The 116,334-nt window shown below is 35.0% G+C and overlaps 10 protein-coding genes, 2 long non-coding RNA genes and 1 other non-coding gene across 25 annotated transcripts; 6 read left to right on the top strand and 7 right to left on the bottom strand.

The window, feature by feature from the left end:
- Window positions 1–3,961: 3,961 nt before the first annotated feature.
- Window positions 3,962–6,238, bottom strand: LOC113722653 (uncharacterized). Of its 5 annotated transcripts, none has more exons than XR_011839197.1 (5): window positions 5,975–6,232; window positions 5,721–5,787; window positions 5,453–5,502; window positions 5,265–5,315; window positions 3,962–4,325 (listed from the first exon to the last, which is right to left on the bottom strand). It is a non-coding gene; the product is annotated as an uncharacterized lncRNA (long non-coding RNA). The 5 variants fall into 5 exon arrangements; XR_011839195.1 differs by having other exon boundaries at window positions 3,962–4,322; XR_011839198.1 differs by lacking the exon at window positions 5,265–5,315 and having other exon boundaries at window positions 3,962–4,322; window positions 5,465–5,502; window positions 5,975–6,238.
- Window positions 6,239–6,849: 611 nt separating this feature from the next.
- LOC113726760 (vestitone reductase-like) lies at window positions 6,850–9,371 on the top strand. The gene is made up of 4 exons (XM_027250631.2): window positions 6,850–7,249; window positions 7,770–8,300; window positions 8,659–8,854; window positions 8,955–9,371. The coding sequence occupies exons 1-4, from the start codon at window positions 7,117–7,119 to the stop codon at window positions 9,094–9,096; spliced, it is 1,002 nt and encodes a 333-aa protein (XP_027106432.1). The 5' UTR covers window positions 6,850–7,116; the 3' UTR covers window positions 9,097–9,371.
- Window positions 9,372–10,135: 764 nt separating this feature from the next.
- Window positions 10,136–10,208, top strand: TRNAK-CUU (transfer RNA lysine (anticodon CUU)). Its single transcript has one exon. It is a non-coding gene; the product is annotated as a tRNA-Lys (tRNA).
- Window positions 10,209–11,633: 1,425 nt separating this feature from the next.
- On the bottom strand, window positions 11,634–18,779 carry LOC113726759 (uncharacterized). Its single transcript, XM_027250630.2, has 10 exons — window positions 18,412–18,779; window positions 18,031–18,136; window positions 17,446–17,506; window positions 17,018–17,313; window positions 16,694–16,833; window positions 15,519–15,593; window positions 14,737–14,827; window positions 13,477–13,680; window positions 12,876–12,920; window positions 11,634–12,149 (listed from the first exon to the last, which is right to left on the bottom strand). Exons 1-10 carry the CDS (start codon window positions 18,634–18,636, stop codon window positions 12,064–12,066), a joined length of 1,329 nt encoding a protein of 442 aa, XP_027106431.2. The 5' UTR covers window positions 18,637–18,779; the 3' UTR covers window positions 11,634–12,063.
- A 704-nt stretch (window positions 18,780–19,483) lies between these two features.
- On the bottom strand, window positions 19,484–32,020 carry LOC113722645 (protein transport Sec1a-like). Of its 2 annotated transcripts, XM_072075266.1 has the most exons (22): window positions 31,640–32,020; window positions 30,014–30,072; window positions 29,475–29,556; window positions 29,018–29,096; window positions 27,447–27,497; window positions 27,229–27,325; window positions 27,087–27,119; window positions 26,684–26,812; window positions 25,913–26,104; window positions 25,738–25,821; window positions 25,563–25,661; window positions 25,412–25,482; window positions 24,342–24,438; window positions 23,954–24,079; window positions 23,726–23,821; window positions 22,254–22,364; window positions 22,071–22,148; window positions 21,527–21,738; window positions 21,131–21,218; window positions 20,925–21,014; window positions 20,003–20,107; window positions 19,484–19,880 (listed from the first exon to the last, which is right to left on the bottom strand). In XM_072075266.1, the coding sequence occupies exons 1-21, from the start codon at window positions 31,710–31,712 to the stop codon at window positions 20,054–20,056; spliced, it is 2,001 nt and encodes a 666-aa protein (XP_071931367.1). In that variant the 5' UTR covers window positions 31,713–32,020; the 3' UTR covers window positions 19,484–19,880; window positions 20,003–20,053. The 2 variants fall into 2 exon arrangements, with proteins under 2 accessions (XP_071931367.1, XP_071931368.1); XM_072075267.1 differs by lacking the exons at window positions 27,447–27,497; window positions 29,018–29,096; window positions 29,475–29,556; window positions 30,014–30,072; window positions 31,640–32,020 and having other exon boundaries at window positions 27,243–27,309.
- Window positions 32,021–32,866: 846 nt separating this feature from the next.
- On the bottom strand, window positions 32,867–37,014 carry LOC113724044 (ABC transporter G family member 1-like). Its single transcript, XM_072075265.1, has 8 exons — window positions 36,595–37,014; window positions 36,022–36,101; window positions 34,768–35,232; window positions 34,591–34,677; window positions 34,373–34,498; window positions 33,965–34,159; window positions 33,773–33,859; window positions 32,867–33,689 (listed from the first exon to the last, which is right to left on the bottom strand). Exons 1-8 carry the CDS (start codon window positions 36,944–36,946, stop codon window positions 33,054–33,056), a joined length of 2,028 nt encoding a protein of 675 aa, XP_071931366.1. The 5' UTR covers window positions 36,947–37,014; the 3' UTR covers window positions 32,867–33,053.
- An 8,350-nt stretch (window positions 37,015–45,364) lies between these two features.
- Window positions 45,365–47,509, top strand: LOC140035226 (uncharacterized). 2 transcript variants are annotated; one of them, XR_011839194.1, is made up of 3 exons: window positions 45,365–45,748; window positions 46,019–46,058; window positions 47,042–47,509. It is a non-coding gene; the product is annotated as an uncharacterized lncRNA (long non-coding RNA). The 2 variants fall into 2 exon arrangements; XR_011839193.1 differs by lacking the exon at window positions 46,019–46,058.
- A 2,411-nt stretch (window positions 47,510–49,920) lies between these two features.
- Window positions 49,921–59,842, top strand: LOC113726758 (leucine-rich repeat receptor protein kinase HPCA1-like). Its single transcript, XM_072075264.1, has 19 exons — window positions 49,921–50,459; window positions 51,104–51,224; window positions 51,327–51,398; window positions 51,909–51,983; window positions 52,085–52,156; window positions 52,431–52,592; window positions 52,693–52,767; window positions 54,255–54,326; window positions 54,419–54,490; window positions 54,598–54,666; window positions 54,865–54,939; window positions 55,650–55,721; window positions 55,849–55,980; window positions 56,161–56,633; window positions 56,772–56,915; window positions 56,998–57,134; window positions 57,811–58,030; window positions 58,588–58,823; window positions 58,936–59,842. The coding sequence occupies exons 1-19, from the start codon at window positions 50,378–50,380 to the stop codon at window positions 59,419–59,421; spliced, it is 2,847 nt and encodes a 948-aa protein (XP_071931365.1). The 5' UTR covers window positions 49,921–50,377; the 3' UTR covers window positions 59,422–59,842.
- Window positions 59,843–61,400: 1,558 nt separating this feature from the next.
- On the top strand, window positions 61,401–70,337 carry LOC113726757 (leucine-rich repeat receptor protein kinase HPCA1). 3 transcript variants are annotated; one of them, XM_072075261.1, is made up of 19 exons: window positions 61,401–61,736; window positions 62,808–62,928; window positions 63,016–63,087; window positions 63,702–63,776; window positions 63,870–63,941; window positions 64,448–64,609; window positions 64,711–64,785; window positions 65,269–65,340; window positions 65,446–65,517; window positions 65,626–65,694; window positions 65,832–65,906; window positions 66,030–66,101; window positions 66,229–66,369; window positions 66,512–66,987; window positions 67,094–67,255; window positions 67,345–67,481; window positions 68,011–68,230; window positions 68,468–68,703; window positions 69,493–70,337. In XM_072075261.1, exons 1-19 carry the CDS (start codon window positions 61,655–61,657, stop codon window positions 69,964–69,966), a joined length of 2,865 nt encoding a protein of 954 aa, XP_071931362.1. In that variant the 5' UTR covers window positions 61,401–61,654; the 3' UTR covers window positions 69,967–70,337. The 3 variants fall into 3 exon arrangements, with proteins under 3 accessions (XP_071931362.1, XP_071931364.1, XP_071931363.1); XM_072075263.1 differs by having other exon boundaries at window positions 61,403–61,736; window positions 66,512–66,798; XM_072075262.1 differs by having other exon boundaries at window positions 61,403–61,736; window positions 66,512–66,984.
- Window positions 70,338–72,528: 2,191 nt separating this feature from the next.
- LOC140035865 (probable methyltransferase At1g29790) lies at window positions 72,529–74,176 on the bottom strand. The gene has a single exon (XM_072077250.1). The coding sequence runs from the start codon at window positions 74,070–74,072 to the stop codon at window positions 72,723–72,725; it is 1,350 nt and encodes a 449-aa protein (XP_071933351.1). The 5' UTR covers window positions 74,073–74,176; the 3' UTR covers window positions 72,529–72,722.
- A 2,378-nt stretch (window positions 74,177–76,554) lies between these two features.
- Window positions 76,555–78,236, bottom strand: LOC140035225 (uncharacterized). The gene is made up of 5 exons (XM_072075260.1): window positions 78,064–78,236; window positions 77,650–77,905; window positions 77,358–77,516; window positions 77,043–77,189; window positions 76,555–76,815 (listed from the first exon to the last, which is right to left on the bottom strand). Exons 1-5 carry the CDS (start codon window positions 78,096–78,098, stop codon window positions 76,696–76,698), a joined length of 717 nt encoding a protein of 238 aa, XP_071931361.1. The 5' UTR covers window positions 78,099–78,236; the 3' UTR covers window positions 76,555–76,695.
- Window positions 78,237–78,959: 723 nt separating this feature from the next.
- LOC140035224 (cinnamoyl-CoA reductase 2-like) lies at window positions 78,960–86,508 on the bottom strand. The gene is made up of 3 exons (XM_072075259.1): window positions 85,944–86,508; window positions 81,009–81,358; window positions 78,960–79,320 (listed from the first exon to the last, which is right to left on the bottom strand). Exons 1-3 carry the CDS (start codon window positions 86,436–86,438, stop codon window positions 79,167–79,169), a joined length of 999 nt encoding a protein of 332 aa, XP_071931360.1. The 5' UTR covers window positions 86,439–86,508; the 3' UTR covers window positions 78,960–79,166.
- A 3,722-nt stretch (window positions 86,509–90,230) lies between these two features.
- On the top strand, window positions 90,231–97,503 carry LOC140035223 (uncharacterized). 5 transcript variants are annotated; one of them, XM_072075255.1, is made up of 10 exons: window positions 90,231–90,635; window positions 92,562–92,633; window positions 92,722–92,849; window positions 93,065–93,225; window positions 93,907–93,976; window positions 94,700–94,754; window positions 95,570–95,653; window positions 95,740–95,778; window positions 96,315–96,361; window positions 97,122–97,503. In XM_072075255.1, exons 1-10 carry the CDS (start codon window positions 90,477–90,479, stop codon window positions 97,228–97,230), a joined length of 924 nt encoding a protein of 307 aa, XP_071931356.1. In that variant the 5' UTR covers window positions 90,231–90,476; the 3' UTR covers window positions 97,231–97,503. The 5 variants fall into 5 exon arrangements, 4 of the variants coding, with proteins under 4 accessions (XP_071931356.1, XP_071931357.1, XP_071931358.1 ...); XR_011839192.1 differs by having other exon boundaries at window positions 90,300–90,635; window positions 94,700–94,782; window positions 97,122–97,315; XM_072075256.1 differs by lacking the exon at window positions 95,740–95,778 and having other exon boundaries at window positions 90,300–90,635; window positions 97,122–97,380.
- Window positions 97,504–116,334: the final 18,831 nt, after the last annotated feature.

Here is a 116,334-nt window from a genome sequence, read left to right as displayed (position 1 = left end):
ATAATAGCAACTTGACGAAATAAGTAATTTGTTACTTAACAATATAAGAAAGGGGCTAACTGAAATTATTAGTATCCTTAGTAGCATGAAATTTTTTATACGCGTAATTAAGCTCAGAAAAAACGCATTGATTTCAAGTCAATTCAAGAAAGTTCTCCAACTACTACACGAGTTCATATGACCGTCACAATATTCAGAAAATTCCAACAATGCCAACTTCAAGGAGATAAAATAGGCACCAAAACTAGGTTTTGCATACGTAATACTTAAGTGAAACTTTTGAGATGAAACATCCATTTTGTTTTTTTAATGTCTTTGCCGTTCAATTTAGAGGTGCAACGAGTCGTGTCGATTCTGAACAGTACTGTGCTCGAGCTCGACTCAATCGAGCTTAAAATTCTACAGATCAAACTTGATTCGCTAACTTTTTCTAGATGCTCGATTTCGATTCGTTTGAGCTCGAACAAACTCGAACTCGATGTATTGAGTTGAATTAGAAAAAGGAGGTATTTTAAAAATTTACAATAACTTAATACCTATATATGTAATTTACTATACACTAATGTGTGTGTATATATATTATAAATATAATTTTTTATAGGTTATATGTACTGCTCGATAAGGCTCGACAAGCTATCAACCTTAACAAAAAATAATCAATACTTGCTGCTTGTGATCAACTCGAACCCGATCAATGTCAAGTCGAGTTGATCATTTAACCGATCAGCTCGTGAGCAACTCACAAATCGCTCGGTTCATTTGCACCCCTAGTTTAGCTATCTGGCACTTCAGAAATATATCTTTATTAGACTAAAGAAGTGAGGCATTAATGGCTAGTATGAAATTTTAAGCTAGGCTGAAAATACATTTTGCCCGTCCTTTCCTTTAAGAATATTAGATAAATCATCAAGTAACAAAACTGCAACAACAATAAATTTGTGTTTGCCCAAAGTTGTTCGATTCATTAACAGAATTTTCTAACATGTCTAATGAGCAATTATTAGTTTACTTAATTGGCCAATTCAATGCATTCAATTCATGTTTATTACTCTCCTATATTTAGCTACTTTTTAAATTTAATTTCAATTTGACAATGGAGTTGGAAGGGTGGGGACAGATGGAAGATTTTTTTTTTTTTTTGAAAATTCAATTTAACAAAAACATGATAAAAACCAAGTCGCATGTTAACTAATCAATCTCTATTCAACGCCTATGAAAGAAAACAAATCAATCTGTATTCAACGCCTATGAAGGAAAACATTCATCCAAATATCGTGCAAACAAACAAGTTGGTTAATTCGTAGAGAAATGTTATTTGCACTGCATTTTTTATTTACTACTTTTTTACCATTTGTTCTAGAGTAACTCTTATACGAATTGATAGTGTATACACTATCGCTGTTAAATAGATAATATTATATGTGTAAAAGTTAAATTTAATCATTTATTTTATTATATAGTCAAATAAATAAACATAATATAATAAAAATGATACCAAGAGTGCTTAGAAAAAAAGGAAGTGTAAATAACTTTTTCAATTCGTATTATAAAAAATATATAAATAGCAAATAAAATGATGAATTTGCCCCAAAAAACATTGACAGATTCAAATCTATAATTTTAATGCTTGAACTTATTAGTCATTACTACTTATTGGCGGCTAAAGGTTGATTTTTTTTTTTTTTAAATTAAACAAAACTAATTTAGCTTTTGTTCGTGTGACGCCCTCCGGCGGCCCTGCTGGTAGTCACTAAGGAGATGTCCGGTGGTCCCCTAATTGTACTAACTACTACTAAACAGTCTAAACTATAAGTGATAAAGTGTCACTTAAATCAATAAAGGGACTGATTTGTATTTTTCACCTCCTACCAAGAACTCCACCACCAAATTTCAAGTGGGGCCTAGACAATTGAGTGTAATTGACTGTTGGTAGTAAAATCTCCATTCTTTGAAGCTTAGAAGTTACACTAGGAGGATAACACCGCGCGATGCGCGGTGTAACTTTTAGACTTGCCCAGAAATGTCCAATTATTCAAATTTAGATAATAAGCATGACAAGTTATATAAAGGTGCACCAAAATCTTTAGGATTAGGTTTTTGTGATTTTATTAAGCAGTGAAAATAAGCCACAATTTTAACTTAGTGACTAAGTGACGAAAGGTTATTTTTTGCTTTACCTACTAATGGAATACGATTGGCAATGTCATAAATTTCAAAGTAATATATACCCTGTAACGTCATCTTGCATCGACTAACTGTATTTGCCATGATTTGATGTGCATAAAATATGTGCCACTCATAAACAAATTCAAGAGGAAGCTCAACTTTTTGAGAGCAATACTCAACTGTGTCGGATAAGAAGCCTATTTAATTATAAAATATAGAAACGACCACATAATAGCAAGAGAAATAGGATTCAACACGATAAAGATGACTACATAATAGCAAGAGATACAGGATTTAACACAATATGCACTAAAGATCTACATATAACTGATAAGAGAAACAAGCCATTATCTCGTGTCCAAAATCTTATTACGACAATGAATGAGTTTTGAAATACCAAATCAAATAATTACACAATGAAAATATTTCAGATGCAAGATATGTTTTACGTCAACAACATACAACAAATTTAACATCTTTTTTTCTTTTTCTTTTCTTTTTTTTTTTGCATAAAAGAAACTTTAAAATAACATATAATCCTATCCACATACAAAAGAGATCTCCAAAATGCAGTCTCCATAGACCCATAATGAAAACTCTGTCAATGAAGTTTTCCCCGGCTGCAGCTTCATGCGGTGATGCAGATGCAAAACCAAGAAAGTCAAAACCAAGCTTTGGACACAAAAATTCAGAATGAAAATCAATAGATAAAAATAGACCAATCCAGCAAGCCATCTCTAAGCCTAAGGTAAAGCCAAGGGGCAGATTTCTGAGAGGCACTGACAAATCTAAACTGCATCCGGAGTCTTTTCAAACATCGGGTTTTCCAGATTATCATATTCTACTTAGTATATTATTTGCAGAATGCTCAAAAAGATCATTCCAATATTATACAGAAATCTATATAAGTTGCCCTCTAAACTGGATATGTTAAATGCAGATCTTGTCAAACATCCAGGATTTCTTGACGACATGAGCAATTTTCTTCCTCTTAAGTAAATTATTGCAGAATGTTCAAAAAGTTTATTGTAATCTTACAATCCAAAATTCTTTAACAAATTTAAGTCATTATATAATTGATGAATTCTGTTACACAAGTTTCAGCTATTTAAATTTTTCAAATTCACCAGAATGGATGTAAAAGAGTTGAAGAATAAGGGTTCTCTGGTATAGGTTTCAAAAAATGGCATATTTCCATTCAGAATTTGTCTTGATAGTACTTCATTTGGTACAATAAAGGATGCCAATAGAATATTCCAATTTAATGCGTATGGTCCTAATCATCAAATATAAAGAACTACAAGTCGTAACTTAGGAAATCATGATCGTAGAACTATTGTTCTTGCATGCCTTGATCATCGTCAGCTCAGGTGCAAAACATCCTCAAGAGCAACAAAACTGAACCATTACCATAATCCAGGCTAGTTACTTGGAATTCTACAGATTACAATTTAACGCCACTAATTGCATGAGATAATTTAAGAATCCCAATGAGGATCTTATTTCGATTTCTGCGATTATCCTTAAGCTATCTGAGGCACAAAAAGAAAAAAGAGAAATCTTCCAAAATACTATTTACCCATCCATATTTTGACAAAACTTAATCACAAAAAATTATAGTGAAAACAACAAAAGTCAAAATACACTTATTTACTGTTATAAGCATAGTCTCTCGATCTGATTTGTATAAAAACATAGCCTTTTTCAAGTTCTCCTTCCAAATTATCACCATTGACATCTCACATATAAATAAGCAATTCATAAATCCAAACAAAAAAAAAACCCAGACCTTAAATCAACTAAAAGCAATAAGAATTGCATCTATCTCCCACTATTCGTTAATTTTGACAACCAACCAGCTATAGTACAGAAACAAGAATCCCAAATATTACCATTTTACAACCCATGTACTTACCAGCAAGTAATCAATTCAAAAAACCCATCAAAACCCAGAAGTAAAATCCACAAAAAACCATAAATATCTGAGGATCAACAAAATTCATATAATAAAGGTACAACCTTGGTCCTTGACATACTCAGCAAATCTAAGCAGAGAGCCAGACCAGTTAATCCCAGACTCTCACACTCTTTGGTGCTAAGTTGCATTTGAACATGAGCAGACCCACCAGTAACAAAACCCAATGTATGGTCATTTCCTGCTACAGAAGTAGGATTAGGATTAGATGTACCCCAATAATAACATATTCATATAAAGAAAAGAACCTTTAAGTTGCTTAGAAGAAAGAAGAATCCACAAAAAAAAAAAATGGCGATAACAAAAACAAGAGAAGAAATCTATTGAGAGAGTATAAAAGCTAGTCTTACCAACAGAAATCAATCAATAAAAATAATGTCACTGATGAAATTTTCCCAAAGGGAACAAAACATTGTACATATATGTGGAAGCAAATTTTAGAGAAGTACCTATGCATTATTTTCCAATTTTTCTTTTTTTTTTTAAAAAAAATGCAATATTGGGTCCAACATCAAATGTCAGTTGTGTGACGCACGGGAATACTATTTTCTGAACATAATTTTTCCAGTCAAAGATCGAGCCAAGTTTTTTTAGTAATTTAAAAGAGGAAAGATGGTATCTTCATAGTAGATTAAATCGATTTTGCTTTTGAAACTCCATTCATGTAATTCATATAACTATGTATCTCATGAATCATGAACTGATCAAAACATCTTCAAGGAAGTTAGTCATAATAATGATTTCACTTTGCACGTTAAAACCACAAAACCAGAAAAATCGACTATGAAATAAAGATTTCATCATACATCTTCCCAAATCTTGACATTACGAAGAATACCAAGTAGTTTATATAACAGATACATTATTATGTTTGCCAGCCAAGGGAAAAAAAGAAAATACAGAAGAAAAAGATACTGTATCTAATTTACTTTGACAAACACAATAAAACCCAAAACACAAAACACTGGAAGAAATTTGCTCATTCTTCCAATCACTTTTACCTTTATCCTTTTTCTGACAACAACCTCAATAAACAAAAATAGGCTAAATTAGGTGAGAGAAACCATTTACAGAAAAAGACTATGGTTTATAGTATAAATAGTAGAACACAAATAAATATTACCAGCTTTAATTACTTCTTAGAGATGTCAACTTCAAGTTTTCATATTCCTTCCTGTAACAACAACCAATAATATACTTGGAAAAGTAGCACCAAAAGAACAAAAAAAAATGGAAAAAAAATCATCCATCAAATCCTAAACCAGGCGTGGAAGAGGGAAAAATTAAATCAGATTGATACAGCAAACTTACATTTTCACTCACCAGTTGTTTTTCACAAGTGGCCATTTTTCCTCCGAACTCTAGAAGAAATCCAAGACAAAAACGAAAAATGGAACAATAAATCACCAAATAGATACAAAAAAGAAAGTAAATAAATATCTAAAAGCTAGCTAATCATCAATTATTCATCATCTCAGACCATATTAAAAGTTTTTCTTCTGATTAAAAATTAAAAATCAATGATAAAACAGAATGAAACAGAGACATTAATCATGGAAAGAAAGGGGAAGAAAAGTACCATATATCTGCATTCTAGAAATTCACATCAGATAGTGGAGATGAAATATTGACCTTCCCCGTCCTTACTGTTTCACAAAAAGACACGACAGAAATGAGAGAAAAAAAAAAGATTTGCTGCTTTTAACCAATGAAATAGAAATATCAGGAAAATGATAGGAAAACAGAAAAAATTAGCCCTAACTACTCGAGGGAGGGAGGAAGATGAAGAAGAACAAGAGGGAGAAACCGGGAGTGGAAGGGGAAGAAGATTACCAGCCCTTTTCTGTCTCGAGCCCATCGTCCATCAAATCCTAAGCAGCCACTCTGCAGAAGGAAAAATCCGGACCCTCCAATTGAGATTACAATCTCTTCCAAGTACAATCAAATGCCAGAAATTGAGGGGAGACCTCTGGGTCTCATAAAAAGAATGGAGTTTTGTCCAGAGGACAAAAGCAAAGAAAAGCTCTTGACATCGATTGATGCTGCTATGTTTTGAAAGACAGAGAAAGAAGAAAGAAGAGAAGCTGCCGTCGGTTTACCAGAGGAAAGAAAAAACCCTCAATATATGGTTAATAAGCATTTCCACATCATCAGGACCAGCCAATCTTCACGCGCCACGTGGGTGTTTAATGGGTAATATATATCAATTACAAAAAATTGATAATTAATTGTGCTTTAAAAACAAAGTGTTCAATAATTGTAAAAAGTTGGTAATTTAAATTTTGGCTAAAAGAGGACATTTTCTTAACAAAATTTGAAAAGAAAAAAGGTAATTAAATGAGATTTGTTGGACAAAAAAAAAAATTTCATTAATAATTGCAAAAAAGTTATGAAGTAAATACGATTTGTTGGGAAAAAAAATGTCAATAAAAAAAGCGTGATTAATTAGTTATTAATAATTAATTAATAGCTAATAATAACAAACACAGGTAAAGCAATAATTACAATAAAATAATAATAATTAATAGCCGTGATTTATTCGGCAACTAAAAGAAAGCACTGATAATTGTACAACGGATGGGCAACAAAATAAAAATAAGACAGACATTATTCAGGTTATTGTACATTAAAAGATAACAATTAATAATTGCGATTTAGCCGGCAACGTGGGACCAAATTTTATCGGAAGACTCTCCAGGAAACAACAAACAAAGAAACAAAAGCAATTGATAGGCGTCCAAGCAAACAAAAAGGCAGACGTCCAATTGGCAAACGGGCTGGACGACCATCAATTGAGAATTTCTACAGGCCGGACGACCACCAATCAACCAATGGAAACCAGCCACATCAGCAATTGAAGCCCAATTGAAAACAAGGGCATTCCCCAATAGACTAGATATGTTAAAGAGATTATTGATCAACTGCATAGCCAGCAAACTTGCACCAGAATTTTAGAGGGAAACAAACTGAAATTAATGGAAGAGAACAAGGAGATAGAGAAGGGAAGGGTGTGTGTAACAGGTGGAACTGGATTTTTTGCATCATGGTTGATCAAAAGGCTTCTTGAAGGTGGTTATTCTGTCAACACTACAATTAGGTCCTCTTCAGGTTAGGTTCTGATTGCCAATTCAGTTTGTATTAAAATGACTGCTGAATATCTGACAAGTTCTTTTTTATTTGGGCTGTCTATTCTATTGATCTTAAACTAAGATGACTATTTTTCTTTTTCTTGCTTTTCTGACTAAGGTGGAGTTTGCAAAGCATGTGCTAGTGTTGATTAAATTACTCTATTTGAATTCACGAGCTGGCCCTAGTTTTTATTTGAATAAGAAAATCTTTGTCTGTGTATTGGAAGGACGTTTGTTTATGAGATGATGGAGCTTTCAAGGGAAAGCTGCAGTGTGTACTTTTCTGGCATACAATTTAGTACCGTCAGCTTTTTACATGCACACTGATTTTGTATCAATTAAGTATCATTAATATGCAGTTGTCAGTCACTGTAAATTGAACATCGAAAAAAGAAATTGAAGCTTTTCCAATCTCTATTAGATGGAAGAAAAGTTCATTGCGATTGGAATATTTTTTTCCAAAATTTACAAAAATATGACACTTGGAAGTTCACTGTCAGAGCGCAAGAGAAACATTGACTACCTCACAGACCTGCCCGGTGCATCAGGAAGACTGCAGATCTTCAGTGCGGATCTGGATAAGCCAGATAGCTTTAATGCAGCAATTGAAGGATGCGTGGGAGTGTTTCATGTTGCTCATCCAATAGACATTGAGAGCAAAGAAACTGAGGAATCAAAGATCAAGAAATCTGTCAGTGGAACAATTGGAATTCTACAGGCATGCCTCAATTCAAAGACAGTAAAACGAGTCGTGTATACTTCCAGTGCATCCACCGTCACTTTCAATGATAAGGGCCTAGACATAATGGATGAGAGCATCTGGAGTGATGTAGATCATGTTAGGAGGAACTTTGGAGATCATGGGATGTCCACTTATGCGATTACCAAGATCTTAACAGAAAAGGCTGCCTTAGAATTTGCAGAGAAACATGGTCTTGATCTTGTCAGCGTAATTCCTACTTGGATACACGGCCCCTTTGTGTGCCCTTTTCTGCCTGGCTCCGTGCGCATGTCGATGGTGATGATCTTTGGTAAGCTTTTCCTTTTCAGTAGTATAATAGCATGACTCATTTCTTTGTGTTGCTATTCTTTGAAACTGCGAGGCATCAGGAAAAGCTTATGAGGAAGGGGCCATTCAGTCTATATTACTGACAAAACTATAGACAGCGCTTGGATTGCACTATTAGCCTTTGCACGCTACGCTGGAATTTGCGAGGAGCAACCATGTAAACGCATATGACTAACGCCCTAGTGAAGAACGTTTCTAATTTATTTGCCCTGTTTACATCTGCATTAGCTTTGAACAAGCGAAGACAAGTTTGAAGTCTCGACAAGATCCTGATCAATAAGATTTTACTTGTAATCCCCTTTTAATCTGTGATTTTGCAGGTTACCAAGATGAGTACAAGCATCTGTTGAGTACACCATTCGTGCACACTGATGATTTGGCCAGGGCACACATCTTTCTCTTCGAGTACCCTGATGCCAAAGGGAGGTATATTTGTTCTGCTGTTGAGATTACCATTGACAAGTTGGCCGAATGTCTGTCAGCTCGATACCCAGAGTATCCAATACCAAGTGCTGAGTAAGTCAGTCATCTTTGCTGGTTGTAAGTCCTTTTAATGTTCTTCACTGCACACACATTGGTATGATGAAATCCAGCTGAAGTCAACTTGATCTTTCAGTTCCTTGAGGGACATGACAGGATTCAAATATGGTGGTGTTTCATCAAAGAAACTCTTGGACACTGGTTTTGAATACAAATATGGCATAGAAGGCATGTTTGATGCCGCAATCCAATGTTGCAAGCAGAAGGGTTTTCTGTAAAATTTACCTTATCTTGCTGTCTAAGCACTGAAGGAAAGTGTTGCCATATAACATTGGTTGTTTCATCTCCGTGACTCAAGTTGGTTGGTGGTTGGTTTTCTTCCAACCCAAGGACAGAGGATAAAAGCAGAAGAAGAAATTCTCATTTCTCAATTATGCTAAAGCCAGCTTTGCTAGCATAATCATTGTACTGCAGCTGTGATATCTTTGGATTTCAGATTCTTTGTTCTTGTTTGCTGCGGGGTGGTCAAATTCATGGATCAAGCTTGTGTTGATTCTTTTTTCTTGAATCTCGCTTTTCCAGTACGACGCCATAGGATAACCAGTTACATCCCCTTTTTAGATTTAAACCTGAAAGTGGAATGCAGCTTAATACCCATCAAAACATAATTTCTAAAAAAAAAAAAAATTATTTTAGTAAAGTCTCAAGTAGTAAACATCAGAATCCAACATCAGAATCAATTAAAAAGTTTTGGCCTTGGAGTAGCATCAATGATTCTTGAAAATCGTATGTATATCAGCTTTTGATTTTAGCTCTGCAATTTTATTGGTATCAAAGATTGTTCATTATAAAGTTATGTACGTACTTTTTCGAAGGGTTAATTCCACTTTATACCCTTTAACTATATCCGAGTTTTTACTTTGATTCCTAAATTTTAAAATGGGACATTTAATCCCTAAATTAAAAATTTTGTTTTACTTATGTCCCTATAGAATCAGTCCATTTTAGTCCCTAAAGTATAAAGTTTGTCCCAATTTAGTCCCTAAAGTATACTCACTTAGACATAAAATCTGTCTCACTTCTTTATTGATGTTACTTAAGTGAAATAAATTTTATAGTTTAGGAATTTAAATGTTTCATTTTTAAGTTTAAGGACTAAAGTAGAAATTCATATATATTTTTTTTAACAAGAAATTTAGATATAGTTAAAGAGCGTAAAGTGGAGCTAACCCTTTTCCGAACTTATGTTCTTTAGGCAAGGTTGAAATCACACTTCCAACCAAATAAAAAGATATCTCGTCTGTCGTAACACAAAGAGCCCGTCTAGCTCAGTCGGTAGAGCGCAAGGCTCTTAACCTTGTGGTCGTGGGTTCGAGCCCCACGGTGGGCGTTGTTAAAGCATGTTTTTTCTATTTAGGCTTACTGGCTTAGGCCTTCATAATTAATTTGCTTTATTTTACTTACATGGTCAATGTTTTTTCAAAAAATGCACTAAGGAGTACGTTACTTTCTAGAATTTATTCTTAAGACCGTAAACTCTTTTTTTTTTTTAAAGCTTAAAAAATTTGTAATCTTTGACCATCGAAAATGCGTAAGTACATTGAGTATCCAATTAGATATCAAATCGGACTTGAGGAGTACAAAAAATTTAGGTCAAAAATTCCAATGGTCACTGCTAGTATACGTTTGGTCACTCAGTTAATTTTTATTTAATGTGGACACTCAACTTGTATACTTTTGCCCACTCAAATAACTTAAATTGGTAAACTAACATTTGGATTTAATAGATTTTTGAAAAACTGTATTTGTTTTTCACATCTACAATAATAAACTCTAAAAACAACTTAAAAAACAATCCAAAAAAATACAAAACAACTCAAATTCTTTAAAAAAGTAAAAAAAAATTCCTCTTTCTTCTTTCACACACTACCCACCACCATCATCTATCACTCACCACTACCACCGTCACCAACTCCACACCCATGACTCTCCCTCCTCTTCTCTCCTTCTTCTTAGTCTTTCCTCCTCCTTCCTTCCTTCTCCCTTCCCTTTCCCTGCCCCTGCTCCCCTCCATTGATTGCGACCTTGTTGGTCGTGACTAGATGACTTTTTTGATCGTGGTCAGATCTGGTTGCGATCTTCTTGGTCGTGGCTAGAGTGGTGGTTGGAGTCGCTACGACCACCTGCAAGTGGGAAAGGGGTTTGGGGGCGAGGGGAAAGGAGGGGATTGGGGAGGAAAGAGAGGAAAGAGGGAGGAGGAGGGAGGGAATAGTGTAAAATTTTTAAAAAAAAATCCAAAAAAGTGATAAATTATAAAAATATCTCAAAATATATTTTAAAAATCCCTAAAAAAAAAATTCTAAAATTACCTCCAAAAACATCTGTAATAAAAGTTTTTTTTATATATATATAGTTACAGTAAAATTTTTGAAGAACACTATTGAAAATAGCTAATTCAAACTGAGCCATGATATTCCGCTAATGCGAATAAAATGAGTTCCACCATTTGCCCAACAATTTATAATTGTATTTGTATCCACCATCCACTTAGTTCAAAGTCTTCCCACTAAATTTACTTTGGCTCGTCAGTCTTCAATTCTGACAATCTAGTCTCTTCTGTCCTGTACTTCTCTCTACACCTTTTAACAGCTGAAATTTGCAGCCTTTGACTATGGTTAATTAGAATAAAGGGGAATATCACTAAAAAAAAGCAAGGAAGATTAAATTTTGAATTAATGAAAATTTGAAGGTAAAACATTGCACCTAGACTCGTAGTAATAAGACGTACCATCAAAGCACAATTATCAGGCTCACATGATTAAACTGGCATCGCATTTAATATTCTAATTATTGCTAGAATTCAAAATTTTCATCACACACACACACAAACTCTCTCTCTCTCTCTCTCTCTCTCGCTACATCAGATGATAAATTAACAATACATCAACTTAACAGGAAATGAACTATGAAAACTTTCCAGTTGTATTGTAAAATTTCTACGGCAAAGAAAGTCGATGGTGAGAATCTCTGTGAGAAGGAAGCGCTACAAGAAGTTAAAGTCCTCTTTAAACCTCAGCAATGAACTCAAATTCCGCATCACCTATGGTTTTCCGGGTAAACTTGTAATTTCCAAGGCAAGCCTGTAGCAGCATTCGGTCCAAATAGAAGAGAGGCAACATCTCAAAAATTGCCATCTGAAGCACTTCCATGGACCCCGTCTATCAGCAGAACACCTGCAGAATTTCTCATGATGGATGAAGCATTGGAGCCACCCACAACTTCACTTTTTTGTCAATGCTGGCTGTGGCCAAAACGGACAATTTCTTATCTCCTGTTTTAAACCAGAGACGAGAAAAAAATTAAAGACATGAGAATCAACATAATGTGCAGACCAAAGGAAAAGAGACAGAACAAGCAGTTTCATGCCCTTGTTTCTTTCAGTTTTTTCTTGGCTGACACCTCTATGAACTTGATGGATGTAGAAGTCACTAGAGGTGTAAAAACCAATTTTGAGGCTTCAGGAAAAGAGATCCCATCACATGTGGAGCTACATTTTTGTTGCTGCTCCTAAAATTGCAGCAAAAGAAAAGGTGGGACTGGAAGTGAGAGAGGGCTGATGAGAAACAGCACAAATATGCAGCTCCGCATGTCTTGGGATGCTGGTGACAAACAAGAAGCGCATGAATATACTCTATGCTGTTCTTGGCACTCAATGCAGTGGCAAGGCGTCTTTGCACGCTTAAGATAAAACATCATAGAAGTCCGTTTTACAACAAGAATATGTGGTGTAAGTCCCAACTTTAGACAAGTTGGATTCCAGCAGCTGTACAAACTGAGATCCAACCAATAACGATTTCAAAGCTAATCAGACAAGAAACTTGGGATGTGAAATTAGCTGTAAAGAGAAGAAATTACTAGTGTAATCAGTCAACTAAATGCTTTATACACAAGTTCTTAAAACCTGTCCCAAGTTTTAGGAGGACAAAAAAGAAAACAAGAAAAAAAGCAATAAAATATGTAACAGATAAGAAACATTCATAACCAGAGAGAAACTTACCACTTTGAATGGGGGTAGGGGACCATGCCATGTCCGTGATATCACCTGCATGATAAATGATACAGTTGATTTTGGAACATAAGAGCTCAAAATTAAAAACCTACAACTTCAGCACATTAATAGGACACTTTTCACATGATAATTGCCAAGAATGCCCTTATAGCCTCTTCTTGTAGCCAACTAGCCAAGAATGACAACCACATTTCCCAATTTTTGCCATGCTATAAACCTTGAGTCACTAATCAAAGTGACAAGACAATCGACAGCATTTGCAAACTAAAATAGAATAAAACGTAGGTCTAAAAGGCAATAGGAGGGAGTAGCCGACATATTTTACATGTTTCTTAATGTACTGATGACTAGTGAGTTGAATTATATAGAATCCCAAGTGCTTCATCTATATACAATGCACATGTTCACTGGCTTAGTTTAAATTATCAGAACACCAACATAATTGATTCTGTCAGCTGAAAAAGACGAAAAGAAAAATTTAAAAAAATGACAAGGTCGCAGATGGTTAAACTTACATAAAAAAAAAGCTAAAATTTATTTTGCCAAGTAGAATCTAGAATCAGAGGGACGTGCCAATAGTTTTGCTTACCATCATGAGCTCTCTCAGCTGTTTCCAAAACTTGCCCAGACTCAGCAGATAACCACTGCAATGTTGAACCATGAATGGCAGCTAATATCTTCCCATCAGGAGAGAGACACAGACGGTCATAGTGTAAAGTTGTGCCGTTTGCATCATGAAGTGGAATGGGAAACACCTTCAAAGTTTTTGGGTCCTCATCCAGATGATATCGAACTTCAAATGAGCAGACAAACTAGATCAGTTCAACTCATCTAACTGATCTCAATAGAAAGGCCAAAAAAAAAAAAGAAAAAAAATGATTGACCACAATATGGATTGCTATTGGATGCCTGACATTCAACAAAAGAAAGAATAACGTTAGACAAAAGAATTTCAACAATTCCTACACTGCTAAAAGTTCTGTAATTTTACTAGATCCGAGTTAACCACCAGTACATAATTTCATTTTTTAAATTTTTAGTTGCTATATATATGATTCAATACATGATTAATTAGGTGCACTGACTCCATAAGTAGATGCAAATTAAATTTTCCAAAGAAAAGGAAGCATTTGCAGATGCTTCCTTTTGATAACGCTATTATCAATCACCAGGAACTGAAGTTAGTAATCTTCAGCTGCCCATTTCACAGCTCTAGTTTATAATACAAGCACGTGTGTGAATGCAATCCCAAATCAAAATGACTCACAAACATACCAAGTGATGCCACCTAGATGGGGAAAAGAAAACTAAGATGAATAAAAGATAAAAGGCATATGGAGGCACATTCAGCACATTTAACTGGTAATATCGCCATTAAAATTCAAAACATGTGTTTCTGGTTTCTCAGTTGTATCTGATCCATAGACAGGAAAAACTGTACACCACATTTGTTTCTGTGTTTATTCTGTTTCTTTCTTGTTTTCAGTGTCAACCCATGATTTTTTGGGAATGATAGAAAGCATGCCAGTAATCAAACAGCAAGAATTGATACACATTTTCCCCATTATTTAATCTTCTGCTACAAGACTGGATATATCCTGTCCCAGAAATTCTGGTGAAATGACACACCAGACTATCAGAGCATTCTCCTTGAAAATATCACCCATATCAAGCTATAGCTCTTCAGAACAAGCAGTGGTCTTTCCTTACAATTTTTTTGTTGTATGAGTAGAAGATCTATTCAACCACAGTGTGTCACTATGCTACCATCCCACAAAGGACAATGTGCCAAAATTAACTATCCTACTTGCAAAACAGATAAATTTCAAATTAATCAAGCTTAACATACCATTGATGTTCCAGACTCTAATTGAACCATCCTTGGATGCGGTAATGACTTGTTCTGAATTTGGGGCAAAGCACAGCCATGTAACTGCACTCTGTAAACCATCCACATGGAAAGTTAAAGAATGAGAAGCAAAGATAAGATGACAAAGTCTGTATTACAGTTGCTGATACAATCAAGACGAACTACCATACTAACAAAGCTGCTCTACAGTTATTCATATAGAAACGGCAGGACATTGTTTAGCATCTAATCTAGTACAGAAATTTCAACTGCTCCTTCAAAGAAGATCCTAGTCAAGCTGTAATTTCTTTTCTTTTTTACCTTTGGTTTTTCATTGGATGCATTCATAATTAAATAGAAAATAGAAAAGTATATCCATCTACAACCAGGCATAGTTCCCAGACAAAATAACACAAAGAATCTCATATTCTTGGAACAGGAAAAAGATTTGACAATGCATTCTTATCTGTCTTAGACAATGCAGTTCCATTTCTAAATTTCTTACTCCATTCAAATGTAACTCATGGTTCTAAAAATGTTATTCTCCACATCTTAACATCCACCCCAAAAAAGAAAGGAAAACCAAAAACCATATGCAGATATAAGCACAAAGAGACACAGTGAAAATGTGAAATTCCTAAATGCAACCATTTGATGCTTCAGAAATTTTAACCATGTCAAACTATCCATGCAGTTTCGACAGGTAAAAATGTGATGAAGTGGCCAACGGGCAAACAAACAACAAAAGCTCTAAAACACAGCCTTTAACAAAAAAATATGACCTTATGCCCCTTGAGCTGCATAACCTTTGAAACTTCCTTCACTGATCCGTCTTTGGTGTACACAATCTCCCAAACCTGTCACAGTGGAAGGACTCCTGTGAGTCTACAATTATGAAGTAGAGGGTAGGAGAAAATACCTCAAAGAGAAAGAGAAGGATTAGAAAATTAGCACCATATCATTCAGATGCAATTACAGAATCACTAAAAAAATGTACAAGGGCTCAAGAAAGCACTGTTCCCATTTAATGTGAGCTCCATGCCACTGTCCAACACAGACTGAACACAAACAAAACAAAAAGCCCTAAAAGAAAAAAAAAACTTCATGCACTCATTAGGAATTTCTCCAATCAAAATGGCTCTTTTCTGGTAAAAAATTGCTCATCTGGCAGACAATTAAACTACGATATTTCAAAGCCTCCAGCTACCCATACGTTTTTATTCATATTGCTGAGTCTTACAAATATAAGTACTGAAATGCGTCACAGCAGCAGAATGGAATGATTCTGGCCAAGAAGATGTATTTCACCCATACGTTTCAAAGCCTCCAGCTACCCATACGTTTTTAATTTTGTCATTCACTCAACTTCAAACTTCTAGAATTGGTCCAGATTGTCTCCTAGGAACTCAGAACAGGTTCTTTATTTGAGATAGAAAGTGAAAAGATTTATGTGATCCCTAAGTTCCATAGCCTTGAAAATTGCCAAGTCCCTGAATTTACAAATCTGCTCAATCTTATTTGCTTAATATTCAGCGACAAAATATATATTCCCAAAAGTAAATGACAGGTATGTATGTTGAATACTATCATTTTGTAGAGAACATCTGAAATCTTTCTTCTTTTCTCTCATACCAGAACCAGAACTTCATAGGCATGCATTTCCTAATGAAATTTTCAACTATATTCAGCACCTTTAAATACAATGATGACACCCTATCCTTACCATAAATCCACTTATTCAACTTAACAACTCTTGCAGTTATGCCAATGCCCCATGGTAAGCTACTAATGCAACATCAAAACATGCAATGAAGTAGGCAACTAAATGGTACCTCCATGGCACCAACTCCAACACTTATCAACCCAGAGTAGAAAAGATCAACTTTGCGAAACACAGGGACAGAGCCTGAAGGCACTACATTGCAATCCAATGAATGGAAATGTTCGAGAATATCACCTTCACATCAGCAGTAAAAGCTGCAGCAGCTATGAATCTCCCATTGGGGGATACAGTTGCCATGGTGTTTTTTAGCTGATTCGTGTCAACATGACCCAAGACCTTTCCTGTTTTTCCATGCCAGAGTGTAATGTCTGTGCCTGTAAGATGACAGGATTTTGTAAAAGAAAATGTAAATCTTTCCCAGACTCTTACATTATATCCAAAGGGAAATAAAAATAGCCGTATCCACAAAGAGTAAATGGAAGTCTAGAGGAATTCGCAAATTACTTAAACTAAATGAAAGGGTTACTATACTGCCACAGGCCCAGCCAAAAGATTTACCTTCGGAACATGACACGATTACAGTACTGCCATCTGCACCGCCATATGTCGCCTTGGTTCCAACTAGGGTAAGAATGACCCTCTTGTCATGAACCTTCTTGTGCTCCCATTTGATCTCCGGCAGAGGAAGCTTTGTTTGTTGCTTAGACTCACCAGTCGCTTTGGGTTTCTCTTCTCCATACATATGCAGCGAAGAGCCAGACAGCGTATGAGTTGCAACAACTACAGAAGTTGTATCATCAGCATAAGCAACTGCTGTTGGATGAGCTCCGGCAGGCAAGTTAATTCTAAGAAACCTAGATATAATTACAGATGTCAGAGTTTAAAGAAGAAATATGCTATATGTCAAACAATATAGCATTGAAAAATGTTAAGGGCAACTAAAGATTAAGGGCAACCAAAGATTAAGGGCAACTAAAGACTCATACTTGAAGCTTTTGTTGGTAACGTCATCCAGCTTGAAAACCCTCAGAACCCCATCGCCACAAGCTGTATGCACAAAAAAAAAAAGAGCATGATATGACTATCAAACAGTCCAGCTACATGGAACACAGAAAAAATCAGACCAAAAGAAGAAAGGGAAATAGAGAAAAAACCTACACAAAAGCATAAAAAAGATCAATATAATTCAACGCAATGTTAACTATCTCCGCTTGTAAGTCAACTTGTTCGTGTTCTAAAAATGAAATGCCTGTGAGTTGTGCTCGGGAGCCAATTCTAAAGTCCACCTTATGAACTCAACCTATGGATTAAATCTATTTTACTTGAACATAGAAGTCTTCGTGTGTACATTACCAGAAGTGCATTTCAAGTCCAATAGCACAACCTTCCTTTTACTAATCCACCAATCAGTAACACACATGCAACAAATTCAAGCTTAACAAAAAAGTAATAAAACAGCTTCATTGAATCTAATGCAGAAATAATTCCACTAGCGGCCATCAAAATCATCAAAGTTGCACAAAGCATTCATATAACTTCAAAATAAAATGAAAGGATATTAATTGAATTACCAGTCGCCAAATTACGTCCATCCGTAGAAAAACACAGCCCCGTGACTGCATCACCGTGACCTTTCAGCGTGTTCAAATCCAGCGGATGATGCCGCTTATTCGCCTCCTACATTTTTTTTTTCACGATGAAATCCACCATATAATACAATTAAATAAGTTCAGAATCTTCTATTAATCAATTGCACAACAATTTTTTAAAAAAAACTTACAAAACAAAAAATATCTATTCATTGTCCTCATAAAAGTTGTACATAGCTTTAATTAGCGATTATCTTATACATTTTCAGCTATCCAAACTATCGCAATCCCATTTAAAAGATAAAAAATTCAAAATTCAAAATTTGACCAAGTTAAGATAAAGAAAGGATTAATAAACCCTACCTTATCGGCGGCGTGAGAGTGAGAGTGAATTTTGGACTGAGATTTCTTGTTAGTCTTCAACGGCTGCTTTTGGCTTAGATTTTGATTCGCTTGAAGCTTTTCAGGCTTCGCGATCGACTCGACTTCGGATTTTCGTTTCCGGAAATAGCTTCCGAAAATTAGAAATGCGATTAAAGCTCCTACGATCAACGATACTGCTACTGTAACTGGAAGAACCGAATCCATTGCCTTGATATCAATTCGATACCACAATTTATCCTTTTTCGCAAATTTTACAGTTTCGGAATTGCAATAACGATCAAACAGAAGCCTAGACTGATTGCCGAAATCTGTGTAATATTGATCAAAATGGTGGAATGTGAAGACAAGTAAAACAACCACTTATATAATTGGGACCTTTTTTTCTTTTTTCTTTTTTTTTTTTTTTTAAAGATAGGCACCATATGCAGTGCTGGAATTAATCAATGGAGTTTTCTTTATTTCTTTTTCCCCTTTTGGGAGAATTTTTTTTTTGAATGCTGGGAGAATTGATTCCTTTGAGATGATTATGACTTTTTGATAATTGGAGTAACTTTTTTTTTACATCCCCTTGCATAGGTAGGATTATGAAACTCAATAATAGAGGTTAAAGTTAATGGTTTTAGAATTAAGTTTTGAATTTTATTACTTTAAACAATTGATGGATGTTTAATGGACACTTTCATTAAGGAGAGTCTTAGGTATTTGTTTCTTAAAAAAGTGTAGTTAATATTAAAATATTGATATGAATTAAGTGTGTTAATATCTATTAAAAAAAATTCTTTAAACGATTCCCTTCTTTCCCCCTTTTTTTTTCCCCTTGGATATGTTTTTGTCTTCTAATCAGGTTTTACGTGCTCATCGTGTAAGTTTGGAGGGTAATATAAAGAAAATTATCTTGTATCTCATTACTCAGTAAGAATTATATATTTTGTGATTGTCTCAATTATTGAAAAGTAAAAAATCATACATTTTATGAATGTGTTAATTAAAATATAGGAGTAGCATTGCACTATTATCGTCAAAAAAATAACAATAAATTACAAGTGGCTCATACTCCAGAAACAAAAATCGTATTTTGCCAAAACTTAGTCAGCTTAATGTTACAAAATCAGCCAATTGAATACATTTCCTCAAAAGAAAAACTCAACTTGCGGTGAAATTGCCTCCTGCAATATCATACGTGCAGAGTAACCAATTTCAATTGCAACTAATTTTTGAAATCATGCTTGCATCCAACCTGAGAAGTGGCCAACTTTTAATTTCCAAAGTGACAAACTACTATTGACTCCATTGCCTGTACAAGATTTGATTCCAATAGCAAACCTCAAAATGGTTTTCTTCTCCAGCTAACTCTGGGTTTTCACCCATGATTCCATTTAGACATGGTCAAATAGGAATGAGTAACCTTGCTTAGATTCACTTCCACTTTTCCATATATGGGTTGCATCCTGCACCATAAACAAATGCAAATATGTTTCTTACCAAACAAAGAAAAAAAAAAAAGAAGGCAACTGGAATATATTGACAACCAGCAACAGTAAAGGATTTTGCAGGTATAAATAAGACAAACCTGCTGGAGTTAGACAACTTCATAGCGTACAACATGCTGAGGGCCATTGGGCTAAATTCTAATGCTATCAATTGACAGCTCTGTCTCCGAGAGCAACTTAAGCTTCTGGAAAACAAAAAGCAAAGAAAAACGCATGGAATGATGAATAACTTAAAATAATAACAGCAGTTAGGATTACAGATTATTTATCTTAACTTCCTTTAGCGATCAAACAAGAAGTTACATGCAAAATAAGACTAAAAACTTCTCAAGGAATTGCAACAACCAACCTCAGCTTTACTATTTGAATTAGCTGTTTTTGGGGTGTTTTTGAAAAATTTTATTATAATAGTGTATATGAAAAACTTTTACTATATATATATTTTCGAAATATTTGATATATTGTATGAATGGGATATTTTTTAAATTATTTTTATTTGTGTATTATTGTAGCATTATATTTAAAAAACTGGCTTTTGAAAAAATGATCAATCCAAACAGTGTGGTTCAATTCTTCCATGTCGAAAACACTTTTTCTACATGTGTTTACGGATTTATTCTAACACACACACACACACACACACACACACATATATATATATATATATATTTCTAAACTCACTAATTCAATGACCAAGGTTACTAATAGTTCTTGCAATTTGATAGTAAGATTAGTCACTGGAAGTTTCATATTCCAGGTGAATCAAAAAACTGTCGTAAGACTATTAAACGTTAATTTATAACAATTTTGCTTTTCCTATCCATGATTGTTCTATGTATCCATATGAATCAAATGAAAATCATAGACGTCAACCAAGCAAATTAAAATGCTCTTGAACATTGAGATGCTTCAAATTACCAGTTAATGTAGGGCATTATACGGGAGCGAAAGACGGATTGACAGAAAAAGATTAATTACAAGGATTCAGCAATAAAAGCATACCGTCAGGTACACTGGTGGGTCATCAATACTAGTTGCACCAAGAACAACTTCCCTCCTCAATTTTGATGTAAGTTTGTGACAAACCCTAAGCTGCAAAAAAGGTTACAAAATTTAGAAAAAAAGTATGTCTTTGTTTTGTACAATGATGATATTGTAAAACAAATTGAGAGCTTGCTGCTGAAAGAGAAGAGCTTGAAGATTTGTACTTCCGATCGAGTTGCTCCACCAATTATGAACACAAATATCCGCTGTCCCATTTTCTTGAAATCCAATGCATTTCTCAGTGAGGAATCACTAAAAATACAGATAAAAGGCATCAGAAAACTTGGGATATCAGAAAAGGTTGAGTAATAGAGATAGGAATCACAGCATTTAAACCATATATAAAAGTTCTCTCTGATGACCATGAAGACTAAATTTGTTGTTCTTACATCTTGGTTTCAGTAAACGAATTGCACCCTAGAACTGAAAAGGCATTGTGCATTACCACATGCAAATGTTACTGACATATCTAAAACATATCATCTCTTCCTAGTAGGGCAAGTGGAGTCTAAAACTGCAAAGTTATAAGCATAACTATGAGATGAGAGACAAGAGAGTACCTTGAATATCCGTCATCAGAAAGGCGAGGTCGTGCCCATGTTGCAGTACGCCTTGATCTCATTGAGTGCGGGCCGGATGATTGACCAGTCCTTGTCGATCTACCATGTGAGGAACCATTTCCCTGATCGCTAGTTTGACTTGGACTTGGTTCATTCATGCATTGATATTCATCCTTTGGCAATTCACCTTTACTCAACTTTTCAAGCAACTCCTAGAAAATGAATCTCATTTCAATTTGTCGCTTTAGCGTACAACTTTCTATGTTTCAGTAACTAAAGAAAGTGATTTAATAACTTGTCTGAACTTATTAATCAAGAGAACTTGTCTTAGATAACGTGATTTTCCCCTAAATCAGAATATAGATTCTAAGCTGAGTAATTGTGATATTAACATAAATAAATGAAGGTGAACGTAGTCTTTCCTTCCTGCCAAAGTTTGAAAGCATTATCACTCTCATGATTGTCAAAATACACACACATGTATATGTGTGTGCGTGAAACAGTTTGGGCACTGAAAGCAACAAATACAAGAGCTTAGACAAACCTCTAACATGGGATAAAACCGGAATAGTTGCCACGTTTCTTCCTCTCCAGTTCGATCCTTTCTTGCTGCATGCTTCCTCTAATAGGCAAACAATAGAACTTAGCAACACCAAGTCTTGATTCTCAAAACCGACAGGCTATTTTCGTTTTTTGATTTAAAAAGTAAAAACCCAAACATATGTACCTTTGAATCAAATTTCAGTGAGAAACCCCCAGATGTCTTTCTATTTGCTGATCCTTCAATCAATTTCATGTTTTTAACTGCTTTCATATCTTCAACAGATAGTTTTGCCAGCTGACAAAGAATAGACCACAGAGTAATTCTCATGAAATTTCACTGGACATTATTTGGCTTATCAAAACGTATACAGATCAAGAAGTTAAAAACCAAGAGCAAAAAATGCAAAATCACTGAGCAAGAGTGTCGTGTTACATAAAATTCAAGACCTAAGCAATCTATTTACCAGAAAATAACAAAATAGTACAAGTAGGATTTAAAAACAAGAAAAGATTATTATCATCAAAAGATTCAAAAATTTAAGACAGACAGTAAGAGTACAATGGATGTTCAAAGAAGAAAGGTCACGTGAATTGGCCAGTGTAAGATCCATAAACATAAAAAAGGAGTGTCATCATTTATAAGAGTTGATGGAATTGGGTTTACCAAAAAGCAACGTTCATTTCTTTCAACAATCTTGCATGAAAAACTTCTCATGCTTCAAAAGATCAAAGGTCAAAACCTGTGATGTTGTTAGACAAAGAAAGTGGGTGCTGCTACAATGCCATTGTTCTGTTTGGTGATTTTAACATTAGAAGTACTCAAATGGAGCTTAACAGCTCAGTGCATGCTAATGCTAATTCAAAATGTTTATGTTGATAAGAGAGTATTCAATTATTGAAGAGTGATTGGTCCGGTTATTTGTAGTTTGTCTTGATGTGCGGCGGAGATACAAAAAGAGATAGAAAAATCAGCTACTGACGCAGCAGAATTAAACATGGATACCATTCTTCTTACATTTTTTTGATGACATATCCTCTTTCACAAGTATTAAAGGCTTCCTATTCTTTTAATCCAGAAATTGATAGTACCTATCAAGTAATACATGTTCCACGTTCATATATAGGTAATCCTATACATATTATATGATAGGTTTAAAATTTCTGAATATCTGATGTTATAAGCTTTTTCAAAATTGGCACTTTAACCTACAGCAAGAAGATCTAGACCAACTTGTTTGACTTGCATGAAGTAGATATGTATTGGATCACAAATTCAAATCCACACACAAATCCTTATCCGACTAAATAGATAAAAATAGATTGATATCAGTCAGGAGCAAGACAATCGATATTTCAAATGAGGAAGCAACATGATCTTTCTCCACTACAACTTCTGTTTTCTGCATATATCACTACAAACATATCCTAGACAGGATCATCAAGAAGGTCCCTTGTGGCTTTCCACTATAGATTAGCTTCATCACTATGTCAGTTTGGGTATGCAATTAAATATTGATAATATGTTTATTGTATCTTAATATTCAACTTAAAACAACTTTTATGGCTCTGCTTTATCCATGTCAAATTAGAACAGAGAGAACTGTTAAATATGAAACATTGTAAGCCATTAGGAAAACCTTAAAAGCAATCAGCCACCTGCATAAGCTTTGATGCCTTGTCACCCTCAAACTTTTCAGGATACACAGATGCATATATCATCATCAGGCGCAGCTTATTTTCATTTGATGCATCCTAAACAAAACAAATCAAAGTACAGGTAAATTTTTCTGTCAGTAGGACTTTAATGATGTGTAAAATTAGTAGGAAAACAGAAAAAAATTTTCTAAATTGCTTCGACCTACAAAAATTAAAAAATCTTCAAACCTGCTTTGACCTAAAAAAATTGATGACTTCCTTAGTTCCTGCATCTCCAAAAACTAAGTCCTGCTCCAGTTGGCCAAGTTCCCGAAGCGCCAAATCTCTAATAATTCTGTTAATTTTTCCAGCGATCTGATAAAAACAGATAAATGATTAGACAACATCTTCTTTACGTTGAAAATATTCCATTAAACTATGTTCCAGCAATCTAGGTGATATCTCAAATAATAACCAGTCAACTGATTTCACAAAACACCTTCCAATAATCTTAGATGATAAAAGGAGTGAAATGACTTATCCACCTTGGCCCACTTATTCAATGACCGAAATGCTTTAATGTGCAAACTGCAACCGAATTATCTTAGAATCAAACAACAAAGTAGGAAAAGAAAACCTCAACATGTAGAGTGAGTTTCTCCATTTGTTCATTATATTGTGGTAAAGCTTGAACCATTTTCTGCAAGTCCCTTGTAGATAATTCACTACCATCCCTGCACAGAATTACCAAATAGCATGAAGCAACTATGATCAAGAAGCATGAAAGGTAATTGGGCACACCATTTAGTAGATAAAATTGAACTTTGATGGGATGGTTGTGTGGAAGAACACTTTCTAGATTTGCCAAATAAATAACTAGCAAGTATACACTGGTCCAGTCCCTATTACAGATTTAAAGTTCCACATAGATCATTGTCCAATATCACGTATTGTCAGCATCATTATTTACCAATACAACCATGCTGTAAGCCTTAAAGCTATGGACAACCGAAATTTTGCACCAAATGGGCAACCAATCACAATTACATTCATGAACTAAATCACTTCTCGAAATTTTCAGACGCATGATTTTGATGTTAACTTCTTCGGCTGCTACAAGTGGGAACCTTGCAGGTGCAATAATTTCATCAATTCACAACACGTATGCACAATTATTATTTTCTCTTTCTCTGACTGATAAATTTGTCAAAGACCTGACCACTGTGGTGTGAAAACATGCTAAGTTCTTTGGTCAACAGGCCATTTTGTTAGATTCCTTAGATATGCCATGTAGTCTTGAACTAAAAGTTCATTTACTAAAACCTTATTAAAAATTGAAAGTAAAAATAAGCTTTTGCAAATATATATATATATATACATATATGTGGGCGTGTTTGTGTGGGTGTGAGTGTGTGTTATTTGAATCTACCTTCATGTCTCAAATGATTTGTTGAGTGTGCTTCAATGCTGGGTGTAGTAATCACTAATTTCTTTTATAAGTTACTACTACCAAAGGAATCTAAACAAGCATTAAATCCAACTCAGTGAAGACTTTTTCATTCCCAGGCCACTGATATTAGTACACAGAATAACAAGAACATCATAACAACTCATTCAATACGTCAACAACTGAAATCAAGAACACATCAGAAATGATCGGAGATAATAGTTGTGGAAATGAATAAGACCACATTCTCTAGCACCAACCTCTGTTGTAATTGTGCAGCTTTGTTCTTTGAAACAAAATTTGTCATCTTCTCATGCAACCGTTCACTAGCCTGATAATATCTTAAGTAAGAATAGTCACCATATATGACATAAGCCAATGACCAGCAAAACTATACCACCAGACACGTACATCTGCTATATGAGCATGGCGTAACTCAAGCCAGATAGGATCATGATCCTCCAAAAGAGCTTCCTTTTTCTCAGGTTTGCCACCAGATTTACTAGGAACCTGACATCGGTGATATGTTAATCAGAAAAAAACAGTCCATAGAATAGCATGGATCACCAAAACCAGTAACTGGTACCTCGTACACGTATTTGTTTCCATCCAAGTCAAGTAGATCATGACACATAGAATCATAAGTCCATTCATGAATGACGGGAGCAATCTGAGTAGAAAGAACAATCGCAATTAAATTTAAATGATACAAAAAACTTTCACCACGCTCGAGCAGATAGAATCCCAAAATTGATGAAAACCTGGTCAATAGATCTGTCCAAAATAAGCAGTTCACATGTCTCTGTTTGGGGAAAGTTAGGAATTGAAGCCTTGTAAGTTGTGATAGAGTTCCAAATAGCAGCCGCCAGCTTTGTGGGAAGTAAGTCACGAGGAGATACTACCGTAGATGAATCAAGACCCTTGGAAGCACGATATCGGACAAAAGGGAATTCCTGGAAATAGGAAAAAAGATATAAACTTCTTGCAAGAACTAAATCGTGTAACGGGACAATTTCTGTAGCCCCATTTTTCACAAATGATATCAGCAGTAGGAAAAATAATAGTCAAGGACAAACTCCAATTTTGAATATATTCCAAGTATGCAAATTTCAGCAGGCTTGCACAACATGAAAGGCATCCATGCATCCTATTAGTTTTGGTCCAGGCTCCATCTACAGTACTTATTATGCAGCTTTTGCTCTCGACATCAAAATTTTTTCATCAACCCTTAGTTGCCTAATGCTTTACCAGCTTCGGCACCAATACTTTGATTTTATAGATTCCAAATAGTTATTAAAAGGTGAAATATGCCTCTTCGGAGCATAAAATGATTTCAAACCCAGTGAAAAATTTAGAAATAAGGCTGTCCACAGGAAAAACTACAGTCGAGAAAGGGTTTCTCTAAGAATCTAAGCATTGTGAAACACCAGCAGCTTGTTCATCTTTAGCTAATAGAGTTTGGTTTATCTATACAACATGTAACAAGTACCAGAACAAGTTAGTAATCAGAGATCCAAATACTAACTTGTTACCTTTAACGAAGCAAAAACCGTAGCAATTCGAGTAGCCATAGCATGCAAGCAAACATCAAATCTTCGAGAATTTTCAGCATTTTCACCATAAAGATCTTCAAGCGCTCTTTCATGATCAGTGATGAATCCCTACAAAGAAAGGTTCCATTTTAACTAATTATACAAAGCTTTAAAGCCAGAAATATATGCATTTCTGGTAGTACTCAAAAAGTACTGCAGGCAAATCATCATGCAGAATGTCTGTGAGTGCTGAACAAATATTTGCATAATTTTCTGATCTATCTTCTTTTCAAGAGGCATCCAATATATGCTTTAAAAATGGCATCTTTTTCATGTTTATTTATTTTGCTAGTAGTTAATGCAACATGTAAACATGCATTAGTAAAAGCAATGCCGAAAGTACCTGAGTGTCTATAGGAAAATACTCCAAATTCATCTGATAATATAACAATAAGTACAACGAAAATGAATCAGAAACCTCTAAGAAATTGAAAGCCAAAATAATAAGTAGTTCAAGTTAGATGCACAGGAAAACTGATTGTAACCTCACTCAATGCACCTATACGTGGTAGCACACTAGTATCATTCTTGATACGAGCAAGCAAATCCTTCGATACAGTTGAACTAAAGTATACGTATGCTCTGGAGGAAGAGGGAGAAAGTAAACGAAAAGGATAGGAGGATCAGAAAGATGCGAAGTAACTGAATTCAAGTACATGTAAGAATAGAGAATGGACTCCTAAAGTCAGGTTCTTTCATATACTTTTTGTACAAAGGTTCTCTTCCGGACATGTCAGACAAGAACATGACGACACTGCAAAATTACCAAAAAGTAGACGGTTAGTCCCCTTTGTTCTTGCATTTGAATTGTAAAAAGCCAGATGCAGATACAAATTACCAAAAGAAAAAGAGCATTATAGGAGTCGAACTTGGATTAAGAGATAGAATTAGAAGTAAAAGAAAATAGCTATAGAATTCAAGTAACTTGGTAATTGAGCAGCAATTAATTATGATAATATTTGACTAGTTTTGCTTTACAATGATGGAGAGAAATAACATAAACATTGGGTTTAAACAAATAAACGAACCAGGATCAATTCTTGGAACTCCAAAATTTTCATTTGCAAAGTCTATTGGGAGGTAAAATGCAGCAATAAACATTATTCTTTAGACCTCTTTAGGTTAAAGCTCAAAAGATTGCATAGTAATTGCAATCCTGCTAACTGGGTAAAAAATTTAATCTCCACTTTAGGTTTAGTTTAAATTTAGAAGGAGAAGACAGTAATAAAAACTAGAAAAAAGTTGGATCTAATTTCCCTTAAAAGCTAAGGTTTGACAATATTCTCAAAGTTCCCTGTTCACATGAATTGCAGTCTAACTACTCATCAAGATGAAAAGAATAGAAAAGATTGCACAATATATATATATATATATAGAGAGAGAGAGAGAGGGGGGGGGGAGAGAGGTTTTAAGTAAAAAATTCACTACTCAAGGTATTGTTCCTTAAGTTGAAATTAAAACTTACAGACATGACAGGGGTTACTTGCCTAAGAACTAAAAATAGAAGTTGAATTCATTCTCTTGTCTGAGTGTCAATAGCTGAAAATCTGTATGCTAATTGGAAAGTACATAAGAACCAAACATGCAAAGAAAATTAAACAAAGGAAAACATGGCAAGAATAAATACGCTAAGCGCACAAAGAAATTCAAGTTAAAGGATCTGAAAGCTACACAAGATGATCTCAACATATCAAAGTTCTAAGATGTGAAGCGCAACAAATGTCCATACAGAGTTGGAAAAGAATACACCTCATTTGTTTCTAAGAAAGATATCTAGATGGGAAGTAATAACCTTCTTACTAATGATGAAATTTTAAGGTCATCTCTCATCATAAAACTAATTCAAATGGAAACAGTTCAGGAACGGTTTTTTGCTTCCGTCGTTTTCTGTTTTAAACGTTCTAACTGGTAAGTAAACTGATTCATTTTACCTTTTATGTTTTTCCCTCACTCCATGTTCTCTCATGCTTGAGGCTCATTAGAGATGATACATATACAAAATAGGTCCTTTAGTTGAAAAAATTGCACATAGCAAGTATCCAAATAGACAGGAGCTTTGGTATGAGAAAGTTGAACTTAAGGCACTAACATATGAAACTGTTATTTACTATTTATTTGCCGTAATTACATAAGACATAAACAACATAAACTTTGAATATCAAGAGCAACATCTTTATGTTGCATTGGGCATCCAATGAGTACATGACATGAATTTTCTCTCATGAAAAAACTAAATGAGGTTAATCATAAGCAAGCATGAAAAAGATCTTGTACTTCTCTTTTGTAGGTTGAATGAAATATATGGCATCCATGGATGGCAAAGGTTGTCTTCGTCTAAAAATGTCCTCCACCACTGCCAATATCAGAGATAGAATCGATTACTTCTTAACCAAATAGAAGAAACATATGACAAGAATGCTATAGCGGTGGTCAATGATTTATGAAAATGTGCTGATGTTGACAGTACATATGCAGAGGGGCAAAATGCAAAAGAAGAAACTGCATTATAAACCAGTTATTCAGCACCAAACACTTAAACGCTGACAACAAAATTACAAGCAAAAAGAATTGCAAACATTGTATTTCTACTAGATTTCAAAAAATCGTTGACAAATAATTTTACATTAAGCTTAGACTGCTACACATGTTTGACATTAACATAAATCAGAAAATAAGAATCCATGAAAAGGGCAAGTAGAATGAAACATAAACATTGTGATTATTTGCTCACATGAAACTCCTTGATCAGTAATGTCTGCCATTTTGCATGACATAGACATGACCTTGACTGTAACTTTATCCATGATGAGTACCTGCAGCAGACACAAAATACTTATTTTGACAACACTAAAAATCTAAAGGAAAGGAATAAGAGAAAAAATCTCTATAAGAATATGAAGCACCAGTCTTGGTTGCTTGCAAATGCATTGAATTTGGTTTCACCCACTTTTGCAATAACATAAATTAGCCTATATAAAACTCGATAAATGAGTAGATTTCATGAACATTCTATTCAAAATGCACTTGGCTTTTGTTGGCTATCAGTACTAAGTAGCCTACATATGCTATTTATTGAATAGATTGCATTAAAATACTCCTTAGCAGGTTCCAGACTCCATATCTATGTTACCAAAGATAAAGCTTAAATATTGAGTATCAACAATTGAAAACTTAGAAGTCTAAAATCTTATGGTATCATGTAACCAATCCTTTTCTATTTTATTGACAACAGATTTCTTTGGAACATTGTAAGATATTTGTAAATTTTACCTTCCATGATGACCTTGAATCCTCTGATTTGGATGACCGAAGCATCTCATGCAATAGCCCTACAAGTTAGTAGATTCCAGCAAAGAACCGCAAGATTATTCACCATGCCCAATGTTCGTATGCAAAAATTAAAGAGTAGTAAGATATGTTGATTAGTAGAGATGCATGCTTTATCACAAACAACAGTGAGAGAAAGAGAAAAAAAATAATATGATAAATACATCAATGTAAGAGATAAATATGCAGTAGCATTCCATTTTTCATTTTCTTGGGATAGTGGCATTCCGTGATGTATGACACTTAAAGTTGATGGGACATATTCACTTTCCTAGCACTTCAGCCTCAAAGCAATATCTTTGTTATCAATCAACTTCAGTCATGTAATATAACAAATATGCACAGATTCAAGGCTAAATAAGACTTGGCAAAATCCAAAAAAGTATTTTCCAAGTTTTGAGAGGAAGGAAGGGAGTTAGCTGATTTCATCCACTACAATCCTGAAACCAAGAAAACAAAGTCCTTTGTCAGAGAAATGCACCTGTCCTTCTAAATCCATCACCTAGTTCTTTAAATAAGTCAACTAAGTAATTTCTCCTGCATTAACTGTAGGCACTCAGCAAGTTCACAGAGAACTCAATATTAATTGGCCCCAGGAACAACTACGAACCTTGCAAAACTATAATGTTCTATAACTGCCAAGACCACAGACCAAACACACTCTGCCCTGTGCAGGACAGAGGAGATCCTATAATAGCTGTTTGATTGCAACTGCTGAAACGACTCCTTATCTTTCATTGACATATTGGAGATGGAAATTCTATCTCCCCCTGATAAGAGTGAACCTCAAACATGTAAAATATGTACAGGTAACTTATCATAGTTCAGACCTAGTGCACCTAAAGAACTCCACGCCGCCAGTGTTCTCATCATTGGTTATATTATCATACATCCAACAACCTCTTATATTTTCTCCTTCTCTTTTGTCTCTTTTACCAATTTTGTGGAATGTTCTCTCTACCTTTTAATTTGGCATAAAAATTCTGAAGGAAGAGACAAAGATTACAGGTATAATTTTGAAGAATGCCTAATTGACTCGAAAGTAGTCTCTCCCTAGTTCCGATAAAGCACAAAGTAAAGGGCAAAAAGAACACCTTCCTATTAATTACTCATGTAATAGTCCAGTAAACAATTCAGCTGCATTGTTTCTCCTCCCGTTTCCAAGAGAAACTTAAGTTCATTATATAACTGATTCATGATATTGCCTAATGGTCTCCGTAGAAAAAAGCTGGAAGCTAACAAGAAAGGAATAAACAAAAACTAAAAAAAAGTTGCATTTTTTTGGATTGTCTAGATTATTAAGCACGTAAATATGCACACAACTGTACATGATAACCTATTTCCTTGTCAACATCCAAAAATTCAAAATTTGGAGAGAAATTATCAGACTCTTACAGCACTAGATCAAATCAATTTACTATTTTCAATTAAGTGATCAAATGCATCCACCTGATCAAATCCTGATATGCAAACATTACAACGCTCGGGTATCAGGATACCAAGCATACATTTAACTTCACATAAAAAATCTCATCAAAGAATAGGGAGACAGGAAGGAAGGAGATTTACGGTCGCGGCTGATTTGGCGGAAATTCTTGTAGTCTCCGCCATGAGAAGAGACGTCCGAGTCCGAAAATGACATGCTTTTTACGACTTCGGAAAGAAGAAGAAGAATGAGCCAAAAATAAAAATAAAAAGAAAAACACTCTCAAGCAGCTGTATCAGAAATGCATTGGATTGCAAAACCTAATTTCTCTCTCTATCTCTATCTCTCTGTCTCTGTCTGGATAAATTATAGTTGTTAGAGTGAAAGAAAAGAAGACAGAGAGATATAGAGAGAGAGAGAGAGAGAGAGAGAGGGAAGATGGAAATGGATGAAAATGGAGGTGGCTTTGCGTTTTTGAAGGCGAGAGAGCCTGAAAGGAAGCTGTGATGAGTTCGTTAGGCGTTGTAGTTAGTTAGTGGGGACGCATAAATCACTCCCGCCTTTGGTATCTTTTTCATACTGATTTCTTACCCCATTTCCTTATCTTATTTGTGTTTCTCCCCATAAATCTTCGCTTTTTCGCTCCCAAGCCCTTCCAGTCCGGTGTATGAGAAAAACCAAGTTATGTCCGGGATCCACAGGCTTCCTTAATATAATAACTTGATTTTACCCAAAAAAAAAAAAAAGAAGTAATGAAGTAGTTTAGCAAAAAATGGTGTTGGCTATTCTTTTATTGATCATTTTGGATTTTTTTTTTTGTGTGTTGATTTTTGCTGTATAATTTCATATTTTCTGTTTAGGTTATTGGTTTTAATTAGTTCATTGGTGATGCAGAAAGAAATATAATAATATCATGATTTGGCCTTCTCAAATCAATTGATGGCTATTTAACTGCAATAAGTGTAAAAAATATATATATATAAAAAGGATTTATAGCTTAATCACAGCCAAATTTGACAGGACAGCTGGGTTAGAGGAACGCTTCTGAATTCATTTTCTTCCTTGGTTTGAATGTGAGGTTATGAGGATGGTCTTTTCATGGATCCAAATGGCATTCTGGTATTCTAAATAATGCCGTTTAAGCTTGACTAATGAAAAACAAACAAACATATGAGTTTTTAAGTTCGGAAAGATCAAAGTGACAATCATGGCTTATAAATGAGTTGGCCTCTACTGCATTATTCCCTGCCTGCTATCATGTTCTTTTTTTTTGGGCTGTTGCAGATGTCCTATCTGAACGGAGAAGGTATTTTTTGTAAGTTTCTGTCGCGAGTTTTCTCCCAAATTCGTCGGTTTACTAGTAAGCCGGCTAAAACTTTAATTTCATCATTGCATGATGTACTATACCATTAATGTTAGGCCAATAATGCAAGGACGTATTACAGAGACTAACGAGTCTGAAAAAGAACTTTACATTTCTAGTCAGAGAGAGATTCTTATTCCTCTTGGCCCCTGAACCATGGCTGGCTCACGATTCACAAATCACTCTACTCTTTGCTATAAGAAAAGCCCCACGTAAAAACGTTTGACCAAGGGTTTAATCCTTTCTCCAACTTTGATTATCCCGAAGAATAAGAGTCTGTATAAGATCACCATTAGAAACAAGACTGCCAGATCAATCCACTTGGAGTAGCCCATCTCAACTTGCCATGTATGTCTCAATATAGTTTCACCATCAATCGAAGAAGATCCCCCCTTCATCAGCTCATTACTTGGAAATTTCAGCCCTTCAAACTCGTTCTTGTACAGGCCTTGATATGCGTACCTATGGAAGGAAGTGTAGTATATTGGATATTTCCAAAATATACTTGGGAGATCATGTGGTAAACGAAAGAAACCGCCGCTCAACATCATTACACCTTGAGTGCCAGCACCAATGATCAGTCCCATGAGAAAATTTGGTACCAAACTTGCTACGATCATCATAAGGCCTTCAACCAACATAATAGAAGCAAAGAGTACCATAATGAAGTAGAGAAATCTTTCAGTTCCCCGCTGCAGTCCCACCAGATAATAAACAATCACTCCAGGAATAACAGCTATCAGGCATAAGAAGAGAACCGATGAAGCTGTGTTGCTAACAACAAATGCCGCAACCCCATAGTGCCCATTCAATCTTTCTCGTTGGAAAACCTGTGTACAATTAGTTGTCACGAAATTAATCAGGATGATTGCTATATGCTAGAAATCGATCGGAAGTTGAGTGCTCTGCTGACCTTTATTTCCTCCACAAATGATGGGAAACCTCCGATACTCATCAGAGTTAATAATGATGCTACAAACATGAGCATTGAGGCTCTGGCCTAAACAAAATCGTAACGAGCATTTCTAAGTAGAATATTGACGCATGAGGGGGAAAAAAATGAGGCAAACTGTAATTAAGTGCATAGATACAAGATTTGGCTTACATTAATGGAAGTGTAACTGTTTCCAACGTTGTAGAAGACGGTACCTAAGCCAAAAGCTAAAGTGATGTATATAGCAAGACGTAACCAGTAGTAGCCGAGGTCACGGTGCATATTCACAAATGACCTCTCTGTCAGGACAAGGCACTGAATAAAGAAGCTACCACGTCTCCTCTTCTTCTCCACCACTCCAATTTGCTATAATACATGAATTCAAATTTTGCATCTTAAAGGGGTGTGGGATGGGTAAGGTGGTACGGGAGGAGGGAGTGTAAGTGAGACGTCTCTCTCTCCCACTTATACAAAAAAAAAAAAAATTGCATTTTAAAGTATAACAAATGAAATAATGTACAAAGAGTTGTGTAAACTTTCAAATAATTTTGCTTCCTGCTTATTGCAAAAGAGCCTTACTTGTCCATTTATCTGTGCTACTTCTCTCAGGATCAGGTCATACGTATCAGATGATGTGTAAGATTCGACAAGCTTATCGATCACCTCCTTTGTGGTTGTCTTTCCATCAGCAGCTGATTCAATGTCCTAAACACGGTTGCGATGTTTACTGAAATAATAAGCTTGACATACAAAATACTAAAGAGTACTGCATAACCTAGAAAAGGGCTATTATTTACCTCATCGAAATCTGTGTTTATCATTCTCAGATAGTGATCTACTGGATTTTGTAGACCGGGGCTCAAAAAACCATTCCTTGCAAAAAACTAAATCGAAAAAAATTAGTCATCAGTGATAACTGTATTCTCTCGAATCAATGCAACCAACAACCAGCGTCCGCCATTAATCATACTCACCTGATTTACTGCAATGGAAGGTCCAAAATATATGGTCCTACCCAAGGAAAGGAGACAAAGGTTGTCAAGTAGCTTGCAGACTTCTGTACTAGGCTGATGCATTGATGCTACCACTGTCATCCCATATTCCTTGGCAAGTTCAGCAATTCGATTCATGACATAGTATGAAGCAGCGCTATCTAGTCCACTTGTAGGCTCATCCAGAAAAAGAAGCTTCGGTCGCGTTAAAATTTCAATGCAAATGCTTACTCTCTTTTGCTGCCCACCGCTGAGACCTTTGCTTCCCCAGCCTCCAATTCTGGTGTCAATGCAGCTCTGCAATCCCATTTCTCTGATCGTCCTGTCTGCTCTGTCTATTTTCTCTGCCTTTGACATAGTGTTGGGCAGCTGGAGCTGAGCAGAGTAGTATACAGCTTCTCTTGTGGTTAAAGTCCATGTCAAGATGTTGTCTTGAGTCACATAGGCCTTGAAAAAAGAATATATTGGGCTATAAATTTGGAGATCCCTTTTCTTCTTTTGTTTTTCAAACAGATTCACAAAAATGTTACTAAATTTCTTTATATTTCCATTATCATCATGGTTCGCCATCGCAGGTCGCGGTCGCATCGCGGTTTCGATTGTTCCACATCCGTCGCGACATATTGGTTGAATATCAGGTGATACGCATATTATAGCACATGAAAATTTTCAAAAATTTCGAAAAAATTACTAAAATTAGAAATTACCAAAAAAAAACACAATTTTAAAAAAATCCGAAGTCGACTTGGATATATCGGCCGATATCATGCATTACGGATTCGAATCGGCCAATATTGGCCGAGTCAGAGCGAGTTATTATGAATATGGTAATATCCGCGATTCGAAAATCAGTATCGTATCAGTCTCCTCTGTTCTGGTTACAATTCGGCCGATACGTATCTGTATCGGCCGATATTGCGAACCATGATTATCATCATGTCTTCCAAAATCTGAAGTGAGTGATTCAGTACTTTACGTGTTAGATAAGTGCCGTAGTGAAATAAATCATAGTTATTATACTTTATCGTTATGTTCATATGCCGAGTTGTTAACGCAAGAACGCATGTCTACGACAACAAAATCGACCAATCTGACGGGTCACAGGAAGGTATTTCAGACTTCAGCACGTATAAATCTGTTAACTGGTGTTGGTTAGAGTTTTTCTCATCATGCATCATTCCTGAACGCATTTGCTGCCGTGTTGAAAACATAGCGAAGGGTAGGTGTTGGTCATACCGATGTTCCATAAGCTAGCTGTTGCATTCGGCCGTTAACTAAAATTTCCCCCATCTGCTTTGATTTTGTGTCAAGCCTACCTGAAATAAGCATACCAGTATACAGGAGTGGAAAGAACTTAACTAGGGTTTTATGCCACAAAATCCTATAATATATTAGTTAAGCGTTAAAAGTAAATGTGAAAGGTTTTTGACGCCTTGCAGCTGGTATTAAGATAAGCTGAGAATGCGTAATGATCCAAAAGAACATGAAAGGTGAGTGTAAAATTATAGTTGTCCAAGTGCATAAAAGAGATGGCTTCCAACACAGTTGTATTATTAAAAATGTTCTTTTAGGTATGAAACAGTAACTAAAAGTGGCAAAGTTCGGTTTGGTTGGTTGTATAAGGGCCATGCATTGAATGTCGTTTAGATTTCTAGAATAGGTAAACTTTCGAAGCAAGCAGTTGGTAAAATGTTTTTTTAATAAGATTTTACTGTTCCAAGAAGTGTGGAGCAATAGTTTGAGATAACAAGGAAACATTTTAATTCTTGCATGTAACTAAAGATCAAGAAAATTAAAGACTTGAAGCACCTGCTAAAGCATCAAGAAGTGTGGACTTGCCACAGCCAGAAGGACCCATAATGGCTAGAAGTTCACCAGGACGCGCATAGCCAGTGAGCCCCTGAAGGATCGCTTTACACCCCTTTTTACCATTAGGAACGCTAACCCACAAATCGTCCCACGTTAGAAACACACCTTTGCTATTTGAGTTGCATTCACCATAATCTGTACCAGTATTTTCCTCTCCATCTTCTTGATCTCCATCCACCTGATCTAATGGAATCTTGATTTCTGAAACATTGGTATGTGGCGAATTCATCAGCTCATCATCATAATCGTCGTGGCTAAGACGAGGTGGCGGTGTGAGATTTGGAGAAGCCATGCTCAAGTAGTTGCGGGAGCTAGCTAGGAATATTGGAGTTTTGGACCGGTTGAGGTCCTTGAGGATACATTATATAGTAGAGCGAACGGGCAAGAAGGTCACTAAATTATTAAATATGACACAGATCAGTCATAAATATGACACAGATCAGTCATAAAACTTTTTTTATGACCACAAATGTCACTAAACTGACAAAAGGGAGCCGTTGAGGTTATCTCCTCAAATTGTACTAGTAAAACAATTGATAAATCATTGAAATTCAATGACTTTTTTGGCCAAAATGACCTTTGGCGACCGATTGTTTTACCGATAGAATTTGACGAAATGACTTTGCTAGTCCCTTTTGCATGTTTAGTGACCTTTGTGGCCATAAAAAATGTTTAGTGCCTAACCTGTGTTTTCAAATTCGGACCGGACCGGCCGGTCCGACCGATTGAATCGGAAACCGGCCAAGTGTCCGGTCCGAGTTGGTCATCAGAACCGGGAGATTCAAGACCCGGTCAACTCCGGTCAAAAACCGGGTTTGCCCGGTACAAAACCGGAAAAACCGGTCCAACAGGAGCTTTTGTAAAAAAAGTTCAAACTTTTTTAATATTATGTTTTGGCCCCCTAAATTGTGAAAACTTATTAATATACCTCAAATATTTCATACTTTATAAATGTTGTCCTAAAATTTGATGTTATTTTTCAATTAAATCCATAATTTTAATTCTAAACTTGTTAATGTTTATTAAATAATATAAATTGTTACTTGATTGTTCTAATTTCTTTGTATTTTCTTGTTAAATATATTTGAAACATCAAATATATATGAATATACCTTTATTAATATCAATATGTTATTAGATATTTTATATACAATAATTTAATTTTTAAATAATTTTTATTTATGACGTCATCCGGTTCGACCCCTATCGACCCCCGGTCGAACCCATTGACCCCTGACCCCTGACCTCGACCGAGTCGATATCCGGTCCGGTTCTGAAAACATAGCCTAACCCATGCCATACTTATAATTTTATCCATGGAGTTTTATCCCAGCATATACCCCCCTGTAAGTGGTAACTTGGGCCAGGATTGAATTTACATTTGATTGAGATTATAACTTTTTGCACGAGTATATTTAATAGTCAGATAAAAAAAAAAAAAGATTGGTCATATCGTAACCATGAATAGTTTCAAATAGAATTGCAGTTTTGGTTCCTAAAATTTTGCAAATTGATTCTCAATTTTTGGACCAAAACAAATCTAGTCTCCAAAGTCTATGATTATACATAAATTTAAAACAATTAATGGAGATGGAATGATAACCAACGATCAACAGTAAATTGTCGTTAGAAAAAAAAGAAGTTTAATTAGAATTATTATTGTCCATTTAATACTATTTCATTCTAATTTCATCTTAATTCATGTTAGAACTCTTAATATCACTATTTAAAAATTAAAAGAATTATAACGATTCAAATCAAAACATTTGGGATCAAAAGTGCAGAGTCAAAGTTGTTGACTAGTGGCAGTTTGATATTATTGATTCTTAGTCATTGTTTCATATTCATTAGTTGTCCTAAATCTATTTAAAATCAAGAACTTTGGGGACCAGATTTGTTTTGGCCGAAACATTGAGAATCAATTTGACACACAGGCTAAACTAAACGTTGAGGACCAAGATTGTAATTCTCCTTAATTATTAGTTACCATTATAAATATTGAGACCCATTATTTTCACCTTTGGAAGTACAAACTCTTGAAGTTTTACATTTTCAACATAATTAATCTTTAAGAATCTTGCACGAAACATAATATGAATCTCTGACATTTAAGATGAAGTAATCTTGCACGAAACTCGTCTCACTAGGAATAAATGAACGATGACCCATTTTTTCTCGGGAAAGCCAACTAAGCAGTAATGAAAACGAAAAAAATCATCACGTTCAGAAGCATCCATAAGCATTAAGCAGCCACCAATAAGCATTAAGCAGCCACGATTGGGATAAGAAAACAACTTTCCTAACCAATGAATTAAAGACTTCCACAGGTCTATCACCTCACTGGCTATTATAAAAAAAAAATCTCTGGTTCTTGTCCAAATGAGTTTGCATGGTCTTTTCAAGGGAAAATGAAACTCAGATTATGCAATGAATATGTCTTGCTGGGATGGGTAGGAGTCCTAGCCAGGAAGATGTAACTCAGTTCGTGGTCCTGCAAATGCTTCGTCATTGGATGGATCCATCTTCAAAAACGACCCTAGTTTCACTTCGATTTCAGTACATCAAATCGCATTAAACAGCCCTTGGAAACGGCGATAGCTTCACAGCTCCATCGTTTTCCTCATTAACTAGCTATTTGGTACGCGTGAATATTTGATGATTAATGTTGAGAGATATCCTTTGTAGCTAGCAAGGTTAGTTCTGTTCAATTTCTGTCCAGTTGAAAAAGATCAGTACTTTTTCATTATGTGGTAGTGAGATATCCAGAACCTGCTACATTTGTTAAATCTGCAAGTTCATATATAGGCTTCAATGACAGATAAGGTTTCCAGAAATCAACATATTTGCGCCCCTTCAAAACACACACACAATTAATGTCGTTGGTCATATGCCCCCGGGGCAAAGGTTAAATAATATTCACCTCAAATAATTTTAATTGAGTAAATCTTATATACACTGATAATGTATACGCTATCACCGTTTGATTCACGACATGTGTGTAAAAGTTGAATTTCAAATTCAAATTTTATAGAGTTGTCATTCATTTAACGCTGACAGTGTATACACTGTCAGTGTAGGAAAGATTAATCGTAATTAATAAGGTCTTGTGTTTCTTCCAAAATGAAGCCACAACACAATCATTTATATACAGTATCGTATGTTGAAGTGTTCCCAGTTAAACTCCTGATGCTGAACTTGCACGAGTTGTAGACAATCTTTTGAAAACAGACTTTCTCCACGTTGGTGTTTGTCATTGCATTCGGTGGCAACCTTAGCATCAAATTAATTGAAATCTGATAGGGTTGTTCGCCTCCTTGACACTGTTTCTAATCTAACAGCACAAATGAACGAAAATACAAATTTTTCTTTACATGGTCCATGCCTGCATTAAAGAGCCTCTCCAATGTCCATGCCAATTTCCAGGTAATAAAGCTCCTCACTTTAATTTGTTTTTTGGTTAACACAAGAATTAAAACCATTTATGGGTTTCAGTTTACGAATTTGTAATTCCTTTAAATACCATAAACAAATATTAGAATGTCAATAGATTGTGATCGAATATGTTCTACAATAAATAAACGTATCATCAACAATGGCAGTTTTTATATTGATTAAACTTCATGAAGAATTAGTTTTTAGGCCATACTACCCTGAATTCACGGCTCTTTTAGCTTTTCATTTTTATGTTTTTCTCAAAAACCTCGCCATTTTCAATTCACAACTCTTTTTGGGAGCTTTTTTTTTTTCTTAGATTTTTTAGCTGAGTTTTAAAAGTAAGAAGAGAAATGAAAGAAATTAAGGTTAAATTTGATGTTCAATTATAGTTGATGGATATATTTAAGGTTATGCACGAAGAATCCTCAATGATTCTTCAGTTTTTTGATGTATGATCAACTCTAAAGAAAAATAAAATAAAAGATGTAGGGGTTCATATAAGTAAGAGCAGTAGTTATATTATGATGCATTGTCTTTTGCTTTCCAGTATTCTTTTCATCAACATTGGATGCTTAGTTCTAATTCATTAGCTAGCTGGTAAAGAGGGCAAATTTTTGGATTATTTGCTGTAAAGCATATTTGTATTGATTTTGATTGGAAATGTACTGTTCAAACTGCTGCAGGATCTATCTGTAGAGAAATCCATACAAACGCGTTGCAACAAACAAGTCAAAATTGTGCCCTATCCGTTAGGCTTCAGAGTTCATCGTTTTCATGAAATTTCCCTATGTCATTGGTGTAGAATCAGATGAGGTGAATGCTGAGGTTGTCAGAGGAAGATAGTAGGAATCTGATGGACATTCAGGAGATACACAAGGAAGCAAAAGAGAGGGAATTTGGGAGTGCATTCCAGCCACCAACGTTGTTGTTCGAGGATGTGATCAAAGTGTTTTCTACCCTACAAGCGCCTGCGAGTACAATTTCCGGCATTGTATTAGGTTCTGTTGTGTGCAATTGTAAACAGAAATTCTGTTGTCGCTCTGATATGTTGAAGTAGAGTCTACCCTTTGATGAATAATGTTTGTTAAGAATTGATAAATGGTTCAACATTAGGACAACTACTTTTTAAGATTTTAGATTGCTTTAGTAAAATTTTGCAGGCAACGGTTCTTATCAGCTGCTGATTTTCTTGTACCTATGCTTTGGTTTTAAATAGCACAGTTAACTACCAACTTTGCAGTTTAGCAAGATTGAGCATTTGTTAATGTTGGAATTAATACTCCAAAAAGTTTACAGAGTTGCTTGAACGTCACTTTAACACCTTCTTTCTTCACAGCTAAGTTCTTGACTAAAACTTACGCTCTATGCAAGAATCTTCTTTGCATCGGTTGTGCTTGAACAGCTTCAATACCAATTTTTTCACCCAAAAAAAAAAAAAAAAGAAAATTCACCAAACACTGCTCTTCTACCTACAACACTACTTTAGTCCTTGACTCCTTGTCAATGTCCAATTCAAAGTTGACTGGTGCTCAATATGCATGTCTACACTCCCGAGCCTTTTCCAATGATCTTGTACTTCTCACTTTGCCAGGAGATTGTTAATGCATTCTACTCCACAAGGGATAGGAAAAGGGCCTCCAATAGCTTGTGAATTGCCCTCAAAAGGAAAGAGATGATACAAATTGTTCTCTTTGGAAGGGAAGGATATAATTGAGATTCGAAGGGACTCGAAAATAGGTGTTGTGTAACAATCGGTCCATTATTGATGCCAAAAGGGTTGTTCTGAAAGTGAGTTTCTTCATCCCGAGGCAGCCGTTTGATGTTATGCACAATAAATGGATGCTCAAGAAGCATATCAACGGTCCATCTATAGTTAGGATTTGTAATTAATGAAGCATCTCTTCAGAAAATCTTTTCCAATTTCAGAAATAATTTCAGACGGCCCTAGCACCATCTCAACCAATAAATCCCACGTATCCTCATCACTCCAAGTTAGCCGGCCGGTCATCATCCCATGTGTACCATGAGAAAGACCTTTAAGCAGCATAAAATGGTAAAGGGCTGGCATGGCAATCAGGTATAATATTGCCTGCGTTACCATAAGCAGTAATGAAGTCATCAAGGGTACCACCAGGAGCATACTCCATCAACATGTTGTAAACTATTTTATTGTTTTCGATGCTAGCATCATCTGCAAAAAAATTGAACCACATAGGGATTACTTCCTAGTTCTTTCAAGAACTTGGCTTCCATTAGTACTGACTTTGAGTGTTCAATGTCGGCACTTTTCACCGCTGCAAACGAGGCCGACAGGAAGAGAGAATCAGCTTCCCCAGCCAAGTAAACAGTGCCGTAGGATCCGGTCCTGGTCTTTTATACTTCTTCCACCGAGTAGTAGCTTCCAATAAACTTGTCATCTTCTTGACCTTCTTGAAGAATTTGTCACTGATTAAGATTATCGGTTTCAGCATATGATAGTAGTGTAGGGATTAACCCAAAGAAAACAAACCGCAGGGAAGGTTTTGTATTCTGGGATCAGATAAAAAACAAACTGCTTGAAATGGATTTGTAAGCCATTGGAATGGTTTAATTTCTAATCCACTGGAATGATTAATTTGTAAGCAAGTAAATATTCTTCAGAAATTCTGTCTTGCATGCGATTTACGAACTGGAGCACTGGAGTCTTCTTAGAGTAATTAATCCTAGTTGAGGTCGGAGAAGCGAATGTGTTGGATGCTGCATTGGTTGCCTATATTGAAAAGGAAAAGGAACGACATCAAGGGTCTGTTTGGTTGGAAGTAAAATGTTTTCCTTGGGAAAATATTTTTCGTGGAAGTAATTTTCTATGAAAATCATTTCCCTTTCATCATTTTCAGGTGTTTGGTTAGCTTATTGAAAATATTTTCTTACTTCATTTTTCTGGTGTTTGTTTAACTTTTGAAATATTTTCACTTTTATCTCTATTTTTACTTTCTACACATTATAACTACATACTTCTTCCCATACAAAATAAGAAAATTTATCTCATTATTTAACTTTAAAAAATCTTGGAGAAATGTATATATGAATAAAAAATATCTCCTTAAGCAATAAATAAATTGCTGGCCATTTAGTGTCAAATATCAATCACATGCAATGCTTATTGTAACATATATCTTGCACTCTCACTGCTGAAAGTTTCTCTAGAAAAGAATGTCCCTATTATACATAATTAATTATTAGCATAGGATGAGTAGGATGGGGTTTTTTTTTATTTTGAATATGCTAGGGGGAGGGTTGAGTTGGGTGGTACGAGGGAGGGAGGGAGTGTAAGGAAGAGGTCTTGTGTTCGAGTCCTCCTGTTTACACTAAAAAAAAAAAAAAGAACATACTACAAGATGTTTTCAATAAGTTTGGAACATACTAAAAAAAAAGAACATAGTATAAGATGTTTTCAATAAATTTGGAACATACTACAGGCGGGATGCATGCATTTCGGAAAACAACTTCAGTAAGTTTGAAAGGGAAGTTGTTTTCCATAAGATGAGTGAAAATATTTTACATAAGAAAATATTTTCAGTAACTTTTGTGCAACCAAACACGGGAAATTAGGAAAATATTTTCCTGGAAAACATTTTCACCCGAAACAAACAGACCCCAAAAAGAAAAAGGAAAGACTAGTACATTGTTAAGTTGTAATGCGTCGTTCTTTAATATTTCATCGTCGGTTCATTGGGTTGTATGAGAAGCTAACATAGGACTGTAAAGTTAACTGTTAGTTTTAGTGTTATCTAAAAAGAAGAATAAATGTGTGTTGATTATTGAGCAACTATTTAATTAGTCGATCGTAGGATTGACCAAGTATTGATTTATCATGGACATGCAGTATTCTAAAGAACGGATATTTTTCACTTTTCTTCAACAGAGATTTGGAAGGCAAAGATAGCCCCGTTTGGATAGTAAATTTTTATGTTTGTATAAAATTTTTCTATAATTTACTAGAATTTATAGGAAATTTTTTGTATGGTTGGGTGTTTAAGAAATGTGTAAATTTTTTTTTTTTCGCCTTCTTTTCTCCCTCAATCCTTCCTTCCCAGTGCCACCTATGGTTCAAAGTTGCGGTCGCGGTCACGGTCACGGCCCGGAACGTTTCACATCGGTCTCGACATATCAGTTGCGGTCTCGGTGAGACGCAAATTTTAAAGTATTTAATATTCTAAAAATTGTTAATAATATAAAAAAAAAGTATGCTAAACAAAAATAATAAAAAATAGCAAAAAAAATGGCCGAGTCAATCCGTCACAGTGTAACTCGGCCGATTTCTTGTCTTGATTCGGAATAACTCGAAGTGATTCGGTGTGACTCGGCCGAGTCAATCCGTCGCGGTGACGTCTCAACCGATTTCTCGGCGAGTCAAATATCTCGGTATCGTTTCATCACGGTATCGTATCGGTAGGGGTCGAGACGGTGACGACTCGGCCGAGACTTCGAACCATGGTGCCACCACAATACTCCTACCACCACTGGCCATTGCCACCATCACCCTTGTCACTGTCGCCACCTCTATCTCCATTTTTTTCCCTGCAACAGAAGATCCATTGTATGTTATTCACTTTCCTTCTCCTCTCCTCTCCTCTTGCTTCCCCTTTGTCCTCTCCTCTCCTCTCTCCCTTGTCCTTCTTTTCTCTCCTTCTCTTTCTCTCCTCTTTCCCGTCACTTCCTCCTCTTTCACTGAGCCATTTCTCTGTTATTCGTGTGATTAGACCCCCTCTCCTACTGGTCACGTGACTAGAGCCACAGAAGAAAGTGGGTAGCGAGGGAAGGGGAAGAGGGAGGAAGGAGAAGGAAAGAGGGAGGAAGAGAGGTAGGAGGAGAAAAGAAAGAAAGTAAAAAATAATAATAATAAAGGGGCATTGATGGGCTAAGGTGTGGAGAAAAAGAAGAAAAAAAGGAAAGAAGGAAATTTTTTTTTGTATATTTTTAAGTATTTTGAAATGTATATTTTTTAAAATTTTGTGGAATTTTTTGATGTTCCTATAACTAATAAACAAAGCTTTTAAAAAACTTGTAAAAGAAAAAATACCTAAAAAATTTAGGTGCTAAGCAGGTCCAAAGTTTTGTTCTTTATCTATAAGGGTGCGTTTGGTTCCCTATGGAATTGGGGTTTAGAATTGGAATTGGGGCCCTAATTCCAATTCCATTGTTTGGATTCTGCTCCCCTCAAAGAATTAGAATTGAATCTGAATTCTATAGGAGTCCAATTCCATGAATTGAATTCTTTACCAGACCAAAAGAATTCTAATTCTAATTCCACAACTAAACGGGTCCATACGCGGATCTAGTACGGGCCAAAAATTAAAATCGGGTCAAGGATATTGGCAGCCCCTCAATTCCTATCTAACTCACCGTTTTTCCTCAGCCACTAGTGCTCTGCTCTCCACCATCGCTTCCACCTGCAACCCTAATATTTTCATATTAGAGAAGTGGACGGTAGAGAAAGGAGCCATTATGGCTAAATCTTTCTAGTCTTGAGATTCACTACTGTCAAAGATTAACCATGATTCCGGCCCGAGGGATTGAGGTTCATTGGTTCACTCATAAAGTGTTGGCAATCCATGAAGAATTTCAGAACAGGGTTCGAGGAGAGGATTTCGACAAAATCTGCCACAATATTCCTTCAGTAAGGATCCTTCCATCTCTAAATCGTATTTTGATACAGATACGTCTTGAACAAAGCTTTAATTCTGGAAGCCTTTCATTCAGTGATGTAATTTTCTCCGCCTTCTTCTATTTCCCATTGTTCTTGTTTAACTCCATTTTATAGCTTCATCTATCAGAATATATAGTGAGTACTACACTTTTTTATCGTTTACCTGCTCCTTCCTTCCTACTCGAATCCATGTTCTGAATACTGTGAGATCCAAGCTGCTTTTCGTATTTGCTACTGCAGATGATGCCAAAGAATCTGTAAAGAAGGGAATTCGCTTGAGGTGAAAACCTTCTGAAGTTTTTTGACCATGGGCTTATTTTTTGCTTATCTCTGCTGCAGATTGCTGTTAGTTATCTTGATAATTGATATTTTAACCTTTCTGGTCAAGTTGTGCATTTCTTAATGATTGAAGGCCTGCTTTTGTTTCTGCTTCCTCTCACTAATTTGTTCTATTGTGACTGGAGTGGGTTTGAATTCAGTTAGTTAAATCGAGTCCAAGTTGCTTCCTCTCACTAATTGAATTGAGGGTTGATATCAAAGTGGGTGGCATATGATTCTAGGTAGTCAATGAATTGTTTCTTGGTGGCGTAATCAGGGTAATAATCAGGGAAGGGGAACTTATTAGCTATCCCGAATAACAAGACAGAAATGAAACCATATCCATTTTATCTTTCATATCCATTTTTGTTCAGGTGGACTTGTTCTAGTTTTGTTTGGCTCATTTCTTGTCTTGTTCATCAGATGTCTAATGACAAAAGAAGTTCCTTTGCACCTGTTTCTCTGGCTCAGTATATCTGATGCTGTCTTCCATACAAACAAAAACTTGGTCCTTAAATTAATCCAGGATCAATAGAATCTTCCCTTGTACTACTATTATATATCATTTGTCTAAATTATACTACTGCTTCATATGGATTGCTGGTGGTAGTATTTTATCTTCACTCTGATGGATTTTCTGAAAAAGTTTAAATGAATAAGAAATAAGAAATTTTTGGGTTCAATTCCACCAGAATTTGGTTTATTTCTTGGTCGGAATTCTGAATTTTTACTGGATTGTTACTGGAAATGATGGAATTGATGACCCACCCCACTAGTTACAATATGATGTAGTTTTGCAGCATGATATTTATACCAGTTTTCTTCATTGAAAGTGGTACTGAATTCAAGAGAACCAATAGTGCAGCAAACTTTGGCTACCGGACAATAACTTCGTACAACCATATAAAAATGTCGATAGTTTTCTAGAAACTAATTAAGTTTCAGCTTTTGTTGGTGGCTGGAAGATTCTCCACAGGCTTTTGCTGATGAAGGTGGAGTTCTCCACAGGCTGCAGGAAGACTTGGCTTTTGGTGAAGGTGGTAGCGCAGAAGTTGTCCCCAAGGTGCTTGCATCTCCATGTAGGAGGAGGAGAGGTCTGCCTGACAAATTGGCTGCAACATATCAAAAAGATTAGTAGAGAAAATATAATTTCTGCACGTAGTCCCATTGGATGATTATAGTTAAGTGGGGAACAATTTATAGCATTTCTTGGGATCTAATGCTTTTTTAAAATTGCTTTGCATTCTTTCTCAAAGTTAAGGAGCTTTTGTATAAGTGCTCTTCCTGTATTCTATTTAGCAAGTACTTGACTGTGTGTGAATTGGTCATTTGACAGTCTTAAGTTTTGTATTTTCCAACATCTCCTCCAAAGAAGCTGGTAAATATTAGTACAAAGGTTCGGTCGTGTATTTATCATATTGTGTTACAAAAACAAGAAGCCTTGGGACTTTGTCTTCATGATTGACATCTGTTCTACATTTTTTCATTTCGTGGTGCACAGTTCTTTATTCGGTAGAGTCATAAATTTTACCCTACTCGATTATCACCAAAAAAGTCAATTTGTATATTGTCTTCTTTTTCACTATTTTCTTGGGTCAGGTAATTTGTGAGTAGTTAACTGTCCGGTATTCTACCATGTTTTAAGAAATATGCTAGTGTCATTGGGGATTTACTTTTACGGGGTTGAGGTCCAGTTTTGGTTGGATGCCAATATCTATACCATACGTTGAACAAAAGAAGGCAGTCAGATTGACATGTCTCGCTAATGCTGTGCTTAGCACAACCTACATCTGGAAATGTTCACCAAAGAAATTGATATAAGAGTGGAAAAAAATAAATTATTAAAGGCACAAATTGGTTTTTACTTTTAAATCTTTAGTAAAAATTAGCTAAATGTAAAGAAAAAAATTATTATATAGAAAAAAGAAAAAAAAAGAAAAATTTTATGTAAGCAAATGTTTCATGAAAACAATTCTAATTCCTAATGAATTCTTCTCTCATGCAAACAAAGGATTTGGAATTTCAAATAAATTCCGTATCAATTCTATGCATTTCCCAAACGAAAGAATTGGAATGATTTGGAATTTCAATTCATAGAATTCCAATTCTATAGAATTTCAATTCTAATTCAATTCTAATTCTATAAAACCAAACGCACCCTAAGTGTTTGCAGAGAAGATTGTTTGAAGGAATTTTGTAGAATAACGGGTCTATTTGGCAGCTTTGTTTTTAATGGACAAGTTATTTTACAATTTTATTTATAAATTAAAAAAAAAACACCATAAAATACACATCTCAAAATACCAAAAAGAAAAAGAAAAAACATAGAGAGTTTTTTTTTCTTTACTTTTTGTTTTTTTCTCCGCTCCTATCTCAACCCACTACCAGCCGACACCCTTTTTTTCTCTCTCTTCCTCCCTCCCACCTCTGCCGGTCCTCCCTCTTTTCCCTCATTTTCCCTTCCTTTCTCTCCCTCCTATCATCTTCCCTCTCCTCCTTCACCCACCACCCCCTCGCCCTTCACCCCTACCCCCTACCCTCTTCGGCGCAACCATTTGGTGATGCAACATGGATCTTTAATTATGTGAAAAAAATGACTTTTTGACATTTCAAAAGTACCATCCACAAATACGTTATAGACATTATACTAAAGAACAAAAAGGGTATCTTCAAAAGTAATCTATTTATCAAATTCAAAATGAATCTATCATTGAAAATGTCTTAGTCAAATCAAATCCAAAATGGATATTTCTCAAAGGACAAAAGGGATACCTCATTATTGAAACAATTATTTAGTCACATTATAATAATTTTTTTTTTAAGTAGGATGTCTTAAACTCACGACCTGCCTTGAACCCACGACCTCCTACTCATAATTTTTCCTACCTTACCACCTAATCCAACCCATCCCCCACATTATAATACTTTTTAATAACATTTTTATCCTTTTAATCATTTTTCTATCTTACAAATATTACACCACAAAATTTGATAGAATGTTGGGTTTGTTTGGATACAAATTTTTTTCTCAAATAATATTTGTCTTATTTTATAAATACATTTTCAATCATCTTTTTACATACATCATATCACAATAGTGTTTTTCAAATAATTTTTTTTCCAAAATAATCTCCCTATCTAAACACACCCAGTGATTTTGCTGTTGTAGGTTATTCACCCGAAAAAAAGCTAAGTGAACGGACAACAAGGTTGGGATTTAAAGTGGAAAAAGATATAATTTTTCATTGTTCTTTAGTTCTTTAACGTACTTGGATGCCGACTGCGAGTTGATTTAGGGATAGAACTATTAGCGCCCTCGGGAGAGGCCAGGAGTTAAAATTTTTCCTCCCAAATTAAAATTGATGTCAAAAAATTTTTTTAATCCCAACTTAGAATTGGGTGTTTTTCATATAGATTTTCACAATTATCAAATTTTTGATCAATCATAAATGCAACTGATTGTTGGTCCAGATATGAGATGGTGTTAATGGATCTTTTCATGTTATTTACCTAATCCCTTTATTATACTATAGTACTAAGGCGGAGCTTCTTCCCTTGTAATTGCAACTTCCTTTTGCCTGGACTAAAAACAAAGCAGTCTGTCAGTTTTGGCAGCACCAGCCCATTTTTAATTTTCCTGCTGATTTTCATCTTCATTTATCCAATAGTAAATTCCCAGAGCGGCTGATTATGGGTATTATATTCTGAATAGAACCCTGAAAATGTCAAAACTATCCAAATGAAAATTAAAGAGATCCTTCTGACATATTTCTGCTTAGATAAATTAGATAATGCCTAGACTGGCCAAAAATGCTTGTTTAATACATTATTTTATTCAGTATATAATCCAAGAACAGGACGGGCAAAACCTGCCTGGAAAGAATTTCCCCTGCTCCACCATCCATCTACAAGAAATTTCATATTTATATTCACGAGTGAACGTTTTGTTTTATAGTGAAATCAGGAGTTATACAAAGTCATAGGAATGGAACAAGGTCAAATATAGAATGGGGTTGACCAAGAGCGTTTCTTCACCTTCGTGGCAGTATTTATTAGGCAACCAAATGTATGATTCTAATAATTAATTCAAAGGAAAGAATTGGTGGGCAGAGCCAGGACTTTATTTGACCGTTTCAATGACTTCGAAATAAACAACACGGAGAACATACAAACTTCATTCTAAAATCAAGGGTGTTTTTGGATACTAGAATCTGAAAAAGAACTTGGTGTTTTTCTTTGCAAGATTTTACTTTTTACCATAATTTTTATGTCGTTTGGGAGATGGGTTCAGGAGTTTTGGCCCCGTTGTTGATTCTTAGTATACAGATTTTGCATACTCTAGCACAGACAGACAGTAATGATAGTAAGTTCCTCTATTTTTTCATCATCTAATTTTTGTTGAATTACAGTTTTTAGATGAATCAAGAATTTTGTGTTTGAAGTGCTGGTCAAATACTATCTTGGGTTCTCATATTTCAGCTTCTGATTGTTTCCTTGTTCATAAAAAATTCTGCTTCTTCAGTTCATGGAAACAGTAATTGTTTGTTAATCAGAGCCTAAGATGGAATTTGATGAGCTTCTTTGTTTAGTTGATGTATCATTTAACAAAGAATCTGTCCTGTGGATTCCATCAAAAGGATTCCTGCTGAATGTTTAGGTGTATCTGCAATTGCATGTTTTTGAACATAGGCTTCTTGCTAATTACCTCTGCTTCATCATCCTAATTGATTCTGAATTATACAATGCACAAGTGGCTACAACGTGGCTGGATGTTTTCAACTCTAACTAATTTGCGTAAAAAAGGGCTAAGCAATAGTTCCCAACTTGGTTGGCCCTTTCAGTTTTATACACTCCGTTGTTATAGTAGGAGAAGGGCAACGTCCTACTATTACTTTTCACGTTTCTCTATCCAAACAGCAACATTCTTGCGTTTACTTAGCTTGTCTTGTATGGTACATGGTCGAATTGGCATTCAAATACTGAAGCCACATTTTACCTTTGATGCAGGTGCTGCTTTAAATGCTATTAAATCTAGCTGGAACAACTTGCCACCAAATTGGAAGGGCGCAGATCCTTGTGGCAGCGGTTGGGATGGAATTACTTGTAACGGTTCACGAGTGACCTCCATGCAAGTCATTTCCCTTGTGAAATTCTAATTCTTTAGTTTTTCAGTGTTTGTTGCTCCAACTTTTTTTTTTTCTCAAACTCAAGTCAGTGATTTCCAATGCAGAATGTTAGGAGGCATGCTTTTGACTGGTAGCGGCCTTGGAGATATTACAATGCTCACTGAGTTGCAAACTTTGTATGTTTCTGTTCCATTTGTTGGCTTTTGAGTCCTAACATATATTTATTTGTTGCATGACAGTCCTGTTCTATCATAAAAGAATCTTGTTAGACTGCATTTATAATATCATTGCAAGAAGCAGTCTACAGACATTAAAAGATATCATAGCTTTACAGATCAATATGTTGCATACAGTAGAAGCTTAAGTTTGGCACTGAGGCAATGAGGCTCTGTATCTCTTGAACAAGCACCTTGTAGACTAACCTGAAATGTTATATCTGCATAAGCAAGATTAAGGTTCTTAATAACTCAAACCTTCATTGCTAAATGCGATGGAGGTGGCAATATGCAGTAGCTGGTTTATTATTAGTTCTAGTAGCTCAACAGAAACTATTAATCTGTGAAATGGATGTGGGTAATCCTTCTACTTTTCTTTTTCCATATTAATGGCCTTTGAGAAGAAGTAACAATTGGTCAAAGGCAAAATATTCATCTGCTTATTTCCTGATCACCAGCTTTGAAATGCAGGGATCTTTCAAACAACATCGGTCTGAAGGGCACTATTCCATCCTCAATTGGAAATTTGAAGAAGCTGTCCACACTGTACGATTCCCTTTCTTGCTTGAGTATCAGATGAAAACTTGTGTGAAGTTTTATAGCTGTGATTCCATGACAGCCAAGATACCAATTTTCGTTGCATGCAGAATTTTGGTAGGTTGCAGCTTCTCTGGTCCTATCCCAGATTCAATTGGATCTCTGTCAAGGCTAGTTTACATGTAAGGAATTTTGATTATAAGTACTTTCTTTTCACTCCTAACATATGAACATCGTTATGGTCACCCAAGCATTGGTATTTTCTTTGGAAGAACTTAAAGTTTTCTTCATGGTGTTTGGTGTGATGTTAGAGGTGTTTCTTTGGTATTCCTTATCAGCTCCTTTTGGCATATTTATCACTGCCTAGCAAGTACTTCTGCCGAAATATGTGCCCTTTTTTGCTTCAGTTTATATGTTTACACAGTTTTCTCTGACAGAAATATATATCGTTTGCAGATCTCTGAATTCAAACAGCTTCAGTGGACCAATTCCACCTTCCATTGGTAATCTGAGTAACCTCTCATGGCTAGATCTGAGTGAAAATAATCTAAATGGAACACTTCCTGTCTCCTTTCAAGATTCACCTGGTCTTGACATGCTACTTAATGCAAAGCACTTGTACGTCCTTTCCTTGAGAATAGTAACAGTCCATCTTTAAGGTTCCTCTTAGTGAATTTGGAGTTTTTCAGTTGTTTGCAATTTTTTACTTTATCCACAGCCATTTGTCAAAAAATCAACTTTCTGGTGTAATTCCAGCTGAGCTGTTCAGTCCAAACATGAAGCTTATACATTTGTAAGTGTGCGGATGGCTGACAAATTCATTTTACTTTTGATGAGAAGTTGTGATTCTGTTAAACCTTTGAGGAGCTGTTCTAGCTATTCTACTTGATGTGCTTCTGTTACTAACATCTTATCTCCTTTAAGGTACTTAAATTCAGTTTCCTTATCTCTTTTGCAACAACACAGTTTTAAGAAGTTTATCATCTCTGAAGTGGTGAGATCCTTTTGATATAGTTGTCTACTAGGTCCAGTCTTAGATATCTTACTTTGCCTGCCCATTGGATACATACTAATGAGTGCTTGCTGTACATTGCTGATTGTCAAGTTTCAGTGTCTGCAGTCCATTATACTTTTCTAAGTCATTTAAAACTGACAGGAATTGAAATAACATTGTTAAGAGTACTGATACATAGTTTTAAATTTCATAAACAATTCAACCTTTGTGTTTTTTATAACCATTTCCTCAATGTCTGACAAGATGGAGTATTTATCCTGTCATTGGAGATACAAACCCATTATAAATCATGACAGCAGGAATCTATGTATAATGTTGATTGTTCAAAAGTAGTGCATGACACCATTCAGAAATAGTACTAGAGAATATCAACTTTTCTTATAGGACTTCAGCAATGTTATGAGATACAATGCTATAGCAAACCTTTTGCGATTTAAGCTGTGAGGAAAAGCATTGTATGCCTTAGTATTATTAGGACTCTGGCTTTTAGCTTTAAGTTTTCTCTGTAAAATGAGAATGCAGACTCTACTGCAAGCTTACACACACAGATCCACCCTGATATGTCTTTAGGTGGTCACATGGCTTGAAAGAATTTGATGAAAGGGAAATTGCTATTTGATCTCCCTAAATTTTGTTGGATGTAGTCTTTTCTTCTTCGGCAAATAGAGATATGGCACTGAACCAGGCAAAGTCAGATCTTTTTTTTTTCCCTCTTTTTGTTGTTAAGATCGAACAAAAGAAAGAGCCACTATGGCCTCACTGAAGGAATAGATAACCAGTAATTTCAGATACTAGGTGCCCAGACTGCAATTTTAATTTTTAATGTCCGCTTTTGCGCCTTCTTCTGACATGCTAGAGACAATGAAGATATGAACATATGGGAGGTTGCTACTCCTATTTTAGATCAGAACTTGGGAAGTTAGAGCACTGTCAGCATGGTTTAGAAAATGTTTATCAGGTAGCTCCATTTAAATGCAACTTAGCTCAGTCTGATTGTGTTTGTTATGTGGCACAGTAAAAAAAGCATTCGTGGACTCTGTTACTTTTTCTGGATTCAAATTCTAGCCTGTTCAGGCAAAATTTCTGCAATTTCGTGTACTCGAGAAAAAAATTTAGTTAATGAAGCTGTCAGTGATAAAAGTCGTGTTCTTATAAACTAATAAGAATCGGGCACAGACTGAAAGGGAACTCAAAGCTCCAAAAGAAGAATCAGAAGTTTTATTAAGTTTCTTTGATCTCTATTAAATACTCTCTCTTTAAAATAGGATTCTGGACAACAACCATTTCACTGGGCGCATACCTAACAGTCTAGTTTCTGTGCGGACTTTGGAAGTAATGTGAGTTTCTCTGGCTTAAATTCAAAAACCTATTTTCATACTTGTCCTCATTATTCCTCTGCATCTTACATAGTACTTTGTCTATGAAACAGACGCCTCGACTGGAATTCCATAAATGGATCTGTCCCTTCAAACTTCAATAACCTAACAAATATCAATGAGCTGTAAGCAGGAAAGAGAGAGAGAGAATATCTTACTTCAATTTATATTATTGGTGTTGCTGGTATGAATTGCAATGTAGTCATTGTTGACAGAGATTTTCGTTAAACAGGTACTTGTCTAACAACAATCTGAGTGGACCGATACCCATTCTAACTGGAATGAATGCGCTCGACTATTTGTAAGTTTGTGCTAATGAATCCTCTGTTAAGACTTTCTATTTACGCAGGTGTTTACATGCAATTGTTACACTTTTCCAAAATATTGGTTTTTGATCTTCTCTTCATCATATCTTTCTCTTCGTTTATTTTTATCACATTTTCCTCTGGTAAGAATGATTTGCTACAATTTTGACCTCATCTATTTTGGTGAATTGCAGGGACATGAGCAATAATAGTTTTGATCCGTCAGCTTTTCCACCATGGCTTTCAAGCATCCAGTCTTTAACAACATTGTCTCTCTCTCTCTCTCTCTCTCTCTCTGCATAAGCAACCTCGCACACCATTCATATAGCCTTTTGTGTGAACATGCTCACGGGTGACTGGAAGCATTTGATAACTATCCAAAACCTTTGAGATTACCCTATTTAAATTCTCATTCTCTGCAGATAATTCTAGTCTTGTCAACAAAGATCCTGCTCTTTGTTTTTGGAAAGCTTCTAAGTCAGCTTCATTCCTCTTAACATATATAACATGCCACTTTTCCTTTCAAGTCATTGCATATGGTAGATTATTATAGCTTTTGACTATCACCTTTTTTCTATTTTTTGTTTTCCTTTTAACGAACCTAATTATTGAACTGTGAAAGATGACCTACATACATTGTTTTTAACCTTTGATGTATCCATTTTGCAACCATTTCAGACATTCAAGATCTGCATTTGCTTGTTGTCTCTATTCTTCTAGAAGATACATTTGTCACTGCTTCTAACAATAATGCTTAGACTTCTTGTTTCCTGTGGAAGAAAAATTTATAACTTTCTGCAAAACTTGTAGATAGCATATGCAGACCTAATAGCTTCATATATACCTTATTACAAACCTGGTCAGTTCACTGGCTGTGCTTCCTGGATAAAAGCTATGCTTGCCACGTTGTTTAATTAGCATAAAGAAGCTCTCATGGTGTTCACTGTAAGTGATATTTGGCTATCATATTTACTGGCAGAATGTTGGAGAACACTACACTTCAAGGACAGATTCCAGTTAACTTTTTCAGCCTTCCACAATTGCAGACTGTGTGAGTTGCTGTTCATAGTCAATGAATTCCAGATGATATTCTTCGTTAAATTTAAATACATGTGGATATAACTTTTTCAATTTGTGGATAAGGTTCAAGTGATAATTGAGTTGACATTATTGGACAGTGCATTGAGCAATAACAAGCTTAACGGAACCTTGAATATCGGCAACAGCTATAGCAACAGCTTGGCACTTAATTTGCAAAACAATTCCATCACTGACTTTCAGCAAAAAGCTGGATATAGTATTGAGCTAATGTATGCCATTCTCTGTTCTATTGTCATTTTGAGATTCTTGCCTTGTCTTTTTTCAGATATTGCCTCAAGTTATTTATAGTCCAAATACTTGAATATCAATGTTGGGTAGCTCCTTATTCATGATTATCTCTTCCATGTATTTTACTCAAATTTATTTTATGTTTCCTTTTCCTGTTGCAGGCTTTCTGGAAACCCAATTTGTCAGGGAAATGGAGCAGCACAAAGATATTGCAGACCACAAACTAATAAGACTCTCATTCAACCAACAAATAACTGTGCCTCAATCTCCTGCAGTGCAAACAAAATATTAAGTCCAAATTGTGGATGTTCACATCCGTATATTGGAACCCTACACTTCTTCTCTTATTCATTCTCAGATTTACAAAACACTACTTACTACAGAACACTTGCTGGGTCTCTGATATCTGCTTTGAAGGCCAACGGAGTCCCTGTTGATTCAGTCAACGTAAGTAACCCATCAATCGATGTTTATTCTTACCTCCAATTCAGGGTGCAAATATTTCCTTCAGGCCAAGATCCTTTCAACCGAACAGCCATTTCTACAATTGGTTTCCTGCTCAACCGCCAAACTTTTCAGCTCCAGTACTTTGGTCCCTTATTCTTTCTTGAGGAAAGCTATTGTTGTTATGCAGGTAAATATCTATCTATCACACAAGTTGCAGAAACCTTATTGGCCTTGTTTATAGAACTTCAGATTGCATTTTTCTGCATGCATATGTGCATAAAGGCACAGTATGGTACTTACCAATCTGCCTGTGCTCTATTTTCAGGAGAGAAAAATTCGTCACATACTGGCGCCATTGCTGGAGGATCAGTAGGTGGTGCAGTGCTTTTTATGCTGATACTGGCTGGTGGATTTTATGCCTACAGGAGGAAGAGAGCAAGAAGAGAGGAAATGAAGAATAATCCTTTTGGTAAGATCACTCTCCTTTGAAGAAGGAAAATCTCTTTGCAAATCAGTGTTCTATCTGCTTCTCATGTGCCACTTTGGTGCAGCATCTTGGAACCCTGATCAAGGACATGGTGGTGTTCCACAGCTCAAGGGAGCAAGATGGCTTACATTCGAAGAGCTCAGGAAATGTGCTAATAACTTTTCAGAATCCAACTGCATTGGCTGTGGGGGCTATGGGAAGGTTTGCATGTTACAGCTTAATTGTGCTTGACCATGTCATTTGAAAGTTACTAGCGGAATGCACCCCAAAACCAAACTAGACACCCTTTTGATCCTAAAAGTGACTACGCAATTATAAGCACAAGAAAGTGCAATGAAATCTACATAAGTATAGTGCTTCTTTATCATTAGAAATTTGATTGTCATCCATCCCTTAATTTTACAAACATTATTAATATGCTTAAAAGATTGCTTTATGGTTCAATAGCCAAGCAAAATTATCAACAACCAAAATGTATCTGATGCGCTAATTCAACTCTGATCTCGTAGCACTCTTTTAAGATCTAGTGTCAGTATATACTGATCGAATTTCACAAGTCAATTGGACCACAAAGGTTGAAAAAGAACTGCTGTTGAGAAAATCTTTAGCTGTATGTTATTAATTTACTTCCCCTTAAAAGGGATAAAATCAGATGTTATCGGTGATATTTAAAATATATTACTGAAAATACAATTTGAAAAGATTCAGATTTTTTTTCTTTTTCTGAATAACAACTTACTTTGATAGTTACGTGGAAATTTTTATCAGTTTATTAAGATTTCATAATTCTGGTATTCTTCATTGTTGAGGAATTTCCTAAGCTAATCCTGATGTTCTTAAAATTTCTCTACACTCCTAACTTTAATACTATTAACAGGTTTATAAAGGAGTGCTTCCTTCTGGGCAAGTAGTTGCCATTAAACGAGCTCAACAGGGATCAATGCAGGGTGCTCTTGAGTTCAAAACAGAAATTGAACTTCTGTCAAGGATCCACCATAAGAATGTTGTAAACCTTGTTGGATTCTGTTATGACCAAGGTGAACAAATGCTGGTATATGAGTATATTTCAAACGGTACTCTCAGAGAAAGTCTTTTAGGTAATAGTTCTTACTTTGCTTAATAGATCTCAAGAACATCGTTTGTTTTTCTTTTGGAGAGGTGTAAATCATTCTACCATCATTGATCTCAATCAAGCATGGGAGGATAATCTGTTGGATGCATCTTCCTTTCATACGGTGGGAGGAAAATTTTCAATTCATTCAAATCAGATAAGCTGATATTTGCATGCCTAAAGACACAATGTTTGAAAAAGACACAAAGATATCATAACAGCTAGCCTCATGGTCTATACTGGAGCGGAACCTTGATGTAACACTCTACCTGTCATACTTTTTTGACTTCTAATGAACCTGGACCAAACACTGCCACCATTGATGCAGTTTTCCTTGAAAATGAATGTTACTATTTTTTCTGGTCCCTTATCTGGTGATCAGTGCCTGCCCTTCATGGTCTACTCTTAGGTGCATAATTTAGGACTCATGAAGCTTCTCTTTCTACCAAGTATAGTTCTAAAACAAGCTAATAAGGCTATATTCATGAAATGCAAAACCGATGACTTTGGTACATTTGAGATGATCTTATTTGATACTTGCAGGGAAGTCAGGAATGCAATTAGACTGGATGAGGAGACTTGGAATTGCCCTTGATGCTGCCAGAGGCTTGACTTACCTGCATGAGCTTGCCAGTCCTCCCATCATACACAGGGACGTTAAGTCAAACAATATTTTGTTGGATGATCACTTCAATGCAAAAGTAGCCGATTTTGGTCTGTCAAAACTTCTAAGTGATGAAGACAAGGGTTATGTCAGCACTCAAGTCAAAGGGACACTGGTCAGTGTTAGTTTATTACCATGATGTGAACTCTTTATGTTAAGAACTAGTTTAGGTATAACAAATCAAACTTCACTTTGACACTAAAAATGCAGATGTTTGTCTGGTGTAGGGATACATGGATCCAGAGTATTACATGACCCAACAGTTAACAGACAAAAGTGATGTATATAGCTTTGGAGTTGTGATGCTGGAACTTATGACTGCAAGAGCTCCAATTGAGCGAGGGAGACACATAGTAAGAGTGGTTCAGGATGCAGTCAATAATCCAAAAGAGGCATTTCTTAGTCATGAGATTCTTGATCCAAAAATCACTGCAGGAGGGAAACTAGGGGGTCTGGAGAAGTTTCTTGATCTGGCAATGAGATGTGTCCAAGAATCTGGAGCTGACCGACCAACAATGGGTGAAGTAGTAAGAGAAATCGAGAATATCATGCAGTTGGCTAGTTTAAAGAAAAGCCCTGAAGCAGATGTCACTACATTTATTTCCAAGGATTCAACGGATACGAGTGATCAACATTCTTATGGAAGCAAAGACTTTGACTACAGCATTGGCTCCTTACCTTTCAACATAGAGCATCACCAAAAGAACCAATAACATGATTTTCATATGTTTTCGAGGAACTAAGTTCCTCTTTCACATACTTGCCTGTTAGAGCCGGTTCTTAAAGTTTGAACATCTAAAAGTTTCAGCCATGGGATCTTGCATTCAGTCAAACTATAGTTTTATCACATGGTTTTTTTTGTCCGTGCTTGAAGATGCAAGTACATTGTTTAGATGCTGTACAATATCTGAACTAAGCATCCAGAAATTCTTTAGAGGTCAGCTGGGATCGGATGCTCGCTCCTATCCAAGCTGAAATGAGTATTTGTTTGTAATATTTTTACCTGTTGAAGTCTTCAGTGGTTCAAACATTCGGACATGTTACCCCGTCTTGTCTTCATCTTCATTGGCTTTTATTCTTACTTAGTCGACTTCCATTTTTACTTAATTGAAATCAGCAGCTTTTCATTTTTCATTTCTTTTTTTGGCAAGGTTGTATGGGAGTAAGAACTCCTGAACTATTGACATTCTTAAGGTAACTTTTTATGTGACAACAAAAAAAGAAGAAAAAAAAGAACAGTAACTTTTTTAGCTAACAATTGACCTTCAAACCCAAAACAGGCATGAGCCGAAACCTTCTTATATCAAATTCACGCGTAGATTCTTACAAAAGAATTTGTGGATCAAGAAATCAATTCATCAAAAACACAAAATCAGACCACAAAAGTCTTGGACAACATCAATGTGCGTATTCATTTTTGTAATGTTTAGGTTCTAAGGTCAAAATGTTTGTACTATACATTCCCGTGTGTTGTTCACATAATCGCATGCCAAAACTAAGAAACCAAATAAACAAAATGCTTCCTTGTTGACCTCTAAAAACTAGACGAATAAATTAACAAAAAAAAATAAAATATAAGGGGTTGACAATTGGCAGCATCTCTGGTTTCAGCATCAATTGGTCTGCAAATTGCAAAACGCGTGACCGGTTTTTATTGTTGCAATGATGAGCACTTCCAAGTTTTACGGGTACAGCAGTGGAGACATGGTCTCTTTGGCAACTGGCATCTCTGTTACTAAATTCTGGCTGTCCCACCAACACAGACAGGTTGTTGAAGCCATTCAATTTGAGGTTCATGCCAAGCACCAAAATCCCATTTCACTCTCCAGTTGCTGTGGGACTTTGGGATCACAAGACAGCAGTTTTAGAAGCCCAGTTTTGGCTGGACGTAGCCTTTAGGCAGCACTAGTTTTGAATGCCGTTTGATTTTTTATGGTCCTTAAAGGTTGATGATAGAATAGTAATATATCAATAGGAAAAAACCCTTTTCGCAGGCAGGCAGTTGAAGTTCTTAAAAGACAAAAGTCAACACTCCAAAACCCACCACCTACGGCTACGAGTCCCAATGGATGTGCTATGTAGGAGAGTATCAAAAGGGGACAGACCTTTCACCTTGGGAAGGCCCTTTTGGACGGATTTAGCCTTTAGGTACTAAAGTTGAAATTTGGTTTCTCGTTGCCTTGCCTAAAAGGTTGATGCTGAAATGTGAATCAGAAAAACTCAAAAAAAAAAAAAAAAAAAAAAAACCATGTTGAATATTCAACGTCTCGTGTTAATCTGCAGTTTCTGCACTCATGAAAATTTCAAGCCTACGATAATCTCAGGCTTGTTAAAGTCATTTTCCATGTGGAGTGTAAAGTGTAAATTACGAGCAGAGATGGCTTGACTTGAACGTTTCAACTGGACTTGACTCACCAACTGCGATAAAACCTTAGAAAAATGTCCCTTTCATAACCAGGAGGAGGAGGAGGAGGAGGGCCTTACCCTTCTGATAAGATTGTATCAACTTGCAGGACAATAATTAAACCAATCATTAACCTCTCCTCATAGAAATGGCTTTGACCTTTTCAAGTCCGTCTGAATCTAAAGCGGTTAAAAAAAGCGTATTGACTTGTGACAATTGTTAAAAAAAGTGTGTAAATGCAATTGGGCACTCTAGATTACTTATTGGACCATTTATTTCTTTGCTGGGGTTATAGTTTTATTACTAAGTAGATTAGACGTGAACAAATAAAATATCTATTTTAAAATATCAAGACAAGTAGGTTTGATTCTCCAGGATGAGCTAGAGGCCAGCAAGTTTTATCTGTTTATGCATGAAGCTCTTTTGGCAGTGAAAGTCGAAGTCCGCACCTTTAGTAGATTGCGTTGGGAACGCTGTGTCAGGTTAAAGAGTAGTAGTAAACTTCATGGTCTAGCCGCTCCTGGCGAGAATTTCTGCTCACAATGTTCGCAAGAATTCAGCCGTATCTGCTGGTTATCTTCGTTCAAGTTTTGGTTGTAGCAGCAATCACAAATCCACAGGATTGTAAGTTGGTCTACTTCTTGTGTCCAGTGTGCTCATCCGCAACACAGTCATGTTAACAATATGATTTTCATTCTTCTGTATTGTGGGAGCTCGTGTCCAGTGGCTCCAATTGATGATCTTGTTTTTTCTCATCCCTCTTTTTTCTTGGTGAATGAGGACGATTTATCCATTCTTGAGTTTGGTTACGAGGCCAAAATGATAAATCCATCCTTTCTGGATTATATCTGTCTGGTTCTTTTCCCCCTGAGCATTAATCTGCTCTCTCACCTATTAACCGAATTACTGGGCTTTTAATTGCTCAAGTTTGTGAAGGTTCATGCAATTTTTGTTATTGAAGTTGAAGAAACAAGATAACTATCTAAATTTCATTCCTTGAGATCTTTCGCAGCATTATTGGCATCCTTTCTTGTGGTCATCAAGATCACCATTCCCCTGATCAAGGACATAGGAGAGGTAGTTCGGAAATGCCAAAAGGCTTCCTGTACGACACTACTTAAAACTGACCATCCTTAGTTTCAGCTAGAAGCCTCATAATTATCAGCCCAAGCATGCTGCGTTCAGCTATGTTCCTTTGACACTTCAATTGCATCTCCAAGCAAAGATATATAGGAGGTCTAATGACACAGATCAACGTGTCCTGCTTTTAATGAGTTCATTATTTTTTTTTTCTGCAGCAGACTTATCCAAGTTGACTATGATTCTGTTTAAGATAGTTTTCAATTTTGTATGTTGGAATGTTTGCATGATTTCAGATCTTCTATAGGTAAGAACCAGATGATTAATGCTTGCTGAATCGTCTGTCCTGATTGTTATGGATTGCTGCTGGTTAGATTATCTGATGGGAATTAAAGATCAAAGAAGAAAAATGCACCCGTTCTTATCTTACTAATGGAAATTTTAGTTGCCTATAGTACCCAGTATTGCTTGGTCCTGGTTCTTGTGAAATTTGGTTTGAACCTGGTTTAATCCTCATTCAAGTACTCTTTTCGTGACATATGGGCATTGGCAAGTCAATGCCTTATCTTGCGACTTTTCAATAAGACAAAAAAGTTCTCTGAATCTGCGATACAGTTGCTGCTCTGCAATCTCTCAAATCTGGATGGGAGAATGCACCACCAAATTGGGCTGGAACAGATCCATGTGGGAGTGGTTGGATTGGGATTGGATGCAGCAATTCTCGCGTCGTCTCTATGTACAATTCTTTCAACTTTCACCTTGAATCTTTTACTGGTAAATCATTTACTCCTTTGAGACTTGATTTGCTGATACAAATTTGCAGAACATTAGCGAGCGTTGGTTTGAGTGGTCAAGTACCTGGGGACATCGCCGATTTATCTGAACTGCTGACTCTGTAGGTCATTCTTCTAGAGTTTCTGTTCTGACATCTAGATGAAGACCTTCCTGTTTATATTCTGTGAAGCCATTTGATACCTTACTCAAAATTATTCATTTACTTAAAAATGTTCTCATTGAACACTAGGCCCCTTAGTACTCGTTCATTTTCTCTGTCAAGCAGCATGTTTGCTGCTACCTTTCAGTATTTATTTTCCTCTTAGAACCTGAATGATGAGCATAGAAGCTGCACTCTCCAGCCTGGCATTTCATGACTAATACAATGCCTTCACATTTGAGAGTACTATTACCCATTTGGCCGTCTCACTTGCTAGTGGATTTTCTCTATTATCTACCTCAGAACATACATCCATGCTATCTAAAAGTTGCGATTTTGTGGCCATTTCCTGTTTTATCATATACATACATGCAGCTGATGCTTAACTCAACGCTGCCTTAATACTCTGTCTATACTCCTACTCAAATGATTACTTACCAAGTCTCTCTTCCTCTATTTGTGCATGTGCATGAGAGCTATATGTTCACTTGTCTATATTTATATACACACACACACACACCTGTTCTCATTATTAAAAACATCGACCTTGATCCATTTATGTTTTTTGGCTGAAGGGATTTATCATACAATGAAGGATTAACTGGATCTCTTCCCAGAACAATTGGAAATTTGGCAAAGCTAACAAGCTTGTAAGGAAACTCATACTTTTGTCAGACCACACTGACCGTAAATTAATGAGATTAATTTATGTTGATATCTGTTTGCTCCTGATTGGATGACAGAATCCTCGTTGGCTGTGGCTTTTCTGGTCAGATACCAGACACCATAGGATCTATGAAGCAGCTATATACTCTGTAAGGATCTCCATTTGGGACTCATCTCCAATCCAATTCAATGGCTAGAATATGAAGAAATCAAGAAGTCCAGGAATTCACTCAATTATGACTAGTTTATGTTGTCAGATAGAATTCAATGAGCACTTTTTCATACCTAAATACTGAAATATGAACGAAAATTGCAAATAATTCACCACATTACATCAATGTGGCTGTGGCATAGGCAATCACAGTAAAGCCAGTTGCTTGGTTTCCAATGTGGACTGAAAATTGCATTAGATCACATTTGCCTTGTCCGTTACTTGAAATTCTTTTTCCTTTAATTATAGACCTCAAGTGTAGAAACATCCTGAGTATAAAATGTCTACCTCCTGTGTTGTAAATGGAAGTCAAATCCCAATGAAAATTTTAATACGAGCCTTGGATCTTCACAATTATGGGTTTGAGGTTATATACTAGGTACTTCTGCATATAATTTTGATCTTATTATACACAGTTCTAAACTTTTTCACTGTGTAATTCAGGTCGCTAAATTCTAACAAGTTTATTGGCCAAATACCGCCTTCTATCGGTGCTCTACCAAAACTTCATTGGCTGGATTTAGCCGACAACAAGCTTTCTGGCAGCATACCTGTCTCAAATGGAACTGCACCTGGTCTTGATATGCTTGTCCAGACACAGCACTTGTATACATACTGCTTCTCTAAGCCTACATTTGCTTTCTTTTCCTGTATTTAGAATAGTAATAGTCCTGACAAGTGACAACATCGATCACAATTTATTGCAGTCACTTTGGCAAGAATCAGCTGTCTGGTGAAATCCCATCTCAACTTTTCAGTGGAAATATGTCTCTGATTCATCTGTAAGCCCCTTCTAGAATTTCCGTGTCTTTTATACAGTGTTTTAGTTAATCAAGAAAAGTGATGAGTTGTTCTCCCATGGGTGGCAACCTTGTAAGTTGCGTATGGATCAAAAGCAAGAGGTGTGGGTATGTAGTTGCAATCCCAGGCAGGACTTGTTTATAATGGAAAAGCACCAACTTCATGTTTGCCTTGTGCTGTCAATCTGACCGTCATCTTGCATGTTGAACTATTAAGAACTTAACCTGCTAGAAATGTCTTTTAATTCTTGGGCCATAATTGCAACACACAGGCATTTATTTGAATTTGCAGTAACCATGCATGTGTGCTGGCAACTATTCAGAGGAAAGGCGAAAAGCTGATTCTCTTCTTTCAATGGCTAATTGCAGATGGATTATTGCATTTAACGGCATAAACATCTTGATCATAGAATCTAACACCTTGCATGATTAATCTTCTGTCCTTCTACATGTTAATTTTTGCAGGCTACTGGAGAATAACCAGCTCACGGGAAAAATCCCTTCCACCGTGGGCCTTATCCAAACTCTGGAGGTGTTGTAAGTGTTACAATCTCATACTCAAATCATATGTTTTGGCAGTATCTGTAGCCTTGAATAATTTCCTGTCCGAGCTATTCAGCAAAATTTGCTGTCATTCTGCAGACGCCTTGATAGGAACTCATTGAGCGGACCAGTTCCGCAAAACCTCAGCAAGCTCACCAGTGTTCAGGAGCTGTAAGCTGCGCAAATGAATTAGTTGCCAACTTCAAAATTTTTATTACTTTACCAGCAAATTAGTCTGCCCATTTAGTTTTTATTGTTAACAATGAATCTATTTATCAGGTTCTTATCAAACAATAACTTGAACGGGCCCCTGCCTGATCTCACCGGTATGACCTCCCTCAATTACCTGTAAGTTGCACCAGTGCTCTTGAATTCAAAGCCTGCAGTGAATGAGAAATCGATGGAGTATGTACTGTACTCAATACATTGGACAAATTGACAATGGTAGTGCTTAGTCTTCTTTCTTTTTTTTCCTCCCCCTCCAGGGATATGAGCAACAATACATTTGATGCATCGGATTTTCCTCCATGGATTTCAACCTTACCGTCTTTGACAACGCTGTACATAACTCGTTCTCAATCTCCAGATATGAATGTGCCTAATATACATATGTATTAACTTGGTGAGAATGTGCTCAAACTTTGCAACCTAATAGAGATGCCCATTTTTGTTTCTAATCACAGAGTAATGGAAAACACAAATCTTCGGGGGGCAGTTCCAGAAAAGCTTTTCAGCCTTGCTCAGCTGCAGTCTGTGTGAGTATTCGTATTCTGCAAGAGAACTTTTATCACACCGTTTACCAGCTCCCTTACAAGATTAAATACCTGATGAACTGCTTGTTATGAGAATAATTACCGCAAGCACGATGTTTGGGCATGACAGGATATTGAAGAATAATCGACTCAATGGCACCCTGAGTCTTGGATCCAGTTACAGCAATGAGCTACAATTAGTTGATTTGCAAAATAATACAGTTAAGTCCTATACTGAACAAGCTGGTGGGTACGGCAGTATTCAGATAATGTAAGCTCTGTTTTATACTAAAAACACAATCCTTTCTACGGCAGTGAACAATGTATCGAGTTAGTGTTGGATGTTATTATCAACTTTTTTCTTAGATTTGAGAGCTCATGATCTCACTAGAATGATTTATCATCTTCTGCAGACTTGTAGATAACCCAATTTGTCAAGAAACACCACCAAGCTACTGTATCCCTCCTCGACAAGCCAATTCCTCATATACAACTCCGAGTAATTGCTCGAGGCCTCAGTGCAGATCAGATCAAGTTTCTAGCCCCAGCTGTCAATGTGCATATCCATACACGGGCACCCTATTTTTCCGGGCTCCTTCGTTCTCTAACTTGGGGAACTTGAGCACTTTTCTGGCTCTGCAAGAGAGATTGATGTTCACATTTCAGTCTCATCAGTTGCCTGTGGATTCAGTTTCTCTGAGTAATCCCTCAAAAAATTTAGATGACTATCTTACTTTAAGCCTTGAAGTTTTTCCGTCTGGCCTGGATTACTTCAACTACACAGGAATTTCTGCAATTGGTTTTGCGCTTAGCAATCAAACATTTAAGCCTCCCCCATTCTTTGGGCCTTTCTTCTACCGTGCGAACGGCTATCAATACTTCAGTGGTAGTTAAGATGTTCAGATGTTATTACTTCGGTCGACTGTCTATATGGAGTATTATTTCTTCTTTCTTCTTGATTCTCCTCATGGTTTTATCTGTTCTTTCTCCTTCAGGTGCTCTTTCAAGCTCAAACAAGTCATCTAGCAGCACTGCTATCATTATTGGAGCAGCAGTGGGTGGTTCTGTCCTCCTTTTATTGTTACTTGTTGCAGGAGGTTATGCTTTCCGCCAGAAAAGAAGAGCTGAAATAGCTGCTAAACACATTGATCCTTTTGGTAACTTGGATATAATAATGTTTGCTGTAAATTTTCTTAAATCATACTCAGTTCAGTTTTCACCATCTTATTTCATTTCATGGATGCAGCATCTTGGGACCGAAGTAAAAACAGTGGTGGTGTTCCTCAGTTAAAGGGAGCACGGAATTTCTCATTTGAAGAGGTTAAGAAGTACACAAAAAATTTCTCAGAAGCTAATGACATTGGGTCCGGCGGTTACGGCAAGGTTAGCTTCTCACTAATCTTACACCCTGACCCAAGAAGTGCATCCTTCTCCTGCCAGACATGTTATTAACACAGTAATGATCTCCAAATTAGGAAATATTTTATCATCTCAAAGATTTTTCTTTTTTTTTTTGGGTCCAACATGCATGTTTCACTTCCCATCAGGATGTACTGTCAAAAGAAATGCTTTAGAGAGTCTTGAACACAAGGCAACGATTTTCCCCTTTCAAGAGTAAACTAAATTTTGTTTAGCTTAGTTTTTAAAGTTTGTCCCAAGAAATTTGATGCGATATCACTTTCTAAAGGTTTTAAACTTTTAACCACACGAGATATTCTCCCTCTGTCTCTTCCAAATCAGATTTCCAGGTTCCACCACCACTGCAGTAACAGTACTTACCGATCTTCTTAGATCGCATTTGCAAGCATTTTCCTTCTTTTTGCAATTTTCCATCAATTCTTCTTTTCAAACATCTTTATGTAACTACCATAAAAGATTATAGACCATGATCAATTACTGTCATGCCTTTTAGGTATACAGAGGAACTCTTCCCACTGGACAATTGGTTGCCGTTAAAAGAGCTCAGCAAGGATCTATGCAGGGTGCTCTTGAGTTCAAAACTGAGATTGAGCTTCTCTCAAGGGTTCACCACAGGAATGTTGTCGGCCTGGTGGGTTTTTGCTTTGATCAAAGTGAAGAAATGCTAGTCTATGAATTTATTCCAAATGGCACACTGAAGGATAGCCTTTCAGGTAGTTTGTGATCTGATCCTTTGTTTCCAATCTAAACCCATGTAAACTAATCTTGAAGCTCTCTTAAATTTATTTTCTTTCTATACATAAAAGTACTCATTGAATTTCAACAACATTCATGGGCATCTACCATAAATTGACGAAGTTTGAAAGTCATCCACTCTATGTAACTTTATAGTTGAGGAGACTAGTTACAGTAGGGTGGATTACTCAGTAATTCAGTATCTCTCTGTGCAGGGAAGTCGGGGATCAGGTTAGACTGGATGAGGAGACTCCGGATAGCCCTTGGTGCAGCAAGGGGAATACAATATCTGCATGTTCTTGCTAATCCTCCAATCATACATCGGGATATAAAATCAAATAATGTCTTGCTGGATGAAAGGTTGAATGCAAAAGTCGCTGATTTTGGTCTGTCCAAGCCTATGGGTTCACCTGACAGGACTCATGTGACTACACAAGTCAAAGGGACAATGGTCAGTAAAGTTTTTGCTGAGTTTTCAAATATTTCCTGTACAAAAGTCTTATAGCATCCACATTTTATTTCCTGTCTTACTTGTCTTTCTTTTGCCTCGGAGAAAGAGAGTCGAATGGAAGGGAAATGACATCTGTGGCATTTCAATCTCAAATTTTTAGTTACTTTAGATGGGATCACTCATGACCAAAATAGAAAAGGATAGAGAAGACAACGAACAAAAGGAATAACATAAGGGATAGAGGAAAGGAATGTTTATATAACAGGTTTTTGAAGGCAAACACTAGAACTAGAAGGCTTCTTTGCTAAAAAGGTCTGGGAAGGGCATACAGACAAATTAGGAGCAGATCCAGAGTATGTTTCTCTTAGTCACATATTACACAAACGATATGAACAAGATATCTCATTCATTCTATGGCTATATTTGGTATTCCTTTCCATAGTTGTCATTGGTAATTCAGAGTTTTCTATTCAGACACACTTTCTCACATGAGCACGTGCATCAAAGGTACTCTCTCCTGATGACTCATGCATCTCCAAAGAAAGGATATTCGTTCACCCATAACGTTATTGCCTTTTTTAGTTATTGGCCAATATCATCACATTGTAGCATTGCTAATGTGCCAGAATTTCTGAGTTTTGGGGTAAAGAAAATGGATCCCAAATTATGAATGAAATATCAGAAGTACTAACATTCATGAATCATGCAAGTATATGGCTTAAGCTCCTTACCATTATTGGTGGATTCAAGCACACGTTTTAAATCTGAGAGCTGAGATTTTATGTTCAGGGCTACATGGATCCTGAATATTACATGACTCAACAACTGACTGAGAAGAGTGATGTGTATAGCTTTGGGGTGTTACTGCTGGAGCTTGTAACTGCAAGAGCCCCAATTGATAAAGGGAAATACATTGTTCGGGAGGTGAAGCTAGCAATGGACAAGACAAAAGATCTTTATAACCTTCAAGAACTTATCGACCCTGTCATTGTGTCAAGTGTAGCTCCCGGAAGTCTAGAGAAATTCGTGGATCTGGCATTGGATTGTGTTGCAGAAGAGGGAGTTAACAGACCAACAATGAGTGAGGTTGTGAAAGAGATTGAGAGCATCATGGAACTGGCTGGGCTGAACCCCCATACCGAATCTGCGTCAACTTCAGATAACTACGATGGAGCACGCAAGGGATATGAACATCCTTACAGTGATGATAGTCTCTTTGTCTACAGCGGCGCCTATCCTCATTCCAAGTTGGAGCCCAAGTGAGATTTGTTCACTGGCATTTGGCATTAACATGTAAGGATTTTTAAAAACCTGGTTCTGTATGTAGCAGGTCATCGCCTAGACCTTTCTTTATTTGTACATCTTAGAAGAGTGTTCTGTACAATCTTCCTCCAATTTGATGTTGGTCGACAATGTCGATGGAAAAGTCTATAGAGGCTACATTCTAGCCTTAAGTGTCTAAGAGAAATGCTCAAATAGGAAACCAGGAAGAATTATGTGCGAGTCTGTTTAGTTAAATTAATTATTTCACTCTGCTAAAACTGTAGTGTCTTTCTGGTCTAAGTTAATGTTGCCGATTGTAAATGCACTGCTATCTATTGATAAAAATGAACTTGGACAGCCTTGTGAATTAACTAGTGTGGCTGGTATTTACTTTTTCTTTTCTTTGGTTCTCTTTCTCATAATATTTTTCCGAATCCCAAATTAATTTCCTTTCCGTTGGCTGTTTTGAAAATTCATCTTTCACTTTGAAAGAGGTGTGTCTCTTTTCAGTCAATGGGCCTTTTCATACTTTCGTTTGCAGGATCCTTAAGAATGTTCATCCGTCTGCACTCACGTGATGAAATTGTTGTTATGTATGATTTTCATTTAACCAGTAATAGTTCGCGTGCTTTGCATGTGATTGTAATATCTTAAAATATATTATTCTTTAAATACTAAAATATTTTTATGAAATTTTGATCATCAACATCATAATATAGTAATTTTATGTTATTTATTTTTTTTAAACTAGTTATTTTTAAAATTTTATTAAATGAAAAGAGATAGAAAACATTCCGACGTAGTTGACATGTCCCTTGGGATTGAATTTGGAATTGTGAACCAAACACTTTTTTATTTATAACTTGAATTCTAACATATCAAATATTGATAATATCATGTTTTATCAAAATTATTGTATATTCATGACAATATCAAGTCTATTTTGTTTCATATGAGCACAATATTTTTGGTTTTAGTATTAGTTTTTTTATGATCATGGAATTGGAATGAGAATTGTGGCTTATTAACAATTTTAATATTAATTTTTTGTATAATGCAGTGTTTATTTTTTAATTGTCAACTTTTAATCCATAACCGCTATCATTATTATCAATTAGGGGAATCCACTATATATGTCTATTTACAATTGTCACCATAAATGAAATTTACTTAATTTTTAAGCTTTTCATTTCTTAACTGCTTCCATTATTCGCTAATATTGCAATACAATAAATATATGTAATCATTAGAAAAAAATAAGGGTATTTTAGGCATCATCAAAAACAATTTGGCTATCATTTTCATTTTATCATTCTTCATTTTAAGTTTACTCTTATTATGATTCTTATTTTATCATTAGAGATGACTTCTAGCTTGATGGATGGATTTGGTTTGTTCAAACCAATACAAATGAAGCATTACTATATTATTTGCAATAACAATGTTTGTCTTCTCCTAGATATCAATGATTTTGATGCTGTCTTTAGTATTATTTGAATTGTATTCTAGCTTTTTAATTCATTTGCTATTTACTTTATGTCTTTTTATAAATAGTTTTCATTTTTTTCAGCTCTTCTTGTTTTGATCGGTTGCTATTAATGATAATAGTGATTTGTATTGTGTTATTTCAGATTCCTTTTTTCCAATTTAATACTGCTATTTCAGTTATAAAGGTGTCATCGTTTTTTGTATATTGAAATTCCATTGGGTGCAACATGAAAAATTCTTCATATTGATAAAAAGTGCATAATTGTAAATTTTGCTCATGATATTTGTATAAAGATCATGACGATTTATTTGTATAAATAAGGGTTCTTTTCTCCTTGTATGTTTCTCCATTTTCTAGAGAGTGTCTATTTTCTGACATTGCTTTTTTTTTTTTTTTACAATATCAACTAATGACTAATGATAAATTTTTCATGCGTCAATTAAGAAATTTTGATATGTATTATAATTGGAAATGGGGTCCAATGGTAGGTAAATAGTTTTTAATGAGCAATTTTTAATTATAACTACCAATACTAATAAGATGTAATCAATTGGAGTGTTTTATTTCTTTTAATTAGTGCCACATTAAATGCAATAATTATAATTAAAAGACATGAGAGTAATTTAGGGATAACAAAAACTAAGATAAAAAAGTGCTTACACTTACACTCCTCCAATACCAAGATTCATACTTTTTATACAATAATGATAATGATAATGATTATGTCCAAGATATCCTATTAAGCATGACTATTACCTACGCGATTACTGGATTTTTGGGTTGCATAAGATTCAGAGAATGCCTACTTCACAAGAAAAAAGTGGTAGGACTTCATTGAAATCTTGTATTGTTAGATGTGGACTGATATTGTTATTAATTCTGTGGATGTCTATGAGATCTTAACCCGCCACTGCTGCTGCAATTAATATTGCAACTTGTTCGGCCATATCTACTTGATTCGGACTCTTATAGTTTCAATTTTATGGATGATATTAGGATGGTTTTGGTTTTCGTATCATAAAATTCTCAGGAAGGAAAAAAAAAAAAAAAGAATTTTGATTGATAATCGTATCTCAAGCAAAAGCTTTCTAGTTTATCACAATCAAAATCTAGTCTTGCTGTCGTTCCTCCCAATCCTTGTACTGTTCACTCATAACCAAATTAGGTAGCTAATTGTTTCTGGCATTTGTATCACAACCAATAATTGTATCTTTGGACTAGTAGTCTAACAAATTGCCAAATACAAATGCGATAACACATCTATACCTCAGGATTTCACTGGCTTCTCCAACAAAGCAGAAAAATACCACTCATTCTTGTCAATCCCACGATCGAGCTTCATGCCTGCATTCCATCTCAGTTTCTTGAATCCAACACGATCGAGCATTGGAACGTAGGTTGAATTCAACTGGGAACCAAGGCAGAAGAAATGGTCGAGCCAGAATATCCCTCCGGGTCTCAATACCCTGTAAATATCATAAAGTGTAAACTCAAGCATGGTATCAGGAATCCAATTGCTCAAAATATGCATCGAGTGCACGATGTCCAGAGTATTCTCAAAGAAAGGAAGCCTCTGCGAGACACTAATGTGCATCGAAATCAACCCCCTGGATGCGATGAAGCTGTTAAATGGACCATCCAAGTTCATAGAAGTTGTGACAATGGTCACATTCTTTTCTTTCATCCTGGCAGCAAACGTGCCCGTTCCACCTCCAATATCGAGTCCAATCCGAGTAGTACCATGAGGTTTTGTACCCAAAACCTCGTTGATCCCAAAATCCAAGCCTCCATTGTCGAAGAGCCATCTTGATTTCTCCCTGCCTTCTAAATCAAAGCAGTCTTTGCAGTCGTAGAATCCTGGAAGCTTTTTCCTCTCAACCAGGCAACCATAGCTTTTGCAAGTGTAGGGATCCCAAACGATGCTTGTGTCAGGTGGCATCGTCCAAAGACTCTTTGGCAATGGACTGGGCTCCTTATAACCAGCTGGAGACTTGGGGTGGCACCGCCTTCTTGGCAGCGGCTCACACCCCTTGAGCATGAGCCTTTGCGCAAAAACATCATCCACGGGGCATTCTCCACCAATCTTATACGTCATATATTGTGCTAACTCCTCCTCATACCTCAAACAACCTCCTCCCACTGAAGGGTAGAGCTCGTCTGTGCCCGATCGCGGGGAGTACCCCAACGGGAGCTTCTGAGGGCCCATTCCAAGCTTGGCTTCAGTAGATAGATCAGATAAAAGATCATCGAAGCTGAAAATCGAGGACACCTCCTTAGAAGAAGAATGTTGGTCTATAGCTGCATTAAGGCGAGAGAGCTCAGTTAGTAGAGATTTCGTAAGAATATTGCTGGCCTTGAGATGCTGTTGCAAGTCTGAGTTTTGGGCTCGGCTGTTTGCTAGCTCACGTTTGGTGATGTTGAGCTCATTCAAGAGTTTCGTGTGGTCCCAAGTAGGCAGCGAAAGGTTTTGAGCGATGGGTAGAGAAGGACCAGTGAAGACGTAAATGGTGAGGAGATTCGTCAGGATGACTAGTAACAGTATTTTGAGCTTGTACTTGGTTTGAGTGTGCTGGATTGGTCTTTTGGAAGAAGGGTGGTCATCATCTCCATTACCCATTGATCTAGCTAGCTAGAGCTACCTGCTGGCACTATCTCCTTATGTTTTAGCCTTTGAAGCAGCCTCAATTCGTTGGTGCTTTGGCTTCTGCAGGTGCTGTTATATTGGTGTGGAACAGAAGAGAATGCTCCAAGAAAGAACACTGCGTTGTAAATTGTATTGCTAGGAAAAGAAAGGCTGCATTTTCCATGATTTTTCATGGAAAAAATACTGTAGCGATTTGATGTATGTGAGAGAAAAAGATAATAAGGAAATGTGATCATGAAAAATGACACAATTTTGCAGCAAAAAATGACAATCCAAACAGCGCCAAAGGTAAGAGCAAAGAGCCAAAGACTAGTGGGATGATGGCATGGAAGGCGGCATCCTTTGCGCTTGAAATTTCCAGACATGTTATGAGCACTGAACACTGTACTGGTCAGAACAAAAGATACTATTATATAATTTATATTATATAAATATAAAAAAGTTTTCTATGTACCGCCATTTTTTTTATTAAACACTAACAAATATAGATTGTGTGTGAATTTAAATTTGGAATCCAATATAAAAAGTTAATAAGAGAATTATCACACGGTCAGTATGTAAAAAGTTAATTCTCATATTTAGGGTCCTATATATAGTTTGAATAATAATTTTACACATATTTTGCCATTTTGATGCAAAAATTTCACATTTATTGCCCTCTTGATTTTTAAACATTATTATGTGAAATTTCAATTTTCCAAAAACACTGACATGACATCTATTTACTATATAGGCCTGTGTTCGGTGTAACCTGCCGTTGTATTCGTTCGAGGGCGGGGAATTTATAGTTGTTATATGCCTTTGAGGTCAAAATAATATATATATATATATGTCCATATTCAAATTAGCAAAGTATTACAACTATATAAATATCATTTTCAAGTCTTCTGAGTATATATTAAAGTGATGTTAGCCATATTAATTTAAGTGAACTCTTGATCCCGCTCCAACTTGAATCTGGCAATGAATGACTATGATGGTATACATTTCTAAACACAACAGTAAATTTTTTACCACCAAAAAAAAAAAAAAAAAAAAAAATCACAGGAGTAGATTCAAATATGACGGAGATGAAAAACACCTTAATTTGTACCCTAAATGGAAGGGTGTAAATGAGTCTACTCAAACTGAACACTTTAGTGTTCAAGACTGTTTATTTATTTTGATGAATTTGAAATTATGTTCAAATTTTACTTACTGGACTCGAACATTTTACTCTAGCCACGTATTACTCAACCAAGTTTGATTTTGATATTGACTCTTGTACTTGGTAGTATTAATTTTTTTGTCGCCATGGCCTTTTGATCTTGGATGTGATATGCCTGCATGAACTGTAAGTCCCAATTTGCCACCAAAAAGGCTAACACCAAACTCAACCTTCAATCTTGATTGTAACCATGACAGGCTAACACCCGAATAGCTAGCCAACCTTTTCCAGACTATCGTGTTCAAGTCAGAGACAAAGAGGGAGTCACAATTTATGATGGATGGAACCCATGTTATGTTTACCTTTATATTATAGATGGCAGTTGTAAATTGTCAACCAAGACATGGGTCTGGGAAAGAAGCCAATTATATGCATATATTCAACGTAGACGTTTGAACGATTTATTTATGGTTCTGTGAAGATGATCGGAGTCGAATCTATTTAAATTTCTTTTTTTTATATAGTGAAAAGAAAAGCATAGACTTTTGAGGACATGCATGTGCAAAACTATATATTGCAATCAAATTGTGCAGTCTTTCCATCCATGTTTGACACTGTCAATGTTTGATTCAATCCAATGGCCGAAGTTAGCCTGGCCTGTCGAGTGTCGAATATCCTAATTGGTTCTTTAATGAAGTTGCCAATCTTTGATCTAAAGTCAGTAAGAACGCAGTCAACTAGCTACACTAAGAGCACTTGGTCAACAACCTTTGAAATGTTGGTTAATTGCTAATTTTAAGAGAAGAAATTTTTATCACCTTAACATACGCTTTTGTCAATGCCAAAACGTGGGCAAGATGTCATATCCTTCTCAGTTAAAAGTATTAAAAGTATTTTTTACAGTCCTTTAAAATAGTCAAAATTTTTACTTGTATCTAATTAGTAGAAATTAAATTTTTACTTGATATTACAACTTTACGTGTGATTAGTGGATAACACTCATGCTAGAGGAGATAGATTGTGCAAATTTCGTTTTGAAGGAAAACAACAGCTAGAGATGCTTAATTGGACCTGGTATGGAAAGAGTTGTGATCAACTGAGAAAAATAAAGGGTTTTAATTAAGTAAGTATGTAAATCAGACAAAACATTTGGATCTAAAGCTGGTAATTAATTATTACATCTTCAAATTAATTATACATGAACATCATGCCTTTGCTCTTTATATTTTCCCCAGACACGTAAAAATTCTAGGATCCCACCAAACCAAAAGCGATTTCAAAATGAAGATGTCGATCAAAGTTATGGGATTTGGATGGTAATCTTGGACCTTGATTTGGCATTAATCAGTGTCAATACAAAAATTCATGATCATCAAGTGCTCTCTTGATGATATAATGGTTGGATTACTGGTCAGTTATCAACTTAATTATGATACAGCTAAATAATCATCAAGAATCACCACGGGTGGGACATGCCAGCACTTGCTTTTTAAGGTTTTCAATGATCATCACCAGTTTGGTGTTGAATCGATTCACGAAGCACTTGGGCAACCATCCTGCGGGGTCCAACTGAAATTGAAAATTCAAACAAGTTGAAGTTAGCCCCTCGTCAGAGCTTTGGGTCCAGCATTTGCATAAAATTGTTACTGTGAGGTATTAGTGCATGATTCACCCTCGTGTTGCCAAACAAAGTCTCAATAGTACTAATGGATAAAATTATGCTTAAAATTGCAAAGAGGGGATGATTAGCACAAGTAAGATATGAGAAGGAGAAGAAAAAAAAAAAAGTTAATTACCTGAACTACGTAGGTAACCATGCAGGAATCATCATCAAGTTTTTCAACAACCCATCCGGACTGCAACAATAGGGCTCTGATGGAATTATTTTGTTTCGGGCTCAATCCAGATGCTATTTCTTTTGGAAGAGAAGCTACTGCAACAACCTGCATGAGCTATAACATGTTAGTCATAATTCATCAATCTAAACTTCATTATTGGCTATAGATAATCGTTGCAACTGATCTGCTTAATTAACTAGTTAATGGGTGCATCAAGTTAAAGAGCATGCAACAATAAATATATCCAGGGTCCATCTTGAACAGGCTAATTACCAGAGTTCCATCATCCATAGTTTCACGTCTCTCATAAACAATGAATTCTCGGTTTCTGAAGAGAGGCTTGGCACAATCTCCAAACTTGAGTCGTATGATGCTCAGGCATTCTTCCAGATCTTTTATGTACCTTGCTTCCACTATATCAGAATCCCATTGCTGTACAAAATCCCAGATGAAATATATGTATATATATCAAAATCAAGTCAAAATCTTTATTTTTTTTATTTTCCTTTTCTGGGGGTTTGAATATCAAGTAGCTAGCTAGTACATAGCAATGCTTGAAATTCACCTTTGCTGCATCAATGGCATTAGCGACGGTGATGAACTGCTGGGGTGAGACTGATTTTAGCAGCCAACGACTGCGAAATGTGTGAAGGGATCCAGACCGACGTTTCGATATCTCAACACCATTGTCCATTCCTAGCACTTTCCAGCCATCATTTCCACTTCCAACTTTGTTGGAGTCCGAAGCTGACAATAATTCCTGAATGCAATTCTCACTTGCATAGAACACATATCTTCTCAAAGAGTCCTCACTAATCGACCTACCCAAAAAAATTCAACACTAGTCACCATGATGCCAGTGGAAAGCCGGGATTTTGTGACAAGGGGTGAGCTTATGAAGGGCTACTCTTTTCATGTTTCTAAAAATAAAATCAAGATGAATTCAAGTAGTACAAGTACTTGTGGACATGGAACTTACCAGGACCTGCTGCAAGGAGCTGGACTATTGCTCATCTTACGATTCCCTCTGTTGCAGGGAAGTTGGAAAAATTCGAAGATGATATATATGAAAGAGAGGAGGGTTGAGGTGGGGCAAGGGAGTAGGGTATAGAAGGACAAGTCCTAGATTGTTTGGGGAGGGAAGATGGAGATGGAGATCAAGCTAGGTTGCTAAAATGGTAAGAAGTGGGGTGAAGAGTGATGCACATGGAATGCCAGAGGAACCTCCATGATTAAAATTGCGCGTCTTTATCTCCATTTCCGTCTCTTTTCGCTCTCATTGAAGTCACCAACAATCCATGTGCATCATCTTCCCCACATCTCTCCCTCCTTAACCATTCCAACTCTTCTTTATAGCAAAAGAATCTTTTCTTTTTTATCCGCACAAAAAAAAAAAAGGGAACATGGAGAAAAATACTAGCAACTAAATCCAGACTAATGCTGTTTTAATTAGAACTCACTTGAATTAAATTTTACCTGGTTATGGGTGACAAAAAACTATTTGCAGAACAAAACCCTTTTATTTGGTCCCCCATCACGTGCCATGATGATGAACAGGCCAAAAGCTTTTACAAGTCTTGAAACTACTGTTTTGCTTATTCATTTCAGAGCAGCATTGAGTTGGGGCTGAATCAGCCAATTAGATATTTGCTCCTGGTATAGAAAAGCACTTGCGATATAGATATCTTAGATGCCATATTATATTCTATACCATCTGCAAATCGTAAACCGAGTTTTGGTGTTATTCTGTTGATTCTCATACAATGGCTTTGGCGATACAATCAAAACAAGAAAGCATCCTCGTGATCCAGTAGCAGTCAAACTATATAAGATAAGCTGCATGAACCCCAAAAAAAAAAAAAGGCTGCCAACTCATTTCTCTGTAAATATATTGCATCTTTAACAATCAAGTTGGTTCAGTGTAATATGTGGTGGTCCTAATACCGATACAACTGTAAAGGATACTAATTACATCGCTAAACAAAAAGAAAAACAGCTCACTGACTTTATTACAGTTTAAAAAATTAAAGAAGAATGATGGCATATGCTGTAAGTTTTAGCGGGAAAAAGACGTAAAGATGATCAATTTTCCTGTCCCAGGAAGCCTTTTGCTTTAAGGCTATCCACTGTATCCCGAACAGCATCTTCCACGGGTGTAAAAACAATCCCAAGATTGATCAATCTCCTTGCAGCATCTTTGCAAGCCACCAAACCTGGATCTGTCTCACCATCGAACCTGCATAGCAGTCAGAGGTCAAAATTATCAAACAAAAAGGTGTCAATTAGAAGATCTTATAACGTTGGAAAAAGGTTTATAATATCTAACATTCATTAGCTTAAACAGGTTTCTAATTCGTCAATATTATGCTGGCTTCCACATCCTCCTCAGCCTTTAGTTTCAGTTGAATTTCCTTTAATCCAGAACTCAAATTAGTCTAGAGTGTTGTGACATACCCTTTGATCAATCACTCAAGGAAATTACATAAAAGAAGCTACCAAAGTTATCATTACCAATGGTCATTTACCCACGTTGAATTAATTGGAAGCTCGAATAATTGATAAATCATACATGCATGAAAATGCTCAATTCACAAGTGATAACATTTCTGGTTGAGAAATAAGCACCTGACAATATTTCAGCTGGCGTATAGAAGCAAGATGGAGATGATTGAAACAGATGTCTAATCCTTTACTTTATTTGCCTACAACTTTTGTCACTACATGCAAATTAATTTTGGGGCCTAGTTAAAACTAAAGATGGCCTTTGCGGGTATGGATAAGTTTGAAGAACAAAATTCCACTGAAGCTGGGGCCTGCACGCCAAGATTTTACATATGAGGTGTAATAATTTTTCTCAATCGAGTAGAAGCTTCCACCCTGTGGGGTGGAACCACCACTATGGACAATCATGTAAACATGGTTGAAACAAGATAGATAAAGTTACCAAATATTTAAAATCCATGTCAATAGAAAATAAACACCACAATTTCTGCATCTTATGAGGCATGATTAATGCCATATATCTGGGTCCTCTGAGCTCTTTCTAAATCCTTCTTCACTGCTTTCATGATGGAAAGGCACATGTTTTTCAGAGCTAGGAAGCAATTCATGTATACTGGCCATCCAGATTCAAGGCATTGCAGCCATAATTGTAAATTACCTGTGTTCTAAAATAGATGAGGGCTTGGGGATGTTCTTTTTTACTGCAATTTCCATTTAATGACAAATTTTTAACACTACAGATTTTGCTGGCTGATGTAAGTTGTAGAGTTAAGACATAGTTTCTCAACTCTGTCGCATACAGATAATTAAGTTCCACCACACTCCCAATTGATTGATAGTCACAAGTCTTCTTCTTTTTCATTTCGAAGTGTTTGATCCCCTCACATTTTAACTTATGATGAGGGTTCAAATTGAATCTTAACTAACTGCCTAATCTGTCAAATCAGTCAAACTGAAATTTGACCACCATGATCCAGTTAATTTACTGGTTCACACTTAATTTAGGTTTAGATACTACTACAAACTAAATAAATTCCTTTCATGAAGAGTTCTCCAAGAGGATAAAAATATTTCTCTTCAATTTCACTAAGAGGCTTTTGAAGTATTAGCACCATAAGTGTTGCACATCTGGGAGATATTATTTGACAGTAAAATGGGTGATTTTAGGGTTTGACCAGTTATGTTCCCTCTCTGAATTTTGTGTTAGAATCTCAAACAATTTTTTGAATAGCAGAAGACATAAGGTTTATAATTGCAGCTTTCAATTTGTAAAAGTACAGTTCAGTTATGTAACTCTACTTTGGCCAACATAAAATTTCAAAGTAGAAACAAAGTAACCAATTCATTTCAAAAGAGGATCGGATTATGGAAAGCCTAAGAAGATGCAACAAAGACATATATAAAGAAACAAAATGCACAGACCTGTGAATAGGAAACTGAGGAAAAAGTCTTGAGACTCTATCTGCAAAATCACTGAACTGGTAGATACCATTAGTGCAAAGATATCTCCCAGAAGCATTAGGAGTTTGAAAAAGTAGTGTTTGTGCCTTCGCCACATCCTTGACATGCACAACCCCCAGCCAATGGTACTCCTGTGTATCTTTTGATCCCTGAAGCAGCTGTTGCAAAACCGCACAGCTTGCATTTAAACAAGGTTGCAGAAGTCGGCCAAGACATGTTCCTGGGAGGATTGCAACTACATCCAATTTGTTCATCTCTGCAAATTCCCATGCAGCTTTTTCAGCTAGTGTCTTTGACACGGGGTACCATTTCTGTAACAACAGTTACCCATTAAAAGTAATTATAACCAAATTTCACTGAGTACACTCAACAAGCATCAAGCTTCATTCTGTGAATGCAAGCTCACTTAATCAATATAGGACAAAACAACTTGTTCCCTTGGCATGCATAAACAGGCAACACGATCATATAATTACCTTATATGTGCAGAATACACAGTTCTTCACATTTATTACGTTCATAACTAAAAAAAAGTTCAATAAGATTTAGTCAATGAACATTTACCTAAACATAATTTTTTACCAAGCCCCTCTAGTTCAAAATGAAAGCTGTAAAATGCATAGTTTGACCTCTGGTATTCACATCCTTTATTCAGATGCAACAAACATATAGGCTTAGGCATAAAACGTTCCTGGCACAAAAACTATTCATTCCCAATACATGGCTGTTAGCTATTGATATAAAATGGATATCCTGCTCAAGCTTTGGGTCCAGCGAATTTGTGAACCAACTCATAGAATTCATGTCTAAACAAATTCTTAGACGTCCTACACCAACTTTATATGATGATAAATTTGTAGCCCCTACATGCATATTTGTGCACAGTATATTATGTCCTCCAATTTTTCTCATTCCATGTGACTAGCACATACCCCACAATAGGGTTTAAAACAGCCAATATAGCTAAAGACTGCTTTACGCTTTCATTTTCAAAAAAGTGAGCACATGAAATTCCATCTCTAATGTTATTCCTCCATGTCAGTTTGTCTTCCACTCTAAGCCACTTTACACACTTCCAGTTTAGCAGACTGATCCTCTGTTAGAATCCCTTTATATTTAGTTTGGGATCACCGTACTCGCATAAAATACATGTTAATTAATTATATATGGTCAACACTCAGAGGAGCCAAAAGTCTTGACAAAGTTTACAAGCTCCTCTCCAGAGTTAAATTCAGAATAAAGTCATAAACCTTCAATTGGTAGCACTACTAAAAAAACTTATTTAAATAAAAAAATTTGCTTGATACATCAGCTTAAATTCAGTAGACTGAGCATGGTCAAGTAGGATAGGTTTCGACTTTCGAGCAAGGAAAAGCCCTGAAACAGGACCTCTCATCAAATAATCCAGCCTGTCACGTTTCATATTACACCCGGAAAAAAAAAACATCATTTGAATTTTGTGTACAACCTCCCCTGAGGTTTCTGACATTTGCACTGACCTCCCCTGTGATTTGAAAAATTACACTAACCTCCTCTGAGGTTACTAATCCTTTGCAAATTTAGTCCAAACGATTAAAATATTATTTTAGGGAGTGAAATTAGAATTTTGTACCAGATTTGCCCTTTGTGCTACATGTCCAATGAATGACAAAGTATTATAAATTAATTAACAATTAATAAACTTTAAGGAGTATAATTTATGAGCAAATACGCATTACTTATTTAAAGTATCGGCTCTTTAAAGGTATTTTACTTTCAAACATTTAATTTATGATAAATATATCAATATTTGTAAGTAAAATTTCAAAAGTGTTACAATAATATTCTTGCAAAAAGGAAATCGGTAGGTGATTTATTTAATATAAATTAAATATTTTTTTTTTAAAAAAATGGCCTATAAAGTATTAATTCTTTATGACTTTCATCCATTACATAAGTAAAGTATTCGTTCTTTATGTGCATTTTATTCTGAATCATTTAATTTATATTAAATACATAAATATTTGTAACTAAAATTGAAAAAATGTTATATTAATATTTTTACGGAAGAGAGATATGTAGGTTTTGTATTTAATAAAAATTAAATATTTGAAAATAAATACAAATATGTATTTGAGCGTAAATATTTGTATTAAATTAAATGTTTAAAAGTAAAATACCCGTAAAGAGCCGGTACTTTAAATAGTTACCGGCACTTTATGGGCAAACACGCATTATTCATTTAAAGTGCCGGCTCTTTATGGATATTTTACTTTCAAACATTTAATTTATGATAATATATCAATGTTTGTAAGTAAAATTTAAAAAGTGTTACGGTAATATGCTTGCAAAAAGGAAATCAGTAGGTTACTTATTTAATATAAATTAAATATTTTTTTAAAAAAAGAAATGATTCATAAAGTATTAATTCTTTATGGTTTTCATCCATTACATGAGTAAAGTATTGGCTCTTTATGGGTATTTTATTTTGAATCATTTAATTTATGTTAAATACATAAATGGTTATAACTAAAATTAAAAAAGTGTTATATTAATATTTTTACGGAAGAGATATTGGTAGTTTTTGTATTTAACAAAAATTATTTGAAAGTAAATACAAATCTGTATTTGAGCGTAAATAGTTATATTAAATTAAATGTTTGAAAGTAAAATACCTATAAAGAACCGGTACTTTAAATAGGTAATGCTTATTTGCCTATAAACTATACTCCTTAAAATTTATTAATTGTTAATTGATTTGTAGTATTTTGTCATTCATTAGGCATGTAGTACATAGGGCAAATTTGATACAAAATTCTAATTTCACTCTCTAAAACAATATTTTAATCGTTTGGACTGAATTTGTAAAGGATTAGTAACCTCAGGGGAGGTTAGTGTAATTTTTCAAACCACATGGGAGGTCAGTGAAAATGTCAGAAACCTTAGGGGAGGTTTCTGCAATTGTCCCAAAAAAATATGCTAATTGCAAACAAAGAACCCCACGTCTGCTTTTCATAGCAGTAAAAGATAATCTCCTCAATTCCCAAACACGGGATATCTAATTTTACGTATATCCACCACTGCTTTCTAGGAACTTATACCGGAATTTAGGGGCCGCTTGGTTCATGTTTAGGAATCGGAATTGTAATTGGAATCATTTACAAAAAATTAGTATGGGTTTTGGACAAAGGCATGATTACAAATGGGGGTGCTTGGTAAATATTGGTAAGGAATGGGTATCAAATTTAATAATCAATTTTTTACCTTTAATTTCTTTTTTCTTTTCATATCTTTCTTCTTTCTCGTTCAAATGCTTATCCCACATACCCATCCACCATATATATATTCATATATAAATATTAATTTTCTGTTTAAAATATATTTATAAATATTTATATATATATATATTTATATAAATATATAAATATATTTATTTATATATATTTATATAAATTTATAAATATATTTATTTCAATTTTGTTTTATAATATGTATATTAATATATATTAATTTGTATATTTCAATTATGTATATTATATATATAAATTATAGTAATATTAATATGTATATTTCAATTATGTATATTATATATATTATATCAATTGAAATAAATAATATATATTTATATATAAATATTTTTGTTTAAAATATATTTATATATATTTATTAATTTATTTATATTTATATTTGTACATTTATTTATATTTATATTTATATAAATATATAAATATATTTATTTATATATTTATATAAATTTATAAATATATTTATTTCAATTTTGTTTTATAATATGTATATTAATATATATTAATTTGTATATTTCAATTATGTATATTATATATATAAATTATAGTAATATTAATATGTATATTTCAATTATGTATATTATATATATTATATCAATTGAAATAAATAATATATATTTATATATAAATATTTTTGTTTAAAATATATTTATATATATTTATTAATTTATTTATATTTATATTTGTACATTTATTTATATTTATATTTATATAAATATATAAATATATTTATTTATATATTTTTATAAATATATAAATATATTTATTTCAATTTTGTTTTATAATATGTATATTAATATGTATATTTCAATTATGTATATTATATATATAAATTATAGTAATATTAATATGTATATTTCAATTATGTATATTATTATATTATATCAAATGAAATAAATAATATATATTTATATATAAATATTTTTGTTTAAAATATATTTATATATCTTTATAAATTTATTTATATATATTTTTATAAATATATAAATATATTTATTTCAATTTTGTTTTATAATATGTATATTTCAATTAATATTTATATTTTATTATATATATAAATTATATTAATATTAATATGTATATTAGATATATTATATCAATTGAAATAAATATATATATATATATTCATATATAAGTATAAATATTTATAAATATATATTTCAATTTTTTTATAATATGTATATTAATATATATATATTTATATATATATTAAATATATATTAATATACATATTATAAAACAAAATTGAAATAAAAAATATTATATATATAAATAAAAAATATTAATATATAGAAACAGAGCCAGTATATATTTTTAAAAAATCCCAAAAATAATTTTTTTTTAAAAGATTTTGGAATCAAATGTGGGATTCATCAAAACCCTCCAATCTACTTGGGTATGGAGAGTGACTGATTTTTCATGAATCATTCCAAGATTTCAAAACCTATACCCATTAGCCAAGCAACAATTTTGGGATTCAATCCAATTCTTGATTCCTATACCCTCCAACCAAGCACTCCCTTAGAAAACACATGCCAACAGTCTTGATCAGAGTTTCCAAGTGCAGATTATCTATCATCCAAAATTTGTAACTTAAGAGAGAACCTCTGACCTGACGAGCAATGCAGTAGTCAACATCAGTCCAAGAAGACTCATCAAAAACCTCGTTCCGGGGCCATCCCGGATTGGGCACCATAGCCGAAATCGACGATGTAAGCACCACCCTCCTCACGTTGTACATTTTGGCCGCCGCCAGCACGTTCAAAGTACCCTTGACAGCCGGGTCCACCAGCTCCTTTTGCGGGTCCACCGGGTCCTCAAGTGTGCATGGAGATGCCACGTGGAAAACACCCCCGCCGGCACATCCCTCAATGGCTTTGCGCACTGCTTCAGCATCCAAAAGATCGGCCTCGTGCACCACCAGCCGGTCGCCGTTGGCACCAGGAAGTGAAAAGAGGTGAGATGGGTCAGAGCCCGGGAAAATGGAAGCGTGAACTGTGGTGTAGCCTTGGTCTAAAAGGGTCTTGATTACCCATGAGCCGATGAAACCGTTGGCACCAGTTACACACACTGGTTCTTTGGTGTTGATCAATTTTGTAGCAGCCATATCTGTTGGAAGCTGGGATCAACTTGAAATTGAAGGACTCCTCCTTTTTTTTGTTTTAATTTGTGAGAAATAGAGAAATTAAAGAGTGTTGGATTAAATATGGATTTTTTTTTTACTTTTTTTTTAACTAACTAGATAGTGAGGGAGTATGATGTGGCAATACTAGATTGGATGAGTTTAATAGTAGTTTCATCGGATAGGTCACTACACTCAAGTAGGTGTATAGTATGTTGCATGGTTCATCGAGCCTTATCCAGTATTAATGTATTTATTAAATAATTATATTTATATGGGTTAAATTACATAAATGTTCAGAAATTATTAAGAAATTTCAACAGTTACCTTGTATGGATAAGTTAGTTTCATGGGCATTGGAGTCAATCTAACCCTTTTTTAAGCTGACTAGCTAAGTGAGGGAGTACGATGTGCCCGTACTGAATTGGATAAGTTTAATATTGGTTTTATTCACTGGGTCAGCAGGCTCAAGTAGGGGCATACCATGTTCGATAGCTACTGGAGTCTTGTCCAGCATTCAAGGTTTTAAAACCCAAATCGTTCGTTAACTCGGAAAAGTTACTAGGTCACGAGTCACTGGTTAAACTATGGGACTAATCATTTTCAATCCGTGATATCATACATAAATAAAAAATAAATTATACATTGCTAATTTTATCATATCTGCAATCTACACTTCCCGCTACAAAGGTTTAGGCATGTGATCATAACTATGGTTCTTTTGTTATTAAGTTTATAATAAAATAAACTAAAAGAAAAGCAAAGATACAAAGCAAAATACAAGAAAAGCAAGGCAAAAAAGAGCTATAAGTCTACCTATATGACAAGCTTGACACCAAGAAAATAAGAATCTTATTTTAGAAAATTAGTAAATTACAAAGTAAAACAAAAAAAAAATCATAGCGCATATAATTTAGACACAAAATTGAGCTTTGGCGAAGGAATTTGAGAGATTAATGATGAGATGATAAAGAGAGGGATGATTCAGAAGAGAAAATTTTGAAGAAAATTAGTAAATTGAAGAAAGAAAGAAGATTGAAGTCTTAGGTCTTGACTTGAGTCGACAATAGGTTGCAGTTATCTAATTAGTTTCTATGTTTTTTGTTTTTTGTTTTACTTTTTCTCTTCTTTTTAAAATTTTGACCAATTGAATGAACCAAACTAGTTTAGAAAAAATTGTTCTGGTTTGATGGTTCACCGATTGGACCAATCGAAATTGGTTTTCACTAAATACAACACTTTTTTAGTCCTACTGGGTTTGAAGCATAACCGCGCTCAGACAGCCACCCAATCGACGATTTAATTGATTCAACGGGGCGGTCCAGACTGGGTCTTAAAACATTGCCAGCATTAATATAAATATTAAATAATTATATTTACATGGGTTAGATTACATAAGTGTTCGGAACTTGTTGAGAAATTTCAACTCTTACCTTCAGTAGTAGAGCTAGTTTCATGGGCATTGGAGTCAATTTCATCTCTTTTTTTAGCTAACTAGTTAAGTGAGAAGTATGATATGGCAGTACTAAATTGGATAAGTTTAATATTGGTTCTATCTAATGGGTCAGTAGCCCAGCATACTCAAGTAGGGGTATAGCATGTACTATGTTCAATAGTACATTTCAACCCTTATCTTCTGTGGTATAACTAGTTTCAGAGTCAATTTAATCCACTTAAAATTTTAAAGGAATAAAAAATTCATAAAAGACCTAAATCCTAACTTAACATCGAAGTCAATCGAATCGAGTATGAGCTCTTTATTGATCTTTGCGAGTCGAATTTGAACTACTGTTCTTCTGCTCAATCGATCTCAAGCACTTAGAGTCGAGCTTGAATTTGAGCATGACATTGCTCGAGCTCATTTCAGTTCAATTACACCATTAGGCCCAAATGCTCACTCACTAATAGTTAAGACTAAAAAAGAGTTAAAAAGCGATTGAAATTTGGGATTTGTCAAAGGAATCAAAGTTGTATAGAGGTCGAGTGATTTAAATTGACAATTTAGGGAAGTGTAAAGACAAACCGAAGTGTAATCTTTTTTGTCCATAGCAATGAAAATTCAAAATTTTTCAAAAAAAAAAAGAAAATCATTTAAAACGTTCTTTACATTTCGCCAAATAAATTTTTTTGACTTTCACTTTTAAAATGATAATTTTATGTTCCTTACAAAATCTAATGAATAAATTTTGATCCCAACTTAGGTTTTTGATCACCTTTTAACTTGAAATCACCATATAACTTATATACAATTATTTTTTTATGTAAAAAAAATGTTAGATTTGACTTTTTTAGTGGCAAAAATGAATATAAATTGGGTCCGATCCTACTTTTTTTTAGAATAAAATGAATATGATTTGAGTCAATCATACTTTTTTAGAGACAAAAACGAATATAAATTAATTTTTTATTTGAAGTACAAATGTGATCTAACCTTTTTATCATTAAATAAATAACCATATACAGGTCACTTGATGAATTCAGAATAAAAAATGGTGAAAAATCTAGTTTGGAACCAAATTTTTATCAATTTGATTTTTTAAGAAACTTAAAGTTACTATTTTAAAATTGAAGGATGAAAAATTTCATTCAATGAAATGTGAGAAATGTTTTAAACCATTTTTTTTAAAAAAAAAAAACTATAAACATCTTCTTACCATCTACCATCATTCTTCCCTTCTTTTTTCCTTAATTGGCAAAATCTTTCTCTATTTAGCATAGCTTTTCGGGACAACTTATTACTAGCCGAATATTATGGTAACGGTATTTTTCTGGTTCGCTTTATTAAAAACTATAAAAAAAAAAACTTCTTTTTTTCTTTGTCCAACCACCTATATAATCAAATTCAGTAGCGAATACTACTAGAATATGTTGGAAAGTGTGCCCAAAAAAAAGAACAAAAGATGGTAATGAAAGATAAGGGGAAATCTGCTTTTGGATTTGCCTATTTTAGCCTTGCACCGTTGAAGATGAATATGGAACTATGGTATAAAGATTAAATTTTGAGGACATAAACCAAATGAATTAGAATAGATGATTAAAAGACAAGTAAAAGTGTTGAGGACTAGTTCAACAATTCACCTTTCTTTAAGATATAAGTGTCAATTTGAATATAAATTGTTGACATATTTCCAAAGGATTTTTCGCTAGTGTCATTGGAAAAATAAAATTTTGAACTAAAAGCGAGTGCCAAACTTCAATTGAGAAATCTTTACTTGTTCATGTTGTTGAATTTTCCCTATTCATTCCACTTTCTCAAATGAGTCGATTGACAAATTAGTCTCCTTTAAAATTGGACTATTTATACAATATATAAAATAAGTGAGGTGGTAGTTAGTGTAAACTTTTTTGATAATTTTTTGAGTTTTCAATTTTATCCTTGTAGAAACTAAATTTTTAGCTTAATTATCTAATCACATTTTACCAACATAACTACTCCGAACCACCTTTAAGTATTGTAAGTTGTACCAAATTACTATAGCCTTATAAATAAAAGTTATTTAATTAGTTTATATAAATTATGTTTATGTGAAAAACAAAATTCATATAATATTAATTCATTTTAATTGTTTTTAAATTGCACATACATTAAATATGCCCTTAACCGTAGTTGCAAAAATTTACTAGTGAGTAGTGATTTGATTTTGTATAGTTTGCTCAGAGTAAAAAAAAAAAAAAAAAAGAAAAGAAAAAAGAGCTTACCTGACTAATGAAAAGACTAAATTGGTCTCCAAATGAACGGGTGGCCTAATGAACGCCACGGCAACAGCCACCGTAGTCGGGGCACAGAAGCTTTCACCAATAGAAAGTCCCTCCATTTTTCTTTCTTCCCATCTTTTGATTTTAATGGGTTCTTTTTAGCAATGGATATATCTGCAGAGGGACTAAGATAGCTTACAACTAGAAGAATCGTTAACTGATACCATTTTTGTATGGTGCAATCAAGATAATTGAGAGAAGCAGAGATGATTGAGCATCAGTTTTGCTGTAAATGGTGTTCAAGATTGGTGAAATAGTCTTGGACTCATGAAAGTTGCAGCATCACTTGCCAAAACTTCACTTTTCTTATCAGCATACAATGGCTTTGCTGGTCCTGATACTGGAGGATATGGATTTTGCCATTCCTATTACTCTTCCAAGATTGTTGCCAAGAAAAGTAAGAAGCCTCAAGCTCCTTCACCTAAGGTAACATTTTTAGATTCTTTTAGAATTGTTGATAGTATTTTAATTGATTTGATGCTGATATGAACTGAGTGCGTTAATCAGTGATCGGTACATTATGTTTTGTGCATGGTTTGGAAAAAGATTGCATTTTTATGTGCTAAGATATGAAGTTGTAGTTGAGTAGATGGTCACTTAGGAAACGAAAATGGGAAATGAATAGAAGAAAAGAGAAGTAGAAAGTTTTGTTATTTGTTTGGTCAAGTGTATACTTAGGCAAGTGAAGATCATGATCCTTACTTGGGGATGTAGTATGATGGATTTAGACAAGTACAAAGCTACCAAAAGGTTCTTCGAAGAAAATGGATGACTGTGAGGGATTGAAGGTTCTTTATAAGGCAAGAAGGTTTCTTTTGTCGTAGATGCAATAGGGTTGATATTCCTTTTTACAATTTGAATTATCTTGGGTGAAATTTGGGGTGCGGAAAGGAAACTGAGAAGGTAGATTTGAAGATTATGTCCTTTGGAGTATAGGATGAGTTTTAGAAGGCATTCGTAAAGACAGGACTTGGTAGTCCCAAAGGTTGAGGTTTTAGTGGTTTGAAACTTCTTTGAAGGTTAGTTTTGCTAAAGATAGTAGTAGTTTAAATGGGAGATCACTGAAGATATAGGCCAAAGAAGAACCAAGCATTGGAACATTTGAACCTAAAGATTCTAACATTTTGATTGCTTTTTTGGGAGATTTCGGCTGTTAGGTTTCATGGCAAGATAGATCAAGTATGTTCTTGTTAATCAGTCAGAACAGCTCAGTTGAATTGTGCATCCATGTACTGTGAGAAATAGGAATGCTACATACATCTTTGGAGCTCAAAAGTAACAAAATATTAATAGCTGCCATTTCCCAACTCAGAAATGAGTCTGAAGATTGATATATACTTAAAAAAATGGGGAAACTTCTCTTTAAAATATCAAGCAACTGATCATGAAACGCCAAAAAAGGGAAGGAAAAAAAGGGATGATGCGAATTTTCTTTGAACTGTAGGCTTGTTATAATTGAATAAGAGAACTGCACTAAAACCATTAATGAAGAAATATGAGAGGTCAAAATACTACCTTGTAGCACTTAGAGATAAATCATCTTACATATGTGATCCTCTTTTCTCCATGTTAACATGGATAATGTGAAAGATGATACAGGATCCTTGTTGGATGAAAAAATTCTGTTTCAGAAACGTGAGTTTCCTTCAATGACATGGAAAAGGAATAGAAGTAGGAAAAATAGGAGTTGGTGAATCAGAACAGAACGACGTGAATGAGCCAAAATTGGAGAGAGAAGGAAGAAGCCGGGTATCAAAGGATGGACTCACTTCCATCTTGTTGATGTAGCAACGTTTCAATAACGCATTTCAACCACTTGGTTATCTTTGATACTTCTAACGTCGTCTTACTTAAGGTGCATAACGCATTTAATGAAGTAAACATATTCACGTGCATTTAACTGTATGGCATTTCCATGTACTTTCACTTAACATTCTTTTCATATCCCTGAATACTAAACTTTCTAGGCAATGTGATACCTAATGTCTACCTAAACCTTCTTGTCAGCATCAAATTTGTGAGCAAAATGAAGAGGAAGAGAGGGTGTAGAGAAAAGTATAATTATCCATATCTAGACCAAAATTCCCTTCCAAAGAAATTCTGAACCGTGTGAAGGCCAATGTGAAGAAGCCGCAGATCTCCTTCATTTGGAGCTGCCCATCATATATCTATTCTTTTCAGTCATTTAATGTGATTTTTTCTTTTTGGTGTCTTCTGGGCGTTGCTTTGAAACAAGAGAAAACCCTTGGTTTCTTCAGAGTTTGTCTTAAGATCCTGGAAAGGTCTTGTGAACAATATTCATTAAACTATCCATGTGTGCACCTTTAACTCTAAGAATCTTGCTTGTAACAGGGCTCTGAGATGCCACCTCCAAGAATCACAACAAACTTGAAGCAGAATTTACAGTTCTTAAGACTATGGAAGGTAATTTAACACCTTAGCTTCATGCTGGCTATATTAGAGACTATTTACGGTTACTGGTATTGATTTTCTTGTTAAAATATTGTTGTAGGAGTTCCAAAAGAGAAAATCAAACACACCTAAGCCTGCAACTAGTTACCGCAGAAAGAGGGCAGAGAAAGAGGAGATTTTAGAAGAAGAAACAGAACTTTATCGTGATCCTACTTTGAGCCTTTACTAGTAATTCATTTTCCAGGTCTTCTTGGGTATCATTTGTTATACTCTATGTTACTTGGACTCTTCACTTTGCCCTGCTGTATCTGTCCGACTCTTCATTTTGCACTACAGTAGCCATGTTGACAGGACTTGGTAGCTGAGTCTGAGTAACATAGGTTATACTAGGTTGCTTTTTGGAGCTATTTTGAAATTCTTTGAATTGTTTATTTCTATAATAGCACAAACCAAGGCATAGAAACAGCAGTTCCTGTTTTGCTTGTGGATGGCTATAATGTCTGTGGATATTGGCCAAAATTGAAGAAGCATTTCACAAATGGCAGATTAGACATTGCTCGGCAAAAGCTTGTTGATGAACTGATTACATTTAGCATGCTAAGAGGTTTGTGCATTTTCTCCTTTGGTAGTATTACGTTGTGTGGACTCTATTATTAAAGTTTCAAGTAGTATGATTAGAGTCTTCTGTTCTCTTTCTTTTGATAATTATGACCGAGCTTAATCAATCTAAGGTGGATTCTGCTCTGCTCTTGTTTGTGTAGATTTTCGAAATTAATTTTTTCTTTTGCATGGTATGCTTTTATTGACTCATTTTCATCCTAAATTTTGTTTGGCCCTAATAAGTTTCAAAATATTGTTGTTAGACTATTCTTGGCTGCATATTAATAATTTGGGGGGAGTTTTTTTCTTAGTTTCGTACTTTTTCTCAAATAATGGCTCTTCAGCACTCTTATCTCTGGATTTTACCCTATATCAGTTTCTTTACTCTGTTTAATATTTGTGCCTAAAAGAATTTTGTATATTTAGATTGGGAATCTCCATTTCTTTTATCACGTAAGTTGAGTTCTTGTGATTTTTAAAGGCTTTCTGATTTGTACATTTGCTCCAAAAAGAGAAAAATTGCCATTGGATTTGGTTTCTATCTAGAACGTTTCTAAAAATATTATATTTTATAATGAATTGCAGGTCCTTTCGCATGGACGCTTTCTTAAATGCAATAGGATACAGCATTTGTTAAATATCATGTTGCTGTTGAAACTCATTATAGCTTTGTATACATTTGCAGAGGTGAAAGTGGTGGTTGTATTTGATGCCATGATGTCAGGGCTGCCAACACATAAAGAGAGTTTTGCTGGGTAACTTCTTTTTCCTATGTCTTTGTTGTGTTTATACGTCACTATGCCCATTCAATTTAATATTATCTATTAGTTATTATTCTGGATCACAAGAACTTTTTGTTGTTCTGTCACAATGTATATTCTTTGCAAAGCATCGGCGTGCAAGTATCTGCCTATAATTTCCTGAGACTATTTGTCTATAAGAATCTTTAGAGTACATCTGTTCTCCTTGGTGAAGCCATCTAAGAATGAGTTCAGCAAATTAGTCTTATGACACATTTCTGTTGGTCAAGCACTAATGAATAGCAGTGTTGGTTGGCTCCAGTCACATCATTCTTATTGTTCAACAACACATTGAATATTGGTTCTGCAACTAATCATTGGTTTTTCAGTCCTCAATATGCCCATAAGCATTCACTAACAGAATTTGTATATATTGTTTTCTTGAAGTTATGTATGTCAATATATTACAGTTGACGTAAAATAGAAAATCATTTAACTATCATTCTTGCCAATAGATCTATATGTTCATTTTGGTGATGCAAGGTTAGTTGCTTATAATTCTCTTTGAGAGGAAGATGGAAAAACTTGTGTGAAAAGTATTCTCTTTTAATGGTGTCTCAAGTTTCTTTGTGTTTCAAATCCATTTTTAGCCTCAGTTGTCTATATTGAACATTAGCAGTTCTTTGCTTGATAAGCATGATAGAAGTTTTCATAACCTTAAAAGTTGTGAAATTGCAGCATTGACATGGTGTATTCGAGTGAAACTTGTGCTGATGCTTGGATTGAGAAAGAGGTACATCTTATCTTGCCACTTGAGTCAGGTTAATCATTTACACGACTCTCTTTCCTGTGCAATTTCTCAATGTGGTTCTAGAAATTCTTTGTTCACTACTGCTTAATGAAATGTGTTCTAGAAGTAAGAATCTCCACTGGATGGACTAGCTAGCTCAGGCTAAAGTTCCAGGTGATGAAATGAATGTGATTCTAGTTGTTATCTCAAAATTAGTTCATCAATTTTGCTAATTTTAAACTTAAGAACTCTATCCACCTCCTGTCCCTTCTTTGATCTTTTACGTAAATATAACTTGTTTAGTTTGCCCAGGACTAGGAGTAGCATGCAAGAATAGAAGTCATAGCTTATGACTGTTAGGCTATGAACTAAAACGAGAAAAACTTCATCTTTGAGTTCCAAAATCTTACATTTGCTTCTACTGTTTTTCAGTTTCTCACTCTTTTAACATAATTTGTCTTTTATTCCAATGACTAGGTATTTATTCAATAATTTTTGGCTAGGGTTGTGGTCTTAGTTGAGATTGTGGCAGTGCATTCTGCTTTTGAAAGTGTAACTGTGAGCTCCTAGCTTCTGCTTCATAGCAAAGACAATATACTTGTGCAGCCTGTCAGGGTGTGTAGCAGTTCTATTTGCTGCACCTTCTTGTTATTATTGCAATTTGGTGACATGTTATGTGCAGTTTCTGTTGTCATTTGGCTGTCATAGTTTCACATACATGACAATTTTGTGATCATCTTACTTTCTTAGTAGAAACTGTTTCTTTCTGTAAAGTTACCATTTGCATTGATCTTCTGATATTTCTGTCACATGATTAGGTTGTAGCTTTGAGAGAGGATGGCTGTCCAAAAGTTTGGGTTGTCACATCAGATCGTTCTCAGCAGCATGCTGCATATGGAGCAGTATGCCCTTAACTTGTAGATTTGTAATCCTGTTATACAGTTGTTGCCAAATTTAAAACTGATACTGGTTTTAATATCTTCATTAGGGAGCTTTTGTATGGAGTAGCAAGGCTTTGGTGTCTGAGGTAAAATTCCAAAGGAATATTGAGGCATGTGGTGCTTTAGCATGATAATCGAATGGGAGTCAGTATGATGTCATTGTAGGTTTTCTAGATGTCCATTGTTTCTTTGTGGAGAGTTGGGGATCGGGGTTTAAAATCTTAATTTACTCAGTGATGAGTGACTTCATATGCAGTATGACTTTGATTTTTTGGTTCAGTGAAAATTCCTGGTCTGTCCTTGCAAACTTAACAAATTGCAGGTTTCTCCTTGATTAATTTTGTGGCAAGCTGAAAATTTTCTTGATTTGCATCTTATTGCTGAGAGATTATTGATTTCCTTCTGTTTTCTTTTTGCCCTTGTTTTGGTGGTGTGGCTGGGATTGATGTGTATTTAGACTGAACAATATTTAGTATAATCACGATTTAGATAGATTTTAAACTTTCAGAAAGTGTGCACTTGGCATGAAATTGGACTTCTAGGTTAGATAGATATTCATAACCATTAGTTAGTTTTTTGCTCATTCTTTGCTCAAGTTTTTGATGCTTTAAGACTAATGCAGATAAAAGCTTCGCAAAAAGAGATGGAGATGATGCTCCATGAACATAGGTACAATTCTTGCTCTGTATGATCTCATCAATTCTTTCTTTTTCTTTTGGCTTGCCCATCCTTCTCTGTCATTTTCAACCCCCCATTCTGGATATAGTTACGTATGGGTAAATCCGGACATTTAATCCATTGATACTTGAATAAGTTAAATAGAGTGAAATTACTCAAGGCTATAGGACATTAGTATAATGCTATAAAAAGTTTTGGAGATGGAGCTTTTAACAGCTGATCTTGGTAATTGTGGCCGGGGGGGGGGGGGGGGGGAAGGTTTTCTGTATGGTTGAATTGTGTTTGCACAATGTAAAGTCAGTAAACCCCCGATTCCTTTTTATAATTGATAGAACTAGCTACTTTCTTTGCCTCTTTATGCAAGCAAATGAACCGCGGACAGATGCTGTCACTTCTGCAGTTTGTATGGAAATAACTGGATGGGCAGCCATGGTAGTCACAACATAGGCCCCAAAGCCAAATAGGCAGGATGACTAATGGGCAAGGCTGGCTACTTTGTCATCTTTTTTCAGACCTTAATTTTTTGCCCTACCAATCTGGAGTTAGTGAACATTCCCCAATTTATATTAAGTTTGTCTTTTCATCATCTGCCCATAGGGGCCAGGGGAGGCTTTGATCTTTCATGCCGTTTCATAAAATCCATATGTTTACTGCTGTATGATTCTCTTCGTGGCTGTGGTTAGACCCAAAACATTAGGGAGGTTGGCGATCTGTTAACATTAAGTTTTTAATGTTTTACATTCCTGTGCAGATCGACTTCCATGCAAGGTAAATTGCTGAAGCACAATCTTGATTCAGAGGTAGTGGAGGCCCTCAAGGATCTCAGAGACAAGTTATCTGAAAATGAGTCCCGAAGATGACTTGTCCCCGTAAAATGATGTCCTTCACCTTGGCTAAATTGCCAACAAAATTAAAGCATATGCTGTCAAGTTGTCTGCCTGAAAATATATTTCTCAGTATTTCAGCACAACCATGTACAGCTTTTTGCCTGTGTTATGTTATCCTACCTCAGTCCCCTTCACAACTCAGCTTAAAGCTGACACACTTGCTTGTTCAACTTTTGTCTGTGCAAACTATGTATTTTGTGGATGACTACTCGAAATACATAAAATTTCACAATTTGTTGCTCACAAGGCTTTGTTGGAGATTAGATGACCCTCTAAATAATGCATGGTTTGTTTTTCTCTAATCTTTGTGCCTTGCTGTTATTTCTTTGGGATAATTTCAGAAGCTTCACTTGAGGTTTTTGACAATTTTGTCTAGTTTCCTTGAAGTTTTTAAAATTACACATACCTCCCTTGAGTTTATCATTTTGGTAACAATAATCATTCAATGTTCAAAATTTTGAATGAATAACCCAAAATGTCCTCATAAAATTGTATAATTCATTTTACCTTCTTATAAAAATTTTTTTAAAAAAATATGGAACATACATAAAATCTCAAACTTACCTTCAACTATCATCTATATTATATATTAAACTCTTTATATTCTTACATTTCAAATTAGTACCATTATCCTCAACATGATCATCACACCATCAGTCCTTATATTCTAAAACCTCAATTTAAGTTAAAAAGAGAAAAACAAAATCAACATTATTAAACTCAAAAAATTTCATCAACTGCATTAGTATAACATTTTATCCCTCAAATGTTGGAGTCCAAACACTAGCCCCATCCTTTTTAACCCTTCAACTTACATCTTCTTCTGTTTATCTCGAGATCCTCCAATCAAAGCTAAAACTAATTTGTAATATGTTAAAATTGTGTTTAGGACATGATTGGTTTATTTCATGGGTGAATCATGCTTTTGTTTTCATTAAATGTCCATTTGTGTGATGCATTCATATGCACAAGATTAAAAGTGGATTGTTTAATTGCAATGAAAAATAGTACTATGTTTAGGTCGTTATGGTCATTTTATAGGGTCAAAGGAGGTAAATGTAATATTGAAAATCTCAAAAACACTAAGTGAAATTGTTAGAAACCTCAAGGAAGGTTTCTGAAATTGTCCCTATTTCTTTTTTTCAGAAGCAAGAGGATGGACATATACAATTCAAGAATGTTGCTTATGTTGAGCAATACTGAGAATTATTATATTGAATTCCTCCGTTTGGATATTTTGCAAAAGAAATTTTTCAAATACAATGTTATAGTAATACACAAACAAAAACAAAAACAATTCAAAAAATATCTCGTCCATATAATATATCAAATATTTCAAAAAAATTTATAGTAAAAATTTGTCATATACACTGCTACAGTAAAATATTTTAAAAATACCTCAAAAAACAGTTAATTCAAACGGAATTTTTTTTTTTTTGGCCACTCTTTTGTGGCAAAGTCCATCTTTCAAATCTTTCTTTCCTGGATCAGTGTATGAGCCTTATCGTACGTTTTTGGGCTTGGGATTTCTTTGACTTCAAGTGGTCTGCTTGAAGTTTAAAACCCAATATTGTTCAGGAAATCCATTGGTCCGTCACCCAGACATGTCCCTTGCAAGTCACATCAGTTTACACTTTTTCCTGGTGAGAAAAAGAAAACAAATCTAGGGAAAAATTCAAAGAGTAGCGCAGCATAGTAATCTTAATAGGGTTTGGCTATGGAGTGCCCAGTAAACAAGGACTTTTGGTATTAATTTTTTTTGACAAAAGTAAAACTAATTCGAGAAAGAGTCTAAGTTCAAGGTGCAATAAATTTGAATGTATGCATTCACATGATACGTTGGTGTAATTTAGGTGAAGTGGGCACCTATTTTAAAAAATTCACCTCAATAGCTCAATTTTATTCTGGAAAACAAATTAAGTGTTTAGATACTGATTAATTTGTACAACTCACTTCATTTCTTTTTTCAAATCTTTCCATTTTAAGTTATGTTTTTGATAAAAAAAAAAGGGGTTGATATTATGAATTCCCAATTTTGTAAGAATCATATACTCAAGCATGGCTTTATATCCGGAATATAACTAGGGTTGCAAATGAATCGAGCCGCTCGCGTCAAGTTCAAGTCGAAATCGAGCTCAAAATATTAAGTTTGTTAGCTCGCGAGCCCACTCGCGAGTTTGAGTATATATATATAATATTTTTTATTTTTTTATTTTAAGTATATATATATTTTATTTTAAGTGTATATATATTTTTTTATTTTCTTATTTTAATAATAAAATTACATATATATCCTTAATATTTAATTATTTATTAATAAAAAAATATTATTTTATTTATTTTTTAAAAAATAAAATAATTATTTTTATTTTTTTCGAGTTCGAACTCAAACTCGAGCTTTAAATTGCCAGTTCGTCGAGTTCGAGCTCGAGTTCGAACTTAGTTAAATTTAGTCAAGACTCGGTTCGATTAGTCCAAAACTTGACTCGACTCGACTTGTTTATAGCCCTGGATATAACTACTGATGAGAAGTGAAAAGGTCATGGTAGAGGGTGCGTATAGATTTATCAATAGGTTTGATATCATCAATTCATTCCGATTTCCCAAAATGGTTGAAGTTTCTATCCACAAATAAGCAAATGAATAAATGACTGTTTTGTAATATTATTATTGGCATCTGATTGAGGGTGATAGTTCCTATATATAGAGAAGATAAATAATCATGTAAATCCTTTTTTTTTTTTTTTTGGGTAATTACGTGGATATAAGTGGATAGGTTTCCATTTTCCTGTAAGTACTTCGAATCCAATTTCGTGTCAAGCAATCAAGTATCGACCGACCTTTCATTTTTTGCGGTATCTATTTTTATAAACAGCAATTGTCAGACAATGTCCAGATTTGATGATCAATCAATTACTAGTAACATTATATACCCTGGGAGTGCTAAGTTGGATTTGTCCATTTTCTTGCCAGATTACTGTAGGACATGTCGATCGTCTCTTTCCATGTTAAGGGGTCCGCTTTTCATATAAAGCTAAAAATGAAAATAGACTTGTCTGTCGTTTTGATGGTTGAACTGCAAAATCTGCATAAATAAAGGTAGAAGAAGGGAGAGGCTGAAGGGCAAACGCAATTTACTATGTATACGGCTTTTACTTTTTGGATTATTCTTTTCAACTGTACCGTCGGTGTGCATGAAAGATTAATCTTTTTGCTTTTATTCAAAATTTTATGAGTTCCACATCCCAATAGGTGCATGTGCTTAAGTATAAAATGAAGGTTAATGTTCCTTAATATCTAAAATTAGGGTTAATTTCACTTTGCATTCTTTCTATTATACCTAAATTTACACTTTGATCCCTCCCTAAATTCAAAGTGGGAACATTAAATAGTTCCTAAAGTATCAAATTTGTTCCACTTTAGGGTCTGTTTGATAATATAAAAAAGTGTTGAATTTGAATTTTTTCAGACATTCAGATGTTTTGAGTGTTTGATAAATGAAAATCTGTTTGCTGAACTTGTTAAGCAGTGTTGAACCTGTGTGTATTTTTTTCAGCACAAGAATCCTAACTGAATGCTTAATTCTGATAAGAATCAATAGAATTATTTCAACTACCTTATCTTATCGACCAAATCTACCATTGTTTGTTAATTATGTTCAAAATTCTTATCTAATTAAACAACCTAATATTCTCTATTTAACGATTTTTAGTTTCTCTTTTCTCCCTTTTTAATGACTTTCCCATGTTCTCCATACTTCTCATATAATATATTTCATCTTTTATATTAATTTGATTTAAAAATAAATATTCATTTTCATACCTAACAATTTTAAACTAATTAAATCATAGATTCTTTTTCTTTTTTGAATGAAAGGATATAAGGGCAAAATTATCAAATTAAACTGATTAAGCATTCAGCTATAAATATTTATCAAACAGTATAAATAGGTTTAGCATTAAAATTCGGACATTCATATATATTTTTTAGTGCTTAAAATTCAGCAAATTAATTATTTCAGTATTCAGATTTCAGAATTCAGACTTCAGTTATATCAAACGGAACCTTAATCCTTAACATAAATTTTATTTCATTTTAATCCCTCAAGTATAAATTTTATCCTGCTTTCATCCCCTCGTTTAAGCTGAGGGATCAAATTGGGAATCCGTGGTATAGTTGAAGGATGCGAACCGGAACTAATCAAACCTCTAAAATGAAGCTGTAGTTAACTTTGTCAAATAGATTGATTTCTTGAAAACTTCTTGTATATTTCAAAAATCGCATTTAACAACCGCAAAAGTTGGTGCTGAATTATGTACATTCCCATGAATGTAGCTTCAAGCGAGCATTGAAGAAGAATCTGGAAACAGCAGACAAGAATGTTAGCGGTGCAAAAATGGAGTGATTGCATTTGCATCTATGGCCAGTGTGCCAACATCTAGTTGAGGTAATAATAGGAATCACGGGATTCCTGCCTCCAGTCAAATGTCAGTTTGTGTCACAAACGTACAATATGCCCTCTGAGAGTTACCATATATATTGATTGTTTCTCTCTGTGAGTCTTTCTCTCTGTGTGTGTGATAGAGTGTGTGTGTTCTTGAGGGGATGAGATGGACGGGTAGAGTAGGACATAACTAGATAGGTAAGGTGGGGTTAGTTTACAACTTTATATATGTGGAAGTGGTGGCCAAGGAAGTAGGGAAGAGAGATGCATGCTAGAAAACAAGAATTAAGATGGATGGACAGACAGTTGAAGGAAGAAGAAGTGGTACCCCAAAATTTTCTGCAACTGTATACATGTTGCTGATCCTTGTCCTACAGATAGAGAGGTTGAGTTGTTGATGATGTTGGTAGTATAGTAACTCCAAACCTCATTCATCTTCCTTCAACAAACATAACAATAAATTTGACAAGTCTGACAGTCAACACAAGATCCAGTCAGAGAGTCAAAGAATCGACTCCATTAATGAGGAATGAGGACAGACAGACCATTGAACAATATTAATCATACATACATACATACAACATAATGAATTTATTGTAACGGTGGTGTTGGTCCTCCACCTCTCCTCCTCCTCCATGTTCATTGTTCATTGTTCAATTCAATAATAAGGTTGGTCTAAGTCACAAACCGACCCCCGCCCCTGTCATTTATGTATGTGCTTTCTTGCGTCCTCGTTTTTGTCCTTGTTGATATGTATATATTTGTGGTTAATCGTAAGAGTTGCCCACTAAGAGAGATTGCCGTTAGAAGTAGGCAGATTCTATTAAAGAATTCGTGTTCAAGTCTATTAAAGAATTCGTGTTCAAGTTAAGAGGGCGTTTGGATTTTGAGTTTTCGTCAAAAAAAACTTTTTAAAAATATATTTATGATATATTTTTTAATTTCATATACATTACATCGTTACAGTATATTTATTTTTACAAAAATTCTAAAAAAATTGTAATTCAAACTCGATGTAAGATTCTCTAGAAACAAAACAAAACAAAACAAAACAAAATTGATCGCAGGAAAAGGTCAAGGGATGGCGATTACGGGGCAGTTTTTTGGTCACATACATAACATAACTTTGGCAACATATATAGATATCAGACCGTGTAAAACGGCACTGGTAATTCTCGAACTGGGTGATGTGTAGTATCAATGTACCACCCAAAACTGAAGTAGACAAAACAATTTAGGTCACGTACACATTTGGCTTGGATGCTTTAGGTGATCATGACAGTGTAAAGATACAAAAGTCTCCTCGCTCAAAAACCATACTTAACTATTTCAATGATTATCAAATCCGGGCCTAGTGGTTGATTGCCAAGTCCATATATAGTAGAGGAAGTTAAGAATTGTAGACTTGGAATCCCACGAATAAGAGGCCTATCCTGGAAGCCTATGATTAATTACATCCATACTTTATTTAATACGTTCAAAGTTCATCAAAACTTATGGTTAATCATGAGGTAAACTGTATCTTTTTAAAGTCTAAGGTGGTAAAGTATGACTGGTTTCAAAATTCTGGGGATAAAGTGTTATTAACTTCGAAATTCATCGATCTTTGGCTTTTTCAATATAAAAATCACCAAGTATGTCATTGGTTTGGCAGCCCAGTAAATTGAATGCCTGCACCGCGATAGAGCAGGTTAATTAGAATTCAAACTTACCGCTTCCAAGAAGTAAAAGCAAATCCTAGAACCATAATATCTACATTCCAGTTCATGATACATATTTGGAAAGTTCATAAAATTTATAAGTAAGTTCCTTTCCTTTGAGTCGTGCATTGGCTTTAACATTTATTTGGCTGGTGCACATTAATTTTTGGCATCATGATACTGCAGGACTATCAAGTTTCCATGGAGCTTTCTCAATCTAACTCGTATATTTGATTTGTAATGGTTGGAAATGCATAGTTTGAGAGTTGAAACATATCCCTTGATAGTGAAGTCTATAGCACGTAAGTGAAGCTTAAAGATACTTGGCCGGTAAGTTGGCAACTTGTGTTGTATGCATGCAATCAATACGTCCAACTAAATTTGAGAATGATGGCAAATCAATTACTATGCTCATCATTGTCTTGATTGCAAATAGGGTAGATGATAAGTCATAATTTATTGTTAAATTTATAATTATTCTTTCCTTGATTTTAGCCAAATATTATTTTAATTGTCGGATTCTACTTATGTTTGGTATAATAGTGCCAATTGTAGGAAAATGAGCAACATGTGATAAAAGGGATAATTTTCCAAGAATTACTGTCAAGTCTAGAGATGACGGGGTTCACGCATGGCAGTTTCCTAATTCAAGCCGAAGACTTACGAAGCATGTTTTCAAATACAATTGGGAAACGTCTTAGATTAGGAGGAAATATCTTCTTCTTAGGAAAATTAGGAAGTTCAATGTATTTGGGAAACTAGAAAATAGGGAAAGAAAAGGTCGGCTCCTATTTTGATTGCTACTTCTTAGAAAAGGAAAAAAGAGGCTAGTTTATTTTTATTCCTTCTTTCACGTCTGTAAAGGAACAATGAGTAGTAGAAGCTGAATAGGAAACAAAAACAACCGAGAGGAGAAGAAAGCCGGATCCCGCGTGATAAAGACCGGAGCTAGCAACAAATTCGGATCTTCTTTTCATGGGAGAAAAAAAAGAGCACAATTGCTTCGTTCTTATTATTATTATTATTTTTGGCTAGTTGGCCGATTTGGCCAGGAACAATCTTGTAAACTTCAGATAGTTCTTTCGCATGGTTGTTCTCCATTAATGGAGGACTAACCTCTTAATTCTAGTCAAGGGGACAACTGAAGATTTGGTTCAACAATTACTGTGAGATCGAAATTATTTTAATCGCTTCCTCATTTATTAGTATTTATGTGTTTCCTGTTTTTAATTGTTATAGTCCTTATGTATGATTGATTAGTGCGCAATAATTAATTATTCATATAGGCTATTTTGCTAAATAGAGGTAATTGAATCCGTAATTGTTCGTTATCTCTATCTTAGTAGCAACTGGCGTAATTGGGTTTATGTCAGGAGAGCATACGATCTAGCTTAAACAAACCCTCGTAGCGTGTTTGTTAGTTAGGATTAGACCTTTCTAATTATTAATGCAATCTAGAAATTAAATCCTACGGTCGTACCTAGGGTTGTTTTTGGGTTAGAGAAATAGTTAACGGTCATACCTTAACTATCGAGAAATTAAGGAAAGGTTGGTTGTTTATCGCGTATATGACAACTATAACTGGTCTATTAATAAACGTTGGAATTATATTTGAATCGATGATCAGTTGCATGAACCATTTCTGAAGTGTATCCTTGGCTAGAGTTTCTCTAAATATTTCTTTTAATTAATTATTTCTACATTTAATTTATTTAGTTGTCGTTTAATCCCAAAACCCCTCATTAATCTTGACTTGAAAAGAAATAAATTTCTCGCCAGTCCCTGAGGAGACAACCCTGCTTACCACTGTCTACTAGTTAGTGAATTCAGTTAAATAATTAATTCAAGTATATCGGATTAAGCAAACTCTTCGGGAACAGAGTGAATCAAGTAACCCATTGCACACCTAGAGTCCCTGCTCCAGTACTGGAATTGATTATTGACTGTTTCAGGTGGTAGTTAGGTTTTATTTATTATTATTGCACAGGTTCGGCACCTGTCAGTAGATATCACCACAGTGAGCATCATAAAATATCATAAAAATCAGCCAATATTATGCATGGATTTGCTACTCTTAAACGATTTTTCTAATTAAATTTTTGTGTAGCAGGGAAAGGTTGAGATTTAAGAAGTTTGGGGGGGGGGAGAAGGAGAATTTAAACTCAAAGCTCCCAAATCTTGGATTCTCAACCTTAACCACTTCTTAATTAATTAATTTTTTCATTTCTTATTATAAATAAGGACCTTCATATACTATTCATTTATGCACAAAGTGGAATACACTAAAACCCTTAACTTTGCTCACAATCGCACTTTACCCTCTTGAATTCATTAAATAAATATTTTGTCCCCCCACCTTGATGTTTTAGAACAAAAGTGCCCCTTCTATGTTAATTATTTTTATATTTCTTTTTTTTTTCTCTTTACTTTCTTCTCTTTGCCATTATTATCTATATGTTATTTTTAATCTTTTTTATTTTTTTCTAGCAAAATGAGATGAAACTTAAGTAGTAGAGAAACAGGGATTTGAACTTATGACCTTTAAGTCTTGAAGTTTCAACTTTAGCTACTAAAACAAATTAAAGCTTCTTTGACATATTATTTTTAATCTTCTTAAACTTATTATTTATTTATTTTTAACTTTTTACTTTTTGTTATTAAAAGTAATAAAAATTTCAAAGTCTATGCTATTAAAAAGTATATTTTAGCTACGCACATAGAATATTGCATATATACATCTAGAATTTAAAATAAATCAATTCTTTATAGCTAAATTAACAAATAAGGAGATCATAACCTTCACTCAAATTCCCCTATCTTTCTCCCTACTTTAATTTGAGTATGCTTTATTAAAAAAATAAAAATACTTGTTACTTTGTTTATTTGGTATATGCTTTAAATATTAAGTAATTAATGTTTTTAGTTTACAAATATCTATTTAAATAGATTAATTGCTAGTTATTTGTGCTTTTAGTTATGTAGTCATATAATATTTTCTCATCCTATATTGTTTGTAACGAATTGTGTAAACAAATAAAAACATCAAAACAAGAATGAAATCATGAGAAAAGAAAATTTCAATATTACAAGAAGTATCAATTAGTAATACCAATAGGAAAATAAAGAAAATAGTGACACGAGAGAATTGAAAAACGAAAAAATTAAAAAGGAAAAGAAAGTAGTAGAAAAGGAAAAACAAAGGAATGAATAAATAAGAAGAAAAACAAAAAATATGCCAAGGGCACTTTTCTCCTAAAATATCAAGCGGGGGGTTGAAGCGCCTATTTAACAAGTTCAGGGGGAGATAAAGTTCAAGGAAATTTAATGCATTTAATCCTTTATGCCATCAATGGGATCGGCCTAGTAGCCAAGACAGCTCTCAGAGTCTTTTCCACTGTTAGATTCATAATTCAATTTCTATGTCAAATAATTGGGGGTAAGAAGAATATGGGGAGGAGTGCAAGAATTGAAAAAAAAAAAAAAAAAACCTTTATCCATATTCAACATTACCATAAAGGCAAACTTTTGGTTCCTGATAATGCTCCACTTATTTTTGGTAGAAGGGTAAGGCCAGCTCGCACATACATACATACATTCACGTATATCTCGTTTTTACAATCAAAGTGTATTACTCCCTCCCTTTTTTTATAACTGACGTTTAAGAAATTTGCTCTTAAGTACTTTTATCTGTCGTTGTATTATCCCATGCAGCATTAATTATTTTTTCACAATTTTACCCTTTTATCTCTCTTTACCAATATAGGGCTCTTAATTACTACTCCTAGTAATTATTACTTCTCTCTTTGCTTTTGGCATAGTAAAATAGTACCATTTAATACTCTAGTGAGAGAAAACATGAGTGAATTGGACAATTAATGAGGGTACAAAAGGAAAGTAGTGTATAGATTTAAACAATGAAAAACTTTTCTTAATTAGTGTGCAAAACCTTAAACGTCAGTTATAAAAAAAGAGAGGGAGTAGTATAAAACTTTTTCCCAACCCTAATTAATGCAACTGTCGACCTAAACAAAATATGGTTTCATTACTTATGGTGAAAAAGTTGACATGTTCACTATCCCCAAAGATCATACTATAATGAAATGTACATACTACATATTTTCCTCATGTTTTTGTTTCAGATGAGTTAATTTGGGCACAATAATTCATATTGAGCACCCTAAAGTAGTAAAAAACAAAAAAAAGAAACCGATGAAGTATAATATATGTCGAAACGTGAGAAGACCGTAGTGGATGAGGAGAGAGTGGGGAAGAAAAACAAACAAACTGGAAGGATATCTGGAGGAAAATAAAAAAAAAAAAATCTATTCATCATAATACATCCAGTTCTACGTAGTTCAGAGCAACAGGTTACACACGGATGTTGAGAAGAAGAAAAGTTGCTTTGACTAGAATTGTCAAGCTCTGACAAGTTGCTTCTGACAGGTCACCTCCATTCAACAGCAGCATATTCAATACCATCCACAGAAGAGAATACAACAGCACATTAAGAAAAATACAACTATATTTATCTTAGAATATTGTACCACCATTTGCGTAGGAGACATGGAATTGTCCGTATTCTAATTCAGAAATTAATTGAGGTACTGCGCTCGTGCAAGTTAACAGTTGGGATGGAGACAAAAAATCAATGGGAAGAGAGGGACAGAACAGGAAAAGCTTTGTTTTGGCTTTACATGTCGGCCAATTAAATCAGGATAAATTTCGAGAAAATTCGGTGAAGAGAGAAAATTAGTAGTCGAGAGAATTTGATGAGACGTTATTGTGTTTTTGTTTACGTTTGAGTGAGATGGATAACTTCCACTTGGAGAAAATGACAAAGGGAGATTTTGATCTCCTTAGCCTTTGTTCAATGAATTAAAACCATTGACAGAGAAACCTAGAGATGAATTATATATGTCAGATAGCGAAATGCTGCATTGACACGTATTCATCATTTGAAATTCAAGCATTGTAAAAGTTTTCATGCTAATAAAGTACAAATTATTAAGGTGTGAATTTAACATCGAAGGGGCCGGGGGCGAACGAGAGCCCGTGAACTCGCTTTAACTTCATATAAGTTTGTCAAGGTCTCTCATGTTAATCTTTCCAGGTTTTGAAGTACAATCTTCGCTTCATTCTACCTTTCCATTTGTGCCATATCCTTTGAACTATTGTGTGTGGTTGGGTATTTTGAGTGAGCAGAAATCAAATACTGAGAACAAAGAAACTCAACCAGAATTTGTTATACTGTTTTTGTTTCTTGACATGCATTAATTCCCTTAATTAACTTTTTCTCTTCCAAGAAAAACAGAGAAAAACAATATATATATATATATATATATATATACACACACGTGCGCGCGCGCGCACACGCAAAGGTCATTCTTCATGTGGTCTCAAAACTTTGGATGTTAAATCTATGGGCAAATTAGAAAAAGAAGCTGTAATGACCTATGTGATTATTGTTGATGCATTGCACATATGCAATCGACGACAAATTAAGAGGCCGGCAAAGCATTTGTTTGTTTTCTGCTGGCAAAGTCTATGAGGTCCAAAACTTTGCGACAGTTGTATAATTCGCTTATCATCGTGGAGAAACAAACGACCATATAAAGTTTTTGCATCATTTCCCAGAAGTCTATTATGAATGACAATTGACATGGTATCCGATCGAGCACCATTTCAAAAGATTGCTGCCAACCTAATAAACGTTCAAATAAGCACTTTTTAGATTTACTTTTTCAATGATTTATCACCACACAAACTTGATTGTAATTAAAGTTAAAAGTGACTACTAGAAGGAATGTGTGGTTACTTTGTTGGGCTTGCTGGTTAGCCATGGCTAAATGATTGATAATGAGTCATGCAATGAACAGCGACAGAAAATATCGAAGATTGGTCGGACGGCTTACAACCAGCCGTGCCCTAGTCCCGTGGTCGGTGATTGACAACAAAACAACCTCAACCTGTCCCTCTACGTCTCCATCTCATTCTTGCCATTTCTGGGATTTTTTTTTCAGTTTTAATGCTTCAAAGATTCTTGTTAGTTTTTTCCGATGACCGCAATCGTTGGATTATTACCCCTGTGGAAACGTAATTTATTTTTTGTTTGGCCTGAAAAAAAAAAAAAAAGGAAAGCTTAGAAAGAACAGAAGATAACCTCATTTTAAGGCCAGGATAAGTTACCGGCACACGTTTTAAAGATTTTTACAGATCATCTGTCGACGAGAGACCTGATTTTTTTTTTTTTTAAAGTCAAAATGAACGAGTCTTATCAGTTGATCACCCAAGTCAAGTGAACTATTTGCAAGGTTAATGCACATATATTACTAATTCAGCTCACGATAATGTTTTACGAAGATTTTGTCATAGTAAATTAAAAGAAAAAAAAAATGGAGCCTGATGTTGCAAATGCAATTCTAGTAACTCCTAGTATATATACTCTTTTTAAGTTTTACGTAGTAAATGTCGGGTATGAAATATGAGCAGAAACATCCAGCAGCTATCGACTCTAACTAGTACTGCTTCAAACATGTTCCTAGTGTATACGAGCTGCATTAAATAAAAGATTGTGTAGATGTTACAGGACATGCATCAATTTGCATAAAAATCCTCCACTTCCCAGTTCCCAGGCACATTCAACATTGAGGCATGATCGGTCTATCTATCTATCCCGGCCCTCCGCCCCTCTCTAGAAGCATACTTTGTCTAATTAAGATGGCATGGCATTGGCATCCACGAGTATTGATGCAAGAGGGCAGGTTGGCGACCGCCAGAATGGTCCAGGCCACGAGAATTTTGTGGGATAATAAAATGCCACCCCTTTACTGTTAACTCATTGACGATGGCCCCAGTACTCCAGGGTGGCCCAATTTTCTCAGAAGATCTGAAAGCAGCCACTTCTTTAATTTCCATTGAGCACATGAATTTCTAGTCATCCTTCTCTTCCCCTTTTAACATGGTCGACTTTTTTTTTTTTTTTTCTTTCTTTTTAGCGGAGGACGAGGTCGCTAACATGGGAAACGCCAAAAGTGAACATTTACTAAAGCTTGTTCAGCAACTTCCCCGCCCGTGAAAGCATGATCTCCACAATTTGCAGTTGGTTTAAATGTTCTTCCGGTAGTTATTTTCCTTCTTTTTTTCTTCTGTTTTTGTTTTCTTTTCTGAGCTCGATCGGGGTAAAATTTTAGCTTATACGTTTCACTGCATTTCTGCACATTGCAAGAACAGCCTTAAAAAGTGTGCATCAGCATTGGCAGAAATGTTCGAACCAGGGACCAGCAAAGTTTGAATTATTCAAGAGGCATTTAAATTTACAGTTGACCAATTGTCAACATACATCTTAAACACTATATTAATGTGTGATTTACAGATTTAAACGCCTTCTAACTAATCTAAATGATTCGAGGAATTTGAAAGGATTTTAAATCTCTCGTCAAATCCAATTGCAATCCGAAAGAATTCGCAGGGAAAGGATTTTAAAATCCAATTATTGCTAAATTGTAAAGCAGCTGGCGGTTTGAGACATAAAATGTCACAGTTCAAATGTAGCAAAACCAGATTTTTTTTTTTTTTGTCAAAGGCATCGGAGTGAAAAAACTAGGGGCGGAGCCAGTATTGAGCTGAGGTTGGGAATTTCTCCTTCAACCCTTCAACTTTGATAAAATTGTTATACAAGATTAAAATGTTTGAAAATTTTTTAGTTGCTCTTTTTTTGCACCCTCTAAAATTTTTTAAAATTCTCTTTTTCACCTCCAGTGCTCCTCTTAAAATTTTTGGGATTTTCTTTCTCAACCAAATTGCCCCCCTAAAATGTTTGAAAATTTCTTTCTTATCTATAATTAAAAATTCATAGCTCATAAGCTTCCCTACAGTATTGGATCTAATTAGTAGGCTTAAATAGTGATGTAAGTCCAAGAATAAGCTCTCCACAGTATAAATTTGTAAGTATATTTACTATAAAGAAAAAAGAAAAGGTATTTTTAACATAGATGCCTTTTGATGGTAAATCTATTAATATATTATTACAACATTTTGTGATATCGAAAATTGACTTTTCTAACTCTAGGTCATATTTTTTTTTCTTGAAAAAATTTGCAGTGGTTTGCAAAGTTTTGGGCACCTTATGACGGCTATATGCTTTAGTTTCCATTGCTTTTAGTGACAGCAGGAGCAGGTACAGGCCATCAAATCCAAAGAACTTGTCAAATCCATGGTTAAGAAGTGGAATTAATCCCCTACACTGGATGGTAATCATTTTGGCTAATAATTTTGCCTCCACTATACTCCTGCAGTTCCTGTCCCCGATCGACAATTTACCTATAGGATCCAAATTAATGTGGATTTATAAGTCAATGTGCTTTCACAAAGACATCAATCACCTCACACAATCAATTATTTAGGATCACATCACACAAAGTGGAGAAATACACATTGAGAGATTGAAAATAATTGTGGTTTATGAAATTAAAGTCTGCATTACAAGAATTGGTCAAGAAATGAGACAGTTAACATGTGCTAGAAATTTTCTTCTTTTTTTTTGGGCAGCTAAAAAAAAGCTATTTGAAATGGAGAGAAAAAGTAAAATTCTGGACCAACATGCATATTAGTGCCATACAGCAGCCTAGCAGATATTGTGCATATATAGTGCACTCTATGTCTAGCTAGGACCCTTTCCACCGAACCTAATAATGTACGTATTATCAAATTAAATTTAACTTTAATGTCAACGAAAATGAGGACAAGGTGTAGAAAATGAAACTAAAATATTAGAAAATTTCCAACAGGAATATTGCAAGCAAAGTCCGAGTATGAAGCTATTGGACTAGCTAGGCCAACAAATCAAAAGTAAGGATGACAAAAAGAGAATTTAACCCAAAAAAAAATTATTCTTGAGCAGTTCTCCATTATTATTATTATTTTTTAGTCCGAGAGAGATTCTAAGATCTTACAAGAAGAAAGGAGAAATGGAGAATTAAACCAGTAATCTCATAATCAACAGGCTAATGCCTCTATTAGTTACGCTAGATCTCGTCTATTTTATACGGGATGTTCTACAAGTCAAAGGCTTTCAGCACAAACAACTAGTACGTAGTAAGCACATTCTGGAGTGAAATGATTGTTCTTGTTGCTACAAACTTATGCAACACTCAATTAAGCTAAGAAGATACAAGTAATCACGTAATATGCATCAGGAAACTGCTAGACTTGACATCTTTTGGTCCAACTTAATCCGCTAGCTAAATGATAAACGAGATATATATATATATATATGTGTGTGTGTGTGTGTGTGTGTGTGTGCAAACTAATTAGAAAAAGTAGTCTAGCTACCAATCTTCTATTTGAAGGCACTATAACATTCCATTTTAGTTAATAGCTACCGGTAATCTATAATTCAGTGATGTAATCAACCAATTGCGCAATGAATCTTGATATTATATGTTTTGTTGCATGATTTGCCTCAATAAATAAGTAACATGTGTATAATTATAATCTGGCCTCGTGGGAGCACACTTGTCCTGTCCCCATGATTTTGCTTGTGTTGGAATGAACACAAGTCACAGTTTATTATATATGTTCATGCAACCACTCACAATTGAAAATGATACTTAGATTATTAATGCAGTTATGAACACACATGAATTGCTTGATACTTCCTTTTTTCTCTTTTAAAATTTACTGTACTGGTTAGAACTAAAGATACCATTATATTATATTTAGAGTAAGTTTTCTATGTACCATCATTTAATTTTTTTTTAAAAAAAAACTAATAGGTATAAATTGTGCCATATAAGGTGAATATAAATTTGAAATCCGAATCATGCTGATATACATTCGTAACTGCTAGTGTAAGAGAATCATCACACGCTGCTACAGTCAGTATATAAAAAGTGAGTTCTCATATTTAGAGTTTCCAGAAAATTAAGGAAGGAGTCCCCATTCTCATCGTCATGACAGAAGAATGCAACCTTTCTATATATATATATATATATGAAAGAAGAAGAATGTAAGCTTGATAGGAGAATGTAATTAAGCTTGATATGAATCCGAGTAAGTAGAACGTAATACACCAGGGAAAAATTAGTATTACTGGCAGCTAGGGCCAATTGGGCGGTTTATGATATGGGTCCCAAGAAAATGATTGGTGCATAAAATGTCTAATTAGACACGTCCATTACCTTCTATAATTGTAATTAAAAGTCAATAGCTCGAAGTGTTTTATATGAAGTGGTTAAAATTATGAGCCTAATCTTCACCATACTCGGGTTTCTTTCCAAAGAACATCACCTAATTTGTAATCGAACAAAATCTGCTTGGGATTGCTTTCTAGTTGGATGGACAAGACTCTCATCATCAAGTCAACGACTTTTAGGTTTCTTTTCTCAGCTTCTACTACTATCTAGTTTATCTTAGTTCATCCCCAGCTAGAGGATATTGTTTTTTTTTTTTTTTTCCATGCACGAACCATGGAAAACAGAACTCACATACTGGGATCTAGATTGGTTTATAATAATATTATAGTATCATGGTCATGAAGAGAATCGTCTGACAAGGGAAGTCGCTTTCGCTGGAAATTCTTTGTGGAACCATGTGAAATATTATCTTGTTTATTAATCATAATGAGGTAATCATCAAGATTCAAGAGAAGCAAAATTATCGGGGAGTCAAGGGATATTTCTGGAGCTTCTGGATCTTTTCTTGCCGCCCTTTTGAATCAAAGGAAGAGACAGAAACTTGCGTACATCATTCATTAAAAAGTGGGTAGCAAACCAAACAGAAATACAAAAATATATATATATATATATATATATATATATATATATATATATATATATATATATATATATATATATATATCATGGGTGATTGATAAAGATGGAGAGGATAGGTAGGGTGGTGGGAAGGTATAGCTTTTCTAGGATTCCTGTACGTGGCCGGATGTCAATTTCTCTACTTCTCTAATGAGACAGGGCTTGGCTTTTTGGCATAAAACCTCAAACATTAATTGGCACATCATGAAAGCTAATAGTGATTGGATGATGGATGATATTCTGTGTATCAAGAAATTTAGCCAACAGTGATTGGATGTTGGGCGGCAATGTCTGTTGCTTTTGCCTTTGTTATGGTTTTTTGGAGGAAGTAAAAGTAAGGAAAAAGCAAAAATGTGTGTTTATGATGAACTGAGATTGGATGATGATGATGATGATGATGGGATAAAATCAATGTCTTTTCTCAAATTGTCTTCGACCATTGATTTAACATTGTCGTTTCCCTTTACTTTTAGAAACGCAAAAAGGTTCAAATTAACTGAATTGTGGAGATTAATTGGTGGACAAAGTTAGAAACAAATAATGTAGCAATAATAATGTATAGAGACCAAAAGTTTGAAATCTGAAAAAGATGTGAAATGAAATACAAACAAATTGAGAGAAAGCTCTAGTTATTGTCACGATGGAAGAGAGTGGTCACGGGGTTCTCTTGACTATGGCAGTCAGTCCCACACAAATGCACACACACACGCAGTAGACTCCAGCCCATTCCATCCCATCCCATCCCATCCCATCCCCACCCCTCCCCTCCCCTCCCCTCCCCCCCTCGGTGTGTATATATATATATATATATATAGACACACACACAGAGGTATCTACGTACATATATATATATATGCATTACTTTGGCTGCAGCAATTCGTTTATCTAAAAATCCTACAAAACCACCTCCCCTACAGGCTGCACGTCTAATCTAACCACTTTCATCTTTTAGCTGCACTGTATATATATGTTACTAATACAGTCCAAGTACATACTAAGTGAATGAATTCTTCTGCGGAACTGCTTTTCCATTGTGTTGTGACATCAAGCCCACCTAATACCTGAAGTAATCAAGAAAACAGGCTTGAAGATTTGATTCTGAAGTATGCATGTCAAAAGGTGACCACACATGAAATGCTGTCCATTTTTTGAGTACGTGCAAGCAATTGGAAGTGCAGTTAATTATGTACTACTCGCAGTGTATACATTATAATGACTGGATCCATATATAAAATGTATATTAACGATTATAGTACTGGATTGCTACTCGCAACCATGTGTACATGTAAATTTGTTAGCCAAATAAACTCCTTTCATGGTTTTACGAAGAAAGTTATGAATACAAAAGCATATCCAAAAGCTAACAGCCCAAATATTGGAAATTATTTATTAGAGTACTGTAATCAAAATTAAAATTTGTATCATCTAATTTATCATAAGCATAATGTTATCATGTTCATTGAATCCATTTAATTTGAGGACCTTATTCCGTGGATACACTTGTTCTTCTCCAAAAGGAATTAGGATCTAGCTAGTTAGCAAAATCAAAACCTAACATCATACTTACTATTTTTTCATTTTTGTCAACACAACCTAACATCATACTAGCTATCTATTCTATTTATTACAAATCGTACCTTTTGATACTAGACAGCATGCTGTTTCATCCATGAGCACGGGAAAAAGAAGAAGAAGAAAATAAGAGACATAATAAACACATAGGTAATGTCGTCCAAACTAAATAAACCCTACTTTCATTTGAATACAGAGTGTAATTGTACACGTGAAAAGAGTAACTGTAGTATGATGTTTCTAGTTGATATACCATCCACTCTGGCATAATTTTCAATTCGTCCTTACCATCTTACAAGCTTGGAGAGAGAGCGTGAGAGGAGTTAGGACCAATATCGCATCCCACGTTTGTTTGGTACACTAGAATATATAGTGTATATAAAGCATAGATATAGCTACATTCATAGTGCATACTCGCATAGCTGGTGGATATTCTCTGGGATACCTTATCGTTAGCCATCGTGACATACAAAACAGAAGCAAAATGTCGACTTAAAAAAAAAACTGCTGTCTAAGTTGGTTGGATCTATAATGTAGCTATTTGTCTGGT

This window comes from Coffea arabica, chromosome 2c, assembly GCF_036785885.1.
Source record: "Coffea arabica cultivar ET-39 chromosome 2c, Coffea Arabica ET-39 HiFi, whole genome shotgun sequence".
Taxonomy (NCBI): Eukaryota; Viridiplantae; Streptophyta; class Magnoliopsida; order Gentianales; family Rubiaceae; genus Coffea; species Coffea arabica.
The sequence above is the reverse complement of the archived record's forward strand: the minus strand, read 5'-3'. Positions and strand labels throughout refer to the sequence as shown.

Bases quoted from the DNA above. Each gene is read 5' to 3' on its own strand.
- LOC113726760 (XM_027250631.2), top strand. From the start codon at position 7,117: ATGGAAGAGAACAAGGAGATAGAGAAGGGAAGGGTGTGTGTAACAGGT. The intron at 7,250-7,769 runs GTTAGGTTCTGA...GTTCACTGTCAG, and splicing joins TACAATTAGGTCCTCTTCAG to AGCGCAAGAGAAACATTGAC. The intron at 8,855-8,954 runs GTAAGTCAGTCA...TTGATCTTTCAG, and splicing joins TATCCAATACCAAGTGCTGA to TTCCTTGAGGGACATGACAG.
- LOC113726759 (XM_027250630.2), bottom strand. From the start codon at position 18,636: ATGGATTCGGTTCTTCCAGTTACAGTAGCAGTATCGTTGATCGTAGGA. The intron at 12,921-13,476 runs GTAAGCAAAACT...TTTATCATGCAG, and splicing joins AGCTGAGAGAGCTCATGATG to GTGATATCACGGACATGGCA. The intron at 12,150-12,875 runs GTAAGTTTCTCT...GGTTTAAAACAG, and splicing joins CCCTACCCCCATTCAAAGTG to GAGATAAGAAATTGTCCGTT.
- LOC113722645 (XM_072075266.1), bottom strand. From the start codon at position 31,712: ATGTCATTTTCGGACTCGGACGTCTCTTCTCATGGCGGAGACTACAAG. The intron at 22,365-23,725 runs GTGGCTGATTGC...ATTCTTTGTCAG, and splicing joins AGGCATCAAAGCTTATGCAG to CTGGCAAAACTATCTGTTGA. The intron at 21,015-21,130 runs GTACAAATCTTC...CCTTTTTTGCAG, and splicing joins GTGGAGCAACTCGATCGGAA to CTTAGGGTTTGTCACAAACT.
- LOC113724044 (XM_072075265.1), bottom strand. From the start codon at position 36,946: ATGGCTTCTCCAAATCTCACACCGCCACCTCGTCTTAGCCACGACGAT. The intron at 35,233-36,021 runs GTATGACCAACA...TCTTTTTTCAAG, and splicing joins AGCTAGCTTATGGAACATCG to GCCTATGTGACTCAAGACAA. The intron at 34,160-34,372 runs GTAAGGCTCTTT...CATGTATTATAG, and splicing joins TAGCACAGATAAATGGACAA to CAAATTGGAGTGGTGGAGAA.
- LOC113726758 (XM_072075264.1), top strand. From the start codon at position 50,378: ATGGGTTCAGGAGTTTTGGCCCCGTTGTTGATTCTTAGTATACAGATT. The intron at 52,593-52,692 runs GTACGTCCTTTC...CTTTATCCACAG, and splicing joins CTACTTAATGCAAAGCACTT to CCATTTGTCAAAAAATCAAC. The intron at 54,327-54,418 runs GTGAGTTTCTCT...TCTATGAAACAG, and splicing joins GTGCGGACTTTGGAAGTAAT to ACGCCTCGACTGGAATTCCA.
- LOC113726757 (XM_072075261.1), top strand. From the start codon at position 61,655: ATGTTCGCAAGAATTCAGCCGTATCTGCTGGTTATCTTCGTTCAAGTT. The intron at 63,088-63,701 runs GTAGGTCATTCT...TTTTGGCTGAAG, and splicing joins TTATCTGAACTGCTGACTCT to GGATTTATCATACAATGAAG. The intron at 65,518-65,625 runs GTAAGCTGCGCA...TCTATTTATCAG, and splicing joins CTCACCAGTGTTCAGGAGCT to GTTCTTATCAAACAATAACT.
- LOC140035865 (XM_072077250.1), bottom strand. From the start codon at position 74,072: ATGGGTAATGGAGATGATGACCACCCTTCTTCCAAAAGACCAATCCAG.
- LOC140035225 (XM_072075260.1), bottom strand. From the start codon at position 78,098: ATGAGCAATAGTCCAGCTCCTTGCAGCAGGTCCTG. The intron at 77,517-77,649 runs GTGAATTTCAAG...GATTTTGTACAG, and splicing joins ATGCCATTGATGCAGCAAAG to CAATGGGATTCTGATATAGT. The intron at 76,816-77,042 runs GTAATTAACTTT...TTTCAATTTCAG, and splicing joins TGGTTACCTACGTAGTTCAG to TTGGACCCCGCAGGATGGTT.
- LOC140035224 (XM_072075259.1), bottom strand. From the start codon at position 86,438: ATGGCTGCTACAAAATTGATCAACACCAAAGAACCAGTGTGTGTAACT. The intron at 81,359-85,943 runs GTCAGAGGTTCT...CTGTTGTTACAG, and splicing joins ACTACTGCATTGCTCGTCAG to AAATGGTACCCCGTGTCAAA. The intron at 79,321-81,008 runs GTCTGTGCATTT...ACTGCTATGCAG, and splicing joins CCTCAGTTTCCTATTCACAG to GTTCGATGGTGAGACAGATC.
- LOC140035223 (XM_072075255.1), top strand. From the start codon at position 90,477: ATGAAAGTTGCAGCATCACTTGCCAAAACTTCACTTTTCTTATCAGCA. The intron at 92,634-92,721 runs GTAATTTAACAC...ATATTGTTGTAG, and splicing joins AGTTCTTAAGACTATGGAAG to GAGTTCCAAAAGAGAAAATC. The intron at 93,226-93,906 runs GTTTGTGCATTT...ATACATTTGCAG, and splicing joins TACATTTAGCATGCTAAGAG to AGGTGAAAGTGGTGGTTGTA.